The sequence below is a fragment of the Oncorhynchus gorbuscha genome, linkage group LG08 (genome assembly GCF_021184085.1).
Source record: "Oncorhynchus gorbuscha isolate QuinsamMale2020 ecotype Even-year linkage group LG08, OgorEven_v1.0, whole genome shotgun sequence".
In the NCBI taxonomy this organism is placed as follows: Eukaryota; Metazoa; Chordata; class Actinopteri; order Salmoniformes; family Salmonidae; genus Oncorhynchus; species Oncorhynchus gorbuscha.
In genome coordinates, this window is record NC_060180.1 from 69,541,729 (window position 1) to 69,685,907 (window position 144,179).

The following is a 144,179-nucleotide window of genomic DNA, read 5'->3' on the forward strand; positions in this document are numbered from 1 at the left end:
CTCCTCAATGAATGGGGAAGCGGTGCATTTATCCTGGGACACACCCAAGGCCAGGTGTCCCATTTCGCTGACGACCCTCCCACCGAAATGCTATTAAGGAAAACAAGAGTAAAGAGAAGTTGGCAGACAGAGTGGGAGGGTTGTCACATGTGCGTTACCAAACACGACTCCGACAACACAAGTGTTGATCACTGCCTGATCACTGACAACGATGAGATGACCTACAGGGAGGAGGTCAGAGAACTGGCAGTGTGGTGATAGGACAACCTCAATGTGAGCAAGACAAAGGAGCTGATCGTGGATTACAGGTAAAGGCAGGGCGAACAGGCCCCCATTAACATAAATGGGGCTTTAGTGGAGAGGGCTGAGTTTCAAGTTCCTTGATGTCCACATGGTGAAGAGGGCATATAATTGTTATATTGGTTGTATGCTACACTTGTATGAACAAGGTCACTTGAGTTCCCTGAACTTCTTTACCGGGCTGGACTCTTTACGCCTGAGGTACAGGACATTTCTGGAGGAACCAGAACTCATTGTGTTATATTATGTGTGTAATCATTTAAGTTGGTAACACAAACCCACGCAAAATAAAAGTTGTTTTGAAGTTCTTTCCAATGTTAAAGGTTTATAAAAAAGTGTATTTCCATCCTGACTTTTACATAAGTCCTTTGTATTGGTGTAGACTTGACGGACCCGATGGGACTCATTCCCTCCCAAACCAAAAGGAAAAACCAATGTTGTTTTCTCTGGTAAGTAAGTAGGCATACCTGGCACCCCTATATAAATAATAACCTCAAGTCAAAGCCATTACAATATGCTTTCAGCATGTTACGATGACACACTTCACTCCAGTCATGTAATAGGGGCACGATTTCACTTTCCCTTTTCTTAGTTTTTACAGAGGTAAAAACTGTCAGCCTTGCAGAAGGAATACTCAGTGCATTGTCTACCTCATCATTCTCAAATGGAACTAACCAAATCCACCACATCTCCTAGCTTGCAACCCTCGTTAACATCAAGCAGGAAAAACTTGAACCAATTTATCTGTAGCTTTGATTTCTGGGTTGTCCACTACCTCTAACACAGGAGTGTGAGTTACCACCAGCGATATCATTCCCTAGTAGCAATGTGACTCCTTTTACTGGTAGTGTAGACACTACACCAACATGGAAACGTCCTGATACCAAGTCTGACGGTACAGGTATTGTTTTTGTCTCTATCCTCTGTAAAATGATGTGAGCCACAATACATTTCAGGAGACCAGGGTAAAGCATCAGTAACGGTTACTGACTGCGCCGCACGTGTGTCTCGTAAGATTTATATAGGCTTTTGATCAGCTTGTTCTCCAGTTAAGGAAACACAACCGGCAGAGAGAATCAGGTTTCCCAAATGCTGAATCAATAACTCGGTCCAACGGACGAGCCAAAGACTTGACTAAACCCACACATTCATTTTTGGGGACTTTTTTAGTTTATTTTTCCAAATCGAACAGTCCAATCACGTGACCCTTTTGGTGACGGTAAAAACATTCACGTATTTTGTGCGAAGGCTTAGGGTCGTTGGAGGAAAAGCGACCAAACGAGGCACTGATGACGTAATCAGTTGGCCTTCAAAACGAGGCGCACCAAAGATGGTCTTGTGTCAAAGCATACTTATCTGCCAAAACTGCTGCCTGAGCCACTTTCTGTTCACTTAAATGAACTACAATTCTATCAGGGAGGTTGCTTTTACAATCCTCCAGCATCAACTCCCAAATATCAGCAAAGGTGTTAGTTTTGATGGCTGAACAACATCAATTAAACAGACTCTTTGTCCCTTATAAACTTTTTAAAAACTCACTGTACGTTTTGTTGTGGTTCCTGAAGCGCTGCCTATAAGCTTCAGGCACCAACTCATAAGCCCACAGTAGTTAACTGTATCAGTGTAAATTGTCTTCCAGGGAGAGAGCAGCTACTACTTCCTGAGCTTTCCCAGACAATATACATTGTAACAGGAGCGACCAATGCAGCGCAGCGGCCACACGCTCAAACACAAAAAAATAGGAATCAATGTCTGACTCCCGGAATGGAGGGACTAAAGCTATATTTTTACTCAAATCGAAGTGGGCTTGATGATGAGCAGGTTGTGGAGTCTCACTGAAGCCAGCATCTCGCTCCAGTTGTCAGATCCTCACCTTGTCGATTTCCATTCTCCTCATTTCTAGATCAAACTTAATCTCTTTCTTTTTGCTCCATTTCTAAATGGGCCAGCCTCACCTTCAGCCTAGCGGTCCCGTCTGAACGACCCGACGCAGAAGATAAAGGGGCAAATCGGGGCAATGTAAAGGGGGTACGAGCAACCCCGTCCTCCGACTTGGCATAGGAAGGTCTACCCAGCTCCTCTCCTGAAGCCTCCCTCTCGTCATCTTTCAACGAGAATTTGTTTTCTCGTTAAACCCTCCCTGACTAGCACCACAAGCTCAGCCTTTAGGGCTTTCCATAATGGTCAGTTAAAAGGTCTACTTTCCGCAACCCCACCAAACAATCAACAGAGGGCGCTTCAATAAATGTGGAGATGGCTGAGGCAGCCATTTTGTACACTGCAACCTAAACAAATCAATCACCAATCAGTTCAGTGCAACAGGGTCCGGTGGGTGTAATGGATTATCCTGGATGAGCCCCCATTTATGTTACGTACGTCTCTCGGAAGAGTTACGCAACGCCCTGCTACATACAACTCAACTCCCCGTGGAGTGAAAGAGGTATGGGATTGTATGTGCGAGTAAGGATGACAAAAGCAGGATTTACAGTTTACTGGGAATTTATTTTCCTTCACACGGTAAATTTGGGGAAAAGTGTCTGAAGAAAGTAAATGTCAAAGCCCACTTTCCTACCTACCCACTACTTACCTAACCTTTTAGCCCCACCTGGTGCGCTAACCAAAATACAGGGGGTGGTCCGGTCCACCCAGGTCTTACCTAGAGTATAGACAGTAAATAATACAGATTATGTAGGCCCGCAGGCCTCTTGCCTAAGCACTCCCTAGGTTCCTTCCCCTTCCTCCCTTGGAACAAAAACAGAATAATACAATGTGAATTTAAAAACTGCATCCTCTTGACATACTAATCATCTCTCTCTCGCTCTCTCTCAGCAACAACAACCAACACAGAGCATAACCAAAGGAACACTGGCTTTTATTATCTGGAGAAGGAGTCTAAAGGGATACAGCTGTATCCCCTGACGAGGGCGGGGTCAGCTCCAATTGGCAATTATATTACTAAGCAGCTGCTTGGGGGAATTTCAGGAAGCCATCCTGAAACCCACACATACAAACAAAACCACAACACAGAAACTGGGGAACATAACTTCCAACTTCAACTGTACATCACCTGAAGCCTAGAGTAAAAAAAAGACTCTATAATATCCACAATACTCACTGAAACAGAACTGTCTAACTGCTGCTCAGGGCCAGCTGGCTGGCTTCACTCTGTCAAAGTACTGGACAGCAATATTAGACAGGGGAAAAATACATTAGAAATGTAGGAGTAAAATAATGTTAAGTATGCAAGTTAGACGAAATATGCCCCAACTACCTTATTGGAGGAGCAATTTTCTCAACAGTTCACTTTTCTCTGCAACATGGATCACCATGTCAGTATCCAGGACCATTGGGATGTCCTTCTCGGTGGCCATCAGCATGAAGGCCTCTAGGTGCTCTTGATGTACTTTAAGGTAGAGAAACTTCGCTCACAAGCTAGCTGGGTAACTGAGAGGTTGAGTAGGATTGTGTATCCAAGGATATGGTATGCATTAGTCAGCAGGTTTTACCGTCCCAGCGTCTGGTAACAACACAGTGGACATTTTTGCAGAATGAGCAGCATTTATTCTTCATTTCTATCAGGGCCATGCTCTACTGTCCTGGTCATGTATTCCTCCAATCCTGAACTTTTCAGTCCTTTCCACTGTACAGCGAGGCTCCTCGGCTCACTGCAAATTGCCAACAGTTGCTCGGCTATCAAATCGAAACAAAGTTTGCTGAGCTCTTGCTGAGCTCTTGAAGGGCTGTCTCTGGAAGACCATTGGATGTTATTTGGGAGAAGTTTCTTGGGTCCAGAAGGGTCTAGGTCAGAATATAGAATGTCATGAGACAAATCGCCTGTATATACTATCTGTTACTGTATCCATAATTTGATTGTGAACTTGAACTTTATAGACACACTCTCTCCTCTGTCAAAGCTTTATCTTCAGCCATCTCTCCAGACATGATTTTCTTATTTCTTTCCCTTTTCTGTGGGAGAGTGGTTTTCCAGTTCTGTGTCCTCATCCTGTTCTTTGATCTTCTTATTTGCAAACTGAACAAATGTGTCTGTATCTGCCTTAATGTGTCTGTATCTGCCTTAATGGTGTCAATCTCTTGACATGCCTTTCAGGGTGTCCTGTGTAGCCACAACCATTCGATGGGCAGACGGATGTCCATCCCACTTGTCTGCAGGTATTTGGACAGTGGTGACGTGTTTGCAAATATCAGAAGAAATATTTGAGCTGTCAGTATCGTCTCATACCGGAGAAGAGCCTCAGTAAATCTTCTTGCCTTTACCCGAACAGTTGTCTTCAGGTTGGCCTGTCCTTGTATGGCTGATAGTGTGAGGAGTACTTCAACATAGAGACCCTGGTCTGGTTTTCCAAAGCATCCAAAGACCTTCAAAGCACTATCCTTAGCCCACGTGTTTCTCCGATTGGAGAGATATGGAACGCCGTTTGGGTCTTAAAGCACATGGTGAAAATGCAATATTTTTAATGCTACGTGTGTAAACAGGTGCAGACGCTAAATTAACACGTGCACGCTTTAAATAAACACGTGTCAAATAAGCACACGTCAAGTTAACGCCTAAAGCTACTAAATATACGCCTACACACACTAACTTAACGCGTTCCTTAATATGCTAATTTTACTAGCCAATCTCCCTCGCTCCTCCCTTTCAACCAGATTTCACAGTTTGAAGGAACTTCCTTTTCTACTGCAAGCGGAGTTTGAACCTTTACAAGGTAACGGTTTTATCTTTGAAATTTGTTGTTACTGAATCGTAAAGTTTATCAGCTAGTTTACAGTGGAAGGATCTGTTTCATCATGGCTATAAAATTCAGCTAACAATCTAGCACCAGGATCAGCAGTGCTTAGCATAAGCTAAGTCAGATATTTTGCTAGCTAATTTAGCTAACGTCAGTAGCCTTGAACCCCGGCCATATTATACAGTGGGGCAAAAGTATTTAGTCAGCCACCGATTGTGCAAGTTCTCCCACTTAAAAAGATGAGGCCTGTAATTTTTATCACTTCAACTATGACAGACAAAATTAGAAGAAAAAAATTCAGAAAATCACATTGTAGGATTTTTAATGAATCTATTTGCAAATTATGGTGGAAGTTGACGTACACCTTAGCCAAATACATTTAAACAAAAAAAGTTGACATTTAACTAGTGAAAATTCCCTGTCAGGTCCTTAGCCAAATACATTTAAACAAAAAAATGCACAATTCCTGACATTTAATCCTAGTGAAAATTCCCTGTCTAAGGTCAGTTAGGATCACCACTTTATTTTAAGAATGTGAAATGTCAGAATAATAGTAGAGCGAATGATTTATTTCAGCTTTTCTTTCATCACATTCCCAGTGGGTCATATGTTTACATACACTCAATTTGGTAGCATTGCCTTTAAATTGTTTCACTTGTGTCAAACGTTTTGGGTAGCCTTCCACAAGCTTCCCACAATAAGTTGGGTGAATTGTGGCCCATTCCTCATTGCAGAGCTGGTGTAACTGAGTCAGGTTTGTAGGCCTCCTTGCTCACACGCTTTCAGTTCTGCACACACATTTTCTATATGATTGTGGTCAGGGCTTCGTGATGGCCACTCCAATACCTTGACTTTTGTCCTTAATCCATTTTGCCACAACTTTGGAATTATGCTTGGGGTCATTGTCCATTTGGAAGACCCATTTATGACCAAACTTTAAGTTCCTGACTGATGTCTTGATGTTGCTTCAATATATCCACATAATTTTCATTCCTCATGATGCAATCTATTTTATGAAGCGCACCAGTCCCTCCTGCAGAAAAGCACCCCCACAACAACATGATACCACCCCCGTGCTTCACGGTTGGGATGGTGTTCTTCGGCTTGCAAGCCTCCACCTTTTTCCTCCAAACATAACGATGGTCATTATGGCCAAACAGTTATAGTTTTGTTTCATCAGACCAGAGGAAATTTCTCCAAAAAGTACGATCTTTGTCCCCATGTGCAGTTGCAAACCGTAGTCTGGCTTTTTTATGGTGGTTTTGGAGCAGTGGCTTCTTCCTTGCTGAGCGGCCTTTCAGGTTATGCCGTGTTACTTCAATGATCATGGTTTTACAAGTCAGTCCCTCCAGAAACATATGACTCTTCTCTCTATTGCTCTTTTATTGGTACCAGGTGGGGAGCGCTCTGCTCTGAAGAGAGAAGCTGTCTTTGGCCGAAAGAGGTTTCTCAGCGTAGATGAAAACCTCTCTGAAGAGGCTTGAGTGCCTATTCATGTAAGGCAGGAGACCTAGACACTCCAGACTCTCTTTGAATCTATAAAGTAAAAAAAAGTCTATGAATTTGCCAAGAAAGATTTTAACTAAACTTGAGATTCCTTAGATATAAGGAAACTCACCACTCAAGTGCCTCCCATATCCTGCTTTCTAAATCTAACTTTGTGGCTGACTTCACCAGGGCATCCCTCTCCAATGTACGAATGTATCTCACTGGACCCAAAATGACCACTTCCTGTGCCTCGTCAACAGTTTGTGCTAACTGGATCTTATATTGAACTGTGTTTTGGGACAAATTAGCAAAACAAAAAACTGATTATCAATACACTTGAAGATTGACTGCCAACGAAAATAAACCAAATCCATGTGGAAAAGTTCTCATGAACTACAACCCTAATGTTTTCAAACTTAATTAGTGCAAATGAACAGTAGCTTCACATCCATCACAGTATAAAGTACTCACCTTCAACTTCTCTCTGAAGTCATATTCCGCAATCTTTCAGTTCTGGAACAAGAGGTTGTAGGCCACAAAAATGTCTCAACACCCCCATATACCAGACAGACGGCAATCATGCGGCCCACCTGCTTGTATACGCCATCAGTGTGCTGTCACACAGAAGACAAACAGTAAATAAAGGACACATTACATACAAAAAGCAAATGTCTTACTCAGGTCATATATATTCCCATAAACAAACATGTCTTTGTTGGTGTAAATGTGTAACTCACCTTCAGCGTTGCAAGAAAGGCATTTTTTTCCAATCAGGTCGTCCCTCAAATTTTGCAGAGGAATGGATGGCACTCATTAGCAGATGGAGAAATTATCTTGAGGGACTGCCCTCATCAGCTGCCCCTTTTCCTTCAGCATCCCTAAAACCATGTCTATTTTTGCCTCCGGAATAAAAGCGGGCTCTCTTAAAGCCTCTCATTGCACAATCATAAACGTTGTCCCTCATCACATTAATTTGGTTGGCATCTCATTAACTTCAGCAGTGTTTGGAGGTCAACACTAAAAGAGACATTCAGAATAACAAAGCTCAGATACTTCCCACAATTAATCTGTAATAACAAGACATTTAATTATTTACAGGGATGACTACCTCATTGTCATCACCAACAACAGGCGAGTGTGGTGAAGGTGGACGATAAGCCTCAGGGAAGTGGTGGAGGGGAGGCCACAGGTAGTGGTGGAGAGGGGCCACAGGAAGTGGTGGAGGGGGGCCACAGGACAGGAAGTGGTGGAGGGGGGCCACAGGAATAGGTGCTGCCACAAGTGTAGCCTTTGTAGAAGTAGTCTGTAAAAGGTTATTTAAAGGCTTATACATTTCAAAAACTTGGAGAAAGCAATAAAGCTGTGATTGCGTTCTGAAAAAGATTTACAGGGAACAAAATGTAGCTGCATGTATCACTCACTATAATGTAGCTCTATTTTAAAATATATATATATTTTCAATATGTATTACATTCAACAAGCAGACAGGGTTGTTTTCTCCTCCACAGTCCGTCCTAACTCTGGATGGAACGCCATTTCTGGAGACAGCATTCATGAAGCAATCCATTACAGTACTGCTGCGATTTGTTGCTGGAAGCACGGAGAAACAACGAGACGGCTGTACCCATCAATGCCACCATGTATGACTATCCTCCACCTAAATCAGAAAACACAGCACTGGTTGATACAAAAGCTGAAGACACATTAAATATACAAACATCACCATCTTCCTTTACCACTTAGATGCTGCATCAGGTTCCTGCAGGATATAACAAAGCAGCAGACCAAATTATTAAATTAACATCCAAAATGTGGAACAATGTTAATGAACAGTCTACCGCGGATCACAACTATAAGTCCTTCCGTGAGCCCTCTAAAGGCTACAACAAGGGTTTGTTCTAGACTGTTTCCTGCAGCGGATGTGGGATTTAAAAACAAAAAAAAAAATAAGTTTACCTTTATTTAACCAGGCAAGTCAGTTTAAGAACAAATTCTAATTTTCAATGAAGGCCTAGGAACAGTGGGTTAACTGCCTGTTCAGGGGCAGAACGACAGATTTGTACCTTGTCAGCTCGGGGGTTTGAACTTGCAACCTTCCGGTTACAAGTCCAACTCTCTAACCAATAGGCTACCCTGCCTCCCGATTAGAATATCTACTTCAATAGGACAAATAACCACGTTTCTCTTGATGAGTCAAGAGGACAGACTCTCCTGTTCTTCACACTTAGGCACAAATACTTTGCTCCAAACTGTTTTTGCCTCCGTATGTCCTCAATATAAGTATGTTTGATAGAATATCTGCATCGTGAAATTAACAATCACAGAAGTGGCAGAAACACAAACCAATTATTACCCACATGAGTGACATATGGTATCCAGGGCCATTGCTTACTGAACTGTTAGTTGTTGATGAACAATTTTGAGATGTTACAATGTACAACTTCTCACCAGTGATATAGATACTTGTGTCTATCAGTTTGTGGTTTCCCATCAAGTTACCATAACGAGTTTAGTCCAGCAACATGGTATGACCTTCTATGCAGCCTCTGCGACATGGCTCTGAGGGCAGCCGCCCTAGAGTTAACACGAAGCATGATGTCCCTCGCTCTGCGTCTCTGCACCCAGAGCACTGAATTGTGATCGAAACAGCCTCCGGTCCACGTTTGTCGTTCCCAGCCACCAAGTCCTTAATGTTTTCATCCAGAGCCAAGTCTGACATGTCAGAATATAACGTTGCAGGTGACAGATTGTAACATTTTTCCAGACACTTCAATGGACAGGGATGAGGTAATGCATATCCTCATCATTTTAATGTCCTGTCTTGATGGTAGTCATTCTAAATTGTTTGATTGGTAAGAAACTGAAAACCATGCATCTAAAGTCTGTAGTTTATACCATTTACTCCCAAGGCCAACTGACCATAGACAACATTTGACTGTTGATCGGGACACATGTAGAATATCTGCCATCTGAGACACACTGAAAGCACAGGACATCAGAAACCTCAGTTGCTCTTGAGTGATGGCATAACAAGGTGCACCTCTAGCTCCTCCAAGTCCGACGAGCCCGGGAACTGGCTGTAACAACAATACACTGTGTTTAGGCTACTTAATGTACTGTGACACAGCCCACCCCCCTCATTCCAAAAACACTTAAATTATAGTAACTGTCACAAATTGTGGCCAAGTAATGTTTTTATAATATTGGATTTTAATGTCAAGACATAAATAGGAATGTTGATCAAGAACTAATAGAATAGGCAGCAGGAGAACGAAGAGTGAAAACAACAAAACAAGCAGTAAACCCAACCACACCCAACATTTATCAGCCTCCCCCTACAGTAAACCCAACCACACCCAACATTTATCAGCCTCCCCCTACAGTAAACCCAACCACACCCAACATTTATCAGCCTCCCCCTACAGTAAACCCAACCACACCCAGCATTTATCAGCTTCCCCCTAGCCCACTCAAGGTTCCTCAGCATGGTTTCCATTCTGCAAGACGACAGTTTTGTGAAAATGGAGACCATGGATGGGACTGCGATTCCTGTTCAAACAGTGCCAGAGTACTAACGTTAACATTCCTGGTTTATGTCTGAAGTTAATTTCTACATCATAGGCTGTTACGCACGCCTCTATGAAGAGGGAACGCAAACCCTGCTACAACTAAACTCTCCGTGAAGAGAAAGGTATGGACTGTAGATGCAAGTAAGAATGACAACAGGCAGAATGTGGTACCGTTTACAAGGACTTTATTCCTTTACACGGTAATATGGGGAAAAGGGGTTGGACGGAACCAAAGCAAAGAAAGTAAATCTCAAAGCCCCCCCTCTCCTATCTTACCTGCCTACCCACTACTTACCTAATTTAGCGCCACCTGGTGCCCCAACCAAAATACAGGGGGTGGTCCGCCCAGGTCTTACCTAGTGTGCCTAGACAGCGAATATGCTACGGGTATATGTATGCCCGCGGGCCTCTTGCCTAAGCACTCCCTAGGTGCCTTCCCCTTCCCCCTGGGAACAAATGAAACAGAATAAACAATTTTTACAAACAAACTAAGAAACAAAGGACATCAAATAAGCTCGATCTGAGCAACAAACTCACACCAACTTTCCAGCAATGAACTCCCATCAAAATCAACCCCTAGCAAAATCTCTCGAGCAAAATCTCTGCAATGACCTTCCAGCAATGATCTCTCTTGCAATGACCTTCTAGCAATGATCTCTCTTGCAATGATCTCTCTTGCAATGATCTCTCTTGCAATGATCTCTCTTGCAATGATCTCTCTTGCAATGATCTCTCTTGCAATGATCTCTCTTGCAATGATCTCTCTTGCAATGATCTCTCTTGCAATGACCGCCCAGCAAATCTCTACCTCCTGAACAGAACACTGACTTTTATATAGCTTCTGAAGGAATGGGTAATTGGAGACAGCTGCGTCTTGATGAGGGGGCGGGGTCAGCTCTCCAATTAGCCCTGGAGTCGACCAATCAGCGGCTTGAGGGATTTCAGGAAGCCATTTCCTGAAATAAACACATTCACAAACACAAACTACAACACAAACTGGGGAACGTAACATAGGCTTAGATGAAATATTCATAGGGTTTTCAAAATGAATATCTGTGCTGTTGGAAAGCTGATATGTTGTAGATATTAGCAAAGTTTTTACAGGGTTGTCCTAGGTCAAATGAGCTTTGTGCACTTTATAAATGTTTTCATGCTAGCATGACAAAGGCTAGGTAGCATTGAAATTATAGCCAGCCAGCCTGCCTGAAGTTTTAGACCTTCAGTTGTTGCTTTACCTAAAAAATACAAAAACATGTTTGACGTCAGTACTCCTCGATAATAAGTCACCTTTTATGTAACTAGTAGGGCTTTAAAAATATGACAAGATGGCGCCGTTCACTGTGGCTATGGCCGGGGTGTGCGGCTAAGGAACGTTATCAAGTGAACTAGTAACTCATTTAGCAGTCTCATTTAAATACCAGCATTCATTACAACAAAATATATATATTCTACATATACTAAGTAGTAAATACTCCCTTGGCCTAATCAGACAATATTAGCAACACACATAGGCCTAAGTTAACTTACACTGCTAACTCCTCAGTGTCTGAGCCTCCAACATCCGTCCTCTGTGTTAGCTACCAGATCAACTTTATGATTAAGTATTTATAAATATTCAACCTTGTTCACGTGGACTGAAGGGCATTAAGTCCAGGATTATCGGAGAGCAGAAGCAGAGTGCAGAGATTTAGGGTCTGTTTGCAGCGGCCAGAAGAAACTTCCTTATCCATCTTCAATTGTGGTGTTGTTGCCTCAAACATGACTGCACACTGATTTAGTGAAAGGAGGAGGTACGGAAATTGGCTGGTAAAATTAGCATATTGTCATGACTTTGGCCTCTTTAAGTATAGCAAACATCCCCCTCTGCCTCCCTCCTTCAACTAGGCTGCTGTGGTCAGAGGTCGTATATTCCTGAGAAGACCTCATGGACACAGTTATAGAGTAGTTTTTCACAGAGACAAAGGAAATCACCTCACAGAACTTGAGGAACAAACAAGATTCATGTTACAAAGAGAGTAAAGGATCGGTGAAGAATCCAGCTACGAACTGGTGCGTTTGTCACAACTTGGGAAGCTCAAGAGACGGTCTGGCCACATTACCATAACGCTGTTTATATAATAGCCTCAGATGTGAGGTTTACATCTAATTGTTGTATAAGATGAAGTATGATACTGTTTGTATAATGGTGTAATATGATTGTGGACTGAAGAAAAAAAAAATCCCAATTAGATTTGAACTAAATCAGAGGACTGCCCCTGAGCCCAGTTAGGGTCAGACATCCTGGGACAGCCCTTTTCTGCCTTTCCGAATAAAACCCAACTTTGAGAAATTATCACCAGACCATGTTTTTCTCCATTAGGTTGAGGACAAAGGTTGTAGACCAAGCTTACCTCAATTACAAGATGGCTAAAGGTTGTAGAATCTTTTAACCATACCAAGTGGTTAAACTCTCGATACCGACAGAATAAGAACAAGTCTTTGATATTAATTATTAGTATGCAGCTAGGAATTCGGTATCATTGAACGCGAAGAACGACAACCATCGAAACATCCATTCTATAATTAATGTCACGATGAACTATCCCCTCTAACCAAGAGAGGGAGGGAGAGAGACGGACATTTCTACAAAAGACTTTTCACCAGCGACCAAGACACACTACACTGAGCGTAAATATATATATTGACTGCAATTGTTCCCGAATGAGTAAGCGTTCATGTGTAAAGGATTAGCATTCTAATTGTTATAATTAACTCTGTAGTGACTTCTTGGTCGACCCCCCCCCCCCCCCCATTTCCCCTTTGTCTAACAAGCCGCCATACCGGTTCAGCCGGACAATTGATGTATGGTTGACTCATAGTGAAGACTGGGTTCGTGCAGATAACCAACAATTTACGACGTTTGGAATGAGACTAATGTGAGGTAAGATAAATAAATCATTAATCAGAAGACTATTGATCAGATATGAAAATATCGGGAAATTATAACTTTAATCTGAATACTTTCCTTGGTGCCCCAACTTCCTAGTTTAATTACAGTTACATGATTATTTAGTTTAATCGAGTAACTAATTACAGAGCATCTTTAAAGACGAAGTCTTCAGTTTAATGATAGTAAAGACACAACAATATTAAAGTACGAGTTAAGTTAGTGTGTATGTGTATATTTAGCAGCTGTAGGAGTTCATTTGACGTGTGCAGGACTGCTTTCAGCCGTTTATTTAGCACATTTGCAGGCGATTATTTAACTGGTATAGGTGTTAATTTATCATCTGCACCTGCTTAATTTACAAACACAGCATTAAAAATATTGTGTTTTGACCACGTGCTTTAAGACCCAAACGGCGTCCCATAGAGAGAGGTGTTTGTGGCGCAAGTCCTGGCTCTTCTTCTCCCACACATCCATCCTTTGGTAGGATTCACAGAGTAACACAGCAATGTTGTTAAGGAGAGCAAACAGTGACCCACTTGCTAAGACAATTTAAGTTGTTGTCAGACAAACCAGATTATGGACACGTATAGCACCATACGTGCATTTGATTGGGGGACTTTGAGGTTAACAGAGTAGAGAAGCCATTATATTTGTCCTGCATATTGGATGCTCCATCTGTAGCATTGCCAATGCATTTGCTCATGTCTAATTTATCCACTCCATCTGTCAACAACTGGACAAAGTACTGTCCAGTGGATGCCTTACACTTCACAACAGCCACAAGCTTCTCTAGTACAACATCTGTCACATATCTCAATGACAGAGCACTGGTCTTGAAGTTGTGTCCTGAGTTGTGTCGATCTGGACAGGGAACATTCCAGCTTCATTTCACTTGACATGGTCTCTTGGATAACGCTCTGAATTGTGTGAATGACTGTGTTGACAGTATTTTTTGAGAGGAGTGTGATTAGAGAACCTCTGCCTCTTGCCCCGGACTGATGTAGGTTCTTGCTTTTCTCATTACGCAAGCAGATGTCATACTTTCACAGCAGTATTATCATCTCCAAGAAATGACTGATGGATACTGGTGTCCTCTAATGTATATGCTGCCGCAGACTGTATCCCCCTGTAAGTGAGCCCCATCTTGCCAATGACTTTCACTAAGTCTCCGACACGTTCCAGCACATGCCTTCTCCTGCGTACCTGCTCTCTGTGGGCAGGCCCCTGCCTTCTCCTGCGTACCTGCTCTCTGTGGGCAGGCCCCTGCCTTCTCCTGCGTACCTGCTCTCTGTGGGCAGGCCCCTGCCTTCTCCTGCGTACCTGCTCTCTGTGGGCAGGCCCCTGCCTTCTCCTGCGTACCTGCTCTCTGTGGGCAGGCCCCTGCCTTCTCCTGCGTACCTGCTCTCTGTGGGCAGGCCCCTGCCTTATCCTGCGTACCTGCTCTCTGTGGGCAGGCCCCTGCCTTCTCCTGCGTGCCTGCTCTCTGTGGGCAGGCCCCTGCCTTCTCCTGCGTGCCTGCTCTCTGTGGGCAGACACTTGACTGCCACTGAGCAGACTTTGAATGTCTGCTTGGGAGGACCTTAAAAAGTATGTCTCAGCACTACTTCTGTGCATGTTGCTCTTCTCGTGCTCTTCTACCCTTTGGTGAACATGTTTCCAATCCGCCATTCCATACTGCTGTCAGTAGGCTTCACGAATGCCATACAAATTGACTTGAGTCTCTTGAAATAATCAAAAGTTGGTCTGGCATCCTGGCCTTCCCTGACTCTCTTCCACTGAAACAGGACTGGATCGATCATCAACCTGGATATGAAAAAAAATATCAAATAACTAATAAAGGCCCAATTCTGAAAAACGACAAAAACACAGCAGCAGCCCCACTATTTCATATCAAGTGAATGAATGACAACACAACACGTTTTTTTGTGCGTGGCTTTACTCACCGTTCACACAGGACTGTTGGCATGGTGATTAGTTTCAATGCATTGTCTAATAAGAGGCAAAGTGGTAGGAACCATGGCGATGAGGATCATAGCTAGCAGATCACTGTAGCCATATTCTCCCGCACAAAATAGGAATTTTGAGGGAAAGGACTTGATTGGTTTTACAATATGTAAACTATTTGCCACCAATGGCTGTACAGACATGAAATAAAATGTGCTAATTAAAATGTTTGACCAATAGTATTTGCATTTCACTCGTAAATTCTGATATAACATGTATTTGTAACACATTTAGGCACATCTACTGCTTCGGCTGCACAATCTTTGGCTTCGCTGTCCTCTCCGTCTACTCTTTTACCCGCGAACCGGGTTGTGGCATCTTCCTCTTATACCAGTCTAGCACTTCGATGTCAGCATCGGTGGCCCTGGTACTACTACTACAGAATATTTTTTTATATATTTTTTAAACATTTATTTGCATTTGAGTGAAGACTTTTGACTGCGAGTGTGAGCGAGACAAAGGGGGCGGGACAAAGGGTGGCATAGACATTCCTTTGGAATAGACCAACGGGCCTGAGGGAAAGGGGGGGTTTCTCCCGGTGACCAGTCCGCTACTGCCGGCCACCCCAAGCTTTAGAGAGCCCAAGGTTACCGTCTACCCCAAGGTTACCGTCTACCCCAAGGTTACCGTCTACCCCAAGGTTACCGTCTACCCCAAGGTTACCGTCTACCCCAAGGTTACCATCTACCCCAAGCTTTGGAGACCCCAAGGTTACCGGCCACCCCAAGGTTACCGGCCACCCCAAGGTTACCGGCCACCCCAAGGTTACCAGCCACCCCAAGGTTACCATCTACCCCAAGCTTTAGAGAGCCCAAGGTTACCGGCCACCCCAAGGTTACCATCTACCCAAGGTTACCATCCACCCCAAGCTTTAGAGAGCCCAAGGTTACCGGCCACCCCAAGCTTTAGAGAGCCCAAGGTTACCGGCCACCAAAAAAGAAAATCAGTTAAATAAACAAAGATACAAAACACAGGTGAATCTTTGGCCTCTCCCAGGTGCTCACTTTTTGGGGGGCAAATTTGATTTTAATCTGCCCAAAAATGTTGAATGCAAATACACCTCCAGTCTGAGGCTTACGGTTTTATAATATAGACATTCACCAATAAACACACTATACTTACTTGAACATACACAGCATCATACCTTTGATGAGAAGTATAAAAAATTGTCACTGCATGTTGCCTTGTTTATTATTCATGAACTTAATGAGTTAAATTACGTATGATATACAGGCTAATGATTCTGCCTGCCTTTCAGTAGGAACTAAGTGATTGATTTCTTCCACTGACTACAGTTATTAACGGTCGTCTCTTTTGTCTGAAATTACACTTGTCATCATCATCCCCACATGTGATTAATGTCACCCGAGCTATGGTTTTACCCCCTCATCTTACTTCATCAGATAGGCCCTGACACTTAAAACTGGTTTGAGACCTGCTCCGGTTCTAAATCCATTTGTTTTAATGAGTTAACCACCGTAGCAGAGTTAATCATGAAAGCCAAACTGGTACTTTTACTTTAGGGAAAGAACTTTGACATTCTTTCAGACATATCTAGAAACCTATCAAGTTTGACTAGCTTGTTTTCTACAAGCCTTTCTGAGAAAGTGTCAGACATTCTTTTTTCAGGTGATTTCCCCAGCTGTTCCAAGAGCTGTCACTCTCTTTTCTTTAAGTGCAGCGATCAGGAAAGACAGTTCAAAGTGTGCCGCTGTCCCTGGGACTTAGTGGGGCCAGCCGGGAAGGGCCTGAAGACACCCAGCAGCACTGCGCCAATCAAGTGTGCTCAGACTTAGTGGGGCCAGCCGGCAAGGGCCTGAAGACACCAAACAGGCTACAGAGGTGGAGACAATAGGAAATATGTCAACTGAAGATATTAAGGAAATCTGAGTCGGTGTGGGAAATTGTAATCCCAGAATAACATTATTTAAATTCAAGTGCAAAGAGTTAAATAAAGCACATAATATATAATATGTATATATATATATAAGTAAACAATATCTTGATCTGAAATTTAAGAGGTGCAACTTCATTTAGAAGATGAATTATATGAATTGAAAAATTAAATAGTTGCTTTTAATGTCGAATCTCCTTTAAACATTCAGGTTTTGGAGCAAATCCGATTGCCATTATACATGTCTCCCGAATGTCATAAAATATAACGGACTAAAGCCATAAGAAATGTGAATGGAGAAACTGTTACTGATGAGAATAGGAAAAGCTGTAAAAAACTGAAATGGAAAGGAAAAGCTGTAAAAGAAACTGAAATGTCTAATGAAAAGAAAATGTATGAATTCCTAAAAGCTGTTCTCCGTTAGAAAGAAATCATTTTCAGAAACGTTTGGGTGAAAATTACTATAATTTTTCATGAAATTATTAAGGGACTTAACAATCTACCTGCCAAATTGTATGTTATTAATCAACGACTTACCTCTGCCGTGTTTTACACCTTAATTAAAAGCAATCGAAACTCAGCAAAAAAAAGAAACGTCCCTTTTTCAGGACCCTGTCTTTCAAAGATAATTCCAAATAACTTCACAGATCTTCATTGTAAAGGGTTTAAACAATGAACCAAAAACAATTAATGAACATGCACCTGTGGAACGGTCATTAAGACACTAACAGCTTACAGATGGTAGGCAATTAAGGTCACAGTTATGAAAACTTAGGACACTAAAGAGGCCTTTCTACTGACTCTGGAAAAACACCAAAAGAAAGATGCCCAGAGTCCCTGCTCATCTGCGTGAACGTGCCTAACAGGCTGACTACACCGCTCGTGTCACCAGGGGTGATAGTCGGATTCACCTTTATCGTCGAAGGAACGAGCGTTACACCGAGGCCTGTACACTGGAGCGGGATCGATTTGGAGGTGGAGGGTCCGTCATGGTCTGGGGCGGTGTGTCACAGCATCATCGGACTGAGCTTGTTGTCATTGCAGGCAATCTTAATGCTGTGCGTTACAGGGAAGACATCCTCCTCTCTTATGTGGTACCCTTCCAGCAGGCTCATCCTGACATGACCCTCCAGCATGACAATGCCACCAGCCATACTGCTCGTTCTGTGCATGAATTCCTGCAAGACAGGAATGTCAGCGTTCTACCATGGCCAGCGAAGAGCCCGGATCTCAATCCCATTGAGCATGTCTGGGACCTGTTGGATCGGAGGGCTAGGGCAAGGGCCATTCCCCCCAGAAATGTCCGGGAACTTGCAGGTGCCTTGGTGGAAGAGTGGGGTAGCATCTCACAGCAAGAACTGGCAAATCTGGTGCTGTCTGAGGAGGAGATGCACTGCAGTACTTAATGCAGCTGGTGGCCACACCAGATACTGACTTACTTTTGATTTTGACCCCCCCTCCTTTGTTCAGGGACACATTATTCAATTTCTGTTAGTCACATGTCTGTGGATCTTGTTCAGTTTGTCTGTTGAATCTTATGTTCATACAAATATATTTACACATGTTAAGTTTGCTGAAAAATAAACGCAGTTGAACAGTGACAGGACATTTCTTTTTTTGCTGAGTTTATGCACATCCTTTTACCATGGGCCAATTACAATGCTTGACAACAGACAGTGCCATGGCACCTTTTGGACTTGAAATCCAGTCACTCCTCATGCCTTTTCCCTCCATGCACACACAGACCATGATCCAGTACACATGAACCTAGAGAAGGAATGGACCATTTTTAGTAGATGTATTGCTTTTGTATAATATGAAATGTTTTTCCTCTTGATGAAAGTTATACATAACATGTATTCCTTGCCATTAGGATTAATAAGGCTCTTTAAAAAAAGACATGATACTGTAAATATGTTCATGTACTGTGCATAATGCAATAAAATGCAAATTAACTACTTAAAAATCATACAATGTGATTTTCTGGATTTTTGTTTTACATTCCGTCTCATAGTTGAAGTGCACCTATGATACAAATTATAGACCTCTACATGCTTTGTAAGTAGGAAAACCTGCAAAATCAGCAGTGTATCAAATACTTGTTCTCCCCACTGTATGTCATAATACAGACACACTGGCCTGCATGCATGAGACACACACACACACACACACACTAAAAGGGTAGAACAATTAGTGATAATTACCCGTAACCAAGAGAAGGCTCTCACCTCACTCCCGAAATACGACTTTTAGTCGAGTGCATCCTGATTTCCACAGCAAGCCAACAGATAGCCGTGTCTATTTTTTTTTTGTGTGGCATCCTGTCTTTGTCCGCTCTGCTGCCCTGCCGAGAGAGAAATAAATCGTCATTATGGACGACATTAAAGTGTCGGCGACAAGCATATGTCAGCAGTGACGCATTAATCAAATCTTAATGGCCATCACTGCTGTTGAACTAATTATTATTTCTGGAACTCTCTAATGACTGGAACCGTCGACTGCACAGCAGGTCAGGGTTCTGCCGTTATGTCTCCCTGCTATACAAGAACTGAGACTGGCTGTGTAACCTTTTATTCGAGATATTAGTTTATTAGTTAGATTAGTTTATTAATTAGAGATTACTTTAGTTAGCATATATTGTGAAAAATTACCCATAAGTGAGAATTGCAAGCTGTGTGGCTCTCTCTCTCTCTAACTTTATCCTCTCTCTTTCTCACGAACTCCCCCCTCACCCTCTCTTAAAGACTGGTTGTGGATCCTTCCTTGGGAGTTCCTAAGGTTGCTAATCCTCTTTTCCTTTTAGGAAGACAAGAAGTTCAGTCTATGTAGTGTTTTAAGTGTTGTTTGAATGTACCTGAAAGTACATGACAGTTTAATAGTTGGCATGATAGTTCTGCAAATACATGTTAATTCATACTCCAATCTGTGTCCTAACAAGTAACGCTCTACTGCCACCTAGTGGCTGTGTTGGCACACATTTTCTAATCAAATTATATTTGTCATGCGCCGAATACAACCGGAAAATACCTTACCGTGAAATGCTTAATTACAATAATTTAATTACGAGCCCGAAATAAACTAAAGTAAAAAATGTAACAAGAATATTACATAACAATAACGAGGCTATATACTGTATGGGGATACCAGTACTGAGTCAGACTATGCATAGATAATAGACAGCGAGTAGCAACAGTGTAAAAACAATAAAGATGTTTACAAACGTTATCGCAGGTTCAGTGAAATGCTTATGTTTCAAGCGCCAACAATGTAGCCATACAATAACAATACACACATAAACCAAAAAGAAAGAACAAGAAATGTAGACATATCTGAGACCGGAATATAAATATGTACAGTATATGAATAGAAAATCTGTGTACAGACAGTATATGAATATAGAAGTGTGTATAGACCAGGGCTCTCCAACCCTCTTCCTGGAGAGCTACCGTTCTTGTAGGTTTTTGCTCCAACCCTGATGTAGCGCACCTGATTTCTAATAATTAGCTAGTTGATGATAAGAATCAGGTTAGTTACAACTGGAGTTGGAGTGAAAACCTACAGTGGGTAAAACAGAATGTAAACATTATTAAAGTGACCATTTGTTCAATGACTATGTACATAGGGCAGGAGTCTCTATGGTGAAGGGTAGGTAGAGTACCGGGTGGTAGCCCACTAGTGGCAGTGTCTAAGGTTCAGGGCAGAGTACGCCATACACTCAAACAAAGATGATCTATTATATTGACAAGATAGTTGACTGACCTTTCCCACTGAGCACAGACGTCAATTCAACGTCTATTCCACGTTGGTTCAAGGTAATTTCGTTCAAATTACACAAACAATGTTGATTCAACCAGGTGTGTGCCCAGTGGGTTCTAATAATGGAAATACATGTCTGCAAAGGTGGACAAGGCTAAATCAGGTGGGAACATTCTAGCCAATGAGAGAGCAGATAAGTGCGTGAACAACTGACACAACTTCGATATAAAAAAGGTTTTCTCAAAGTTTCCGGAATGCCACGTGTGTCCGCTTATATCATTACATTTCTAACACTAATCATTACGAGACTTCTGTTCAATCAAATAAGCCTCACATAGCAAATTAGCAATTACATTTTTATTGGTAGACCAAATTCGACACTCATAAATTCCCATACAAAAACAAAAATCCCCATTTGGTCTGTTTAACACGGTATTGTCGAGCGCACATCTTTTTGGGCTGGAGATGAACATCTTACTTCACCTTTGACTCAAATCAAAGAACAGTGAAGAGAAAATGGCCTATTCATTGTTTGATTTGGGTGTACCGGTGTGTGTTAAAAAGCCAATAGGTGACAGTGAAGCTTTAGTTGTTAGGCAACATGAGAGCAGTGTTTCTTAATCCTGGTCCTCGCGACCCCAAAGGGGGGCATATTTTGCAAAAAAAACTCAAATGTGCACCCTTTTGTGTCCCCAAGACCAGGATCAAGAAACACTGCAGTAGACAGATCAGGGCCACGTTCAAAGGTTCTCTAACGTTGCATATAGAAATGTAGGCTCTATTCATGACATGATTTCTTGTTCCATGTCGGAGAGACATGTTTGTTCTATATAACATGTTTATACCTGAACTGTCCAAACGTGTCCTCCTGAACTCGCCCCAGAGTATGAATGAACATACAGTATCATAATCAAATGTCATTGTGGTGTCAAGGTACTTTCACCGGCAGGTAGCCTAGCGGTTTTGTCCCGAGATGGCATAGCAGTTCAGACGTCTTTTGTCCTCTTCTTGTCGTGTCCTGTGTATATATATATATATATATATTTACAACTTTTTTCACATACATTTTATTTTTATTTTCCATCAACTCATCTTCAAAACACTCTCCTGCAACCCGCCTCACCAATTTATATTTATAAATAAGTATTATTTACCTCAAATCTGCAATCCTCCAAGAAGCTAGCCAGAAGCTAGCCAGGAGCTAGCCAGGAGCTAATCAGAAGCTAGTTCAGAAGCTAGTTAGCTTCTTTACTGGCAAATCGTTAGTATTCAGCTAACCACGGTTTGTGGTCATCAGCTATCCTTTAGCTCGAAAATCTATCGCCAGTTTTGTACGGCGCGGCTCGGAACGGAACATACCGGACCAATTTTTCTCTCCATGTCCTTGGATTTCAACTGCTCTCTGGACATTCATTCCCGGATCTCACAGCTAGCTAGCTGCTATCCGTGTGTCTATCTACTCTTGTCGATTCCGGAGCAAACATCAATTACTCCGGAGCTAGCCAGCTCCGTCAATCACTCCTGAGCTCCGTCAATCACTCCTGGGCTGCAGTCACCTATCCGGACCCGTTTTACTGCCTATGCGGAGCCCCACCGGGCCTTCACAACTGGACTGCCGACGTTATCTACCCGAAGGAGATCCGTCTGGCTCCTCCGTCGCGACGTTACCTGAACGCCCATCTGCGGCCTGCTAACCGTTAGCTGTCTTACCCGCTGCTCTCAGAATAGACAATCGGACAATTTATTTATTATTATTATGTTTCTTCTTGGGCCTCTATAACTATATCAATTGTTTTTATTTTATTTGTTGTTGTGTGATTTGGACTAATCCCCTCTACCACACGGAACCCCACTAATCTACTGACGGAACGCAAGAGGTGGCTAACAACAGACCTCCATCCTATACTAGCTTGCTACCGATGCCCTGGTTAGCTGTCTAAATCGCCGTGACCCCCAAACCAACCTCTCCACTCACTGGCCCCTTTTGATCACTCGACTAAGGATGCCTCTCCTTAATGTCAATATGTCTTGTCCATTGCTGTTCTGGTTAGTGTTTATTGGCTTATTTCACTGTAGAGCCTCTAGTCCTGCTCACTATACCTTATCCAATTTATTAGTTCCACCACCCACACATGCAATGACATCTCCTGGTTTCAATGATGTTTCTAGAGACAATATCTCTTCATCACTCAATACCTAGGTTTACCTCCACTCTATTCACATCCTACCATACCTTTGTCTATACATTATACCTTGATGCTATTTTATCGCCCCCAGAAACCTTCTTTTACTCTCTGTTCCAGACGTTCTAGACGACCAATTCTTATTGCTTTTAGCCGTACCCTTATTCTTCTCCTCCTATGTTCCTCTGGCGATGTAGAGGTGAATCCAGGCCCTGCAGTGCCTAGCTCCACTCCTATTCCCCAGGCGCTCTCTTTTGATGACTTCTGTAACCGTAATAGTCTTGGTTTCATGCATGTTAACATTAGAAGCCTCCTCCCTAAGTTTGTTCTATTCACTGCTTTAGCACACTCTGCCAACCCGGATGTTCTAGCTGTGTCTGAATCCTGGCTTAGGAAGACCACCAAAAATTCAGAAATTTTAATTCCAAACTACAACATTTTCAGACAAGATAGAACTGCCAAAGGGGTCGGTGTTGCAATCTACTGCAAAGATAGCCTGCAGAGTTCTGTCCTACTATCCAGGTCTGTACCCAAACAATTTGAACTTCTACTTTTAAAAATCCACCTCTCTAAAAACAAGTCTCTCACCGTTGCCGCCTGCTATAGACCACCCTCTGCCCCCAGCTGTGCTCTGGACACCATATGTGAACTGATTGCCCCCCATCTATCTTCAGAGCTCGTGCTGCTAGGCGACTTAAACTGGAACATGCTTAACACCCCAGCCATCCTACAATCTAAACTTGATGCCCTCAATCTCACACAAATTATCAATGAACCTACCAGGTACCCCCCCAAAGCCTTAAACATGGGCACCCTCATAGATATCATCCTAACCAACTTCCCCTCTAAATACACATCTGCTGTCTTCAACCAAGATCTCAGCGATCACTGCCTCATTGCCTGCATCCGTAATGGGTCAGCGGTCAAACGACCTCCACTCATCACTGTAAACACTTCAGCGAGCAGGCCTTTCTAATCGACCTGGCCGGGGTATCCTGGAAGGATATTGATCTCATCCCGTCAGTAGAGGATGCCTGGATATTTTTTTTAAATGCCTTCCTAACCATCTTAAATAAACATGCCCCATTCAAGAAATTTAGAACCAGGAACAGATATAGCCCTTGGTTCTCTCCAGACCTGATTGCCCTTAACCAACACAAAAACATCCTATGGCGTTCTGCATTAGCATCGAACAGCCCCCGTGATATGCAGCTGTTCGGGGAAGCTAGAAACCGTTATACACAGGCAGTTAGAAAAGCCAAGGCTAGCTTTTTCAAGCAGAAATTTGCTTCTTGCAACACTAACTCAAAAAAGTTCTGGGACACTGTAAAGTCCATGGAGAATAAGAACACCTCCTCCCAGCTGCCCACTGCACTGAAGATAGGAAACACTGTCACCACTGATAAATCCACCATAATTGAGAATTTCAATAAGCATTTTTCTACGGCTGGCCATGCTTTCCACCTGGCTACTCCTACCCCGGTCAACAGCACTGCACCTCCAACAGCAACTCGCCCAAGCCTTCCCCATTTCTCATTCTCCCAAATCCATTCAGCTGATGTTCTGAAAGAGCTGAAAAATCTGGACCCCTACAAATCAGCCGGGCTAGACAATCTGGATCCTTTCTTTCTAAAATTATCTGCCGAAATTGTTGCCACCCCTATTACTAGCCTGTTCAACCTCTCTTTCGTGTCGTCTGAGATTCCCAAAGATTGGAAAGCAGCTGCGGTCATCCCCCTCTTCAAAGGGGGGGACACTCTTGACCCAAACTGATACAGACCTATATCTATCCTACCATGCCTTTCTAAGGTCTTCGAAAGCCAAGTCAACAAACAGATTACCGACCATTTCGAATCTCACCATACCTTCTCTGCTATGCAATCTGGTTTCAGAGCTGGTCATGGGTGCACCTCAGCCACGCTCAAGGTCCTAAACGATATCTTAACCGCCATCGATAAGAAACATTACTGTGCAGCCGTATTCATTGATCTGGCCAAGGCTTTCGACTCTGTCAACCACCACATCCTCATCGGCAGACTCGACAGCCTTGGTTTCTCAAATGATTGCCTCGCCTGGTTCACCAACTATTTCTCTGATAGAGTTCAGTGTGTCAAATCGGAGGGTCTGCTGTCCGGACCTCTGGCAGTCTCTATGGGGGTGCCACAGGGTTCAATTCTTGGACCGACTCTCTTCTCTGTATACATCAATGAGGTCGCTCTTGCTGCTGGTGAGTCCCTGATCCACCTCTATGCAGACGACACCATTCTGTATACTTCCGGCCCTTCTTTGGACACTGTGTTAACAACCCTCCAGGCAAGCTTCAATGCCATACAACTCTCCTTCCGTGGCCTCCAATTGCTCTTAAATACAAGTAAAACTAAATGCATGCTCTTCAACCGATCGCTACCTGCATCTACCCGCCTGTCCAACATCACTACTCTGGACGGCTCTGACTTAGAATACGTGGACAACTACAAATACTTAGGTGTCTGGTTAGACTGTAAACTCTCCTTCCAGACCCATATCAAACATCTCCAATCCAAAGTTAAATCTAGAATTGGCTTCCTATTTCGCAACAAACCATCCTTCACTCATGCTGCCAAACATACCCTTGTAAAACTGACCATCCTACCAATCCTCGACTTTGGCGATGTCATTTACAAAATAGCCTCCAATACCCTACTCAACAAATTGGATGCAGTCTATCACAGTGCAATCCGTTTTGTCACCAAAGCCCCATATACTACCCACCATTGCGACCTGTACGCTCTCGTTGGCTGGCCCTCGCTTCATACTCGTCGCCAAACCCACTGGCTCCATGTCACCTACAAGACCCTGCTAGGAAAAGTCCCCCCTTATCTCAGCTCGCTGGTCACCGTAGCATCTCCCACCTGTAGCACACGCTCCAGCAGGTATCTCTCTAGTCACCCCCAAAACCAATTCTTTCTTTGGCCGCCTCTCCTTCCAGTTCTCTGCTGCCAATGACTGGAACGAACTACAAAAATCTCTGAAACTGGAAACACTTATCTCCCTCACTAGCTTTAAGCACCAACTGTCAGAGCATCTTACAGATTACTGCACCTGTACATAGCCCACCAATAATTTAGCCCAAACAACTACCTCTTTCCGAACTGTATTTAATTTATTTATTTATTTTGCTCCTTTGCACCCCATTATTTTTATTTCTACTTTGCACATTCTTCCATTGCAAAACTACCATTCCAGTGTTTTACTTGCTATATTGTATTTACTTTGCCACCATGGCCTTTTTTGCCTTTACCTCCCTTCTCACCTAATTTGCTCACATTGTATATAGACTTGTTTATACTGTATTATTGACTGTATGTTTGTTTTACTCCATGTGTAACTCTGTGTTTGTTGTATCTGTCGAACTGCTTTGCTTTATCTTGGCCAGGTCGCAATTGTAAATGAGAACTTGTTCTCAACTTGCCTACCTGGTTAAATAAAGGTGAAATAAAATTAAAATAAAAAAATTAACAGCATTGAGCCAGTAATTGAACGGTTGCTGGTTTGAGTCCCTGAGCCGACTGGGTGAAAAATCTGTCAATGTGCCCTTGAGCAAGGCACTTAACCCTAATTTATCCTGTAAATTACTACAATGTACATTTTAAATTACACTACAGGCCTGAGGCTATTGAAATATACCATTTCTTTATTTACCTTGTTTACACTGTTCTTTTGTCTTCTATGTCTGACACTTGTAGATGTGAATTACAAAAGACACAAGATAATGTGTGAATGTCTGTGTGTGACTGGGATAGGTAACTTCTCTGCAGAAGCTTTGTTTTTTGTGTGTTTTTTCCCTCATTAATTAATTATTAACTACATGAATTACTTAATAAACTAAATGTATTTATTATAAAAATGTCAGTGGCTAGAAATTTCAGTTTTTTTCTTGTTCCTCTTCTTTGGGGTTTTATGACTGTGCATACCAAACCAGAGACGGTTTAGAAACCTTATTCAAATGTACCCTTTTATATTTAAGGTTTTCTTATTTTAATACCGGAAGTGACGTTTTAAAAAAGGAAGACAGAAGGAAACACATCCACGAACAAAGCTCACATTATTTCATTTTGAATCCAAGTATACTGGCACTGAAAGCTCGAAATGCGAAAACACCATATCCTGATTGAAGAAGGTATGGTTGCAGTGGCCTTCTCTTTGGCGTTGTCAACATTTCTCGGCTAGTTAGCTAGTGTATTGAATTAAAAACGTGAGGGACTGTAGCTAGCTAGCTAGGCAAGCTATTAGACAGTTTAGCCACACGTTGTAAAAGATGTGCCACAAACAAAAACGTAGCTTGTTAGCTGAACGAAGTAATTGCATTTTCACATGGACATAGCACTTGATTTTCTGTCATATTGTAGCTCGTTTTCAAGGAATGACATTATATGAAGAAGAAAAACATACTTTGCTAAAACGTTGGAAGCTATAGAATAACAAGGCTACTTGTCAGTGTTATCAAAGAGGACATGGATTTTGTTATCCAAATAACAATGTGTGCCTGTTGTAAAAGTCCCTCTCTGCCCCTATCATATGTTATCAAAATAAGTGAAAGTGTGACTGCTGCTGGTCCCCTTTGTCATCCAACTAACTGAATTTGTGTCTGCTGTAGGTCTCCCTCTCCCCCTATCATCTCTGTTATCCAGCTAACTGAATGTGTCTGCTGTAGGTCCCCCTGTCATCTGTTATCCAACTAACTGAATTTGTGTCTGCTGTAGGTCTCCCTCTCCCCCTATCATCTCTGTTATCCAGCTAACTGAATGTGTCTGCTGTAGGTCCCCCTATCATCTCTGTTATCCAGCTAACTGAATTTGTCTGCTGTAGGTCTCCCTCTCCCCCTATCATCTCTGTTATCCAGCTAACTGAATGTGTCTGCTGTAGGTCCCCCTGTCATCTCTGTTATCCAGCTAACTGAATTTGTCTGCTGTAGGTCTCCCTCTCCCCAACTAACTGAATGTGTGTCTGCTGTAGGTCTCCCCCTATCATCTCTGCGTCTGTTGGTTCCTCCACTGCGGCTGGTGTCTGCAGCTCTATGGCAAGTTGTTGAGCAGAGAGACGTAATGGACTACGGGTTGTTGGAGGAGTTTGTCACCACAGTGTTGGAGATAGTTCCTGATATGATGAGTTACAGGGAGAGAGTCCAACTCATCATGGGGCTGCGAGCACAGGTGAGAGATGGTGCTGATTGGTGGAGACGAGGGAGTGGCCAGAATTCTCATCTCCTGAGGTGTATTCATTAGTGTGTACACCATAGTACCTTACCATATTCTATTGAGGCTTTTTAAATACAAACCCTTACGGACAACAGGTAGCCTGGCGGGTTAGGGGCCTTGGGCCAGTAACCGAATCAGCAAGGCAATTAACCCTAAGGGGGTGTCTCAGTGGGATATGCAAAAAACACATTTCCATTTCACACTTGTACAGGTTACCCTCTTGTACAGTGGAACAGGACTATATACACACACCCTAATAATAATTATTATAATAATCATTGATGTGCTGCTTTTAGTGTGTATTTACTGGTGATGTGTTGGCTTGTGCAATGAAATTTCCCCTCTGTGGGTTAAATAAAGTACCATCTTATTTTGGCAAAATGTTTTTTTTGCAACAAAAACAACTTTCTTATTGGACACATTCTTATGGGTCCCTTCCTGTTTCAGCCCATTTGCTTCCTCGTGAATACACTCCCGATGTCAATATACTGTTTCTATTTTTGTTGGCCCACACACCAGTCCGATTTTAATTGCATTCATAACAAATTGAACTTTTACTTCATCAGCTGGTTCTGGAGTTGTGTCGCTCTGATCACCTAGCCAACCCTGAGACCATCCAGCCACACCTGAACAGGATGAAGAGCTGTATCATCACTCATAGGGGCAAGGAGGTTAGTACTACCCAGTAACAGATCAAGACTTGTAACGCTGCTACTTAGTTGAGTTTATTATGACTGGGCTATCCATACTTCCTGTAGATTTCTGATCCAGAGGTGGAAGCGTCAGAATTAACTTTCCGGAAGCTGATTCAAACTCTGCTGGAAGACCCAATTGAGAAAGAACACTTCTTTCAGGTCAGTGTTGTAAACTTAAAGCAGCTTATAACTAAAGGGCAATTTATTTTATGAGGCAGGTGTAAATAATTCTGTAAATCAGAAAGTACTGAATTTCCTCTACTTGTTTCTTAGAGTGTGTTTTCAGAGGAATTTGGCCCCAAGTATAACTCAGCACTGCAGACTCTGGTGTGGGAGTTCCTCTCCAGGCTGGAGAAGCTGCTTCCAGCACCAACCCTTCAACAGGTACCATGCTAACATCTTATTACCTTCATCGGGGACCATGCTAACATCTTATTACCTTCATCGGGGACCATGCTAACATCTTGTTACCTTCATCGGGGACCATGCTAACATCTTATTACCTTCATCGGGGACCATGCTAACATCTTGTTACCTTCATCGGGGACCATGCTAACATCTTATTACCTTCATCGGGGACCATGCTAACATCTTATTACCTTCATCGGGGACCATGCTAACATCTTATTACCTTCATCGGGGACCATGCTAACATCTTACCTTTCGGGGACCATGCTAACATCTTATTACCTTCATCGGGGACCATGCTAACATCTTGTTACCTTCATCGGGGACCATGCTAACATCTTATTACCTTCATCGGGACCATGCTAACATCTTATTACCTTCATCGGGGACCATGCTAACATCTTGTTACCTTCATCGGGACCATGCTAACATCTTGTTACCTTCATCGGGACCATACTAACATCTTATTACCTTCATCAGCATACTGTCATACATGTTGTTTAACAATTGCATATGTTATAATACAAAATGGATACATTGGTCTTTTTAAAAGCCATTCTCTCTCTTCCCATTAGACGGCATCTTGGTTCCTACCTGACCCCCCTGTCCTGGAGGAGTGTGTGCAGTGTGTATCCCACCCTCAACCTTTGAAGACCCTTCTCCAGCACCACAACAACACATGTGGACATGTAGACACCAATGGTAGGAGAAATAGACTTTGGACAGGAAATAATGTTATCAGAAAGCCTATAACATTTCCATGTTTGGTTTTAATATGGACTTTTCTTCTTCAACTGTCTCTAGCTCTGTCTTCCGGTGACAATCAGATCCTCGCTTCAATGTCTCACTCTTCCTTAGTGATAGATGAAGCCTTCAATGACCAAGCTGACCCAGAGGTCCAATCAGATCCTGAGCATGAATGTATGAGCCCCGTCTCATCTGACAATGAGCCAAAGATGGCCTCTTTGTTGGAACACATGGAGAGTGAACTGTTGCCTGTGAATAAAGAGGTGAAGCCTGCATTTTTGGAGGTAGCATGTAGACTCAAGAAAATAACAGCGAAGAACAACACATCTTTTCACCACCTTCACACTGACAGTGGGCTGAAAATCCAAGGAAAGGCCCACAGCAGCCAAGAAGAAGTGCAGGACATTTCTAGTTTATCTACTTCCTGTCGGCTCCGTCAGCCCAAAGTGCTGCTACACAGATTTAACATTAGTGATCTGCTGTTACCTATGACGGAGGTCTCTTCAACACCGAGGAGAGAGAGGCTTCAGATTGACAAAGTGGGATCCCAAGGACAGAGAAGAGGACCGGTCATATCACAAAAGAGTGAGAGGAATATCAATGAAGAGCCCTCTGATGGTCAACCTCAGTATTCTCTGGCCCCTGACCCATCCCTTACCACAGGGCAGCCTAAAAGAAGCAAGCGTGTCAAAATATGCTCCTTGTGTGGAAAGACTTTCAGCAAAGCAAAGGATTTGACGGCACACATGAGATGTCACAATGAGCAGAGCCCTTCCAAGTGCACCCAGTGTGGACAAGACTTTGAACACCATGAGGACTTACAGAAACATCAGCAGAATGTGTGTGAGGCGGCAGCTCAACCTGAAGAGGACAACATGTCTACGGCATCTTTTAAGGAGGATAACATGTCTATGACATCCGTGGAGGATGATTGGACAGAGATATCCCACCCCCATGACACTTTACTTCAGAACAAAAGAGGTCCCTATGTTCATCACACTCCAAAAGCCTTCCAGCCTTCCAAAGCCAGACAAATATGCCATGTGTGTCACAAGACTCTTTGTAATGTATTTATGCTGAGAAGGCACCTGAAATCCATCCATGGTCTGCTCCCCTACAAGTGCTACAACTGTGAGGCAAGTTTTGGGAATAATCCTAGTTTGAAGAAACACGTAAAAGAGTGCTTGAAGACGAAGAAACGCCACCCTTGCTCTCTGTGCGGTGTAACCTTTGAGCCAAATGAGTGTTCGGAGGGGAACCAACAACAGTTCGTAGAAAATGGTACAGCGATACCCCAGAATGCAACAGCCGTCAGTGCTCTGCCCTTCAGTGCTCTGATGCAGTCCTCCAGTAATTACAGAACATGTCTTCTGTGTAATGAAACTTTCGATACTGCAGCAAACTTGAGAATACACCTAAAATGTCAACATGATGTACATCCTTACCCATGCATCAATTGTGGGGAAAGTTTCCCAAGCATATCGGATCTGCGGATACACAAGTGTTCAGGTCAAAACATTCCAGACTCCAGAAAGTGTCCGGGGTGCAGGAATAGGACATCTCAATCCACACCGCAGCAGTTAAAGACAAGTCAGGGTGTGAACCTTAGACACCAGACAGATCGGCCACTAGTTTCATCAGAAAACGAGATGGCGATCACGCAGTCCTGCAACACAGATGTTGACTACTCAAATGACTTGCAGCAATGCAAGCCAAAGGGGAGTGAGATTAACTTTCAGAGAGGACAGCAAGACTGGAGTGAGGCAGTTGATCCAAACCAGCAACCAGAGGAGGTTGATCCAGCACACAGAAGCAGTTGTATGGTTCCAAGGGAGGATGGGACAGAGATTCTCCACAGCCATCGCACGTCACCCGAGAACCCAACAACTTCCAAAGCTCCTCCCACTGGTGTGATTTTAAATTCTAGAACATGTCTGGTGTGCTATAAGACATTCTTTAACAGAGCAAGCTTGCTTCAACATCGAAGACGTCACTCACAGGGTCAGGGACCCCACACATGCGCCATATGTTCAAGGAGCTTTGGTCGAGCTTTCGATTTGACAAGACATCAGGCCAGGAAGACAGGTTGTGGCTCAATGCACCGTAATCTCGTTGTACATGAGAATGCTCCTACCGAAGTTAAATCGGTCTTCTCTTGCCCCCATTGTCAGGAATGGTTCACAAGTGAAAATAAACTGGAGACACACATGCTATGTCACACAGGGGAAGGGTTCACATGTAGGTTTTGCGGCAAGATGTTTGCTAAACAATATAAATTATACATTCATGTTCGTTCGCATATTGACAGACCTCATCTATGTGATGCATGTGGTAAGGATTTCAGAACTAAGTATGCATTGAAAGTACACACACGTGTACACACGGGAGAACGACCGTTCTCTTGCCCAGATTGTGGCAAAAGATGTTCTTCGAAGGGTAATCTAAAGGCCCATCAACAGAGTCATACAGGAGAACGTCCATTTGCGTGCCCTCTCTGTAAAGTACGCTGTCGCATTAAGTCGCAACTAAAAGTACACATTTTAACTCACACAGGGGAGAGGCCTCATAAGTGTTTGGCTTGTGGGAAGACTTTTCAACTGAAACTTTTGTTGAGAAAACATCAGTTAGCTTCATGTTCTTAGTTGTCTTTGACTCCCTTTTTTTTTTCCAGGATGTACACGTTTTTAGGTGTAGGTTCTAATCCAGACTGTAGCCTTCACCTTTTGAACGAACATGGTTAAAGTGAAATATGCAGGATTTATTTTTCACTAAGAATTGATTAGCACAGCAGCCCATTTGTGAAAATCCTTTTATTACATTTACATTTAAGTCATTTAGCAGACGCTCTTATCCAAGTGGCAAATATATGTTGAAAATAAACGGTGCAATTATTACAGGTGGCGGTTGTTTACCCCCCTTTTTTTTCTAAGTGTTTCAGCTGATCTTATTCAAAGAGCACCATGGTATACCCAGCTATGTTTAGCTATAAAATATTTACCCCATACGAGCATCCAATATATAGTTTTCTTTAAGTTCAGGATGTTTTTGTTCACTTACACCCCAAGAAACATAATCAATGCCGTGTTTATGATTTTATAATGCCCTTCTGGTTCAAATTCTGAATGTTTCTCAAGAGTATAGATTAAAATAAAAATGTAATCATTGCGGAACATATTATGATACCTTGAGAATAAAATTATAAAAGCAAACTGAAATTGAGATGAATAAAACCGCATTTGAGCAGAACTCAGTGTTCCTGTCTTTTTTAAATGTATTTAACCAACGACATGATCTGTTAATTACAATTAATATCCTGGAGGAAGGATCCTTTTTTTACAATTAAAAAATCTTAACCTCGTTATTCCCAGAAAGAAGTCTGTTCCAGACTATTTAGTTTACTTTGCTCCAGTTTAGCATTAGCAATAGTTGAGTACAAAAATAGCATTGATCTAAGCAGCATAGCCTCCCTAAAATGCTTTTAAGGACCAGTGGATTAAGGCAATGTTGTGTCTAGGCATACAGTAATGGCTGATTTTATATAAATCAATGATGTTAACAAGTATCCTACCAGTCACATCAACTAGGAGGATAGGCACTAATGTCTCAAAGTAAGGCAGTTGGGTGAGGCTAGCAGCAACTATGGTTTCACAATTCTGGTTGAAGCACTGGAGTCATCCACCATTCCTATTCACAGCCATAAACACACACAGATCTCATCTCTAAAAGTTTTGTATTTTATTTAAGATGATAATCCTTTCCAGAGTGGCCAGCTGAGATGAATGAGCTTCATGTCACTGTGGAGTCTCCTGACGCGATCCACGTCCTCAACTGAGAGGGAGAACCCAAAGACCTGAGGAGACACTTGTGAGTGACATCACTCTCAGAGAAAACAGTCCTCCCCAGATCTCAATGGTATTTTAAATTGAGGCACGGCCATTCATTTTCTGCTTAGTTACCTCTTAACTAAGCAGCCATTCACGTCCATACACACCAACTAAAAGCAAGCCAAGATATAGGGGCAGCCAAATATACACACGAAATCAGATGATAGGGTTTGTGAAACAAAAGGAGAAAAGCGAATACGTTGTATGCAAATATGATTCATGATAATCAAAGATCGGGATGAATTTTGTTGGGTGGAAGACTGCAAGCCAGGGAAAAAGACCAGAAAGGGAGAGGGGGGGGGGGGGGGGTGAAGGAGTGGCTGAGAATGATTTAGTTACTAAATAAAGTTAGAATAGTAAAGAGCTGAAGCTCTGCATCCATAGAGGCAAGGCATGCTTGTGAGAAGCAGTGATGGTGAACACATGCTGCACCTGTCACTCCACACATGTGGGATCCCAGCTCACGTGTCTCCCATCATGCAACTTGCCCAATGCCTCCATGTCTTTCCCCTCCAGTTGCAACCCAAAGACCTAGGAGTGGGAGGAGCCAGGACCAGCAGGGGGGGGAAAGGTGGAGGGGTGGAAGTTGAGAGGGCAAACATGGGTTTGATAGAGATGATACGTCCTTTTAGCTGGGGGCAGGACTCTAGACAGGATCCATTCTTGAGCTTGTGATGATCATTTGACATTTATTGAGTCTTAAAGTAACAGTACACCCAAATGTCCCTTTTCAGCTTTCACAGACTCAAGTTGGCATTGATTAACCCCAAAACAATGGCGTTCTCTTAGAGCCTATTTCAACTAAAAGTTGGTCGATTTGGGTGAACTGTCTTTTTAATATTAGATTGAGCTAGATCTACTTCAACACATGCTCAAACAGAACTCCACTAAAACATGCACACAATTCCCTTCTTCTGTCTTGTAAAAAAAATCCAACTCACTTGACAGTTTTCCAGGATCCTCTCGTTTTTGGTGGACTTGGGAATGGTGACAACTCCATTCTGAGAGGGAAGGGGGACAAAACACACCGTTAAATAAAGATTTGCATATTCAGTGTCTTAATGTAAGTGTATAACTATGACAGTGTAATAAGGAATATCTTTTTCATAAGAATGAGTAACTGTATGGAACTTTGAAAAGTAATCAACACTCTCAAACATCCCCTTTTACCAATCATATCCAGTCTGAGCAATGAAGCAAACAGAGCAGCTGCATCTGCAAACATATGTTTTTGCAACCCCACTTTTTTACTAGAAAAGTATCATGATCCATTGGGTAATTTGTCATTTTCAGTGATTATAAATATTTTTGAGCTCATTTTTATTTAAAAAAATATATGTCCACGGACGACACTGCACACTGCCCTCGCCCACCTGTAGAAGAGGAATGCATATGTGAGAATGCTGTTCATCGACTACAGCTCTGCTTTCAATACCATAGTTCCCTCTAAACTCACGGCCCTGGGACTGAACTCCTCCCTATGCAACTGGGGTCCTGGACTTCGATTGGCCACCCAGGTGGTGAAGGTAGGCAACCATGGGGCACTCTGTTCAAAACATTGACATCAGCAAACCGCTCGCCCACACAACGCTATAAAAGGGGTCTGCGGTTGTGAGGCCGGTTGGATGTACTACTAAATTCTCAACAAAAAAAAACATTGGAGGCAGCTTGTGGTAAATAAATGAACACTCAATTCTCTGGACACAGCTCAATCAATCAAATGTCTTTATAAAGCCCTTCTTATATCAGCTGATGTCACAGAGTGCTGTACAGAAACCCAGCCTAAAACCCCAAACAGCAAGCAATGCAGGTGTAGAAGCACGGTGGCTCGGAAAAACTCCCTAGAAAGGCCAGAACCTAGGAAGAAACCAGGCTATGAGGGGTGACCAGTCCACTTCTGGCTGTGCCGGGTGGACATTCCTGCAGATTGCACGCTCCCTCTAAAACTTGAGACATCTGTGGCATTGTGTTGTATGACAACTTCACATTTTAGAGTGGCCTTATTGTCCCCAGTACAAGGTGTACCTGTGTAATGATCATAATAATAATAATATATGCCATTTAGCAGACGCTTTTATCCAAAGCGACTTACAGTCATGTGTGCATACATTCTACGTATGGGTGGTCCCGGGAATCGAACCCACTACCCTGGCGTTACAAGCGCCATGCTCTACCAACTGAGCTACAGAAGGACATATTGATATGCCCACACCTGTCAGGTAAATGGGTTATCTTGGCAAAGAGAAATAAGCTTTTTCTGCATATGGAACATTTCTGGGATCTTTTATTTCAGCTCATGGAACATGGGACCAACACTTTATATGTTGAGTTTATGTTTTTGTTCAGTGTAACTGATGGGATACACAAGCTACATTCCTTGCCGAATGAGGACTCCAAATGGACTGGTTCATTGAAAATAGAGAGGTTCCAAACTGAAAATATGCTAAAACAGTTTGCTAAAGACATACATATTTTCATCAGAATCATTAAGCCTGGGCCTACTCACCAAGCAGATGTTGTGGACGTAATTCATCACATTCAAATGTGGAATTGTCCATTTAGAAAGAACAGACAGGAAACTAAATCAAACATCTGTATACCGAAAAGAAGACTGTGGTTTATAACCAAAATCATTTTTGTTTTATTTCAACTCGCCAAATTGAGCCCCCCTGTATTCTCTTCAAGAATAACTGTTTTAGACTTGAGATGCTACTTCACACTGGCAACTTTTTATATGTTGGGAAAATATTCTGTTCCATTTTGTTATATTACATCATGATTTTTTAAACTATAAAATAGGTATGTCTTGACTGTGATAAGGGATAAGAGCGTCTTGTCTGTTAAATAAACAAAACTGTGCCATTAAACAGCCATAGGGTTCTACAAGGGCCACCGCTGAGGATACTGCCTTTATTGAGATTCTGTTCCACCATATAATGTAACCAGTTGATATTACGCTTGAATAAATCAATATTAAATTACTATTTTTATTTTATTGGCAATATTTATGGACAATTTAGCAATTAGGATTTGTTATATATCGTTGTCCCCCGGTGTCTACTAGCTAAAATGGGCCCTTTCCTAAATGATCCATTGATGGAGATCGGAATTTGGCCTTGTGGTTTTAATTAATTCTCAGTGTTGGCCAGAGACAGGCACACTTGATTCACCTTGTCAACTAATCATCAAGCCCTCAATGAGTTGAATGAGGTATGTTTGTCAAGGGCTATAACACAACTGTGTACTGTTAGGGGGTACTGGAGGACCAGGGTTGGGCTGTTATGGCTACTGGAGGACCAGGGTTGGGCTGTTATGGCTACTGGAGGACCAGGGATGGGCTGTTATGGCTACTGGAAGCCCAGGGATGGGCTGTTATGGCTACTGGAGGACCAGGGATGGGCTGTTATGGCTACTGGAGGACCAGGGATGGGCTGTTGGGGCTACTGGAGGACCAGGGTTGGGCTGTTGGGGCTACTGGAGGACCAGGGTTGGGCTGTTGGGGCTACTGGAGGACCAGGGTTGGGCTGTTGGGGCTACTGGAGGACCAGGGATGGGCTGTTATGGCTACTGGAGGACCAGGGTTGGGCTGTTGGGGCTACTGGAGGACCAGGGTTGGGCTGTTGGGGCTACTGGAGGACCAGGGTTGGGCTGTTGGGGCTACTGGAGGACCAGGGTTGGGCTGTTGGGGCTACTGGAGGACCAGGGTTGGGCTGTTGGGGCTACTGGAGGACCAGGGTTGGGCTGTTGGGGCTACTGGAGGACCAGGGTTGGACTGTTGGGGCTACTGGAGGACCAGGGTTGGGCTGTTGGGGCTACTGGAGGACCAGGGTTGGGCTGTTGGGGCTACTGGAGGACCAGGGTTGGGCTGTTGGGGCTACTGGAGGACCAGGGATGGGCTGTTGGGGCTACTGGAGGACCAGGGATGGGCTGTTGGGGCTACTGGAGGACCAGGGTTGGGCTGTTGGGGCTACTGGAGGACCAGGGTTGGGCTGTTGGGCTACTGGAGGACCAGGGTTGGGCTGTTGGGCTACTGGAGGACCAGGGTTGGGCTGTTGGGGCTACTGGAGGACCAGGGTTGGGCTGTTGGGGCTACTGGAGGACCAGGGTTGGGCTGTTGGGGCTACTGGAGGACCAGGGTTGGGCTGTTGGGGCTACTGGAGGACCAGGGTTGGGCTGTTGGGGCTACTGGAGGACCAGGGATGGGCTGTTGGGGCTACTGGAGGACCAGGGATGGGCTGTTGGGGCTACTGGAGGACCAGGGTTTGTGAAACACTGCGTCTAGATCATGTAACTGTCTGTTACATGCAATGCGTGTCGTGAACTTCACTAGACAGAGGTTGCTATCAGGTTTTGGGATAAAACAAAAGGTGTGGTTGAATTTATTCTGCCACTGTCTTATTGTCTCGGCCTTGAGGCCTATATATCACGGTCGCAAGGCATACGAACGAACAGGTAATAGAGCAAATGATGCAATTATCAAAGCAAACAGGTTGTAATATGGCTTTTTTTATGGCTTGGCTTCCCCAGTGATTTTACTCACGCACTGACACTGAATTCCCCTGATATCATATTGGTATTGTGTGTAGATCAGTGACACCAAATCTTAATGTAATAAATGTTGAATTCAGGCTGTAACCCACTGTAGGTAGGCACCAGGAGAGATGGGGGTACCTGTACGCTCCACCGGATGCAGATCTGAGAGGGCGTGCAGGTGTACTTGTGTGCCAGCTGGAGGATGGTGGGGTGGCTGAGAGCTTGACCCTTGGCCAGGGGGCAATAGCCCTCGAACACGATGCCCTCCTGGCGACAGTACTCCATCAACTCCTCTGGCTGCTGGAACGGGTGGTACTCCACCTGAGAGGTGGGAAAGGGACATCACTCTGTCTGTCCTTTCCTGTCGCTTATAACTGGAGAGCCAATGTAGGTAATAGGTCATGTCCCACAGACACACTGGCCGCATTTCCATTCCAAATACCTACCCTCTGCCCTCATTCAGTCCCCATCACGGATCTAAGATGACTAGGTGGTCACTGGACAGGAAGCTACAACTCGTTTTATCCATGATGCAATCACCCATCCAGTCCCTTCAGATCCTTCAGGGACTGAACTAGGCCAGGAAAGACTGGAATGAAACGCAGCCCAATGCATCACTCACCTGGTTGACGTGAGGCACCACACTACAGTCCTCCTTCAGCTCCTTCAGGTGGGAGACGAGGAAGTTACTCACGCCGATGGCACGACACACGCCTGCCCCGCGTTCACCGAGACAGAAACAGAGGGCTCTAGATAAGAGACCTATGCAGAATCCTATAGGCTTATAGGACGGTGTGTGACTATAAGAAATACTTTTCTGTGTCACCTTCATTATACAGCTCCTCCAAGGCCCTCCAGGTCTCCACCCTGACCTCCCTATTGGACCTTCCTGGGACCATGGCATCTGGCCAGTGCATCAGGTACAAATCTGAGAGAGGATGGGGGTGAGAAAGGTTGTGAGAGGGGGGAGTGGGAAAGGGAGAGAGACAGAGGAGCAGGGAGGGAAAGGGAAAAAAGAGGATTGATACAATTAGAGGGAGAGCAAGGAGTCAGTAACATTCCACCACACCAAGGAGACGGTAGACATTCCACCACACCAAGGAGACGGTAGACATTCCACCACACCAAGGAGACGGTAGACATTCCACCACACCAAGGAGACGGTAGACATTCCACCACACCAAGGAGACTGTAGACATTCCACCACACCAAGGAGTCGGTAGACATTCCACCACACCAAGGAGACGGTAGACATTCCACCAAGGTGGGTGAGAGTAAAAATAGAGGAAAGCATTTGTTTTTTTATTACCTATAGTGGAAGAGCTTTGGTATGAGTAGGGGGAGATCATCTTGTTGTGGATGTTGTCTCTTGCAAATGAGAACCGGTTTTCAATTGACCAGGTTCAATAAAGTCTGAATAGGTTTCCCTTATCTATTATTTCAAAAAGGACTGAATACTTTTTATCTATCAGATAAGTAAAAAGTACTCAGACCATATTGTCTTGAGCCTTACCAAGGTATTCCACCCCTAGGCGGGAACACGAATCGTGGCAGGCCTTTTTGGCAGCGGTATAGCCGTATTCTCCGGGCCACAGTTTGGTTGTAAGCCATAGGTCTTGCCGCGGTACTCCGCTCTCTTGCACGGCTATACTCAGCTGCTCCTCACAGCCGTAACGCTTCGCTGTGTCGATGTGCCGCACGCCACACTCGCGGAGTGCATACAACACGGCGTCATGTGAATAACCGCCGTCATGCGATGTTCCTTGGGAAGAAAATAAAGATTCATCACTTTCCCTGATTTAGAATTTCTGGTATGAATTTCAAACTTCTTCCTTTCAATGGGGCCATCTCAATAGTCTGAGGTGTTTCACTCTCCTTAGAATCTTCTCCTTCATCTGCACTCCTATAACAACATAAAATGAAAGCAATTTGGAGGATTGGCCTACCAATCCACAGAGCAGAAAAATTACAGGGGAATCAGAGAGGATGCCTCTGTGGACTACTGATACTGTGTCTCTTCATTCACACTGATGAATGGTCTACAAAACCTTTTGGTTAGCCACTATTGAGAAGCCCACTACTTTCACACTGGTCTGTGGTGTTGTTATGTTCAGTTCAAAAGTTCGAGGTTGTGTTCTTGATGGAATTCATGCTAGAACAGTCAGTCCTCTATGTAGGCTAGTTTGACACAATGTGGCGATGTTTCAGCAGAAATTCATCCGAGTAATTCCATACGGTGTGTGTATATATATATATAAAGAGAAATGTAAAGGTATTTGCATAAGGTGACGATTTTGCAACAATGTTTACTACTGTGCTCAGGATGAGTCAAACATTGTTGCAAAATCGTCACCTTATGCAAATACCTTTACATTTCTCGTTAAAAGGTGGCACGTTATGTAAAATAAAGGACGCTTTGAACATTATCATCGATTTGTTTGTTTTTTATCTTACCCAGTCCAAGAATTGGAATTTGCAGGCCATTGGAAAGAGAAACTTTGGGACATTTCGTTACAATAGAATTCATGTTTGTTCAACTGTGACTTGTAAAACCAACTAATGAGTTTTATTATATTCAATAGGACGGTGCCGCTAGTATCCAATTTTCCAAATACGTCGTAAAACTAAATCGTAAAACTAAAAGACTTGCGGCGAAAACCCTCGCCATAAAGCAGTACAGTTGTGCGTCATTGTAGTTTTCCTGACTTTCCCGAATTTGCCTACAAATACTTTCCTGCAAGTCTACGTTGCTCCTGCGTAAATCATCAGAACTCTGGGTAGAATAGGAAAAGAGCGAGAAAACAACTAAAGTAGATTCATTAATTGTTTTGGAATGTGCGTTATAAGGATACAACAATGAGGTAGGTAGCTTAGTGTTTTTCCTCAATGTTGTATTATTAAGTGGCCTAGTCTATTGTAGGCCGAGGTTTATAACCCATTTTCATTAGGCTACTTTAAAAGTCACCAACGCCGTTAAAGTACAGTTTAATCAAGTTTACTTTTTGATGATGCCATAGCCTAATAGGCCCAATCAAATTAATTTTGCATATGCATGCGCGCAACATGTTGTCGTCGATTATTATCATGGAGGGTGTTGTGATTGGAATGTCGTGGTTTACAATGTATGCGCTTGACAAATAGTCCATCTTTTTAAAAAGCCTATTCTGTGAACTAGTTTCTTAGTGCCCAAGCCTAGTCTGTAAAATATGGCTCCTACAATCGACCCCTAGCTCCTGCACCCTAAACACTGAAGGTCTGTGATCTGTGTGGATTAGCAATATGGCGAAAATTCCCCCTGACCTATTACAGAGGGCAAGGTAGACCTATTTCCATATTGTTGATGTCTTATCTAATCATCTCAGATCTCCACAAGTCCATAGGGAGTATGGGCTAGGGGTTGATTTGGGAATCAGTATATGTTGTCTTTCTCCTGAGTGCAGAGTCCTTCTCCGTGGCTGCAAAGGCCTTCGGCGGTCCTATCTCGTTGCTCCCATACTACTCCTTCTCTTGGTCGGTGCTGCCTTGACTGCCCTCCTCCCTTCCATCGAGGACCGGGGCCATGTCGGGGCCATGGGAGCCCTTCGCCATAGAGCCACCGCCGGCAGCAATGCCAACGCCATTCCTGGGCGCCACACGGAAGAGGAGGACGCCACCGCATTTACCATAGTCATACAGACGTATAACCGCACCGACGTCCTGCTGAAACTGCTCAACCATTACCAGGCGGTGCCACACCTGCGGAGGGTCATCATTGTGTGGAACAACATTGGGGAGCGGACCCCCCAAGAGCTCTGGGACACCCTGGGGCCCCATCCCATCCCCGTGGTGTTCAAAGAGCAGAGCGTCAACCGAATGCGCAACCGCCTGCAGCCATTTGCTGAGATCGATACCGATGGTGAGGTGTGTGTGTGTGTGTGTGTGTGTGTGTGTGTGTGTGTGTGTGTGTGTGTGTGTGTGTGTGTGTGTGTGTGTGTGTGTGTGTGTGTGTGTGTGTGTGTGTGTGTGTGTGTCAGACAGACAGACAGACAGACAGAGATGGCATTAAGGTGGCTTTCCAAAGTGTCTACCTCACTTAGCCGTTCAACCGAAGATAGATACTGACTGTGAGGTGTTGAGTGTGAAAGAGAGACACAGACAGACCAGTGGAGGCTGCTTAGGGGAGGACCACTAATAATAATGACATCAAACACATTGAGGATGGGGTTTCCATGTGGTTGATACCATTCCATTGACTCCATTCCAGCCATTATTATGGCTGTCCTTTCCTTCAGCAGCCTCCACTGAGACACAGACTGACAGACACACTCTCCTCGTCTCCTTTCCTTGTCTCCTTTCCTCGTCTCCTTTACTCAGCTACGTCGCAAAATTGGCCAGTCAAGTATACAGGCACAACAACGCTGTGTATTGGAAGTATTTCATGGTAATACTCTGTGTTCAACTTCTCTCCTCAGCTGTGTTGATGCTGGATGATGACACGTTGGTCAGCGTTCCAGATATCAGTTTTGCCTTCTCTGTGTGGAAGGTATGTACTTCCAACAATACACATTGAAATCAAATCAAATGTTATTAGTCACGTGCCGAATACAACCTTACAGTGAAATGCTTACTTACAAGCCCCTAACCAACAATGCATTTAAAAAAATATGAATAGAAATAAAAGTAACACCGTAAAAACAATAGCGTAACTGTATACAGGAGGGTACCGGTGCAGAGTCAATGTGCGGGGGCACCGATTAGTTGAGGTAATTGAGGTAATATGTAAATGTAGAGTTATTAAAGTGAATATGCATTGATGATAATAGAGAGTAGCAGTGGTGTAAAATGGGGGAGGGGGGCAATGCAAATAGTCTGGGTAGCCATTTGACTAAATGTTCAGGAGTCTTATGACTTGGGGGTAGAAGCTTTTTAGAAGCCTCTTGGACCTAGACTTGGTGCTCTGGTACCGCTTACCATGCGATAGCAGAGAGAACAGTCTATGACTGGGGTGGCTGGAGTCTTTGACAATTTTTAGGGCCTTCTTCTGACACCGCCTGGTAAAGAGGTCCTGGATGGCAGGAAGCTTGGCCCCTGTGATGTACTGGGCTGTACGCACTACCCTCTGTAGTGTCTTGTGGTCGGAGGCCGAGCAGTTGCCATACCAGGCAGTGATGCAATCGATGGTGCAGCTGTAGAACCTTTAGAGGATCTGAGGACCCATGTCAAATCTTTTCAGACTCCTGAGGGGAATAGGTTTTGTCGTGCCCTCTTCTACATAATAGCTTATACTGTATTACTATTGGAATATTCCTCAATGTTGTCCCCTACTCTCATCCTCCAACAGCAATTCCCAGATCAGATAGTTGGATTTGTCCCCCGTAAACACGTTACCACGGTGACGGGGGTCTACAGCTACGGCAGCTTTGAACTCCAGGACCCAGAGATGGGAGGAGGTGACAGGTACAGTGTCTTCAAAGTATTCACACCCCTTGACTTTTTCCACATGTTCTTGTGTTGCAGCCTGAATTAACAATTGTATTAAATTGAGTTGTTGTATCACTGGCCTACACACAATAACCCATATTGTCAAAATGAATGATGTTTTTAGACATTTTTACTAATTAATTAACGAAAAGCTGAAATATTTTCCATCAATAAGTATTCAACCCCTTTTATGGCAAGTCTCTATACCCCACACATACAATTATCTGTAAGGTTCCTCAGTCGAGCAGTGAATTTCAAACACAGATTCAACCACAAAGACCCTTCCTTGCAAAGAATGGCACCTACCTATTGATATAAAAAGCAGACATTGAATATCCCTTTTGAGCATGGTGAAGTTCTTAATTACACTTTGGATGGTGTACCAATACACCCAGTCAGTACAAATATACAGGTGTACTTCCTGACTCAGTTGCCGGAGAGGAAATAAACCACTCAGGAATTTCCCCATGAGACCAGTGGTGAATTTTAAAACCGTTAGAGTTTAATAGCTGTGGTAGGGGAAAACTGAAGATGGATAAACATTGTGGTTACTCCACAATACTAACCGAAATGACCGAATGAAACCTGTACAGAATACACATATTCCAAAATATGCATCCTGTTTGCTATAAGGCACTAAAGTAAAACTGCAAAAAATGTGGAAAGAAATGAACTTTTTGTCCTGAATACAAATTGTTTTGTTGGGGCAAATCCAGCACAACACATCACTGAGTACCACTCCATATTTGCAAGCATGGTGGTGGCTGCATCATGTTATGGGTATGCTTGTCGTCGGCAAGGACTAGGGAGTTGTTTTATGATAAAAACAAACAGAATAGAGCTAAGCACAGGTAAAATCCTAGAGGAAAACCTGGTTCAGTCTGCTTTCCACCAGACACTGGGAGACAAATTCACCTTTTGGTAAGGACAATAACCTAAAACACAAGGCCAAATATACACTGGAGTTGCTTACCAAAACTACATTGAATGTTCCTGAGTGGCCTACTGTAGTTAGTTTTGATTTAAATCTACTTGAAAGTCTATGGCAAGACTTAAACGGTTGTCTAGCAATGATCAACAATCAATTTCAAAAAGCTTGAAGAATTTTGAAAAGAATAATGGGCAAATATTGTACAATTCAGGTGTGCAAAGTTCTTAGACTGAAAATAAGCACAGTTGTTAGCACTGCCAAAGGTGATTCAGGGGTGTGAATACTTTTTTTCAATAAATTAGCAAAAATGTCTAAACATATTTTCACTTTGTCATTATGGGGTATTGAGTGTAGATGGGTGAGAGAGAAAATCTATGTAATCCATGTTGAATTCAGGCGGTAACGCACTAAATCTGGGTCAAGGGGTGTGAATACTTTCTGAAGACACTATAACTGCATAACTATAACTATAGAAATTTGCCATATCGAGACACTGAAGGCCTAGATGTAGACGTTGTTGCTCTAAATCATGTTCATCTGTGTCTTGCGCCCTGATGCATTTTTTTTAACAATCTGAATGTGGGCCCTGCTTTCCAAACTGCTGCAGGTACTCCATGGTCCTGATCGGCGCCGCCTTCTTCCACCACCGCTACCTGCAGCTCTTCCAGGAGCAGCCGCCCGAAGTGCACACCCTGGTGGATGACACGCAGAACTGTGACGACATCGCCGTGAACTTCGTCGTGGCAGCGGAGCTACGGCGAGGTTCTGGGACCATAAAAAGTAGACCCTCTGGCATCTTTGTGAAGCCCGTGGATATGCGCAATCTAGAGAGGGACGCCAGCAGTGGGTACCTAGGCATGTGGCACCGTCCCGAACACCTGCTCCAGCGCTCCTACTGCCTGAACCGGCTGGCACAGATCTACGGCGCAATGCCCCTGAGGTACTCTAACATGATGCTGTGCCAGTTTGGCTTCCCAAGCTATGCCAACCACAAGGGCAGGGGCTGACTGGCACAGGGAGGCACGGACTGGCATTGACAGGTGTCGAACACAGCAGGCATTCAGGTAGGTCACTGTACAGGTGTTGATGTGATAGGGCAAGGGGATGAGGATTTGATCAGTGTTTTGGGTGAGGAAACAGAGTAGATTAAATGCCAAGGTTAATGGAATAGAATGGTGGGGTTAATACTGAAGTTACTATTGTAAAGCTGAATTGAAGTACCCAGGATTGTGTAACACAAAACGTTAAGAGGTGTAACACTTACTGTAAAATGGTAGGATTTTGCTTGGGTAATGGTTCGGTTTTTGGGATACCCTAAAGTAAGGTTCTCATTCCGTTGTCTTTTTGTAGGAGAGTGAAGGGATTCCTTATTATGACCTCATCGGGACTAGATCTCTGAGACGGTGACCTCCAGGACCAAACACTGACAACACGGCAGATGGTCCAACAAGCGGGGCCTTACTAAAGATGGACTCTACGCCAATCCTGTTCTTGACAATCTGACAGACAAGATATCAGTATTAAACCAGAGGACTTTTGCTGTTGCTAAAATCATAGGATATTACGTGGCTGTAGATGGATAGACTTTAGTTAATGCAATGGCTTGTACTGCCAGCTGATGTCATTGCAAAATGCATTGCAAAATGCACATTGTACTGTAACTGTTCAAAAGTCCAATTGTACTTTTGCCTTACTTTGTGTCAGTACTTGCCTTACTTTGTGTCAGTACTTGCCTTACTTTGTGTCAGTACTTGCCTTACTTTGTGTCAGTACTTGCCTTACTTTGTGTCAGTACTTGCCTTACTTTGTGTCAGTACTTGCCTTACTTTTTGTGCCTTACTTTGTGTCAGTACTTGCCTTACTTTGTGTCAGTACTTGCCTTACTTTGTGTCAGTACTTGCCTTACTTTGTGTCAGTACTTGCCTTACTTTGTGTCAGTACTTGCCTTACTTTGTGTCAGTACTTGCCTTACTTTGTGTCAGTACTTGCCTTACTTTGTGTCAGTACTTTTGTCCTTACTTTGTGTCAGTACTTTTGCCTTACTTTGTGTCAGTACTTGCCTTACTTTGTGTCAGTACTTGCCTTACTTTGTGTCAGTACTTGCCTTACTTTGTGTCAGTACTTGCCTTACTTTGTGTCAGTACTTGCTTACTTTGTGTTACTTTGTGTCAGTACTTTTGTCCTTACTTTGTGTCAGTACTTGCCTTACTTTGTGTCCTTACTTTGTGTCAGTACTTGCCTTACTTTGTGTCAGTACTTTGTTGCCTTACTTTGTGTCAGTACTTGCCTTACTTTGTGTCAGTACTTGCCTTACTTTTGTGTCAGTACTTGCCTTACTTTGTGTCAGTACTTGCCTTACTTTGTGTCAGTACTTGCCTTACTTTGTGTCAGTACTTGCCTTACTTTGTGTCAGTACTTGCCTTACTTTGTGTCAGTACTTGCCTTACTTTGTGTCAGTACTTGCCTTACTTTGTGTCAGTACTTGCCTTACTTTGTGTCAGTACTTGCCTTACTTTGTGTCAGTACTTGCCTTACTTTGTGTCAGTACTTGCCTTACTTTGTGTCAGTACTTGCCTTACTTTGTGTACTTTGTGTCAGTACTTGCCTTACTTTGTGTTACTTGCCTTACTTTGTGTCAGCCTTACTTTGTGTCAGTACTTGCCTTACTTTGTGTCAGTACTTGCCTTACTTTGTGTTGCCTTACTTTGTGTCAGTACTTGCCTTACTTTGTGTCAGTACTTGCCTTACTTTGTGTCAGTACTTGCCTTACTTTGTGTCAGTACTTGCCTTACTTTGTGTCAGTACTTGCCTTACTTTGTGTCAGTACTTGCCTTACTTTGTGTCAGTACTTGCCTTACTTTTGTCCTTGCCTTACTTTGTGTCAGTACTTGCCTTACTTTGTGTCAGTACTTGCCTTACTTTGTGTCAGTACTTGCCTTACTTTGTGTCAGTACTTGCCTTACTTTGTGTCAGTACTTGCCTTACTTTGTGTCAGTACTTGCCTTACTTTGTGTCAGTACTTGCCTTACTTTGTGTCAGTACTTGCCTTACTTTGTGTCAGTACTTGCCTTACTTTGTGTCAGTACTTGCCTTACTTTGTGTCAGTACTTGCCTTACTTTGTGTCAGTACTTGCCTTACTTTGTGTCACTTGCCTTACTTTGTGTCAGTACTTGCCTTACTTTGTGTCAGTACTTTGTGTCAGTACTTGCCTTACTTTGTGTCAGTACTTGCCTTACTTTGTGTCAGTACTTGTACTTTGTGTCAGTTGCCTTACTTTGTGTCAGTACTTGCCTTACTTTGTGTCAGTACTTGCCTTACTTTGTGTCAGTACTTGCCTTACTTTGTGTCAGTACTTGCCTTACTTTGTGTCAGTACTTGCCTTACTTTGTGTCAGTACTTGCCTTACTTTGTGTCTTTGTGTCAGTACTTGCCTTACTTTTGTCAGTCACTTTGTGTACTTGCCTTACTTTGTGTCAGTACTTGCCTTACTTTGTGTCAGTACTTGCCTTACTTTGTGTCAGTACTTGCCTTACTTTGTGTCAGTACTTGCCTTACTTTGTGTCAGTACTTGCCTTACTTTGTGTCAGTACTTGCCTTACTTTGTGTCAGTACTTGCCTTACTTTGTGTCAGTACTTGCCTTACTTTGTGTCAGTACTTGCCTTACTTTGTGTCAGTACTTGCCTTTGTGTTACTTTGTGTCAGTACTTGTACTTTGTGTCCTTACTTTGTGTCAGTACTTGCCTTACTTTGTGTCAGTACTTGCCTTACTTTGTGTCAGTACTTGCCTTACTTTGTGTCAGTACTTGCCTTACTTTGTGTCAGTACTTGCCTTACTTTGTGTCAGTACTTGCCTTACTTTGTGTCCTTACTTTGTGTCAGTACTTGCCTTACTTTGTGTCAGTACTTGCCTACTTTGTGTCAGTACTTGCCTTACTTTGTGTCAGTACTTACTTTGTGTGCCTTACTTTGTGTCAGTACTTTGTGTCCTTACTTTGTGTCAGTACTTTGTGTCCTTTACTTTGTGTCAGTACTTGCCTTACTTTGTGTCAGTACTTGCCTTACTTTGTGTCAGTACTTGCCTTACTTTGTGTCAGTACTTGCCTTACTTTGTGTCAGTACTTGTACTTTGTGCCTTCAGTACTTGCCTCACTTTGTGTCAGTACTTGCCTTACTTTGTGTCAGTACTTGCCTTACTTTGTGTCAGTACTTGCCTTACTTTGTGTCAGTACTTGTACTTTGTGTCAGTACTTGCCTTCACTTTGTGTCAGTACTTTACTTTGTGTCAGTACTTGCCTTACTTTGTGTCAGTACTTGCCTTACTTTGTGTCAGTACTTGCCTTACTTTGTGTCAGTACTTGCCTTACTTTGTGTCAGTACTTGCCTTACTTTGTGTCAGTACTTGCCTTACTTTGTGTCAGTACTTGCCTTACTTTGTGTTACTTTGTGTCAGTACTTGCCTTACTTTGTGTCAGTACTTGCCTTACTTTGTGTCAGTACTTGCCTTACTTTTGTCCTTTGTGTCAGTACTTGCCTTACTTTGTGTCAGTACTTGCCTTACTTTGTGTCAGTACTTGCCTTACTTTGTGTCAGTACTTGCCTTACTTTGTGTGCCTTACTTTGTGTCAGTACTTGCCTTACTTTGTGTTACTTACTTTGTGTCAGTACTTGCCTTACTTTGTGTCAGTACTTGCCTTACTTTGTGTCAGTACTTGCCTTACTTTGTGTCAGTACTTGCCTTACTTTGTGTCAGTACTTGCCTTACTTTGTGTCAGTACTTGCCTTACTTTGTGTCAGTACTTGCCTTACTTTTGTGTCAGTACTTGCCTTACTTTGTGTCAGTACTTGCCTTACTTTGTGTCAGTACTTGCCTTACTTTGTGTCAGTACTTGCCTTACTTTGTGTCAGTACTTGCCTTACTTTGTGTCAGTACTTTGTGTCAGTACTTTACTTTGTGTCAGTACTTGCCTTACTTTGTGTCAGTACTTTACTTTGTGTCAGTACTTGCCTTACTTTGTGTCAGTACTTGCCTTACTTTGTGTCAGTACTTGCCTTACTTTGTGTCAGTACTTGCCTTACTTTGTGTCAGTACTTGCCTTACTTTGTGTCAGTACTTGCCTTACTTTGTGTCTTACTTTGTGTCAGTACTTGCCTTACTTTGTGTCAGTACTTGCCTTACTTTGTGTCAGTACTTGCCTTACTTTGTGTCAGTACTTGCCTTACTTTGTGTCAGTACTTGCCTTACTTTGTGTCAGTACTTGCCTTACTTTGTGTCAGTACTTGCCTTACTTTGTGTCAGTACTTGCCTTACTTTGTGTCAGTACTTGCCTTACTTTGTGTCAGTACTTGCCTTACTTTGTGTCAGTACTTGCCTTACTTTGTGTCAGTACTTGCCTTACTTTGTGTCAGTACTTGCCTTACTTTGTGTCAGTACTTGCCTTACTTTGTGTCAGTACTTGCCTTACTTTGTGTCAGTACTTGCCTTACTTTGTGTCAGTACTTGCCTTACTTTGTGTCAGTACTTGCCTTACTTTTGTGTACTTGCCTTACTTTGTTACTTTGTGTCAGTACTTGCCTTACTTTTGTCCTTACTTTGTGTCAGTACTTGCCTTACTTTGTGTCAGTACTTTACTTTGTGTCAGTACTTGCCTTACTTTGTGTCAGTACTTGTCAGTACTTTACTTTGTGTCAGTACTTGTCCTTACTTTGTGTCAGTACTTTACTTTGTGTCAGTACTTGTACTTTGTGTCAGTACTTTACTTTGTGTCAGTACTTGCCTTACTTTGTGTCACTTGTACTTTGTGTCCTTGCCTTACTTTGTGTCAGTACTTGCCTTACTTTGTGTCAGTACTTGCCTTACTTTGTGTCAGTACTTGCCTTACTTTGTGTCAGTAGTACTTTGTGTCAGTACTTGCCTTACTTTGTGTCAGTACTTGCCTTACTTTGTGTCAGTACTTGCCTCACTTTGTGTCAGTACTTGCCTACTTTGTGTCAGTACTTGCCTTACTTTGTGTCAGTACTTTGTGTGCCTTACTTTGTGTCAGTACTTGCCTTACTTTGTGTCAGTACTTGCCTTACTTTGTGTCAGTACTTGCCTTACTTTGTGTCAGTACTTGCCTTACTTTGTGTCAGTACTTGCCTTACTTTGTGTCAGTACTTGCCTTACTTTGTGTCAGTACTTGCCTTACTTTGTGTCAGTACTTGCCTTACTTTGTGTCAGTACTTTTGCCTTACTTTGTCAGTCTTACTTTGTGTACTTGCCTTACTTTGTGTCAGTACTTACTTTTGTGTCACTTGCCTTACTTTTGTCCTTGCCTTACTTTGTGTCAGTACTTGCCTTACTTTGTGTCAGTACTTGCCTTACTTTGTGTCAGTACTTGCCTTACTTTTGCCTTACTTTGTGTCAGTACTTGCCTTACTTTGTGTCAGTACTTTACTTTGTGTCACTTGCCTTACTTTGTGTCAGTACTTGCCTTACTTTGCCTTACTTTTGTCAGTACTTGCCACTTTGTGTCAGTACTTGCCTTACTTTGTGTCAGTACTTGCCTTACTTTGTGTCAGTACTTGCCTTACTTTGTGTCAGTACTTGCCTTACTTTGTGTGCCTTACTTTGTGTCAGTACTTGCCTTACTTTGTGTCAGTACTTGCCTTACTTTGTGTCTTTGTGTCACTTGCCTTACTTTGTGTCAGTACTTGCCTTACTTTGTGTCAGTACTTGCCTTACTTTTGCCTTACTTTGTGTCAGTACTTGCCTTACTTTGTGTCAGTACTTGCCTTACTTTGTGTCAGTACTTGCCTTACTTTGTGTCAGTACTTGCCTTACTTTGTGTCAGTACTTGCCTTACTTTGTGTCAGTACTTGCCTTACTTTGTGTCAGTACTTACTTTGTGTCAGTACTTGCCTTACTTTGTGTCAGTACTTGCCTTACTTTGTGTCAGTACTTGTACTTTGTGTCCTTACTTTGTGTCACTTGTACTTTGTGTGCTTGCCTTACTTTGTGTCACTTGCCTTACTTTGTGTCCTTTACTTTGTGTCAGTACTTGCCTTTGTGTTACTTTGTGTCAGTACTTGCCTTACTTTGTGTCAGTACTTGCCTTACTTTGTGTCAGTACTTGCCTTACTTTGTGTCAGTACTTGCCTTACTTTGTGTCAGTACTTGCCTTACTTTGTGTCAGTACTTGCCTTACTTTGTGTCAGTACTTGCCTTACTTTGTGTCAGTACTTGCCTTACTTTGTGTCAGTACTTGCACTCCCGTGACAGACTTAACTTGTCAGGTATTCAGATGTGGATTTGATAAATGATTAAATGGGATGAGAGACACATACACAGGTGCTCCTCATACAATCACAAGACAACTGAGAATATTCCTTTGATTCTGAGATGCATAGCATTGGAAGGTCAAGTGAACATTTTTTATTTTTTAAATCTACTGGTTTAAACATTATTATGACGTCATGACTTGAATAATGGACGCTTTCTGCCCTTGCTCGGCTCAAACTTTGCAGTGTTAAACGGTACTTACTGGAATTATGTGAATGTTACACTGCCTTTGTTCCGGTGAGAACTGGTGCTGTTTCTGGCGATCGCCTCCCTGACATGACTGTTTCAGGGTGAATATCTACAGGACTTGTAAGCAAGTACCATTTCTGTTGCATTAATTAAGAGCCTGAATGCATTGAAAAAAGGCTGTCCCTTCAAACTGTTTGTCCTTCGATCAGATTTCATATCTCCCTTAAAATGGTCTGCCAAAATAATCTATTGTGCATCTCAAACTGAAAAACAATGTTTCTTTTCTACATGACATGTAGACCACTGGAACATTTATTCTCTCATTGATTTGTTTTTGTTGTTTTGTTTGTGATTTTGGCTTTGTTTGCATATGCTGTTGGTAGAGCTTTGTTGCAAATCATTTGTTGCACAGCACACTAAGCCCAAACAATTAAAGGTTTTAATATGCATTTTGTATTTATTTTTTTATGTTATAAAATAAGTGTTTGTCAGCATATGGACTATTATGTTAGACAACCGGCCGGTTGTCTATCTGAACATTCTCTTACATTGCACTCCTTTTGAACAGGCTATGATTCTGATTAGATAGATTACTGACCATTTCAAATCCCACCAAATCCTACCTTCTCCGCTATGCAATCTGGTTTCAGAGCTGATCATGGATGCACCTCAGCCACGCTCAAGGTCCTAAACGACCTCATGACCGCCATCGATAAGAGACATTACTGTGCAGCTGTATTCATCGACCTGGCCAAGGCTTTCGACTCTGTCAATCACAACATTCTTATTGGCAGACTCGACAGCCTTGGTTTCTCAAATGATTGCCTCGACTGGTTTACCAACTACTGCTCTGGTAGAGTTCAGTGTGTCAAATTGGAGGTCCTGTTGTCTGGACCTCTGACAGTCTATGGGTGTGCCACAGGGTTCAAATCTCGGGCCGACTCTCTTTTCTGTATACATCAATGATGTTGCTCTTGCTGGCGATTCTCTGATCCACCTCTACGCAGACGACACCATTCTGTATACTTCTGGCCCCTCCTTGGACACTGTGTTATAGCTAACCTCCAGACAAGTTTCAATGCCATACAACTCTCCTTCCATGGCCTCAAACTAATCTTAAACGCAAGTAAAACTAAATGCATGCTATTCAATCGATCACGGCTCGCCCGTCCAGCTTCACTACTATGGACGGCTCTGACTTAGAACATGTGGACAACTACAAACACCTAGGTGTCTGGTTAGACTGTACATTCTCCTTCCAGACTCACATTAAGCATGTCCAATCTCCATTTCTCCAACACCAGCTGTCAGAGCAGCTTACAGATCACTGCACCTACCTCATCCCCATACTAGTATTTATTTATTTTGCAGCCCAGTATCTCTACCTGCACATTCATCTTCTGCCGATCTACCATTCCAATGTTTAATATCTATATTGTAATTACTTCGCCACCATGGCCTATTTATTTTTAACGTTCCTCATTTGCACTCACTGTATATAGACGTTTTCTTTTGTTCTACAGTATTGACTGTATGTTTTGTTTATTCCATGTGTAACTCTGTGTTGTGTGTCGAATTGCTACACTTTATCTTGGCCAGGTCGCAGTTGCAAATGAGAACTTGTTCTCAACTAGCCTACCTGGTTAAATAAAGGTGAAATAAAATCTAGTTTGTAGTTGATGTGGACACCAAGGAATTTGTAGCGTTCCACTACAGCCCTGTCGATGAGAATGGGGACGTGCTCGGTGCTCCTTTTCCTGTAGTCCAGTCATCTCCATAGTCTTGGTTATGTTGAGGGATAGGTTGTTATTCTGGCACCACCCGGCCAGGTCTCTAACCTCCTCCCTATAGTCTGTCTCGTCGTTGTCGGTGATCAGGCCTACCACTGTTGTCGTCAGCAAACTTAATGGTGTTGGAGTCGTGCCTGGTCATGCAGTTGTGGGTGAACAGGGAGTACAGACTGAGCATGCACCCCTGGGGAGCTCCAGTGTTGAGGATCAGCGTGGCAGATGTGTTGCTACCTACCCTCACCACCTGGGGGTGGTCTGTCAGGAAGTCCAGGATCCAGTTGCAGAGGGAGGTGTTTAGTCCCAGGATCCTTAGCTTGGTGATGAGTTGAGGATACTGTTACGCACGCCTCTATGAAGAGGGAATGCAAACCCTGCTACAACTAAACTCTCCGTGAAGTGAAAAAGGTATGGACTGTAGATGCAAGTAAGAATGACAACAGGCAGAATGTGGTACCGTTTACAAGGACTTTATTCCTTTACACGGTAATATGGGGAAAAGGGTCTGGACGGAACCAAAGCAAAGAAAGTCAATCTCAAAGCGCGCCCCCCCCCCTCTCCTATCTTACCTGCCTACCAACTACTTACCTAATTTAGCACCACCTGGAGCCCTAACCAAAATACAGGGGGTGGTCCGCCCAGGTCTTACCTAGTGTGCCTAGACAGCGAATATGCTACGGGTATATGTATGCCCGCGGGCCTCTTGCCTAAGCACTCCCTAGGTGCCTTCCCCTTCTGCCCTGGGAACAAATGAAACAATTTCACAAACAAAGAAATAAAGGACATCATAAGCTCTATCTGAGCAAACTCACAAAACATACCAACTCTCAGCAATGAACTCCCAGCAAAATCTCTGCAATGCACTTCATGGCTACGAATGTGAGTGCTATGGGTCTGTAGTCATTTAGGCAGGTTGCCTTTGTGTTCTTGGGCACAGTGACTATGGTGGTTTGTTTGAAGCATGTGGGTATTACAGATACTATCAGGGACATGTTGAAAATGTCAGTGAAGATACCTGCCAGTTGGTCAGCACATGCCCGTAGCACACGTCCTGGTAATCCGTCTGGCCCCATAGCCTTGTGTATGTTGACCTGTTTAAAGGTCTTACTCACGTCGGCTACGGAGAGCGTGATCACACAGTCGTTCGGAACAGCTGATGCTCTCGTGCATGCCTCAGTGTTGCTTGCCTCGAAGCGAACATGGAAGTGATTTAGGTCGTCTGGTAGGCTCGTGTCACTGGGCAGCTTGCGGCAACTCGCGGCTGTGCTTCCCTTTGTAGATGATGCGCTGTCAGCCACTGACTTGTCACTCGCCACCATTCACCGCTGTCATCAATTGGACTAACGACAAGATCTGACTGAGCTCAATTGTCATGAAACACATATACAGCGATGAGTTTCTCTGTTTCACACACACTCATAACGAGGAGCGCCCACAATGTGTGTGGAAGTGCTTAGTAATGAATCTCGCAAAACGAACAAATGTAATAAAACAACACGTCCTGACCAAACAACCCACAGCATGATGGTAAACCCAGGAAGTTCTTTCAGGACAGGGCAGAATGTTTCAGGAAACAGTGCCTCGACAGTGGAAAAATAAATCCGCTAGCAAGACATTGTTGTTTTATAACAGGTGATGATCAGCAGAAATAAGGGAGTACTAAACTCTCATAGTAGATGTGAGTTTCTCTTTCAAACAATCCCCTGGTTTTGTACACAGCTAATAGCTAACGTTAGTCAAAGCAAGCAAGCTACTGATAGTGCAACCCTAAGTAACTACAGATGAAGGTGAGCAATGATCAGGCCCACTGTACATTTTACTGTAGAAATTATTGTTGAAAACTAGTCTCGATTGGAACTGTTGCTGTTAAGATACAATAATAATTGTTATTCTGAACGGGAATAAACTGATTGAAGCAAGATGCTTTTTGAGGTAAACCCACATATTCCTGGGTTGTTCATCTACAACAGGAAGTGGTCTCCTGCCTGACTGAGAACCCACTCACACAGTTCTGGGTTGTTCATCTACAACAGGAAGTGGTCTCCTGCCTGACTGAGAACCCACTCACATAGTTCTGGGTTGTTCATCTGCAGCAGGAAGCGGTCTCCTGCCTGACTGAGAAAGCAGTAGATGTTCTGGTCTAGTTTGGCACCACATACCTATGTGAGTCAGGGTTCTCAACTCTGACATACTTCAAAAACAAAGTACAGAAACAGTTTCAAGGCTGAGCATCACCTCAGTGTTACACTGTTAAAATAGAGACCAGAATAGACATGTTGCTGTTAAAATACAATGCATATTTTTTTATTCTGAACTGGAATAAATAGATTGATCACTTCACACAGATATAGACCAGAAAAGGACAGCATGTGTGTTCTGTTATTCATCTGTGTGATGTGATCAATCAGTTTATTCCAGTTCAGAATGAAAATTATTTATTGAATTTTAACAGCAACAGTTCCAACCCAGACAGATATGTACGTGTTTTAATGGGGGAAAATAACATTCATAGATATTTATATGGATATTTAATTTCATTATTTGTTTTGGTCTATATTACATTTGTTTTAGGCATAAGGGCAATGAAATGTACCGATATGTATGTATAGTTGCATATTTTCCTAAGCTTAGGTTCCAGGAAAACACAGAATTTCTCATTTGGGTCCCAGGAAAACACAGAATTTCTCATTTGGGTCCCAGGAAAACACAGAATTTCTCATTTGGGTCCCAGGAAAACACAGAATTTCTCATTTGGGTCCCAGGAAAACACAGAATTTCTCATTTGGGTCCCAGGAAAACACAGAATTTCTCATTTGGGTCCCAGGAAAACACAGAATTTCTCATTTGGGTCCCAGGAAAACACAGAATTTCTCATTTGGGTCCCAGGATGAAAAAGTTGAACACCTGGTCTAATGGATCAAAGGCTGAATAAGCAAACAAAATGCTGGTTCCGTTTTGTTTTCTCTTTGCCCCAAACTTCAACACATTCTGGAAATTCCCAGGCCTAAATTCATAATTTTAGTTCAGACCTTTTAAGATTGTAATCATCATTTAATCTCTGGGTTGAGGCACATCTGAGGAAATTGAAACATAACAAACCCACTCCCTGGAACTTCCAATATACCAGGGTCATTGGGGCACACATGTAAAAACACGTCATGGAAAACTAAAATAAGCATTTCTTATTAGACAAGTCCAACTAGCCCTTTCCTGTTCTAGTCGGTTTTTTTATTGATTGGTGCGTAATGAAAACCAACCAACCAACTTCAGAATCCATCTTTGCATTACTGTTGAACAATGCAGCCCGTATCGTCCCTCTTATTTCCTCATGTTACCTAGGTTTGAGAACATGTACCATTTGGTTGCTAACAGTAGGGGGCCGCTTAGAAAAACAGCTTTTTATGTTATCTTTGTCGCCCATATTGCACGGTTTACAAAAGAGTGTGTGTATTGGCAGGGAAGTTGTCATTTTCAAGGGGAACTTACCGGGAACAAAAAGGAAGAGACACAATGTGCCTGTAATAGACTAGATTAGACTACCTCTCTATCCAGTTGGTTTATGACCATTTTGAATTCTATCCAGTAGAGGAAGGAAGTTCTAAACCACTGTATGAAGTTACTTGTGTATTTAAATATTTAATCATAATATCAGAACGACTATGTGATGAACATCGCAGTTTTGACCCCAAAAATAAATGTTCCTCTCACGAAAGACACGGGTTAGGTTTTGCAAATGAGTATTAATTTTTTATCTAAACTGATGCCTCTTCACATGTATTATACACAATCACCCAAACACACAAACATCCTGACACACAAACACACACAAACATCCTGACACACAGATCTACAGGTCAAAGACATGTGATTACTTCTGACGGGAGGACATACCTTATTAACTGTGAAGAGGGGCTAACCAACACTTGTTCATCACTGGAGATGGTAAACAAACAAACCCCTTCAGAGACTGCACAGTGCTTCTTAGATGAGAACTCAGCAAATACAAAAAGGGCATTACTTAGCTGTTTCCTTAAAAAAAAAAACTGTCATTGTCACCTTTAACCTGTTTGTGCCCTGAGAAGACGTGCGTAAGAACATCCCATGACTCAACGTGTGTAAAAGTATTTGGACATTAGGCATCTGGTCTAAGGCTGTAGGTGGAAATATGTCTCTACTTTGATCTGTATATGTGACCTATGACCCGAGGATGGCGATGAGGTCAACCTGACTATTAATCTCTAGACCCGGACGAGAAGTGACCTCTAGACCTCTTTAAGGAATACCTAGGATAGGTTAAGTAATCCCTCTCACCCCACCCCCCTAAGTTTTAGATGCACTATTGTTAAATGACTGTCCCACTGGATGTCATAAGGTGAATGCACCAATTTGTAAGTCGCTCTGGATAAGAGCGTCTGCTAAATGACTTAAATGTAAATGTAAATGTAAGTGTTACTGATAGTGGGATGCATGGTGTCCCCGCTACATCATCATTACCCACAACATTTTCCCTACTACACAGAGCAACAATATAAACACAACATGTATAGTGTTGGTTTCATGAGCTGAAATAAAAGATATACACACAAAAAGCTTTTCAAATGTTGTACACAAATTTGTTTACCTCCCTGTTAGTGAGCATTTCTCTTTTACCAAGATAATCCATCCACTTTCAAGAAGCTCATTAAACAGCATGATCATTACACAGGTGCACCTTGTGTTGGAGACAAATGCCACTCTAAAATGGTCCGTTTTGTCACGAAACACAATGCCACAGATGTCTCAAGTTTTGAGGGAGTGTGAAATTGGCATGCTGACTGCAGGGATGTCCACCAGAGCTGTTGGCAGATAATTGAATGTTAATCTCTACCATAAACCGCCTCCAATGTCATTTTAGAGAATATGGCAGTACGTCCAACCGGCCTCAAACGCAGACCACATGTAACCACACCAGCCCAGGACCTTCACATCTGACTTCTTCACCTGTGGGATCGTCTGAGTCCAGCCACCCGGACAGTTAATGAAACTGAGGATTATTTCTGTCTGTAATAAAGCCCTTTTGTGGAGAAAAACTCATTCTGACTGGCTGGGCCTGGCTCCTCAGTGGTTGGGCCTATGCCCTACCAGGCCCATCCATGAGTGTGCCCCTAACCATTCATGTGAAATCCATAGATTAGGGCCTAATTTATTTGTCAATTTAATGACTAACTCAAAAATATAACAGAAGCATCTAATGTATACTGATAAAAAAGAAAACGCAATCATTTTGATTTCACTGTTTATCCCCCAAAGATTTCCTCAGTTTTGTGTGTGTCTTTTCACAGATTTGTCTGAAAGCTTTTAAAGGGGAAACCAGAGATCATTTGGGACTGGTGTCGGTAAGCACAATGAACTCCAAACTCCTCCTCCCATTGACTGAGCCCTTGGGACAAATATGGTATTGTACTTATGTTTTTTTTTTATCTCAACACAGTCTCAAATGGAAGATTAGTCTCACACTTCCCAGAAGAGTTTGTGGAACATGGGTGTTTGTTTCTGAGATGGTTTCCTTGATACGGAGTGCCATATCCTCAGTCAAGTCTATTTGGTCTTTGTGTGTTTCGGAGGTATGCCTGTTGTTTCCTTGTCTCTTCCACACCCTCCAACTCTTACCTAAACCCTGTATTTTTTTATTTTATTTTAATTTTACCTTTATTTAACCAGGCAAGTCAGTTAAGAACACATTCTTATTTTCAATGACGGCCTGGGAACAGTGGGTTAACTGCCTGTTCAGGGGCAGAACGACAGATTTTGTACCTTGTCAGCTCGGGGGTTTGAACTCGCAACCTTCCGGTTACTAGTCCAACGCTCTAACCACGAGGCTACGCTGCCGCCACATCACCGTGTGTGTCTGTTCAAACAGGAGGCAGGGTACACCTTTTCATTGTCATCTTTATTACAATAAGTCTTTACAAAACATATTAATTCACATAAAAAAAATACAAAAATTATATACAGCAATAATATAAACTCCAGTGAAAAAAGGTCTGATGCTGCAGTGACTCAATGTCCTGGGCTGGTGGTTGACTGAAGGTATTACAAGATGTCTGATGCTGCAGTGACTCAATGTCCTGGGCTGGTGGTTGACTGAAGGTATTACAAGATGTCTGATGCTGCAGTGACTCAATGTCCTGGGCTGGTGGTTGACTGAAGGTATTACAAGAGGTCTGATGCTGCAGTGACTCAATGTCCTGGGCTGGTGGTTGACTGAAGGTATTACAAGAGGTCTGATGCTGCAGTGACTCAATGTCCTGGGCTGGTGGTTGACTGAAGGTATTACAAGAGGTCTGATGCTGCAGTGACTCAATATCCTGGGCTGGTGGTTGACTGAAGGTATTACAAGATGCTAGAAGTCATACCTGTGCAAATCATCAGTTACATTCATGGCTTAGTACATCCACCAGTAGAGAACACGCATAAACAAACAATTAGGCCTCAATACAATCCGTATCGCGGAAGGTTCATCGCTGTAGCGCAATTGAATTTTAAAAGGCAATGTTCCCGTAGACTGACGGTAACCGCTGCATCCACGGTAACCGCTGCATCCGTCGGCTCAACTGGAAAACATTTACATTTCAATCAACTTCCACGATACGGATTGAATCGAGACCATGATTTCAGTGCGTGTTTGAGCTTCACTTGACCAATAGCAACGAAGAACACAGTCTCTTACATGCCGAAAGCACAGCTCTGTCCACCTCTGAGGAAAACACCCCCTCGATGCTAGAAGTGGACTGTTACAGTGCTCAATTGCAGACTGATGTTGAGTCCATCTCTCTTCCCTCCATGGGGGGGAGTCTAAACTGTCCTTGCAAGTTCATATGAACTTGCCTGTTTTGCTCTCTTCAGGAATCGCATCAGAGTCGCGGCAGCAGCGGTCATGAAAACGAAGCACGCTGCAGGTATGATGACGGTCTTTGGATTGACGGATTTATCTGGAGGGATGAGATTTAAAGTTAGTAGACTCCATATCCATTTTTTCTTACTTTTTTAAATGTTGTTTTTTTCATACACTGCTCAAAAAAAATAAAGGGAACACTTAAACACAATGTAACTCCAAGTCAATCACACTTCTGTGAAATCAAACAGTCCACTTAGGAAGCAACACTGATTGACAATACATTTCACATGCTGTTGTGCAAATGGAATAGACAGCAGGTGGAAATTATAGGCAATTAGCAAGACACCCCCAATAAAGGAGTGGTTTTGCAGGTGGAGACCACAGACCACTTCTCAGTTCCTATGCTTCCTGGCTGATGTTTTGGTCACTTTTGAATGCCGGCGGTGCTTTCACTCTAGTGGTAGCATGAGACAGAGTCTACAACCCACACAAGTGGCTCAGGTAGTGCAGCTCATCCAGGATGGTACATCAATGCGAGCTGTGGCAAGAAGGTTTGCTGTGTCTGTCAGCGTAGTGTCCAGAGCATGGAGGCGCTACCAGGAGACAGGCCAGTACTTCAGGAGACGTGGAGGAGGCCGTAGGAGGGCAACAACCCAGCAGCAGGACCGCTACATCCGCATTTGTGCAAGGAGGAGCACTACCAGAGCCCTGCAAAATGACCTCCAGCAGGCCACAAATGTGCATGTGTCTGTTCAAACGGTCAGAAACAGACTCCATGAGGGTGGTATGAGGGCCCGAAGTCCACAGGTGGGGGTTGTGCTTACAGCCCAACACCGTGGAGGAAGTTTGGCATTTGCCAGAGAACACCAAGATTGGCAAATTCACCACTGGCGCCCTGTGCTCTTCACAGATGAAAGCAGGTTCACACTGAGCACGTGACAGACGTGACAGTCCTTGTTTTAAGGACATTACATCAAAGTTGGATCAGCCTGTAGTGTGGTGTGGAGTGTGACTCCAAATCCAGACCTCCATGGGTTAATAAATTTGATTTCCATTGATCATTTTTGTGTGATTTTGTTGTCAGCACATTCAACTATGAAATATTCTTATTAAATACTTTTTTCTTTACATTAATTCAGATCTAGGATGTGTTATTTTAGTGTTCCCTTTATTTTTTTGAGCAGTGTACTTTACCAAGATAATCCATCCACCTGACAGGTGTGGCATATCAAGAAGCCGATTAAACAGCGTGATCATTACACAGGTGCATTTTGTCAGACAACACAATGCCACAGATGTCTTTTAAGTTTTGAGGGAGTGTGCAAATGGAATGTTCATTTCTCTACCATAAGCCTCCTCCAACGCCATTTTAGAGTATTTAGCAGTATGTCCAACTGACCTCACAACCGCAGACCACGTGTATGGCATCATGTGGTGCGAGCGGTTTGCTGATGTCAACGTTGTGAACAGAGTGCCCCATTGTGGCGGTGGGGTTATGGTATGGGCAGGCAGGCATAAGCTACGGACAACGAACACAATTCAATTTTATCGATGGCAATCGGAATACACAGAGATACCGCGATGAGATCTTGAGGTACATTGTTATGCCCATTTGGTGGTCCTTCTGTAGCTCAGTTGGTAGAGCATGGCGCTTGTATCGCCAGGGTAGTGGGTTCGATTCCCGGGACCACCCATACGTAGAATTTATGCACACATGACTGTAAGTCGCTTTGGATAAAAGAGTCTGCTAAATGGCATATATTATTATTATATTATTTTTTTACGGTATCTATGATCAACAGATGCATATCTGTGAAATCCATAGATTAGGGCAATAATGAATTTATTTCAATTGACAGATTTTGTTGTATGTTGCGTTTCTATTTTTGGTCCGTGTGAAGGAGCTTGAGATTTGTGGCAATGCCCGAGGCTTGGTGTACACTCAGATGCCTTGTGTGTGTAGCCTAGTGGTTAAGGCGTTAGGACAGTAAACGGAAAGGTTGCTAGTTCGAATCCCCAAGCCAATAATGTGAAAAATCTATCGATTTGTCCCTTGAGCAAGGCACTTAAACCCTAACTTTCTCCAGGGGCGCTGTACTACTATGGCTGACCCTGTAAAACAACACATTTCACTGCACTGTGTATGTGTCAATACAATATGTTTTTCTGTGTGAGTATCTCTCAGTGGTCTTACCCTGGATGCTGACGCTGAGGCTGAAGCTGAGGCTCTGGTGTCCCACTACATTGGTGACATTGAGCAGGTAGAGCCCAAGGTAGCAAATTGAAATGAAGGATTGCTGTTTGTTTCAGCCTCTAGGTTGACGTGAAAATATTTGGCAGGTGACGTCGTATGCTATTTGTAAACTGATTATATGGTTGAAAAGACGTCATATCACATTACAACCAGTTAGACCTAGACTTCATGACATCAAGACGTCATGGAAACATTCTGGTTGTTATGACATCAGAATATAACTATTTTACTACTAGCACTGACTTTGCTGTTAACATTCTGGTTGTTATCTGGTCAGACTGGTGATAACCAGAATATAACTATTTTACTACTAGCACTGACTTTGCTGTTAATTTCTTTATTGATGTGCTCACTATGACTGAGAGATGTGGTTGTCCCACCTCACTATGACTGAGATGTGGTTGTCCCACCTCACTATGACTGAGATGTGGTTGTCCCACCTAGCTATGACTGAGATATGTGGTTTCTCTCACCTCACTATGACTGAGAGATGTGGTTGTCCCACCTCACTATGACTGAGAGATGTGGTTGTCCCACCTCACTATGACTGAGAGATGTGGTTGTCCCACCTCACTATGACTGAGATATGTGGTTGTCCCACCTCATTATGACTGAGAGATGTGGTTGTCCCACCTCATTATGACTGAGAGATGTGGTTGTCCCACCTCACTATGACTGAGAGATGTGGTTGTCCCACCTCTATGACTATGACTGACTGAGATGTGGTTGTCCCACTGAGATATGTGGTTGTCTCACTATGACTGAGAGATGTGGTTGTCCCACCTCACTATGACTGAGAGATGTGGTTGTCCCACCTCACTATGACTGAGAGATGTGGTTGTCCCACCTCACTATGACTGAGAGATGTGGTTGTCCCACCTCACTATGACAGATGAATGCACTAACTAACTCTAAGTCACTCTGGATAAGTGTGTCTGCTAAATTAAATTGATTAAGACATATTTTTCACTTTGCAGCTAAAATGAAGAAAACATCCTTTTACAACCAGTTAAAACCTTTTACATATTTGTTTTTACTTTAGTTTATTTAGTAAATACTTTAACTCTAGTTCTTGAACTGCATTGTTGGTTGAAGGCTTGTAAGTAAGCATTTCACAGTAAGGTATCATGTGACAAATAAAGGTTGATGTGTTTCAATGACATTGCAACCAGTTTTTCCCACTAGGAATGCCTTGTGTACTTACATGAGCAATGGTAAACTCATTGAAGCAACTGTCGCTGGTGCCAAAGTTGGCACAATATTAAGCACGCTTTTTTGTCCTTATGAATTATAACCTTACTTGGTTATTCTGTGTCTTACAGTCAGCATTTGTCAACTAGAAATGGGATCGCAATGGGATATACCATTTATAACTACAAACCACAAGCTGATATTTTCTTATATTTGACTCACCTTGAACATTAACAGTCATGTGAGCTGTAAGGTTTCCTACGACGTTGTGGGCCACGCATTCATACTCTCCACCGTGGGACCATGACGCTTCTTCCACCAATAGGGTCGCTCCCTCTCCTGCCACGACTGAGCGGCCATCTTGGTCCAGTTTTCTCCACAACACTGTAGGTTCAGGGTTCCCCTCAGCACGACACGTCAGTGTAAAACCGTCTCCGATTTTCACCTGAGTGTTCTCTGAGATAGTGATATTTCTGGGGGAATCTACATTGGGGAAAATAATGGTTGTTAGATAGATATACATTATGGAAGATAAGTTGCAAATTGTTTACATCAAATATTGGCTTGTTTGCTGTATAGTTCATATACCTATGACATAATTTGAAACAAACCTTTAGTTTTAGGCAAACAGTGTGCTCCTTTTTGTCCAATGAGGTCATTTCTGGACAATATTTCTGTCCATTTATGGGACCCCTTTTATCTTGAGCGCCCCAGAGGCAAAAGTTATGTATAGCCTCATTAACTTGTACCCAAATTGTATTTGAAACATTGTCTAATGAGAATGATTGAACAACTCTTGACAGAAATGTACTTACATTGAACTGTCATTGATGCGACAGTCGCTGTGGTTCTCTGGGTCTCTGTATAAAGCTCATCGAAGACTGTGATGTTAATGGAAGATGTCTGTTTCCCATAGGGATTGGTAGCCTGACATTCGTACAGTCCCGAGTCTCTAGCTGTCAGCAATTGGACAGTGATGGAGGTGTGGCCCTGGTTGGACTGTAGCTCCGCCCCCTGACTGCCGGACAACTGACGTAACGCCACACGCCCCTGCGGCCCACTCTCTGATTGGCAGGTAATGGTCACACTGTCCCCCGCTTTCAGCTCACCAGATGGGCTCAGATAAAGAACAGGCTTCTCTGGAAGACCTGCCAGGGGAAATGAGTAACATAATCATATATCAATTAGGTTATATAAATACAAAAATGTCAACATAAAAGGGGAATAATAATGATGGTAAACTATGTTAATAAGGTATTTCACAAAGTAAAATTAACTACATGGTTCCAACGCTGACACAATATTAAGCACACTTTTTTGTCCTTATGAATTATAATCTTACTTGGTTATTCTGTGTCTTATAGTCAGTATTTGTCAACTGGAAATGGGATCGTAATGAGATATACCTTTTATAACTACAAACCACAAGCTGATATAGTTTGCTTTTATTTGACTCACCTTGAACATTAACAGTCATGTGAGCTGTAAGGTTTCCTACGACGTTGTGGGCCACGCATTCATACTCTCCACCGTGGGACCATGACGCTTCTTCCACCAATAGGGTCGCTCCCTCTCCTGCCACGACTGAGCGGCCATCTTGGTCCAGTTTTCTCCACAACACTGTAGGTTCAGGGTTCCCCACAGCACGACACGTCAGTGTAAAACCGTCTCCGATTTTCACCTGAGTGTTCTCTGAGATAGTGATATTTCTGGGGGAATCTACATTGGGGAAAATAATGGTTGTTAGATAGATATACATTATGGAAGATAAGTTGCAAATTGTTTACATCAAATATTGGCTTGTTTGCTGTATAGTTCATATACCTATGACATAATTTGAAACAAACCTTTAGTTTTAGGCAAACAGTGTGCTCCTTTTTGTCCAATGAGGTCATTTCTGGACAATATTTCTGTCCATTTATGGGACCCCTTTTATCTCGAGCGCCCCAGAGGCAAAAGTTATGTATAGCCTCATTAACTTGTACCCAAATTGTATTTGAAACATTGTCTAATGAGAATGATTGAACAACTCTTGACAGAAATGTACTTACATTGAACTGTCATTGATGCGACAGTCGCTGTGGTTCTCTGGGTCTCTGTATAAAGCTCATCGAAGACTGTGATGTTAATGGAAGATGTCTGTTTCCCATAGGGATTGGTAGCCTGACATTCGTACAGTCCCGAGTCTCTAGCTGTCAGCAATTGGACAGTGATGGAGGTGTGGCCCTGGTTGGACTGTAGCTCCGCCCCCTGACTGCCGGACAACTGACGTAACGCCACACGCCCCTGCGGCCCACTCTCTGATTGGCAGGTAATGGTCACATGCCCCTGCGGCCCACTCTCTGATTGGCAGGTAATGGTCACACTGTCCCCCGCTTTCAGCTCACCAGATGGGCTCAGATAAAGAACAGGCTTCTCTGGAAGACCTGCCAGGGGAAATGAGTAACATAATCATATATCAATTAGGTTATATAAATACAAAAATGTCAACATAAAAGGGGAATAATAATGATGGTAAACTATGTTAATAAGGTATTTCACAAAGTAAAATTAACTACATGGTTCCAACGCTGACACAATATTAAGCACACTTTTTTGTCCTTATGAATTATAATCTTACTTGGTTATTCTGTGTCTTATAGTCAGTATTTGTCAACTGGAAATGGGATCGTAATGGGATATACCTTTTATAACTACAAACCACAAGCTGATATAGTTTGCTTTTATTTGACTCACCTTGAACATTAACAGTCATGTGAGCTGTAAGGTTTCCTACGACGTTGTGGGCCACGCATTCATACTCTCCACCGTGGGACCATGACGCTTCTTCCACCAATAGGGTCGCTCCCTCTCCTGCCACGACTGAGCGGCCATCTTGGTCCAGTTTTCTCCACAACACTGTAGGTTCAGGGTTCCCCACAGCACGACACGTCAGTGTAAAACCGTCTCCGATTTTCACCTGAGTGTTCTCTGAGATAGTGATATTTCTGGGGGAATCTACATTGGGAAAAATAATGGTTGTTAGATACACATTATGATTAGTTGCTAATTGCTCATGTCAAATGATGGCTGTATGGTTGATATACCTATGACATAATATTAAACAAACCCTTAGTTTTATGCAAAGAATGTATTATTTTGCTCATGGGTATGCTCCTTTCTGTCCATTTCTGTCTGTTCTGGGGACGGCAGGCAGTCTAGTGGTTAGAGCATTGGGCCAGAAACCAAAAGGTTACTAGATCAAATCCCTGAGCTGACAAGGTAAAAATCTGTCATTCTGCCCCTGAACAAGGCAGTTAACCCACTGTTCCTAGGCCGTCATTGTAAATAAGAATTTGTTCTTAACTGTCTTGCCTGGTTAAATAAAAATACAATATTAGGGGACCCCTTTAGTCTCAAGAGCACCCCAGAGGCAAACGTTCTGTATAGCTTCTTTAACTTGTACCCCAAACTGTATTTTGAAACATTGTCCGATGAGAATGATTGAACAACTCTAGACAGATATATATTTACATTGAATGGTCATTGAGGTGACAGTCTCTCTGGTTCTCTTGTCAATCCCAATGTCCAGCGTGGCTCTGCAGGTAATATTCTGTCCATTGTTCTGGGCTGTCGGTCTGTATTTCAACACTGAGGTGACAGTCTGGACTTCCAGATGTTCATCTTGTTTGAGGAGAACTTCATCTCCCAGTAGCCACTCAATGATTAGACGTTCAGCTGGGTACACATCTGGAACTGTACAGGTGAGGTTACTCTCCTGACCCTCAGTCAAAAGGTCACTTCTTGATATGGTGGGATCCTTTGGTAAGGCTGTCAATGACAAATCAATTAATGGTTCATCAAAACACATTCTCTTCTGGAATGCTACGACCCAATGTGTTTTGTAGCAATAATTTGCAATAAGACCTACAGATAGGTGCCAATGAGAAGATCTATACAGCTACAGACAAACTAACTTGTGTTTAAGTTGCATTTTTTTCCACTACTGTAGCAATTAATTTAGCTATTTATTTATCAATTCATTCATACATGTTTTAATCAAATGATCAAGTCCATCATGATCTGTCATGCCTATTTCATATAGGTATCAGTAGCATTGCATGGGTAAAGAGACAATAAGAAGACACAGTGGAAGAATAAATTCAACTACACCTTTGTTTTATCACAAAACCAGATAGCAACATCTGTCTGGTGAAGCAAGTCCATGTTTCTGACATTTTTGGACCACTAAACAACTATTGATTTAGAATTTGATAGGTGAGAATTGTCTGTTAATTGAATTATTATAATATTCCGCCCTGAAACATATAATTGAATGGAATTGATTAGAATGTATGAAATCATAATCAATAAATGTGTAGTTCTAGTCAGAATTAGGGTGAAACAATATGTCTTTATGGTATTTTAAAACACAGACTGTCTGAGCTTGGTACCGACCTGACTAGAGATTAGGGAGAGAACGGGGAGTACGTCACAAGGACAAAGTCACTATCTCTGTCGGCTGGGAAGTGAGACAGACAGTGGGTGCGATGCAGGACATGTGTGTGTGTATGTTTGTGTGTATGTGTGGGCGTGAGAAGTCAGTATAAAATGGATTGATTTGTATTCTTGAATTCAGAACGTTCCGTGAATAAACCTTTTTGACCATTTATCTGGCCCTCCGTCTGTTTCATTCTACCAGGATCTTACAAATTCTGGTTTGTAGACTGAGAGTAATATAATTAAATTGGGTGATGTAACTGGAGAGCATAATTCTCCTATCAGAACCACGTAGAGTTACCGCAGGAGCTGCCTCCCTCTTCCAGGACCATTTCAACATCAGAATCGCCTTTATAATCATTGTACAGTACATAGAATGAAATAAAACCACAAGTCCAATTCCCTATCTCCATCCATGGCTAATTTAGGAAAGGGACAATTTTAGCTAGCTAGACACAGGAGGACAACAACACAACGAGATGCAACAATTCAAGTTGTTTCTGTTAATGATGTAAATTATGCTCTCAAAGCGATTTGATAGGAGACGCCAAATCCAAGCAGGCTTCCATTTTACACGTGTTTTACGCTTCCAGGACCATTCACAGTTTAGCTCAACGCTTATTGGCAAATGTTTTATTCTTTTCATTTTCGAAGGAGCCCAAAATGCTCTCTGGCTTCCCTTGCATTCAATGCTACGGGCGGCAACAATGTCAATATCTTTATGACCAGACAGCATCAGATAGATGGCATATAAACGTAGAGAGACGCAGTACCCCTGTTTCGCTCGCTCGGATGCTTCCTCCTGTGTGATACATTCAGCCCCTTGCGAATTGAAGGACAATTATTAAAACACAAAGAGACCAAAGATACATTTGTCGAGGAATCCTGGCTTCCCTTGGCCCCCATGAATACACGCCACTTATAGTCTACATACAGTAGGTTGGATGCCTATCGATATACAGTAGCCCTGCTTAAAACACTTTAGATTCATTGGCATGTTGTTTTATTTGGGAGGAACCCGAGAGTGTGTATATTAGTGGATTAATTTAATATTATAAACTGCAAACCAATTGCGCATGATCTAAACAAAAAGCTACTGTTCATGAAGACGTTCTACTATAAAAGCCTACAATAAACAAAAAGTTACTGTTCATGAAGACGTTCTACTATAAAAGCCTACAATAAACAAAAAGCTACTGTTCATGAAGACGTTCTACTATAAAAGCCTACAATAAACAAAAAGCTACTGTTCATGAAGACGTTCTACTATAAAAGCCTACAATAAACAAAAAGCTACTGTTCATGAAGACGTTCTACTATAAAAGCCTACAATAAACAAAAAGCTACTGTTCATGAAGACGTTCTACTATAAAAGCCTACAATAAACAAAGACGCACAAAACTTACCGTAGACGTTCACCTTAGTAGACTTTTGCGCGTTTTGTGGAACTTCTCCTTTGGTTCTGCATGTGGCCTTACAGACGACCGTGTTGACGTGATGAATTTCCAACGGGTTAAATATTTGCAGGGACACTGTCCCGTTGGTCTCCGTTTTACCGTAGAGTGACCGGTCAATCAATGAAGACCAGGTGAACGTGACGGCTTCGGCGCAACCACTGGCTTTGCACGTCAGGACCAGACTGTCGCCGACTCGAGCCATGGGATGCTTCGGTGTGAGGTTTAGGGCAAATTTCGACGCTTTAAAAGAGATAATAATTTGTCCAAATTAAACATATTTGACTTATATAAAACTTAAAACTGCAGCATTTTAGGAAAAATGTTCAGTTCTTACCTGCAATAGGCAGCAATACTATCCAAAGCGCGAACGCAGCCATGATCTGTTTTGAGAAATTACAGCTAAATTAGTTCTTCTCTTGAAGAAATTTTGAGAGACAACCTTCCGTCCTTGGCCCATGTTGATATTTATACATATCATTTTATTGGGGGGGTTCCCGTTGCAGACTACCCTTGGATGTTTTGTAGCCCATTATTCCATGCGCCCTTGTCTCATAGGCTTGGGCTGCAGTCCAGAACCCCTGCCCTAGCCACTTTCCCTCCGAAAATCCCCATCGAAAACGGATGCAGTTTGATTGGCATCTTAAGTGGTCTAATTGACTAACTTTCTCCTCTCGGCGAGTGAACTATTTTGGTCACTTGCGGGGTTGATGTGACCTACAATTCAATGCAAACTGTAGTTATATGTCAAACTGGTGGCTGCGAAGTGTACATTTAAATTTTTAAAAGGCTGCATTTTCAGCATGTCAGAAAAGTATGAAGCTAGCTTGCTTTAAAAAAATATATACATACACATTGATTTTTGCATTGGCAATTTGGCTTCGTCTCGTGGTGAGGAGCCTATAAAACGTTGCTAGATTCATTAACATAGTTTTTGCAACTGAAATGTATTGGAACAAATTACCAAACTATAAAACTAGCTAGCCAGCTATGGGTAACTGTTGCTAGCTACCTGACAGGAGTGCTAGCTACAGTTGAAGTCGGAAGTTTACACACACTTAGGTTGGAGTCATTAAAACTTGTTTTTCCACCACTCCACAAATTTCTTGTTAACAAACTATAGTTTTGGCAAGTGGGTTAGGACATCTACTTTGTGCATGACACAAGTCATTTTTCCAACAATTGTTTACAGACAGATTATTTCACTTATAATTCACTAACACAATTCCAGTGGGTCAGAATTTGACATACACTTAGTTGACTGTGCCTTTATCAACTTGGAAAATTCCAGATAATGATGTCATGGCTTTAGAAGCTTCTGATAGGCTAATTGACATCATTTGAGTCAATTGGAGGTGTACCTGTGGATGTATTTCAAGGCCTACCTTCAAACTCAGTGCCTCTTTGATTGACATCATGGGAAAATCAAAATAAATCAGTGAAGACCTCCACAAGTCTGGTTCATCCTTTGGAGCAATTTCCAAATGCCTGAAGGTATCACGTTCATCTGTACAAACAATAGTACGCAAGTATAAACACCATGGGACTACGCAGCCGTCATACCCCTCAGGAAGGAGACACGTTCTGTCTCCTAGAGATGAACATACTTTTGTGTGCGAAAAGTGCAAATCAAACCCAGAACAACAGCAAAGGACCTTGTGAAGATGCTGGAGGAAACAGGTACAAAAGTATCTATATCCACAGTAAAACGAGTCCTATATCGACATAACCTGAAAGGCCGCTCAGCAAGGAAAGAAGCCACTGCTCCACAACCTCCATAAAAATCCAGACTACGGTTTGCAACTGCACAAGGGGTCAAAGATCATACTTTTTGGAGAAATGTCCTCTGGTCTGATGAAACAAAAAAATAACTCTTTAGCCATAATGACCATCGTTGTGTTTGGAGAAAGAAGGGGGAGGCTTGCAACCCGAAGAACACCATCCCAACCGTGAAGCACGGGAGTGGCAGCATCATGTTCTGGGGGTGCTTTGCTGCAGGAGGGATTGGTGCACTTCACAAAATAGATTGCATCATGAGGTAGGAAAATTATGTGGATATATTGAAGCAACACCACAAGACATCAGTCAGGGAGTTAAAGCTTGGTCGCAAATGGGTCTTCCAAATGGACAATGACCCCAAACATACTTCCAAAGTTGTGGCAAAATGGCTTAAGTACAACAAAGTCAAGGTATTGGGAGTGTCCATCACAAAGCCCTGACCTCAAGCCCATAGAAAATTTGTGGGCAGAACTGAAAAAGCGTGTGTGAGCAAGGAGTTCTACAAACCTGACTCAGTTACACTAGCTCTGTCAGGAGGAATGGGCCAAAATTCACCCAACCTACTGTGGGAAGCTTGTGGAAGGCTACCCGAAACATTTGACCCATGTTAAACCATTTAAAGGCAATACTACCAAATACTAATTGAGTGTATGTAAACTTCTGACCCACTGGGAATTTGATTAAAGAAATAAAGGCTAAAATAAATAATTTTCTCTATTATTCTAACATTTCACATTCTTAAAATAAAGTGGTGATCCTAATTGACCTAAGACAGTGAATTTTTACTAGGATAAAATGTCAGGAATGGTGAAAAACTGAGTTTAAATGTATTTGGCTAAGGTGAATGTAAACTTCCGACTTCAGATACGTTAGCTTACTAGGTAACGTTACATTAACAGCTTTAGGTTGGTTGATAGGTCAGGGTGTGACAGCGGCCTTTTCCCATAATGTAAGGGCACTCCGGTTGTATTTTCTCGTTTTAATCTGAATCATCTTCATTTAGATTTTTAAAGTTAACCATATTACAACGATTTTGAGATACAAAGACACTATTATAATATATATTTTTTGTAGAATAGTTTTTTGTTTGTTCAGGATTTTGGAAATTCTTCCACGACCCCATTTTGATATGGGGCTCGTCCTTTAGTTTTGGAACCACATATCATCTTTATATTAGTTAATGAACTGATGTCAAGTCATCCAGGGATGAAGATAAGCTCGGGGGGGGGGGGTCACAGAGTCACCGATCAGGAAGTCTGGTCATTTGAGGTCCTATGGAGAAGTTCTCTCTCTCTCTATCTATCATCATCGACGACGACAGCCGGGTCACACTCCACATGCCAGTCCTATCTTGCTTCTATACAGCAGTGTTATTGGCCCCAGGAAGGTTATAATTTCATTGAAATGTATTATCCTGTACAGCTACTGTTTAGATAGAGGGCTCTTCTACATGCCAAGGTTTTAATGTCTTGGTAGCAGCCTTGTGCAACACATATACAGAGGGAGTGTGTGGGAGAAGTATTATTTCAATGTAAAAGGCTATGATTTTAAGTTTACAGGCTACTAGTAAAACATGTGTTTGTACCATATTCCCCCACCCTCTGCCCTACATTTGCAGCTTTCACTTTCATTCTGGCACATTCAAAGTATCACGGAACATTTGGGGTTTTCCCGTGTTTATGCGTTGCATTATCTAATTTGGAGACAAGCTCCAGTTCTTTCAAGTAAACTCTATGAATTCCCTGCAGAAAGTAAAAAGGACTGGTTTGGGGAGTGGGATTTTCCACATAGGGCGGGAAATAGAAATTTCACATAATGACTTCCTATGGCAGGGATCATTTAAGGATACATTCCAGTGTGTTATAGAACATCTCACGATAGGGTCCACCTGCAGACCGCGGTTACTATCACATGCTGCCGTTACTATCACCATTTAAAATATATATATATATATATATATTTTTTTTTTTTATCCGTTATTTTACCAGGTAAATTGACTGAGAACACATTCTCATTTGCAGCAAAAACCTGGGGAATAGTTACAGGGGAGAGGAGGGGCATGAATGAGCCAATTGTAAACTGGGGATTATTAGGTGACCATGATGGTTCGAGGGCCAGATTGGGAATTTAGCCAGGACACCGGGGTTAACACCCCTACTGCCGTTACTATCACATGCTGCCATTACTATCACATGCTGCCGTTACTATCACATGCTGTGGTTACTATCACATGCTGTGGTTACTATCACATGCTGCGGTTACTATCACATGCTGCCGTTACTATCACATGCTGCCGTTACTATCACATGCTGTGGTTACTACCTGCTGTGGTTACTACCTGCTGTGGTTACTACCTGCTGTGGTTACTACCTGCTGTGGTTACTACTACATGCTGTGGTTACTACTACATGCTGTGGTTACTACTACATGCTGTGGTTACTACTACATGCTGTGGTTACTACATGCTGTGGTTACTACATGCTGTGGTTACTACTACATGATGTGGTTACTACCTGCTGTGGTCACTACCTGCTGTGGTTACTACATGCTGTGGTTACTACATGCTGTGGTTACTACATGCTGTGGTTACTACTACATGATGTGGTTACTACCTGCTGTGGTTACTACCTGCTGTGGTTACTACTACATGCTGTGGTTACTACATGCTGTGGTTACTACTACCTGCTGTGGTTACTACTACCTGCTGTGGTTACTACTACATGCTGTGGCTACTACTACATGCTGTGGCTACTACATGCTGTGGTTACTACATGCTGTGGTTACTACTACATGCTGTGGCTACTACATGCTGTGGTTACTACATGCTGTGGTTACTACTACATGCTGTGGCTACTACATGCTGTGGTTACTACATGCTGTGGTTACTACTACATGCTGTGGCTACTACATGCTGTGGTTACTACATGTTGTGGTTACTACTACATGCTGTGGTTACTACTACATGCTGTGGTTACTACTACCTGCCGTGGTTACTACTCCCTGCCGTGGTTACTACTACTTGCTGTGGTTACTACTACATGCTGTGGTTACTACTACATACTGTGGTTACTATCACATGTTGTGGTTACTACCTGCTGTGGTTACTACTACCTGCTGTGGTTACTACTACCTACTGTGGTTACTATCACATGTTGTGGTTACTACCTGCTGTGGTTACTACTACATGCTGTGGTTACTACTACATACTGTGGTTACTACTACATACTGTGGTTACTACCTGCTGTGGTTACTACTACATGCTGTGGTTACTACTACATGCTGTGGTTACTACTACATGCTGTGGTTACTACTACCTGCTGTGGTTACTACTACCTGCTGTGGTTACTACTACCTGCTGTGGTTACTACTACATGATGTGGCTACTACATGCTGTGGTTACTACTACCTGCTGTGGTTACTACCTGCTGTGGTTACTACTACATGCTGTGGTTACTACATGCTGTGGTTACTACTACCTGCTGTGGTTACTACTACATGCTGTGGCTACTACTACATGCTGTGGTTACTACTACATGCTGCCATTACTATCACATGCTGTGGTTACTACCTGCTGTGGTTACTACTACCTGCTGTGGTTACTACATGCTGTGGTTACTAACTGCTGTGGTTACTACTACCTGCTGTGGTTACTACTACATGCTGTGGTTACTACTACCTGCTGTGGTTACTACTACCTGCTGTGGCTACTACTACCTGCTGTGGTCACTACATGCTGTGGTTACTATCACATACTGCCGTTACTATCGCATGCTGTGGTTACTACCTGCTGTGGTTACTACCTGCTGTGGTTACTACCTGCTGTGGTTACTACTACCTGTTGTGGTTACTACTACCTGATGTGGTTACTACTACCTGATGTGGTTACTACTACCTGATGTGGTTACTACTACCTGCTGTGGTTACTACTACATGCTGTGGTTACTACTACATGCTGTGGTTACTACTACATGCTGTGGTTACTACTACATGCTGTGGTTACTACTACATGCTGTGGTTATTACTACATGCTGTGGTTACTACTACATGCTGTGGTTACTACTACCTGCTGTGGTTACTACTACATGCTGTGGTTACTACTACATGCTGTGGTTACTACTACATGCTGTGGTTACTACTACATGCTGTGGTTACTACTACATGCTGTGGTTACTACTACATGCTGTGGTTACTACTACATGCTGTGGTTACTACTACATGCTGTGGTTACTACTACATGCTGTGGTTACTACTACATGCTGTGGTTACTACTACATGCTGTGGTTACTACATGCTGTGGTTACTACATGCTGTGGTTACTACATGCTGTGGTTACTACATGCTGTGGTTACTACTACCTGCTGTGGTTACTACTACCTGCTGTGGTTACTACTACCTGCTGTGGTTACTACTACCTGCTGTGGTTACTACTACCTGCTGTGGTTACTACTACCTGATGTGGCTACTACTACATGATGTGGCTACTACTACATGATGTGGCTACTACTACATGATGTGGCTACTACTACATGCTGTGGCTACTACTACCTGCTGTGGTTACTACTACATGCTGTGGTTACTACTACCTGCTGTGGTTACTACTACCTGCTGTGGTTACTACTACCTGCTGTGGTTACTACTACCTGCTGTGGTTACTACTACCTGCTGTGGTTACTACTACCTGCTGTGGTTACTACTACCTGCTGTGGTTACTACTACATGCTGTGGTTACTACTACATGCTGTGGTTACTACTACATGCTGTGGTTACTACTACATGCTGTGGTTACTACTACCTGATGTGGTTACTACTACCAGATGTGGTTATTACTACATGCTGTGGTTACTACTGCCTGCTGTGGTTACTACTGCCTGCTGTGATTACTACTACATGCTGTGGCTACTACATGCTGTGGTTACTACTGCCTGCTGTGGTTACTACAGCCTGCTGTGATTACTACTACATACTGTGGTTACTATCACATGCAGTGGTTACTACTACCTGCTGTGGTTAATACTACATGCTGTGGTTACTACTACCTGCTGTGGTTACTACTACCTGCTGTGGTTACTACTACATGCTGTGGTTACTACCTGCTGTGGTTACTACTACCTGCTGTGGTTACTACTACATGCTGTGGTTACTACCTGCTGTGGTTACTATCACATGCTGTGGTTACTATCACATGCTGCCATTACTATCACATGCTGTGGTTACTACTACATGCTGTGGTTACTACTACCTGATGTGGTTACTACTACCTGATGTGGTTAATACTACCTGATGTGGTTACTACATGCTGTGGTTACTAGCACATGCTGTGGTTACTACCTGCTGTGGTTACTACTACATGCTGATGTTACTACTACCTGATGTGGTTACTACTACCAGATGTGGTTACTACTACCTGCTGTGGTTACTACTACATGCTGTGGCTACTACTGCCTGCTGTGGTTACTACTACCTGCTGTGGTTACTACTACATGCTGTGGTTACTCCAATATGTGGTAACGTTAACAGAACTGTGGGAAAACAGTGCTCGGCAGGCAGGGAGCGAAGACTGTGTACCGGTGTCCACTTCAAGTGGTCCTTGGGTCAGCTCTTTCTTCACCCTCACCAGCATGAAATTGATTATAACCCATCCGCCAACACCCGACTATATGTGATAAAGTGAAAATCTAAGGCACCCAACCCTAACCCGCAAATATAGAAAATGTGCTATTGGCAACTGCCAAATATGGCAGAACGATATTTTTTAAAGGATCATTTTTAAAAACCTGATTTAGATAGGTTTCTGCTTATAATTTCCAACATTTTCGTAGGAACAACAAAAAATGAGAAAGATTTTCTGCACAATTTCCAAATGACATCAGTTTGACCGGTTGTAAGGAAAAAGAAAACTGTGAAAAGGACTCAAAGGGTTTCTGATAAGATTGCAGTTCGGCTTTGATGAATATTTTATGTGGTTAAAATACTATCAGCTTTTATGATGATTGATTTTATTAGGATCTCTTTTAGTCCCCATTTGGACTAATCTTCCAAGAGTCCTTAAACATTAAAATACAATTTATAATACAAACACACTTTCACATATAACACACTATTACAAACATACATAATACACTAACATAATGACCCAATAAATACTCAATCTAAACAAATATTGATTCTTCATCTACTATAGTCCCACAACATTTATATACTATATTTAAATTGTTTTTAAATAATGTTTAAACTTATATATTGAAAGGTTTCTAGTTTGCTCAGTTAATTTATTCCATTTCTTTTTTGCTCTAAATCGAAATGTTCTTTTGCCCATTTCTTTTTTCTGTCTGGATAACGCATAGATGGTGGACAGTCTATTCCTAGTATTTACTGAATGTCTGTCTCTTACCAACTGAATACCATTGTGAATAGAACTTGGCCGTTTTAAATTATGTATATTATGAAATAAAAGAAGCATGTTTTTTCAATTATCTTGTCGATTGATGACCAACCAAGAACACTGCACATGACTGCAACAGAAGAACCATATCTCCGCCTTAAAATAATCCATGCTGCTTTATTCTGTGCATTCTGCAGCCTCCTAACTTCACTAGATGATGCATTTCTCCAGACCACCGAACAATAGTTCACTTGACTCTCAACCAATGCCTGTGTTATTTGCTGAAGGATTTTCCCTGGTAAATATTTAGCTATCCTTCTGATTATGCATGCTGTTTTAATATGTATTTTACATAGATTAGTTATTTGAGACGACCACGATAAGCAGTTGTCTAGCTGCACTCCCAGTAGTTTGGTTTCTGCCACTTCTTCAATTTGTACTCCTCCCATACTTAATTGTATCCCATGCTGTTTTGGCCTATTCCTCGTTGAACAGACCAACATAACTTTGGTTTTCTTGGTGTTTAAAGCAAGTTTGTTTTGGCAAACCCATTTCCTGATAATCTCCATATCTCCTTGCAAAGCTTGCTGTACCTGTTGAACCGATTGTCTTGCTGCATAAATTGTAGTATCATCTGCAAATATAGTGGCTTGAGTTTCAACCAAGACTTAGGGAAGGTCGTTGGTGTATATTAAGTAGAGAAATGGTCCAAGGCAGCTGCCCTGCGGTATTCCACAGTTTAACACATGAGGGGAAGAAAATGAACGATTGATATAGGTGGACTGTTTCCTGTCAGTTAGATATGACTGTACCCAATTCAATGCTACATCCTTAAAACCATAATACATTGATTTTGTCAAAATAATTTCATGATCCACTAAATCAAATGCTGCACTGAAATCTAAAAATAGTACACCTACAAACCTGCCTTTATCCATAGCATTGAGCCACTGGTCTGTCATGTCAACCAATGCAGTGGTAGTGGAATGTTTTTTGCGATAAGCATGCTGATTGGCTGTAATCAGATCATTCTTTTCCATATACTCCCACATTTGTCTACTCACAATACCCTCCAATATCTTACTGAGTGTAGAGAGTAGACGAATTGGTCGACTATTGGCATGAGTAATGGGTTCTTTGCACTCTTTTGGAATAGGACACAGTTTCGCATGCTTCCATACATTTGCAAACAACCCCTTTTCCAGTGACCAATTAAATATGTATCTCAGTGGAACTGCAATCTGGGGAGCAGCACAGCGAAGCAAAAAATTGTCCATAAGACCATAACCTGTAGATTTACCATCAGGTAATGACTTCAATAGGTTTAACACCTCCTCCACTGACACTGTTTGCAGACTAAAAGAGCAGATCTTGTTGCTCATAATATGATCATCAATCCATTGGACAATAGCTTGTTTGGAATAATTTGTCACATTGTTGCTTAGTAATTTAATTTTCTGTGTAAAAAAAATCTGCAAAATGATTGGCAATATCAACTGGTTTTGTTATTATTCTCCCGTCAACCTCCACACTAGATGGGCATGATGAGATAGATGTACCAAGTAAGCCCTTAACTGTGTTCCATACCTTTTTACAATCATTTTTACAATCAATAAAAGATGTTGTAAAATAACTTTTTTTTCCTTCGATTCAATTTATCTGCATAATTACGTAATGTTCTATAATTCTGTTCATCAATTTCTAATTTTGACTTGGCTGACTTGCCATATTTCTTTGAGAAAAAGCCTCACCCAGTTCATCATCAATCCATGGAGATGGACGGGCACCAACTGTTCTCTTTCTTATAGGGGCATGATGGTCCATTACCTCAGTGAGCAAATCAATAAAACATTCTGTAGGGTGATTTAAATCATCCTCTAGATAAATCAGCTCCCAGGGTACAGCAGCTAAATCATTTAGAAATAACTCATGATTAAATGTTTTAACATTTCTTTTGACCACAATCCTAGGGGGTTTCTTTGGAACCTTGGTGTTCGTGGTTATGGTCACAATATTATGGTCTGTCCAGCCCACTGGCATTGATCTGGCTTTTAAGCATATATGTTACAGAAAATCAGATCAATGCATGTGTCTGAACGATGATCCAACTTAATTGAAGATCTAGTAGTATCATTAACCATTTGTTTCAAACCACAGTTCTTAGCATATCTCATCAATTTTGTTCTATTCAAATTATTGTGATCCTTCCAATTTATATTAGATGAAGACAGCATCTAAATAGATTGTATCTGAGCATTGCGTTCTCTCAAGATGCAGAAATAAATCCTGTTTCTTCACTCCTGTTTCCCTACATTGGGTGTATAATTTTACTGCAAGAAATGCTTAATTCTGCAGGATTTATTATTAAGGCTATGTGAGAGGTTATAGATCTACAGTGTCCACGTTTCAGTTTCCATACAGCTGCCTTGATATGCCATTTGGAGTCCCATCTTTTGACTGTTGAATTTGTGTAGCGCCTCACAATCGTCACATGACATCGCCGGCACTGCTATCATCCTCTTTTACCACTTCACCAAATCTTTCCCAAATATTACTTTTCTGCCCCCCCCCCTCTTTATTTTCAACTCTCCTTTTGCAGCTTTTATCTTATTGAATTCAACTTCGACAATGTCCTTTTTGCCTCTGTGGATTGATGTTAATGTTATCTGCCAAAAGCATTATTACCTGACATGATGACTCCTTGCTGTCCCCAGTCCACCTGACTATGCTGCTGCTCCAGTTTCAACTGTTCTGCCTTATTATTATTCAACCATGATGGTCATTTATGAACATTTGAACATCTTGGTCATGTTTTTTTATAATCTCCACCCGGCACAGCCAGATGAGGACTGGCCACCCCACATAGTCTGGTTCCTCTCTAGGTTTCTTCCTAGGTTTTGGCCTTTCTAGAGAGTTTTTCCTAGCCACCGTGCTTCTACACCTGCATTGCTTGGTGTTTGGGGTTTTCGGCTGGGTTTCTGTACAGCACTTTGAGATATCAGCTGATGTACAAAGGGCTATATAAATATATTTGATTTGATTTGATTATTTGGGTGTGTAGGCTATTTTGCACTTGTACAGTTAAACCCTACATTTAGGTTTATGTACTAATACCAGATAGCCTAAAATATGACACATCGACAGATTATTCGCCTTATCGGCTTGGGTATGCGAACAAACGTCCTTTTGGTTACTAGCACTAAAGAACTTGTGGATATCACTTTTATGTCTCTGCGTGCACTGGCTTACCGGTCACCCATCCAGGCCCGGCGCCACGATGGGGCAAAAGGGGGCAATGCCCCCTCAGTTCTGTGTATCCCTATTCTGTCCCACAATCTGCCCCCTCCGTCATGCCAACAGATTTGTTGTGTATGCTTCATTCATGCAACTGCCTTGCATGCAGCATACGAACGTCATACACATTTTACCAGTTGAAAAAAGGGATTGGCCTTCACAGTAGAAGGGCGGGGTCAATTTGACCATTTTTAAGTGTACTTTTCAAAGTTGCGCACTACGTAAAAACAATATATTTAAAAAGAGTTTCAACGTGCAGCTGGATGGATATTAGAAATTGGCCAGGGCACACCGGCAGCATCAGATCAAAGTGGCGGGGAGGAAGAGAAATCTGCTCCAGAGGCCAAGGCCAATTGTGTGGAAAAACTGCTACGCGAGTTTGAGTTATGGGAGAAATACAAGCACACGGACACCCCCACTTCAAGCAAACGGCAAAGAGTAGTGAGTAGTAATCTGAAAGAATATGTGGTCGAAACAACAATGGGCCAGCAAGAAGAGGATAATGACAGGGAGTGCAAAATACTGTTTTTCAGCATTCTGGATGCTGTACTGGGAGAAATGTCAGCAAGATTTAACGAATGAAAGAGCCTACTTGTTGAGGCCCTGTGTGCCTCGCACCCAGAGAATGAACCCTTTATGGATGTGGAAAAGGTGAAACCACTGCTGGACTTGGTGGAGGCTGAATTTACTGTCAGATGCCAGTTTCTACAGACTGAAATCGTCCGATCTGGAAAAGAAAAATGGACAACACAAGAGTATTTTGGATACAAACTCCGGGCCTCTAACAGCAACGCCTACTGTGATGATGGCAACATTGAAAAACGTATTCCGTGAGCACAGACAGAGCTTGTTGCACAGGAGGAAAGCGTAGATCATTCAACTGGCATTTGAGAGGGATCTTACAAGCAAATTCCGTGGGTGGAGCGAGAGACTGCTGAGGAGGTTCAACACAGCATCAAGGCGGCAGAAACTCTTTTGAATCTGGGTAACAACAGGCAGCCTGGCTGGGCTTGTATTATTTTGTTATTTTCTAGCTTTTAGAAATGCGTGGCAAATGTCAGCAATAGGCATTGATGTGATTTTCTTTATTAGTGTTGCAGCCATGTCTACTGCTTGATTTCTGTGATGTGATTGGAAGTGTTTGGTTTATAATATAATTGTATTGTTTTTAATGTTGTTTAATATGACAGAAGAGGTGCTTTGCATTACATTGATGAGGTTGGGCAGACCTTGACCAATGGTTGAGTAGCGACGTAGCTACATTGTTGCCATAAACAACTCGTTGCTATTGAATACTCATTTCTCTTATCGTACGCAGCGTAGTACGGCACTCACAACTTACTGGAATCAATTGACATTGAAGATCCGAGTATCAAACAGAAGAAAGAAAAACAACATTTTGCACATAACTTACTGTCAATGACTATGGATTTAAGGATGGGTGGTTACGCTCCCTCCTTTCCCTGGGATGTGGCAGAATAGATCACTGGTAACTGAGTGTGGGGCCAAGCACTGCTGTAGAGGCCATGCATCAGGTCATTGACATGTTTCAGGAGCTTTAAACACAGACAGATCGTGTTTAACCATTACCTAAGGTCTTCCCTAAGTTAGACTTAGCCTAGCAAGTCCATTGACTTTGTCGCCCCTCAGCAATCTGGCAGGCAGTCAGGCAGACATACGGAGAGAGAGAGGCTCTTTCCATGTCTTAGTCAGCAGGATAACTGTCCTCCTTCCCTTTGTTGGATCCTTCCATCCAAGCTAGAAGGTTCCTGCAAAAAAAGAGAATCAAGAATTGAAAACTGCCGATGACAGGTGTAACGTTAGAATGAGTGTTTGGGGGGGGGGATAGGCAACATTTATCGTATTGTCAAATAGAAAATACCAAAAAATACAAAGATCCCTAAATGAATCAAGAACAAATTCACATCCATATTGGGGGGCACATGTTTCAAGAATTAGGCTAGCTTAAAATGTATCTCTCACACACAATCAATGTTTCCTATATGTGTATTCATCAACCATTCTCTCTCTTTTTTCTCTCTCACACACAGCTAGCATGACCAAATGTTGACATGATGAGTGTTTTCTAAAGTTATTGTGATCAGCATTTTTTTCTCTGCATCAAGTCTCAGACTGGATTCTCCAAGAGATATGTTACCAGCTGCCCATGGTTGCCTGATCATACACTCTTCGATAAAATGGTGCTATCTAGAACCTAAAAGGTTTCAACGGCTGTCTCCATTGTAGAACCCTTTCCACAGAGGGTTCTACATGGAACCAAAATGGGTTTGTCGTGGAAATTCTTAGACAGGGACACTGAAAGTCAATGAATCATTGTTTGTCAGTGCGCTAGAGAGGTTCCAACAAACTTAATGCACCATAGTGAATGTCTGTCAGAAGCTCTGCTGGGGCTGCAGCATGATATTATCCTGACCAACTTGCCCTCCAAATACACCTCAGCTGTTTTCAATCAGGATCTCAGCGATCACTGCCTCATTGCCTGCATCCGTTATGGGTCCGCGGTCAATCGCCCCCCCCTCATCACTGTCAAACGCTCCCTAAAACACTTCAGCGAGCAGGCCTTTCTAATCGACCTGGCCCGGATATCCTGGAAGGATATCATCCCATCAGGAGAGGATGTCTGGTTGTTCTTTAAAAGTAATTTCCTCACCATTTTAAATAAGCATGACCCTTTCAAAAAATGTAGAACATTGGTTCAGCCCTTGGTTCATCCCAGACCTGACTGGCCTCTACCAGCACAAAAACATCCTGTGGCGTACTGCACTAGCATCGAATTGTCCCCGCGATATGCAACTTTTCAGGGAAGTCAGGAACCAATATGCAAAGGCTAACTTTTTCAAACAGAAATTTGCATCCTGTAGCTCTAACTCCAAAATGTTTTGGGACACTGTAAAGTCAATGGAGAATAAGAGCACCTCCTCTCAGCTGCCCACTGCACTGAGGCTAGGTAACACTGTCACCACCGATAAATCCACGATAATTAAGAATTTCAATAAGCATCTCTACAGCTGGCAATGCTTCCTCCTGGCTACCCCAACCCCGGCCAACAGCTCCGCACCCCCCGCAGCTGCTTGCCCAAGTCTCCCCAGCTTCTCCTTCACCAAACTCCAGATAGCAGGTGTTCTGAAAGAGCTGCAAAACCTGGACCCGTACAAATCAGCTGTGCTAGACAATCTGGACCCTCTCTTTCTAAAATAATCCGCCGCCATTGTTGCAACCCCTATTACTAGTCTGTTCAACCTCTCTTTTATATCGTCCGAGATTCCTAAAGATTGGAAAGCTGCCGTGGACATCCCCCTCTTCAAAGGCGGAGACACTCTAGACCCAAACTGTTACAGACCTATATCCATCCTGCCCTGCCCTTCTGACTTAGAATATGTGGACAACTACAAATGCCTAGGTGTCCGGCTAGACTGTAAACTCTCCTTCAAGACTCATATTAAGCATCTCCAATCCAAAATTAAATCTAGAATTGGCTTCCTATTTCGCAACAAAGCCTCCTTCACCCATGCTGCCAAACATACCCTCGTAAAACTGACTATCCTACCGATCCTCGACTTTGGCGATATCATTTACAAAATAGCCTCCAACACTACTCAGCAACTGGATTCAGTCTATCACAGTGCCATCTGTTTTGTCACCAAAGCCCCATATACCACCCACCACTGCGACCTGTATGCTCTCGTTGGCTGGCCCTCGCTACATATTCGTCGCCAGACCCACTGGCTCCAGGTTATCATCTAGGTAAAAATCTGCCTTATCTCAGCTCACTGGTCACCATAACACTCCAACTACTTCATCCCCATATTGTTTTTATTAACTTTTTTGCACATCTATCACTCCAATGTTAATTTGCTAAATTGTAATTACTTCGCTACTATGGCCTATTTATTGCCTTACCTCCTTACTCCATTTGCACACATTGTATATAGATTTTTATATTGTGTTATTGACTGTACGTTTGTTTATGTGCAACTGTGTTGTTGTTTGTGTTGCACTGCTTTGCTTTATCTTGGCCAGGTCGCAGTTGTAAATGAGAACTTGTTCTCAACTGGCCTACCTGGTTAAATAAAGGTGAAAAAAATATATATATATATATATATATATATATATTAAAAAGACCCACTTTTATTCCATAGGCTGGGATCCGCACTATGCAGCTGTTGCAAGAGCGCAGTTTTCATAACGCGCACCACCGGTAACTAACTAATCATTTCACATCGGTTACATTGTAACGGTTTTGACTTGAGGTTATTATTTATAGGGGTGCCAGGTAGGTTGTGCCTACCAGAGAAAACATTAGTTTCTCCTTTTAGTTTGGGTGGGAATGAGTCCCATCTGGTCCGTCAAGTCTACACCAATACAAAGGACGTATGTAAAAGTCAGGATGGAAATAAACTTTTCATAAACCCTTAAAACATTGAAAAGAACTTCAAAAACAATTATATTCTGTTGCGTGGGTTGTATTAGCAACAATGATTACACACATATATAATAATATCACAATGAGTTCTGGTTCCTCCAGAAATGTCCTGTACCTCGGGCCTAAAAAGAGTCCTGCCCGGTAAAGGAGTTCAGTGAACTCAAGTGACTTTTGTCACGCGATGTTTGTCCGTTCGTTCCGTGTAGCGTAAACCCAGTATTAAACATACAATCAATATAACAATTACTTTACCACAGAACCTTAAAGCGGATCAACTCTTAATTAAGTCCTCAACTACCACTAACTACACAAATCACAGTATACATCACATCCAAACAAATGAAATACCGTATACAAAAAGGTGGTAGTCAGTCGGTCAGTCAGACAATCCAATCCGCCAATAGATCTCCAGCGGAGAAAGGCCACGAAGAACGGAGAGGTGTAGTCCAGGGACGCAAAGAGTGGATCCGATCCTGGGTAAACTCTCTTAGGCTACAAAACACACGTTTAACGGCAACAAAACAAACGGAATAGAGAAGCTTCGGAACTGAGGGTTGAACACATCCTCATGCACGTCTCCATCACAACCCCCCCTTTCGCGCAGCTGATACTGGCTATTTAATTGGGAATTAAAGGGAAAGTGCCCTATTGGAAGGAGCTGCACTGAGACGGTTCAGAAAAATTCAGGGCCGTCACAACATGTACATGAGCAAGTTGCCATAAACGTCTTCAACTAGTCACATGGAAATATTCATAGCCAGCTGAGTCCAAAGTTTCTTCAGGAATCTCCTTTTCTAGTTGTTTTCTTTTTTCATTTCCGGAGACCTTCTCCCTTACCTCACCTCGCTCATCAACTCATCCCTGACCGCTGGCTACGTCCCTTCTTCAAGAGAGCGAGAGTTGCACCCCTTCTGAAAAAACCTACACTCGATCCCTCCGATGTCAACAACTACAGACCAGTATCCCTTCTTTCTTTTCTCTCCAAAACTCTTGAACGTGCCGTCCTTGGCCAGCTCTCCCGCTATCTCTCTCTGAATGACCTTCTTGATCCAAATCAGTCAGGTTTCAAGACTAGTCATTCAACTGAGACTGCTCTCCTCTGTATCACGGAGGCGCTCCACACTGCTAAAGCTAACTCTCTCTCCTCTGCTCTCATCCTTCTAGATCTATCGGCTGCCTTCGATACTGTGAACCATCAGATCCTCCTCTCCACCCTCTCCGAGTTGGGCATCTCCGGCGCGGCCCACGCTTGGATTGCGTCCTACCTGACAGGTCGCTCCTACCAGGTGGCGTGGCGAGAATCTGTCTCCTCACCACGCGCTCTCACCACTGGTGTCCCCCAGGGCTCTGTTCTAGGCCCTCTCCTATTCTCGCTATACACCAAGTCACTTGGCTCTGTCATAACCTCACATGGTCTCTCCTATCATTGCTATGCAGACGACACACAATTCATCTTCTCCTTTCCCCCTTCTGATGACCAGGTGGCGAATCGCATCTCTGCATGTCTGGCAGACATATCAGTGTGGATGACGGATCACCACCTCAAGCTGAACCTCGGCAAGACGGAGCTGCTCTTCCTCCCGGGAAGGACTGCCCGTTCCATGATCTCGCCATCACGGTTGACAACTCCATTGTGTCCTCCTCCCAGAGCGCTAAGAACCTTGGCGTGATCCTGGACAACACCCTGTCGTTCTCAACTAACATCAAGGCGGTGGCCCGTTCCTGTAGGTGCATGCTCTACAACATCCGCAGAGTACGACCCTGCCTCACACAGGAAGCGGCGCAGGTCCTAATCCAGGCACTTGTCATCTCCCGTCTGGATTACTGCAACTCGCTGTTGGCTGGGCTCCCTGCCTGTGCCATTAAACCCCTACAACTCATCCAGAACGCCGCAGCCCGTCTGGTGTTCAACCTTCCCAAGTTCTCTCAAGTCACCCCGCTCCTCCGCTCTCTCCACTGGCTTCCAGTTGAAGCTCGCATCCGCTACAAGACCATGGTGCTTGCCTACGGAGCTGTGAGGGGAACGGCACCTCAGTACCTCCAGGCTCTGATCAGGCCCTACACCCAAACAAGGGCACTGCGTTCATCCACCTCTGGCCTGCTCGCCTCCCTACCACTGAGGAAGTACAGCTCCCGCTCAGCCCAGTCAAAACTGTTCGCTGCTCTGGCCCCCCAATGGTGGAACAAACTCCCTCACGACGCCAGGACAGCGGAGTCAATCACCACCTTCCGGAGACACCTGAAACCCCACCTCTTTAAGGAATACCTAGGATAGGATAAGTAATCCCTTTCACCCCCCTTTAAGATTTAGATGCACTATTGTAAAGTGACTGTTCCACTGGATGTCATAAGGTGAATGCACCAATTTGTAAGTCGCTCTGGATAAGAGCGTCTGCTAAATGACTTAAATGTAATGTAAATGTTTTAAAATCTCAAATTGATAAAGGTTGTAATGCACTAATTCTCTTCACTCCAGACTCTTCAGGAGGGCCACTATGCTCCAGATCTGACCCATCACACGACTCTTCAGGAGGGCCACTATGCTCCAGATCTGACCCATCACACGACTCTTCAGGAGGGTCACTACGCCCCAGATCGACTTCTGTGCTCAGAGGTCCTTGATGAGGACCTACCCAATCACACCACTCTTATAATAAAACACAATGGGTCTTTATATACTCTTTGTCCCTGTCTGTGTGTGAATTATGAAACAATTAATGTATACAGGTGTACAAAAAAATGGCGACGTCGATTTGTTTCTGCTATTGCTTGATCTATTTTAAAATGTAAGAATATGTTGCAGATCTAAACTTCCATTGTTGACTATGGAAACACAGAAATGTAATGAACACCGTTTTCAATTTCCAACTTTATTCTCTGCAATATTTTTTTTTTACAGTAGGTAATAAACTGTAGTCATGTGGTCATTACCAGGTTATGACGGTATTAACTATGACCAGTAGGCTACATAATATAATGGTCACAATTCTGACCAACTGGTCGTATTGTCGTCAGACAAATACGTAAAAACAACATTCTTTTCCAACCAGAATGAGCAGTCATAAAAATATGTCATACTGACGTCTTTTCAACCAGGTTTTGCCCACTGGGCAGGTGTTCAAAAACGCATATCAGACCGAGACCCTAATGTTTAATTCTTAAGTAGTTCTTTGTGAGTTTTAGTTTTTATAAAACGATCTCCCCGCAAAAGCGACAGTTAAAAACAGTTTGATTGCCATAGCAACAGCAGGGAGTGGTGATTTAAATACAGCAGTTCTGCAACATCTTTAATTGAGCCTCTCGTTCTCCTTAATTACCGGCTTCAAAACGTTCCGGAAAGAGTAACTGTACAGGAAGCTGTGTAGGATACTGGATACTGGTGATCCTGGGTTTGAGTTGTGTGGTAGCAATATCAACAGTCTTATCTCTGGTATATCTTGGCATACATCATTCAAGACGAAGTTTAAATTGTGTACAGGGTAATGGACATATAATGTACAATGTCTCAGAAGCTCGGGGGAGTCTCAAATTGGCCTTAATTTACCTTGATTGCAGCTCATTTCTGATCAGCTGATCAGTCAGACAAAACCTGCTGAGTTCAACACTAAATTGTGGCAAAATGTATCCCAAGCCAAGGATTTGTCCTCATTGTTAGGCTATTTGATGTGTAATTTGTATAAATACTGTATATAGGTATAGATAGTAGGCTACACTGCATAATGAAACAATGTAAGCTAATGTTTTGAAGGTGTGCTGACTATTATTTGTCATTAATAGACTGGTTTTACAAACTTCCTATCCAAGCTGGGAGAGAGCATGAGGACGGCTCCTGTCATGCAGGCTCAGATAGGCCATACAGGACAATTGTATTATTAAAAAAAAAATAAAATTATCAATTGGTTGCCAATTAGGATTCTGTTGTACCGAAAATGTATTTGACCAATCTGCAATGTTTGAAATTCGAACATTAATTACAGAACAAGTCATTACATTATTGCCGCCAGCCAGCAGTCTAAATCATGGCAGCTTTGTAACACCCTGTATAGCTTAGTTGAAATGTTAGGCTTAACATGACAACCAAATAGGCCTAATAAACATATATTAGCTGAAGCAACGCTATAGGCTACATGCTCGGGCACAACAGAAACCCTAGCATCAATTCCATAAGCCTTGTCCCAGAGAATTTCGTATTGTTCTGTACGTAAATCTAAGGACACTCCGTTTCGTATGGTTACTTGGCGTATAACACGAATGTCTACCAACCCAAAGGTTGTGAGCTCAAATCTCAACGAGGAGATCTTTAGCGTTTTAGAAACTTTAACTACTTGCTACTTAGCAACTGCTTAGCAACTGCTTAGCAACTGCTTAGGATGTTAGCTATAACCCTTCTCCCAACCCTTTAAACTAACTCTTAACCCTAGCCCCTAGCCTAGATAATTTTTAGCCACCTAGCTAGACTTCTTAACTCGTTTTGCACATTTTTTTTACATTGTACGTCTGCAAATTCGTAACATATCATACTAAATGGAGTGTCTCGGATTTAAATACAGAACAATACGAAATGCTCCGAGACCAGGTTGATTCGATCGGCCCGCTGCATAGACACGTCGCAATATCAGCACCACGGACAGCAATCTGTAGTCTATACTTTGTGAATGGATTTTTATTTTAGGGAGGAGGGGAACGAACTCCGACCTTACAGGGGTCCAGAGAAACTGCCTTGTGCCAGCGCTGCGTGCAGCAAAACTACCTCTACTGCATGCAGATATAAACATGATGTCCATGAGTTCATCTTGACTCTGGGAAAATCCTGAAGTATCCCTTTAAACCCAAATGTACTACCCCAGTGAAGATGGTGACCTTTTTAATAAAAGAGTACCGCAGTGTTGAGGACATTTTTGGCGTGTTATGTACCTTTTTTGTAAGGCTCAGGATTTACAAAATGTTTTACCAAGATAAGCACCTCAACCTTTCAGAAACCTCTGGCAGCGCCAGCACACCTACAAACTACAAGGAAGTTGAAGTTCTTATGGTCAATGAGGAAGTTTGTTGTTTTAGTCCAGGATGGTCATTCTCCGTTAACCACTTCCTTACAAACAGGAAGTCAGGTTTAGAGAACAGGAAGAAGTCTCTGTATCAACCATAGACATAGAATATGAATACATTATGTAATACAATATCTCTATGGTAACATCTCACATCTTCATAGAAACTACCCCATAATGATAAAGCCAACATCATCTGTACTAGAGTACAGTCACTGTTATCAAACCAAATGAATCATTCATCCATTAGGACTTAGTTACAATAGAGTACTGTCTGAAATCCTCCTAAAACAAGACTGCCATCTTAAGTCACAAATATGTCCACTCTCTCTGATTAGATTGGTTGCGTTCCCCTGCTCAGATGTTGCATGCATCAACCAATGGTTGCGTGCCACGTCATTGACTGTGCCGTGGGGCTCCAGATTGCTATAACATATGATGTGGTTGGCTGATACTTAAAATACCTATCCAGACGTCAGATAAGGCATGAGTCAGCAACGCCTGGGCAGAGGAACGCGCCAATTAGAAGAACAAAGGTTTGGGGTGCTGGGTCCCGCCCTCCACAGCTGTCAGCTGGATATCACCAGGCATAAGTACCAAAAAAAGGCTTCTTGAGGTAGAAGATTGCCCCTAACCACAGATTTAGGTTCAGATACCCCCTACAGCCAATCCTAACCAATTGGGGTGAGGAATATCTGACACCTGATCAGTGGTTATGGGCCAACTTCCCAGAGTGCTATGTTGGGGGTCCAGGTCTGCCCCCGTCGCCGCCCGAACCCCCAGGCCTGCCCCGTCCACCAGGGGCCTGAGATCTCATGCTGTGCCATGCCTTGACCAGTGGCTCCCTCTTCCTCCACATTAGCTTGTGGCCATATGCTACATACCACCTGCAGGAGAGACAGTACGGATTATATTTAATTCATCAATATTATTTAAAATATAATAATAATGGATGCTTTTAGTCAAAGCGACTTACAGTCATGCGTTTTACGTATGGGTGGCCCTGGGAATCGAACCCATAATCTTGACGTTGCAAGTTCCAACTGAGCCATACAGGACATCTATATTACTTACGACTAAACTGAAATACGACCACTATTTTATTTGTATTAATTACTATTAGAAATGTATTATATTCAGTGAAATTCAGTCTAGTTAAGATGGCTTTAAATGAACACAAAACAACTAGTCTAATCAATGAGGATAATATGGAGATATCATGAATGAGGTGGCCAGTGTCATAGGGGATATTATGGTATTATAAGGTGTCTGGTGTCATAGGGGAATTATGGAATTATAAGGTGTCTGGTGTCATAGGGGAATTATAAGGTGTCTGGTGTCATAGGGGAATTATGGTATTATAAGGTGTCTGGTGTCATAGGGGATATTATGGTATTATAAGGTGTCTGGTGTCATAGGGATATTATGGTATTATAAGGTGTCTGGTGTCATAGGGGAATTATAAGGTGTCTGGTGTCATAGGGGATATTATGGTATTATAAGGTGTCTGGTGTCATAGGGGAATTATGGAATTATAAGGTGTCTGGTGTCATAGGGGAATTATGGTATTATAAGGTGTCTGGTGTCATAGGGGTGTCATAGGGGAATTATAAGGTGTCTGGTGTCATAGGGGAATTATAAGGTGTCTGGTGTCATAGGGGATATTATGGTATTATAAGGTGTCTGGTGTCATAGGGGATATTATGGTATTATAAGGTGTCTGGTGTCATAGGGGATATTATGGTATTATAAGGTGTCTGGTGTCATAGGGGAATTATAAGGTGTCTGGTGTCATAGGGGATATTATGGTATTATAAGGTGTCTGGTGTCATAGGGGAATTATGGAATTATAAGGTGTCTGGTGTCATAGGGGAATTATGGTATTATAAGGTGTCTGGTGTCATAGGGGTGTCATAGGGAAATTATAAGGTGTCTGGTGTCATAGGGGAATTATAAGGTGTCTGGTGTCATAGGGGATATTATGGTATTATAAGGTGTCTGGTGTCATAAGGGAATTATAAGGTGTCTGGTGTCATAGGGGATATTATGGTATTATAAGGTGTCTGGTGTCATAGGGGTGTCATAGGGGAATTATAAGGTGTCTGGTGTCATAGGGGAATTATGAGGCTCTATCTAATTTGACCAGATCTACATCCTAAGAGGTCCAGAAATCACTGTCTTAACAGTCTTTGAATGTGCAACTATTTGTGTAAATTGTTGTCGTAATTGAAAAAGGATACAAAACATATCTATTTTCACAGTCAAACATTTTCCCCATCTCTCACTTGTGGATATGAATCATCTCACTAATATTGGCTTGGGGATGCGGCTATGCATGATGAAATCAGTTGCTTAACAGATATTTTACAGATACAGATATGCCATTTGGGCTCTGGTGAGTCCAGTCGCCCATTTCTGCAGTGATCAAATTACTCACACTCCGAAGAGGGCTCCTCCAAGGTGAGCAGCATGATCAAACAGCCTCCATCCCATAATGAGCCCCGCTGCATCCATGGCAACGATCGCTTTCAAGGCCTAAAAAAAAAAGAACAATGCGCGCGGTAAGACTCTGCCTCCCACAACCCTACAGATGACACACCATATATGTTATACACACTTTGAATTACAATGAATAGACGTGTGGAGCGCAGATGAACTATGTTATATACATTGCTTTCACAGACCCCCAGTCTTTCATTCACAGACACTTGTTATTGCTCTCCTGTTTCCCTCAGTGAAGATGAGTGGAATGTCGTTACCACTGCTTCTTGCTTGACGTGTTCATACACAGGCACCCCTGCCACAAACACATGACATCACTCACGTTGCCTGCAGTGAAGCTGACCATGGGCAGGAGGATGATTCCCAGTTTGGCCTCGGGCATCTTGGTGCAGACCGCGGCCAGGACCGTCATGATGGCCCCTGACTGGAAGTAAAATCACAGGAAGTGACGTCAGAGCCAGGATCGGGAAGTGACATCAGAGCCAGGAACGACCGCGGTAATAAACAGAGGAGACGTGAGTAATGTTGATTATCACTAAACCACCAAGTCCCATTTTAATCATAACAGCAATGTAATAATGTGTGTATGTTTCCTGGTTTAAAGAAATCACAGTACAATATTCTTTGGTCCTACAGTAATGAACAAGTGGACAGTATTGTATAGTAAAGTGTACCACAAATGGGGGACATGTGAGGACTCTTACCGCCCCAAGAGAGGGATGCAGGCGTCCCGTGCTGGTCTTACACAAGTAGCTCACCATAGTGGAGATCACGCCTGACAATGTAGAGAGACGAGAGTCAACAGCAGTCTCTGAAAATAACATATACACTCAAACAAACGCAAATGAACAGACATATCACGCACACACACACACACACACACACACACACACACACACACACACACACACACACACACACACACACACACACACACACACACACACACACACACACACACACACACACACACACACACACACACACACACACTATGTAGGCTGGTACCAGCAGAGAGATACACAGCGAGGAACTGCTCCTTCCCCAGGAGAGAGACGATGCTGGAGGAGAAGGTCCACAGGACGTACATGTTGGCCGCCATGTGGATTATAGAGTAATGGCTGAAGGTGGAGAGGAGCATGGGAAGGCACCGCGTCTCTGGGAGGAAGAGGAAGGGAGAAGCGAGTCAGTCTTATCATTGTGCAAAATTAAAATGGAGGCTAACAGTATTTTTTTACACAGTTCTGCTCTTTCTCTCCAGGATAATGTATCGCCTGATGTGTGTTGATAATGCAGGCTTTCAGACTGAAGTCCAGGAGAACTATAGGGAGGAGAGAGTGTGACTACAAATCACTGTAGAGTTGGGAGGGATTTCTAAAATCCACCAAAAATAACAACATTATTTAGCTGCATTGAAATGACTCAACCCCAACGGGCCACCACCACACACAGAAACAGTACTTACTGGAGGCTGGGTTGGCAGTAAAGTACTTGACCATGAATCGTTGCATGGAGGGTATTCGCCAACAGCAGAGCACCACAGCATTGACAGCTATGATCCCTATCACAGAGAGATGATGGGAACAAAGGGTTAGAGGGTATTAAAAAAGGTAGCTAACAGAGAACGGGTCACATCTGGACAGAGAGAACACTTATGGATATAGGCACCGACTGTATAATGCACAGGGTCATGTTTTGGTAGGCAACGAAATGTAAGAAAACGATGTCAAACGTTTACTATCTGAACATGTCCAATAAGAAACGCTCAGTATCATTTTTCGTTCTACGCTGTGTCCTAATGAACACTACCTTGATTCCATGTCATGATGCAACTAAATTTCAACTCTTGCTTTGAACATTTATGTCTTTGCTGGTCCTAAGGCAGCCTCTCTATCTTGTTGACCGTAATACCCTCAATTCAGGGGTAAGCACCAGCCGCCACAGTGTGTGCAAGCTTTTGCTCCATCCCTGCTCTAACACACTACAAATCAATTAATCATGGCCTTTAAAATTTAAACCATAAGTCCACTTTAAATTAGGAGTGTTAGAGCTGGGCTGGAACGACATCTGAAGCACACACTGTGGTCCTCCTGGGCCGTAGTCGCCCATTCCTCCCCGTTATCCATCACCCTTTCAGGGATCCTTACCAGTGGCCATCTGCTGACCCTCAGTCAGGCTGCTCCAGAAATCGTCTACAAAGGACATGAGCAGGATGACCTGTTTCTGGAAGTATGTTAGCTGGTTCCACCAGTTGTGCCAGTATGTCATGTCTTGTGATGCCTTAGGATCCAAATACAAGAGGAGACACACATTTGTCATTTTCATGGTTCGTACAGACAGTGGCAAGTCAAATTCAAGGACTTTGAAATACATTTTCAAGGACCATCAATTTATTAAATGTTCCCATTATGCAATTGTTTCTAGTCGGCCACAGATGGCAGTATATCACCACAAAAAAAAAGAAGTTTACTATTCATCACTACCTAACAAGTTCTACTCAATAACAGTGGTGGAAAAAGTCCCCAAGCCTCATACCTGAGTAAAAGTAAAGATAACATAAAATGACTCAAGTAAAAGTGAGTCACCCAGTAAAAAAAGTCCCCAAGCCTCATACCTGAGTAAAAGTAAAGATAACATAAAATGACTCAAGTAAAAGTGAGTCACCCAGTAAAAAAAGTCAGCAAGCGCAGGAAAAAGCCAGCAGGAAAAGGTCCCCAAGCGTCATACTTGTGAAAGTGAGAGTCACCCAGTAAAATACTACTTGAGTAAAAGTCTACAAGTATTTGGTTTTAGATATACTTATGTATCAAAAATGTATTTGCTAAAATATACTTAAGTATGAAAAATAAAAGTATAAATCATTTCAAATTCTTTATTATGAAAATCAGACTGCACACTTATTTTTCTTTATATAATTACGGATAGCCAGAGGCACACTCCAATACTCCGACATAATTTACAAATGAAGCGTGTGTTTAGTGAGTCAACCAGATCAGAGGCAGCAGGGAAGTTCTCTTGATAAGTGCGTGAATTGGACCATTTTCCTGTCCTGCTAAGCATTCAAAATGTAGCTAGTACTTCTGGGTGTCAGAGAAAATGTATCGAGTAAAAAGTACATTATTCTCTTAAGGAATATAGTGAAGTAAAAGTTGTCCAAAATATAAATAGTAAAGTACAGATAGTCTGAAAAAATGATTTATGTAGTACTTTAAAGTATTTGTACTTTACACCACTGCTCAATAATACATGTTTCACTTCATTCTTTTTATTTATTTTACCTTTATTTTACTAGGCAAGTCAGTTAAGAACAAATTATTATTTTCAATGACGGCCTAGGAACAGTGGGTTAACTGCCTGTTCAGGGGCAGAACGACAGATTTGTACCTTGTCAGCTCAAGGATTCGAACTTGGAACCTCCAACGCTCTAACCACTAGGCTACCCTGCCGCCCCAGCATATGAGTGGTAAGTCAGGACTGATGATGTTGACTGATTTTCTCATATGAACTGTAACTCAGTAAAATCTTTTAAATTGTTGCATGTTGCATTTATATTTTTGTTCAGTGTACATATTAAATTGTCTTAAAATGTCACTACATTTTAGGTCCCACAGGCTGTCCCAACACATAATGACATGAAAGTGAATTCTGACAGTATAAAATGTATCTTAGTTGACTCTGAAATGTTGTTTTCTATACCCATTTGAAGAGAAACAAGTGAATGTGTTTGATAAGATTAAAGATTCTCTCAGGGGACCCCATTTAAATTTTAGGGGACCCCACATGGGTCCCGGCCCCCTAGTTTGGGAACCACTGTCCTACTAACCTGTCTCCCTGCTGGCTTCAATGCTTCCTCTCTGTGTATCTCCTTTGCCTCCTTCATTGCAGCCTGACTCACCACTGTCTTGTCTCACTACTCTCTATTTTGTTATGAGAACCTCTAGCAGCCCATCTTTCGATTATAGCTATCTTAATTTCAGTCAACTGCTCCTGCTGAGGTCAGGCTCCGTTCACCGTTAGCTTCCAACTTCATCCTTCTAGCCAGCTAGTTATAGCTAGTTAGCTGGCTAAAAGACAGAGCCCTTGAGCAAGCTAGAAGTCTGACTGAAATATCAGCAACTATTTACCAGTTGTAGGGGGAGGGGTTGTTTGAAGGATGTCTGTTGAGACGGCAGGAGTCGAGGGATGTTAAAATAATTCCCATTGTCAGCGGTGTCTCTCTGCTACTTGCCCACTGTAGGTCTGGGCTGAGGTAGTTCATTTCACCTCTTGACCTATGTCGTGGGCTTAGTTTCCCTTTGGACAGAGTGGAGAATGAAGGTGCTGCTCAAAATAAAGAAAATCCGGAGGGAGCAGGCGAACATAGCGAGAATACATGAATCATTCGTAGAGGTAGGGGATGCAACTAGAAACTCAGCTCCAGAATCCTTCTGAGCGATGATCAACACTGGAAAAGCAATAATAATAAGTGGATAAACGATAATGAACAAAAGAGCGTCTGCTAAATGACTTAAATGTAAATGTAAAAAGAAAAGAAAAAGGTGATTAAATGCTATTTCACAAACAAAAAGGTGTGTAAATGACGTTCACCCTCCAACTACATCCCTGGTTGGTTCTGGCAAAACCCATTCATAAACATCAATATCCTGCCAGGCAGGTTTGAATCTATGGGGCCTGGCGAGTGGCACAGTGGTCTAAGGCACTGCATTGCAGTGCTAGTTGTGCCACTAGAGGTCCAGGCTCTGCCGTGACCAGAAGACTCATGGGGCAGTGCACAATTGGCCCAGCATCGTCCAGGTTCGGGGAGGGTTTGGCCGGGATGTTCTTGTCCCATCGCACACTAGCGACTCCTGTGGCGGGCTGGGCGCAATGCACACTGACACGGTCACCAGGTGTATGGTGTTTCCTCCATTGGTGCGGCTGGCTTCTGGGTTAAATGAACAGTGTGTCAAGAAGCAGTTCGGCCTGGCTGGATCGTGTTTCGGAGGACGCATAGCTCTCGACCTTCGCCTCTCCCGAGTCTCACCGCTTTCCTTTTTTTAAAGACGAGAAAAAAATATTGGAATCTACATTTGCCCAACATTCTAGCTATCGATGTGACGTTTTGGGGGCACCTAATCAGTCAGTTCTGTACCTGCCTGGTTGAGTGGAAGTGTGGGGGGAATGAGCACACCTGGCAACCCAACCAGAGTGCGAAACACATGAGGAAATAAAACTCAGTAGTCTGCCTGGAAATTAATTAGCAAAACCACTAAATTGTTCTAATATTTTCCAAATTAACATTTGACCATTTTCTGTTCTCCTCTTTTAATTCAAGTACTTTTCAAGTACAAACTTGAGAAAATGTCAAATTTGAGGTATTTAAGTTCCAAATTCAAGCACCTCAAGCATCCTGTACAAAACCCTGCATTTTGTCACACAAATAATACATCTCCATCACACCCTTACCTTTCCGTTTTTCTCCTGCTCAGCCTCGTCCTTGGCCGTCTTCACTCGTGACTTCAAGGACTCGTATTGCAAGATGGCGGCCGCACCAAAGGAGCACCCTGTAAACTAACATGGAGTCAGACAAGCTTACCTTCCTTTTTCTTGGACTGCCCACCGTGCAGCTTTGTTCACTGGATGAACATTTACTTGTAAGTTACTTCTTATGGCTGGGGGCAGTATTGAGTAGCTTGGATGAATAAAGTGCCCAGAGTAAACTGCCTGCTATTCAGGCCCAGAAGCTACGATATGCATGTTATTAGTAGATTTGGATAGAAAATACTCTGAAGTTTCTAAAACTGTTTGAATGATGTCTGTGAGTATAACTGAACTCACATGGCAGGCAAAAACCTGAGAATAAAAATCAACCAGGAAGTGGGAAATCTGACGTTTGTAGGTTTTCAAGTCTTTGCCTATCCAATATACAGTGTAACATTTCGTTCGATTGCACTTCCTAAGGCTTCCACTCGATGTCAACAGTCTTTAGAACCTTGTTTCAGGCTTCTACTGTGAAGGGGGAGAGAATAAGAGCTGTTTGAGTCAGTTGTCTGGCAGAATGCCATGAGCTCAGTCTCGCCCATGAGAGTTAGCTGCGTTCCTTTCTCAAGACAAAGGAAGTGTCCGGTTGGAATATTATTGAAGATTTATGATAAAAACATCCTAACGATGGATTCTATACATTGTTTGACATGTTTCTACGAACTGTAATGGAACTGTCGACTGAACTATGTGCCTGCGCCGTGTGAATTTGGATTTGTGAACTAAACGCGCAAACAAAAAGGAGGTATTTGGACATCAATTATGGAACAAAACAAACATTTATCGTGGAACTGGGATTCCTGGGTGTGCATTCCGATGATGATCATCAAATGTAAGTGAATAGTTTTAATGCTATTTCTGACTTCTTTTGACTCCACAACATGGTGGGTATCTGTATGGCTTGTTTTGGTGCCTGAGCGCTGTACTCAGATTATTGCATGGAGTGCTTTAAAAAAAAAAGAAATCTGACAAAGCGGTTGCATTAAGGAGAAGTTTATCTATAATTCTATGCATAACACGTATCTTTTATCAATGTTTATTATGACTATTTCTGTAAATTGATGTGGCTCTCTGAAAAATCACCGGATGTTTTGGAAGCAAAACATTACTGAGCATAACGCGCCAATGTAAACTCAGATTTTTGGATATAAATATGAACTTTATCGAACAAAACATACATGTATTGTGTAGTCCTATGAGTGTCATCTGATGAAGATCATCAAAGGTTAGTGATTAATTTTCTCTATTTCTGCTTTTTGTGACTCCTCTCTTTGGCTGGAAAAATGGCTGTGTTTTTCTGTGACTAGGTGCTGACCTAACATAATCACATGGTAAACTTTCGTCGTGAAGCCTTTTTGAAATCAGACACTGTGGTGGGATTAAGAACAATCTTTAAAATGGTGTATAATACCTGTATGTTTGAGGAATTTTAATTACAACTGGCTGTTGTCATATCGATCCCGTGAACGGGATTTCAGCCGTAAGAGTGTTTTAAAGACATTTAAAACATGTTATACAGTTGAAGTCGGAAATTTACCTACACTGTAGCCAAATACATTTTTCACAATTCCTGACATTTAATCCTAGTTTTAGGTCTGTTTTAGGATCACCACTTTATTTTAAGAATGTGAAATGTCAGAATAACAGTAGAGATGATGATTTATTTCAGCTTTTATTTCTTTCATCACATTCCCAGTGGGTCAGAAGTTTACATACACTCAATTAGTATTTGGTAGCAATGCCTTTAAATTGTTTAACTTGGGTCAAACGTTTTGGCTAGCCTTCCACAATCTTTCCACAATAAGTTGGGTGAATTTTGGCCCATTCCTCCAGACAGAGCTGGTGTAACTGAGTCAGGTTTGTAGGCCTCCTTGCTCACACACACTTCTTCAGTTCTGACCACATATTTTCTATAGGCTTGAGGTCAGGGCTTTGTGATGGCCACTCCAATACCTTGACTTTGTTGTCCTTAAGCCATTTTGCCATAACTTTGGAAGTATGCTTGGGGTCATTGTCCATTTGCGACCAAGCTTTAACCTCCTGACTGATGTCTTGAGATGTTTCTTCAATATAACCACATCATTTTTCCTCCTCATGATGCCATCTATTTTGTGAAGTGCACCAGTCCCCCCTGCAGCAAAGCACCCCCACAACATGATGCTACCACCCCATGCTTCACGAATGGGATGGTGTTCTTCGGCTTGCAAGCCTCCCCCTTTTTCCTCCAAAGATAACGGTGGTCATTATGGCCAAACAGTTCTATTTTTGTTTCATCAGACCAGAGGACATTTCTCCAAAAAGTATGATCTTTGTCCTCATGTGCAGTTGCAAATCGTAGTCTGGCTTTTCAATGGTGATTTTGGAGCAGCGGCTTCTTCCTTGCTGAGCGGCCTTTCAGGTTATGTTGATATAGGACTTGTTTTACTGTGGATATAGATACTTTTGTACCTGTTTCCTCCAGCATCATCACAAGGTCCTTTGCTGTTGTTCTGGGATTGATTTGCACTTTTCACACCAAAGTACGTTCATCTCTAGGAGACAGAAGGAGTCTCCTTCCTGAGCAGTATGGCAGCTGCGTGGTCCCATGGTGTTTATACTTGCATACTATTGTTTGTACAGATGAATGTGGTACCTTCAGGCATTTGGAAATTGCTCCCAAGGACGAACCAGACTTTTGGAGGTCTACAATTTTTTGGGATTTTCCCATGATGTCAATCAAAATACATCTACAGGTATACCTCCAATTGACTCAAATTATGTAAATTAGCCTATCAGAAGCTTTAAAGCCATGACATAATTTTTGGGAATTTTCCAAGCTGTTTAAAGGCACAGTCAACTTAGTTATTGTAAACTTTTGACCCACTGGATTTGTGATACAGTGAATTATAAGTGAAATAATTTGTCTGTAAACAATTATTGGAAAAGTTACTTGTGTCATGCACAAAGTAGATGTCCTAACCGACTTGCCAAAACTATAGTCTGTTAACAAGAAATTTGTGGAGTGGTTTAAAAAACTAGTTTTAATGACCCCAACCTAAGTGAAATGTAAACTTCCCGACTTCAACTGTATATGATTCGGTATTTTAAATATGAATACTCAATGAATACATATGTGGTCCTTCTGTAGCTCAGTTGGTAGAGCATGGTGCTTGTAACGCCAGGGTAGTGGGTTCGATCCCCGGGACCACCCATACGTAGTATGTATGCACACATGACTGTAAGTCGCTTTGGATAAAAGCGTCTGCTAAATGGCATATATTATTATTATTATTATTATTATTATTATTATTATTATTATTATTATTATTATTATTATTATTATTATTATGAATCAAATGCATGAAAACTATAGAACGATGACTTCCCATATGACCATTTTTGGGGAATAAAAAAGGCTAGAACCTACCCCTATTGTGAACATAAAGGGCTTGAACAGCTTCCCAGTACGCCTGGGGGCTGCGCCAGGGGGTGGGGGTCCTGATTTAGGGGGCACCACTTTCCGAGACACCACCGCATCGGCAGCCTCAGAGGGGGGGCCTGTTTCTTCTGGGATGACCCGGTCCCTCTTCCATGTCTCTGGTTTCCTTGCTTCTTTCCGGAAACCACACCTCTGCTGGGGGTGGAGGGTGAACCTTTAGAAGGGTACACAGGAAGACAACTTGTTAACACACATTGGTTGGGAACAGATGATCCATAGATCTACAGATTATGCGGATGTGTGGATGTTTTCATTCATCTTTTCCTTAGTTTCATCCAGATGAGGAGGTCATAGGTCACAGCTCATCGAACGCTGACGAAATGCGTTTTGCAAGAATACTATATCTCATTGTACCTCAGGTCTCTACTGCTAATGCCCCCGTTTGGTAAGTTCCTGGCAGCCACAATGCGGATGAACGTTAAGACCTAGGGAAATAGTAATGGCGTCTTTTTGTAGGCACTAACTCTGCCATGGTTTGTTGGACAAAGCCTATGGGGAAATGAATGCAGTTTTTGGAGGGTTTTTGGATAAACACTGAGAATAATGTCTATGGTAAAACGAGTAAAGTCTGTGGTACACACAGGCTTAGGAGATCTTATACATGTTGTTCTATGACATCAGCTAATATTACTTTTTGTGAATTTTGAAGCATTTATGTAATCGAAACAAGCACAAAGCACAAATTCCTCATAATTCATAAAAGGTTAACTGACTTGGCTGAACGAACCAGAGGTAACACATTTCCGGGTTTTGGAACTACCAGCTGTGAGCTCTATAGCTGAGGTGCAAAAAGATGGCGGCCTCCATACACTTACCACAAATTCCTAGTTTTGCCAAGTTTGCCGTATTGTGCATTTCTCTCCGTTAGGGTAGCCTAGTGGTTAGAGTGTTGGACTAGTAACCGAAAGGTTGCAAGTTCAAATCTCCGAGCTGACAAGGTAAAAATCTGTCGTTCTGTCCCTGAACTGGCAGTTAACCCACTGTTCCTAGGCCGTCATTGAAAATAAAAATGTGTTCTTAACTGACTTGCCTAGTTAAATAAAGGTTAAAAAAAATGTTTAAAAAGGTGTATGTTAATTAGTAGAGTATACATGATGCCAATTTTATCTTCAAGGCGCCAATAATTTCATCTATAAGTCTTTGATAGGTAAAGCCCCACCTTATCTCAGCTCACTGGTCATCATAGCAACACCCACCCGTAGCACATTGCACTGGTCATCCCCAAAGCCAAAAGTTACATTGGCCGCCTTTCCTTCCAGTTCTCTGCTGCCAATGACTGGAACGAATTGCAAAAATCTCTGAAGCTTGAGTCTTATATCGCCCTCTAACTTTAAGCATCAGCTGTCTGAGCAGCTTACTGATCACTGTACCTGTACAGAGCCAATCTGTAAATAGCACACCCGACTACCGCATCCCCATATTATTACTTACACTCTTGCTCTTTTGCACCCCAGTATCTCTACTTGCACATTATCTTCTGCACATCTATCACTCCAGTATTAATGCTAAATTGTAAATATTTTCGCCTCCAGGGCCTATTTATTGCCTACCTCCCTACTCTTCTACATTTGCACACACTGTACATAAATAAAAAAATCTTTATTTTGTGTTATTGACTGTACGTTTGTTTATGTGTAACTCTGTGTTGTTTGTGTTGCACTGCTTTGCTTTATCTTGGCCAGGTCGCAGTTGTAAATGACAACTTGTTCTCAACTGGCCTACCTGCTGAAATAAACTGAAAGAATTTGAAAAAAAATTAAAAACCAATGTTCTTAAGTTTAAAAACTGGGTGGATAGTGCTAAAACAAGGACATCATTTCTGAATTCTGTCATTTTTTTGCACGTACACCATGGAGTGGTGAGGAGGATTGTATAACTAACAAAATAGTTTTGAAGTTGAGGGTGCAGTATTTCTGAAGTTTGGCAATGAGGACAAAAACTAGCATAGTTTAGCCAGGGAAAACAAGCTAAGGCCTACTGCGCATGTGCACCAGCTGGGCTAATTCAGGAGATAGATAGTCTTCTTTGGTATAACGGTGTTCCCAACAACTATGTTATGCTAACTAGCTAGCCAGAGGTTGCATAGCAACAGCATCAACTTCCGGTAGACAGGCAAAGAGCTAGTACGCTCAACTGAAGGCATACTGTTTGTTTACGGTATACTAAAATCAACTAATAGTATGTAGTATATACTTATTAAGTATGTAGAATACAGTATGTTAGTATTCGAACACAGCTTCCGTGTCTGGAAGCGAATTCACCATTCATATTCTGGTTTCAGATTAATTGAAGCATCGTTTTAAGCTTTGTTTTTTTACAATTGACAGTTACAGCTGATTTTGGGATTGTATATCGATTTGCTCACCTTAAATAATTATTCTGAGTTATTTGTTTCAGTCTCTGAATTGTTTAATCAAACTTTTCGTCGCCATCTCCGTCCGAGTGTGAGGTAAGGGAAAAGTGGAAATGGTGGAAGCAGAAGTATCGTTTGAAGCTGAAAGCATGTCGAGTACAGTTGTCGAGAAAGATGAGTGGACAACAGTCCAAGAATGGAACAAAAATCAAGTGATCTGGAGACACTTATTGTGAAGAAGATATATTTTGTAGCATTTATAGCCACAGTTATTAATTGTACTGCACTAGAGTCTAATAAACAACTTATCTGCAGCCAATCAGCTTTTGGGCCTCCAAGACTTAACAGGCAGAAGCACTGCAAGGACTTATTTTATTACATTTTTTCACTTTTTTCACAATTACTACTGTCGCCAGGAAATGTCCCGCCATCACAAAATCCTTCTGAGCCTGTGTAGGCACCGGACTTGAATTTTGTAATTGATAGTTTGAATTGATTTAAAAAAAAATCTACTATTATTATAATTATATTTTGTATTTTTTTACCCTGCATTTTTTCCTTTTGGGATCTTTATTACCCACCTGTACAGTAGGTGGCGGACAAACTGTATGATATATATAATTTATCAATTCAAACTATCAATAACAAAATTCAAATCAGCCTACTTTTCTGTCTTAATCAGGTCCCCAGGTCACACAAACTCAGAAGGATTTTGTGATGGCGGGAGTCATTACTTTATTACATTGCTCAATATTTTCTCAACATTTGTCCTAATTAGTTAAAGGAATGATTTTGTATCGCTCTCATTGTGGTTCGGCAGAAAATATTTTCCGCCAATTTTTTCGAATCTGAAAAGGATGTGAAGCCACGCCCATAATGCTAAAGAATTGCATTATGGGCCTTTTAAAGTATGGAAATAGTGTCCTCTGATTGTATACTTCATATTTTGGCAAACTTAGTACGACATCTGGGAACTTCTGGCATACTAACTATATCCATACTATGATAAATAAGCATACTATATACACAATTCACGTCACAAATAGTATGGTTAGTATAAGCATTCAACACAGCTAGAGACTCCTCCTCACCACTACTGCAAACCCCTTGTTTCTCTCTCCTTCTCAAAACCCATTGGAGGAGAAAGTCGGAGGGGCGGGATCTCTGGCTTTCTCATCCAATGGGTTTTGAGAAGGAGAGAGGAAGGGAGGTGTATGCAATTGAGATCTTTCCCTAGCCTATGTTGCAGATATTTCTTTGCGGTTTACCATTCATTCATTTATTCCTCAAAAAGCGTGGATACATAATAATAGCGTTGTGACGGACTAGGCCTATTTTGCAAAGCAATAGCCAAACCTTCCATGCCAAATACAGTGAAGTGTCGTTATACTGAATAGATTTGAATGCGACTGTCATTGGGCTTGTTCGACATCACAGCCGACAGTGTAGTGTCTACAAATCACCATGCATTATAAATAACTACTATGTAGGTCAGTCAGTGACCATTTACCCATTATTCATCATGGATTTCATGCTCTCGAACACGGCCAGTGTCATTTAAATAAATGACGAGACAACCATACAGCTTTGATATTGAACAAAGCTAAAATTGTAGCAATAGTATTTACACACTTAACTACCGCAATTAATGCAGTAAAGTTATATAAACATTACAGGCAGAAGATGGTTAGGTAACCAGTGCAACAACCAATGTCGTAACTTCGTTGTTGTTCGCAACAATGTTCCAACGTGAATATATCGCGCAACCGGCTCTCTCCATTGCTCACCTGCTACCTCTCGAAACTGTGGAGACAGAATTTATACATTCTGTTTTGGTCCATTTGACAAAATATCCTCTCCACGCCATGTTTATGACCCCAACCGAACGTCGCACAACCGTCACTGCCGGGTTGGGATAAAGATTATATGCTTACCGAGATTACAGACACAGTTTAGCGTACGTTCGACCGTAGCGGAGAAGGGTAGGTTATCTTAGAATTCTAGAATATCTTCGTTCGGATTCAGTGCTGAGTAAGTTGGTCTGTCTTGAACAGAGAGCAACACTTTACGGTATAATTCATTTCCTGCGTGTAGAAATCAGATATGTGCAAATGTGAAATCTTTGTGCATTTCCCCCAAAACATAGGAAAACAGAACTGAGAGTAGTAGACTGTCTTACCACCTCATGTTAGTAATATTTATAATATTTTACTGCCCCCTAGTGGGAAATGTTCGAACGACTGTGCAACATCTGGCTGAGGACCAAAGATATGTGAGAAAGAGAGGGGAGAGGAAGAGAAAATGTATAGGCTTTATTCATAGGATCACCAGGAGAGGAGTGTTGTCTCGACTGAGACGAGGTTAAGAGTATCGACCGCCCTGGGCTTGATTATTGCCACCTGGACAGACTCCACAAAGTTTTCACAAAGCTTGCCAAAGATCCCAGAAATAGGTAGGCGAAAGAAGGTGGAATTTACCTCTAGAATAGCTGCACTGCAGTCTTTGAAAAAAGGAACTGCCCCACACCATTGTGCCGCCCCACAACTTGCACATCACATGCTTGACTTGCTCAGAGCTTGCTACTGTAACTAACTGTACATTGCATCCTTTCACTCTGCTAACCTTTAATGTACCCCATTTAGTATTAGTTTGCTGTGGACAGGAAAGAGAATAGGGAGAGAACAAGAACATAAGAGGCAATTGAGAGGGGGAGAGACACAGGAAAGAAAGACGAGAGGAGTAGATGTTGGAACATTGTTTGTGTTTGGAAACTAATCGGACAGATACAAAAGAGAAAGGGAGATAGTTTAGGACAGAGACAATGAGAGAGGAAAATGAAAAACAGAAAGCGAGGGGTAGAGAGAGATAAGAGTCTAACTTTGCCAGAGAGTGTAAACCCCAAGGACACGCTGCCAAGTTAGATGATATTCTGCAGGTCTAGGTCTGAAGAGAGGAGAGGGAAAGAGGCGAGATGATGAGGGAAGAGGAGAGAAGGTACAGGGGAAGAGAAACGACAGAAAGTGGAGAAGTCAAGATGGAAAGGAGAAGAAGAAAAGAACAGAGGGGAGAGGCATAAATATTTGAGAGGCCCCAGAAGTAGACTTAGGTAAAAGCTGTTGGTGGTTTAGGGTTGGCTGTTAAACTCTATTAAGCATGCATGATTACATTAGTGCAGTGGTTCTCAAACCTCTCCTCAGGGACCCCCGACCATTCCAATGTATTTGATCTATTCTACAGCTATTCTGATTCAACTTGTCAACTAATCATCAAGCCCTTCAATAGGTGAATCAGGTGAGCTCGTCCAGAGCTACAACTAAATTGTGAACCATCCCCCCGAGGAGAGGTTTGAGAAGCACTGCATTAATATACCGCACAAGTCTGCTCAACCCTTCAGCACTGCAACAACAGACACACACACTCTCTTTCACTCTCTCTCCCCCTGTGGTGGAAAAGTCTGTAGAGGACTCTGGGTTCCTCCCTGATCGATACAGTGCATTTTTCCCAGCAGTGGTCTGGTGTCTTCTTTCAGGTCCTCTTATCGATCTGCCATGAACAGACGCCAACCAGGGTCCTCTTCTGTCTGCATAAGGGCCGGCAATGGCATCAGTCATGTGACAGGAAGTGTCTTGTCTGGGTGTGTCTCTGTGGCTGCATTTAAACAGGTAACACAATTCTATTATTTTTCCCAACTATTGGAAAAAATATCTGATTTGTCAAAAGGCCAATTTAGTGGCTAAAGATCAAAAATAGTCTGCCTGTATAAACACAGCCTGTGTGTCTGGAATGGATGGATATAACTTGCCACCACTTCTGTCTCTAGCTTCTTTCTCTCCCTCACATCCCAATAATCCCCACAAGGGTACAGACGGTGGCTAGTTTGAAGGTCAGGGAGGGTATAAAATCTAATTTTATTTGTCACATGGTCGAGTAGTTTTATTAAAAAATACATATTTCACCTTTATTTAACCAGGTCAGCTAGTTGAGAACAAGTTCTCATTTGCAACAACTTGGCCAAGATAAAGCAAAGCAGTTCGACACATACAACAACACAGAGATACACATGGAATAAGCAAACATACAGTCAATAATACAGTAGAAAAAAGTATATATACAGTATGTAAATACAACAGCTGTAGGTAGACCTTACAGTGAAATGCCGAATACAACAGGTGTAGTAGACCTTACAGTGAAATGCCGAATACAACAGGTGTAGTAGACCTTACAGTGAAATGCTGAATACAACAGGTGTAGTAGACCTTACAGTGAAATGCTTACTTACAGGCTCTAAGCCTTTAGGTCCTAGACTTGGTGTTTCGGTACCGCTTGCCATGCGGTAGTAGAGAGAACAGTCTATGGCTGGGTTGGCTGGGGTCTTTGACCATTTTTAGGGCCTTCCACTGACACAGCCTGGTATAGAGGTCCTGGATGGCAGGCAGCTTAGCCCCAGTGATGTACTGGACCGTACGCACTACCCTCTGTAGTGCCTTGCGGTCGGAAGCTGAGCAGTTGCCATACCAGGCGGTGATGCAACCAGTGCTCTCGATGTTGCAGCTGTAGAACCTTTTGAGGATCTTTTAGTTTTCTGAGGGGGAATAGACTTTGTTGTGCCCTCTTCACGACTGTGTTGGTGTGTTTGGACACCAAGGAACTTGAAGCTCTCAACCTGCTCCACTACAGCCCCGTCGATGCAAATGGAGGCGTGCTCGGCCCTCCTTTTCCTGTATTTCACGATCAGCTCCCATGTCTTGATCATGTTGAGGGAGAGGTTGTTGTCCTGGCACCACACTGCCAGGTCTCTGACCTCCTCCCTATAGGCTGTCTTATCGTCGTCGTCGGTGATCAGGCCTACCACCGTCGTGTCGTCGGCAAACTTAATGATAATGTTGAAGTTGTGCCTGGCATGCAGTCGTGGGTGAACAGTAAGTACAGGAGGGGACTGAGCACGCACCCCTGGGGAGCTCCAGTGTTGAGGATCAGTGTGGCAGATGTGTTGCTACCTACTCTCACCACCTGGGGGAGGCCTGTCAGGAAGTCCAGGATCCAGTTGCAGAGGGATTTGTTTAGTCCCAGGATCCTTAGCTTATGTTGGAGTTGTGCTTGGCCAGGAGGCCAAGGGGACTAAGCACACACCCCTGAGGGGCCCCCGTGTTGAGGGTTAGTGTGGCGGATGTGTTGTTGCCTACCCTTACCACCTTGGGGCAGCCCGTCAGGATGGAATCCCAGAACATATTCCAGTATGTGCTAGTGAAACAGTCCTGTAGCTTAGCATCCGCTTCATCGGACCACTTCCGTATTGAGCGGTACTTCCTGTTTGAGTTTTTGCTTGTAAGCAGGAATCCGGAGGATACTGCCCACCACCATACTGACAGTCACTCCCACCCACCACCATACTGACAGACACTCCCACCCACCACCATACTGACAGACACTCCCACCCACCACCATACTGACAGACACTCCCACCCACCACCAGACTGACAGACACTCCCACCCACCACCAGACTGACAGACACTCCCAGACTGACAGACACTCCCACCCACCACCATACTGACAGACACTCCCACCCACCACCAGACTGACAGACACTCCCAGACTGACAGACACTCCCACCCACCACCATACTGACAGACACTCCCACCCACCACCAGACTGACAGACACTCCCACCCACCACCATACCGACAGACACTCCCACCCACCACCAGACTGACAGACACTCCCACCCACCACCATACTGACAGACACTCCCACCCACCACCAGACTGACAGACACTCCCACCCACCACCAGACTGACAGACACTCCCACCCACCACCAGACTGACAGACATTCCCACCCACCACCAGACTGACAGACACTCCCAGACTGACAGACACTCCCACCCACCACCATACTGACAGACACTCCCACCCACCACCAGACTGACAGACACTCCCACCCACCACCATACTGACAGACACTCCCACCCACCACCAGACTGACAGACACTCCCAGACTGACAGACACTCCCACCCACCACCATACTGACAGACACTCCCACCCACCACCAGACTGACAGACACTCCCACCCACCACCATACTGACAGACACTCCCACCCACCACCATACTGACAGACACTCCCACCCACCACCATACTGACAGACACTCCCACCCACCACCAGACTGACAGACACTCCCACCCACCACCAGACTGACAGACACTCCCACCCACCACCAGACTGACAGACATTCCCACCCACCACCAGACTGACAGACACTCCCACTCACCACCAGACTGACAGACACTCCCACCCACCACCATACTGACAGACACTCCCACCCAACACCATACTGACAGACACCTTCCACCAGACTGACAGAAACTCCCACCCACCACCAGACTGACAGACACTCCCACCCACCACCATACTGACAGACACTCCCACCCACCACCATACTGACAGACACTCCCACCCACCACCAGACTGACAGAAACTCCCACCCACCACCATACTGACAGACACTCCCACCCACCACCATACTGACAGACACTCCCACCCACCACCATACTGACAGACACTCCCACCCACCACCATACTGAAAGACAATCCCACCCACCACCAGACTGACAGACACTCCCACCCACCACCATACTGACAGACACTCCCACCCACCACCATACTGACAGACACTCCCACCCACCACCAGACTGACAGACACTCCCACCCACCACCAGACTGACAGACACTCCCGGACTGACAGACACTCCCACCCACCACCATACTGACAGACACTCCCACCCACCACCATACTGACACACTCCCACCCACCACCAGACTGACACACTCCCACCCACCACCAGACTGACAGACACTCCCACCCACCACCAGACTGACAGACACTCCCACCCACCACCATACTGACAGACACTCCCACCTACCACCAGACTGACAGACACTCCCACCCACCACCAGACTGACAGACACTCCCACCCACCACCATACTGACAGACACTCCCACCCACCACCAGACTGACAGACACTCCCAGACTGACAGACACTCCCACCCACCACCATACTGACAGACACTCCCACCCACCACCAGACTGACAGACACTCCCACCCACCACCATACTGACAGACACTCCCACCCACCACCAGACTGACAGACACTCCCACCCACCACCAGACTGACAGACACTCCCACCCACCACCATACTGACAGACACTCCCACCCACCACCAGACTGACAGACACTCCCAGACTGACAGACACTCCCACCCACCACCATACTGACAGACACTCCCACCCACCACCAGACTGACAGACACTCCCACCCACCACCATACTGACAGACACTCCCACCCACCACCAGACTGACAGACACTCCCACCCACCACCATACTGACAGACACTCCCACCCACCACCAGACTGACAGACACTCCCACCCACCACCAGACTGACAGACACTCCCACCCACCACCAGACTGACAGACATTCCCACCCACCACCAGACTGACAGACACTCCCACTCACCACCAGACTGACAGACACTCCCACCCACCACCATACTGACAGACACTCCCACCCAACACCATACTGACAGACACCTTCCACCAGACTGACAGAAACTCCCACCCACCACCAGACTGACAGACACTCCCACCCACCACCATACTGACAGACACTCCCACCCACCACCATACTGACAGACACTCCCACCCACCACCAGACTGACAGAAACTCCCACCCACCACCATACTGACAGACACTCCCACCCACCACCATACTGACAGACACTCCCACCCACCACCATACTGACAGACACTCCCACCCACCACCATACTGAAAGACAATCCCACCCACCACCAGACTGACAGACACTCCCACCCACCACCATACTGACAGACACTCCCACCCACCACCATACTGACAGACACTCCCACCCACCACCAGACTGACAGACACTCCCACCCACCACCAGACTGACAGACACTCCCAGACTGACAGACACTCCCACCCACCACCATACTGACAGACACTCCCACCCACCACCATACTGACACACTCCCACCCACCACCAGACTGACACACTCCCACCAGACTGACAGACACTCCCACCCACCACCAGACTGACAGACACTCCCACCCACCACCATACTGACAGACACTCCCACCTACCACCAGACTGACAGACACTCCCACCCACCACCAGACTGACAGACACTCCCACCCACCACCATACTGACAGACACTCCCACCCACCACCAGACTGACAGACACTCCCAGACTGACAGACACTCCCACCCACCACCATACTGACAGACACTCCCACCCACCACCAGACTGACAGACACTCCCACCCACCACCATACTGACAGACACTCCCACCCACCACCAGACTGACAGACACTCCCACCCACCACCATACTGACAGACACTCCCACCCACCACCAGACTGACAGACACTCCCACCCACCACCAGACTGACAGACACTCCCACCCACCACCATACTGACAGACACTCCCACCCACCACCATACTGACAGACACCTTCCACCAGACTGACAGAAACTCCCACCCACCACCAGACTGACAGACACTCCCACCCACCACCATACTGACAGACACTCCCACCCACCACCAGACTGACAGAAACTCCCACCCACCACCATACTGACAGACACTCCCACCCACCACCATACTGACAGACACTCCCACCCACCACCATACTGAAAGACAATCCCACCCACCACCAGACTGACAGACACTCCCACCCACCACCATACTGACAGACACTCCCACCCACCACCATACTGACAGACACTCCCACCCACCACCAGACTGACAGACACTCCCACCCACCACCAGACTGACAGACACTCCCAGACTGACAGACACTCCCACCCACCACCATACTGACAGACACTCCCACCCACCACCATACTGACAGACACTCCCACCCACCACCAGACTGACACACTCCCACCCACCACCAGACTGACAGACACTCCCACCCACCACCAGACTGACAGACACTCCCACCCACCACCATACTGACAGACACTCCCACCCACCACCATACTGACAGACACTCCCACCCACCACCAGACTGACAGACACTCCCAACCACCACCAGACTGACAGACACTCCCAGACTGACAGACACTCCCACCCACCACCATACTGACAGACACTCCCACCCACCACCAGACTGACAGACACTCCCACCCACCACCAGACTGACAGACACACCCACCCACCACCAGACTGACTACACTCCCACCCACCACCATACTGACAGACACTCCCACCCACCACCAGACTGACAGAAACTCCCACCCACCACCATACTGACAGACACTCCCACCCACCACCATACTGACAGACACTCCCACCCACCACCATACTGACAGACACTCCCACCCACCACCAGACTGACAGACACTCCCACCCACCACCATACTGACAGACACTCCCACCCACCACCAGACTGACAGACACTCCCACCCACCACCAGACTGACAGACACTCCCAGACTGACAGACACTCCCACCCACCACCATACTGACAGACACTCCCACCCACCACCATACTGACAGACACTCCCACCCACCACCAGACTGACACACTCCCACCCACCACCAGACTGACAGACACTCCCACCCACCACCAGACTGACAGACACTCTCACCCACCACCATACTGACAGACACTCCCACCCACCACCATACTGACAGACACTCCCACCCACCACCAGACTGACAGACACTCCCACCCACCACCAGACCTACAGACACTCCCAGACTGACAGACACTCCCACCCACCACCATACTGACAGACACTCCCACCCACCACCAGACTGACAGACACTCCCACCCACCACCAGACTGACAAACACACCCACCCACCACCAGACTGACAGACACTCCCACCCACCACCATACTGACAGACACTCCCACCCACCACCATACTGACAGACACTCCCACCCACCACCATACTGACAGACACTCCCACCCACCACCAGACTGACAGACACTCCCACCCACCACCAGACTGACAGACACTCCCAGACTGACAGACACTCCCACCCACCACCATACTGACAGACACTCCCACCCACCACCATACTGACAGACACCTCCCACCTTCCACCAGACTGACAGACACTCCCACCCACCACCAGACTGACAGAAACACCCACCCACCACCATACTGACAGACACCTCCCACCTTCCACCAGACTGACAGACACTCCCACCCACCACCATACTGACAGACACTCCCACCCACCACCAGACTGACAGACACTCCCACCCACCACCAGACTGACAGACACTCCCAGACTGACAGACACTCCCACCCACCACCATACTGACAGACACTCCCACCCACCACCAGACTGACAGACACTCCCACCCACCACCAGACTGACAGACACTCCCAGACTGACAGACACTCCCACCCACCACCAGACTGACAGACACTCCCAGACTGACAGACACTCCCACCCACCACCATACTGACAGACACTCCCACCCACCACCATACTGACAGACACTCCCACCCACCAGCAGACTGACGGACACTCCCACCCACCACCAGACTGACAGACACTCCCATCCACCACCATACTGACAGACACTCCCACCCACCACCAGACTGACAGACACTCCCACCCACCACCAGACTGACAGACACTCCCACCCACCACCAGACTGACAGACACACCCACCCACCACCATACTGACAGACACTCCCACCCACCACCATACTGACAGACACACCCACCCACCACCAGACTGACAGACACTCCCACCCACCACCATACTGACAGACACTCCCACCCACCACCATACTGACAGACACTCCCACCCACCACCATACTGACAGACACTCCCACCCACCACCAGACTGACAGACACTCCCACCCACCAAAGAAACCAATTTCTTTCATGCAAATAATATAATTGTGTGTATATTTTATACAGACTGAACAACAATGTAAAAGATTTTACTGAGTTACAGTTTATATAAGGAAATCAGTCATTTGAACTAAATACATTAGGCCATAATCTATGGATTTCATGACTGGGCAGGGGTGCAGCCATGGGGAGGCCAGGCCCAGCCAATCAGAATGAGTTTTTCCCCACAACAGGGTTTTATTACTGACAGAAATCATCTGAGAGAAATCAACTTTTTGTGTGTATGGAATATTTCTTGTATCTTTTTATTTTTCAGCTCATGAAACATGGGACCAACACTTTACATGATGCGTTTATATTTTTGTTCAGTGTACATAAAATGAAGGGTCTGTAGTCAAAGACTGATGCCCTGTTGAGTTTGATTTGGCCATCTATTTCAGCAGTCTGGAAATAAACTTATTTTTATACCATTAGGAAACACAATCTGTTATCCTAGTGTCCTAACAGAGAGCTGACTAGGTGGTTTCTCAGACTTTGATCAATGAGCCGGTTAGGTAATACCTCACGTGGTGACTCGTTTTAATACATGTACTGAATAAATAAAGATCTTGAGGGATAGCTGATGTGTATGGCTACTTCAGAAGTCCTTAAAAATTATTATTATTTTTTTTAAATGAATCCCGAGCTGGTCTTGTTGTTGAGCCTGTAGTGGGCAGAGGTCGGAAAGGTAGATCCAACCAATTAGACCAGAGAATGTGGATTACGTAAAAGGAAAAAGATGAATTGTAAAAAAAATATATTAAAAAAACACTGCGGTACAGTGCACTGGAAGAGATCCCTGCACACACATTAGACTAATGTTCTTTCAGGGTGGGAAGCGGGGTCAAGAGGGGGTTAAAGGTCACACATTTAAACGGAGGTCCTTTGATAAAATGTGCGGTACATTTATCCGCTAATAGTTTTTGCATTTCAGTGCTACGTTACTGTTGAGTAATGGGGACCATAGACTTGAGACAATGTTATTGATCCTCATTCATCAAATATTGATATCTTTCTGACAAAACGTTCTCTTTTGCTAGGCTATTAATTGACTAACGTTGTCATAAATGCATCACGTGTCATTCAAGACGGATCACATAGAGACAGGTCAACTAAAGACTTCCTGTTCCTAGCAGATGACTGTAGTAAGACAGTGTTCTAACAGGATAAGGATAGGATCCAAAACAAAGGAAATGCATATCAACAGAGGAAGGGGTTCAGTTGATGGCTGAAATACATAAATAAAACTCCTTAGGATATTTTAGGCTTACTGTAATTATTCAATTTCCATATAGCAATATTCCTTCAAGATGGGAAAATGTATTTTTACTGATTATAAAGTCATAGTCGACAAACAGCAAAATCAAAGACATGCTTAAATATGTATTACATTGTTTGGTTATAATTCCGGACCATTTGAATAAAGATAAATAAGCACTGCAAAACTGAAAATGATTTTGCATTCTCTCGCAGGGTTACATTTGAAAAGATATTATCACAGGTGCAATGGGTGCTAAACATGGTGATGTAAACCTTTTGGAAGAAAAGAAACAGAGGTGTGATGTCCACACAGCAAAGCCTTCGGTCATGGTCAGGTGCAGACTGGGACCATACATTGGCTTTGGCCTTTCTAATTCACCAGCCCATTTTACCACCGGCCCCAACTATTAGCCAGATAATGATCATTTTGCACATCTGACAGGTCATGGTGGCCCCGAACATCACCTTTGTAAATGAATCCTGAGCAGAGAAAAAACAACATGCATCAAAGTTTATTTATAAATGTATTTATTTGACAGAGACAATGCAAATTAATTAACATTTCTGTAAATGTGCTAGATTTAGCCAGCTGTCTAGTTTTCATCTGTTGTCCCTAGGACTAGGATAGATAGAAACATTTAGAATCACAAACTTTTCACACACACTAAAAAAACAAGTTAAAAATAATTTGAATAACAAATAATAATTGTCAAAAAGAAAACACAGTAAAATACTAACAATTAAGTAGTAGAAATACAAAAACAATGAAATATTACAAACAGCAAACATAAAAGGTTAATAAAAGTGTATACAATCTTGCTGTTCCTTAAACCACCTTTTCACTTATTGTGTGAGCTCACAAACACTAGCCACGCATTTTACGTTTTCACTTATTGTGTGAGCGCACAAACACTAGCCACACATTTTACGTTTTCACTTATTGTGTGAGCGCACAAACACTAGCCACACATTTTACGTTTTCACTTATTGTGTAAGCTCACAAACACTAGCCACACATTTTACGTTTTCACTTATTGTGTAAGCTCACAAACACTAGCCACACATTTTACGTTTTCACTTATTGTGTAAGCTCACAAACACTAGCCACACATTTTACGTTTTCACTTATTGTGTGAGCGCACAAACACTAGCCACACATTTTACGTTTTCACGAAGTTGGTTCCAGTGATGAATAGCTTTTACAGAAAATGCCGACTGGGCAAGTGTTGTTCTTCACACTGGAATGTCCAGTTCCACAACTGGAAGATTAAAAAAGGGCAGCGAAAGCAAAGACCAGCGGGATAACATAACCGAAGACCGGGAAAGAGGGAGGAGTTTTAGCTAATTGCGTTATCACGAGAAATGTTTCACATAAATTATTTTTGTTGCATACATTTACAATTCATTAGCTCTTGCATGTAAAAAGTATTTCCTTGCAATATATTGTTTTGTTATCAATTCTTTGGGTTTCATGTTTGGTTTTCAGTAGCTAGTTTTCCATCCAATTAGCAACGGAAAAGATGAGGATTTTCCCATCATGGAGTGTTCCACCAAACGGACTTGTTGCAAATAAAAATCATCGCGTGATGAAGTCGTGCACACAAAAGATACTTTTTTTTGCACGTGTTTCCATCGCATTTTCAACCCTACCAACAGTTTTGTCACAAACTGTTGCATTATATAGTAAATGTGTCTACTTTGGTATTGACACGTGTGATCTATCCAACAGCTCTCAGATACAGTGTGGATAGACTGTGAGGGTAGATTAGTCTGCAATATTTGTACTTGTCAAGCATCGATCACCATGTCACCAGAATCAGACCCTCGTTATTTATTGGAAAGGTGCATCAAGATCACAGTGCACTTTCACCATCCTGTGAAGTTCGTCATAATTTATTTAATCTGTAACCAAATAAACTAAGTTTTCCCGAGTCATAGTGGGAGGACCACACACCATATCGTGTGACTTTGACATGCTGATTTTTATATCAATATTCGCTCATAAATGCGTTTCAAACGCAATTTCTGCATAATGAATATCACCAACACAAAAAGATCCCACCATGTCCGACGAACAAATGATCTGTCAGCATTTATAAAATTGTACCGAAACGTCCTGTTTCCATCACAGCTGTCATCATTTTTTAAAAATCAGTATGACTTTACTCGCATAAAAACTGTCAGGAAAGGTGGTTACTATCATTTACTATCATATTTTTTATTGCAATGTGAAATCATTTTGTTCTAGACTTCAAAAGTTGTGCTTAATATTTAATGGCACAAACGTAACTCACTTACTAGAGAATTGCACCACATAATAACACTATTACTCTAATAGAGGTGTTTAAAGCAGCAATCCTAATTGAAACATTAACAAAGTGCAGTCCCCGCCACAGTTTCGTTAAAAAGCTGAGGGATGGTGCTGCAGAAATGCAACCACTCTCAAATCCATAGACTAAACTGCTAAGGACTGACCATCCATGATATCAAAATTATAGTTTTAACAATGTTTTTAGACTATACAGTGTTTGTTTACATGAACTTTGAACAATGTGGAGTTTTCTTACATGTGAAACTGCAATTAGATGTTCACTTTCACATGTAAATTGCAAGTTGACGTGTGAAAAACAATCATATGTAAAAATCTAATTTGCAGTTTAATATGTGAAAAACTTTTACATGCGGAATTGGGATTTTTACATGTTGTTTTCTTACACAGTGAACCTGCAAATTCAATTTGTTTCCCACATGTGAAACAGCACATTTGACATGTTTTTTTGTTGGTGTTGTTGTAAGGGTTGGACTTGCATTTTCTGAAGCCCTCTAGCCAAAAGTATGATAAAAATACATTCGCTGAATGTGCTCCCATACTGCACATTGATTAGCACCATTGCAGACTATGTTGATTTTTAGCGTCTATTGTTGTTCATACACCGCAAATGAGGAGGGGGTAGCATATCTGCAGCTTGCTGGCACTGTTAAACTACTCCACTTTCTGAGATAAGTATTTTAAACCTCATCCATCTTCTTTATTTTATAAACCTCCATACTTCCGCGGAACTGCAGGATATACTTGAGGGAACAGTTTCTGACTGATGGCTGGCCTGCAGTATCCTATGGCAGGTTATACTATTCCAGCCTGCAGCAAAATATACCCTAGCTCGGCTCTTCTCATTGCCTCTCTCTCTCTCTCTCTCTCTCTCGCTCTCTCTCTCTCTCTCTCTCTCTCTCTCTCTCTCTCTCTCTCTCTCTCTCTCCCTCTCTCTCTCTCTCTCTCTCTCTCTCTCTCTCTCTCTCTCTCTCTCTCTCTCGCTCTCTCTCACTCAGACTCACACCTGAACCCCCGCCCATTCAGTCATTAAACAGAAGCACAACACAGACACGCCAAAATAGCTACCGTGTTTACAGCGTTTCTAACAGATCTTAACTGTTTATCGATCTGACTTCAGCTCAGCATCCCGCTCCGCTGCTGTCCCTGCTGCCCCAACCGAAGAGGCGGAAGGAAGGCGCAACCCGACCAGGCACATTCACATCGAAGCAGTACCTTCAACTTGCCCACTGACCAGCTCTTATTTGCAGTGAAACATGAGTGATAAAGATAAAAACACCGGTAAGAAACTTTTATGTGCTTTTATTTGTTTCGTTCTATCTGCGAAGGTGCCGTGGATCAAGGCTATTGCAGTGTGTGTGTGTGTGTGAGTGGATCTAGAAGCTAGGAGCTTCTGTGAGTGGGGTGGACTGCGGTAGTCGAAATCCTCAACTCCCACTTTTCTGTATTTTTAGGTCCATTGCAGTATGGTGCTTTGCGCGTAGTCTAGACCATGGTGTATGCCTTTCCGCGTAAAGAGCCAAGGAAGTTGTGCGTCCTGGGCGGGCAGTGATTATACCCCCGACAGTTTCTTGGTGCAGCGCTTTGTTGGGCAATAAAACCGGGATGATTAAGAACAAGCGAGCCGGTGGCCAGACTCACTCGGTAAATGATTTACTATGTGATGCTATAGCGCACGAGATGTGGATGTTGTGATGCTGCGCTCTCCGACAATCATAACAAAAAAATGTATATGTTTAAAATGTTTCATCTCTGTCAAAAGTGGAAATGTTTTCTATATTTTTTGTAAATATTTTTTGTAAATGTGGGCATTTCACGTTACTGTTGTGCAGAAGATAAATGCATTTATGTCTCCCTTGAGCGCATCGTCATGTCAAGAGGAGAGAAAAAGCGCTTGCTGATCACTTTTTTTTCCCGGCGCGAGATAAATGTGCTGTTCCTAGTGTCTCGAGCTCCCTGATCACATCAGCATGCGCATAGTGGCGGAATCGTTGTTGCAGGAACAAGTGCCTATTCTGCCAAATCTCCCAACGTTAGGGCACCGAACACCCGATTAAAATCGAGTTTATTTATAACCCCAGGACTTTTCCTATCCAATTTTGTTTCAATCTTTTCTTGTAAATTAGTTGATAGTGTAGCATAGCCAATATAGTCATGAGGGCAGGGCACTTAAACCATCACGTACTCTGCATGTAGATGACATGTACTCTCTGCATGTAGATTACATGTACTCAATGCAACTATCTTTCAAGCATAGCAGTTGGCAGGACACATGCTTATTTACTGTACATGTAACATGCTTTATATAAAACAAACCTCTTGAATATTAAGTAGTATATCCTATTGCATTCACAAATGCCCACCATCATGCCCATATAATAACACATTCATAAATATGCGTATACCCTATACAGGCAGTATTCATGCGCCAAATGTATTTAGGCCTATACAGTAAGACACGTGGATGTGTTGTGTACTCAAACGGGCTTTCTCACAGACTTACTTACATATTTCATATAATATTCCCTATCTGTACTTGCTCACTAAAACATGAGTCAAAACAAACCATGTTTTTTTTACATACATGACATGAATGACACAGACTGTATTCACGATCACATTACAGCCATCCAATACGATATCAATACTCTCTTACCTCTGTAACACCACTGTCTCCTAAAACTCACTCACATCTATTCATATTCATTGTTCAGGTTGTGGCCCAGGAGTAATGAAACATTTATAGACGAGTCAGAACTACTTTTCTTTGCGCAAGGAGACAGAGTGTATTTTTGTTTGTGGTTGGATGGATACAGAGTGTCAGTAGCTTTATCATACTCCACCACAAGGACTCATACAGAAGCACGGGGAGGCATACGAATGCAAGTCAAACATGGGTTCAAATACTATTTTAAATATTTCAAATACTTCTAGTTAGGGGCGCAACTTTGTTTTATAATTGGAATGTGATACACAACAGGTAAAGGTGTGCTTTAGGACCATGCAGACGCCTCTGAGTGGTCGGGTCTGCTGTTTGGAGAGTTTATCCGACCGGATAAAAAAATATATATATATTTGCGTCCGCATGTTCCTAAAGCACACCTTTACCTGTTGTGTATCACATTCCAATGGTCCTAAAGCACACCTTTACCTGTTGTGTATCACATTCCAATTATAACACTGGGGGAGACAAAAATGCCATTTCAGAATGTGGGAGGGACATGCCGCCCCCCCCCCCCCCCATGTGAAAATTGCGCCCCTGCTTCTAGTGTTCCCTTCAGCCTGCCTGGAGTGCCAGGTGTACAGTAGTGCAGCTATTCTACTGGTTCAATTGGGCTAGGTCAGCGTTATTTGAAATGATTTAAAATTGTATTTGAACCCAGGTCTTATGGGCGATCTCACACACACACACACACACACACACACACACACACACACACACACACACACACACACACACACACACACACACACACACACACACACACACACACACACACACACACACACACACACACACACACACACACACACACACACACACACACAGCCATAGGTCAATATTAGGAATGTTCTGTTCTCTGTCAGTCTTCTGCATTGCATTAGAAAGGCTAGCTTACCTTTTGCTGACCTAGGCATCTTTTCTGTTTTACCCTGGACTGTGAGCTCCGCAAAAACACTCGTGCTTGGCTATTCATATTTCAAATCCTGCCTCCCTACCTCACGCTCCCCATCTTTCTAAATCCCTTCTTTCTATGTAATGGGTACCCCAGTTGTCCCCTCTTTCTGTCATGTCTACCCAGTTGTCCCCTCTTTCTGTCATGTCTACCCAGTTGTCCCCTCTTTCTATGTCATGTCTACCCAGCTGTCCCCTCTTTCTATGTCATGGTTTCTATGTCATGTCTACCCCAGTTGTCCCCTCTTTCTATGTCATGTCTACCCCAGTTGTCCCCTCTTTCTATGTTATGTCTACCCCAGTTGTCCCCTCTTTCTATGTCATGTCTACCCCAGTTGTCCCTTCTTTCTATGTCATGTCTACCCCAGTTGTCCACTCTTTCTATGTCATGTCTACCCCAGTTGTCCCCTCTTTCTATGTTATGTCTACCCAGCTGTCCCCTCTTTCTATATTATGTCTACCCAGCTGTCCCCTCTTTCTATGTTATGTCTACCCAGCTGTCCCCTCTTACTATGTTATGTCTACCCAGCTGTCCCCTCTTTCTATGTTATGTCTACCCAGCTGTTCCCTTCTTTCTATGTTATGTCTACCCAGCTGTCCCCTCTTTCTATGTTATGTCTACCCAGCTGTCCCCTTTTTCTATGTTATGTCTACCCAGCTGTCCCCTCTTTCTATGTTATGTCTACCCAGTTGTCCCCTCTTTCTATGTTATGTCAACCCAGCTGTATTCAACTCTTATTCTCCTTTCTCTCACACACTTGCATAGTTTGACAGTCTCATACAGATGTGGGATCTTAATTTGAGCCAGTTGTTAAATCAGGAAAATAATCATGCAGCAACAGGAAATGTGAATTATAATTAATGGGCATTTTTGTATGGGTTAATACATTTTTCATAAGGGAAAATCATGTCGGTAATTTCAAAGTGGAAATCAGAAGCTTTAAAATGTCTTGCATTGTAAGAAAGTTCTCCTGTAACAGGGTGATCAAATTAAGATCCTACACATGTATGCTGTCGCTGACACACACACGCTCTCTATCCAAAACATGTGACATCGTTTCAACATGGTGTGCTGACGGCTGCAATCTCAACCACTTTGAATTCATTGGAATGTAACGGCATTCATAATGCAATGCTTGAACTAATACCTGTTAGGCTTTACTTGCATGTATTGAGTTGAGCTCGGAGTTGGGATGGGAGGAAGGCCCTTCTCCTGGTATTTTATGCTGGAGAGGGGTAAAGTTTCCCCTATGTATAGATCTAGGATCAGCTTCCCCTCCTCCAATCGTAAACATAACTATTAGTGGGGGAAATGCAAAAAACTGACCCAAGATCAGTGTTTGGGGGAAACTTCACCCTACACTGTATGGCCGTGACAGTCAGACTCAGTTTTCATCTCATGAAAATACACAATAGATTACATAATGTATGACAGAGGTTCCCAACCAGGATCCCTGGGAGTACTTGGTCTATCCACAGGGGGTACTTGAGAAGACTCATGAGACCATAGGCCTACTGCTAAAATGCACTTGAGGGAGTAATTCAAGGAAACTCCGGGCAGAGCAAAATTCACGTGGATACAGTGACCGAAACAGGTTGGGAACCACTGATGTATGGAATCAGTAATAGTGAATGTGTAGAATACGTTATATGCCGATATAACAACACAGCATATTAAGTTTATTTATGGGAATTCAATGATGTAAATATGTGGTTGAATCGTTCTTCAAGCGATGGCATTTGCGTCCCTCGTCTTTGCAACCATGAAAAACACTTTTAAAATGACAAGTAGTCGTAGTGATGTCTGTGATATGTGATATCTGTCATATTATCTCAGAGACAGATTTTCCCTTTTTGGCTGCAGACTCACTTCATGCACGTTCAATCTCAACCTTCATGCACGTTCAATCTCAACCTTCATGCACGTTCAATCTCAACCTTCATGCACGTTCAATCTCAACCTTCATGCACGTTCAATCTCAACCTTCATGCACGTTCAATCTCAACCTTCATGCACGTTCAATCTCAACCTTCATGCACGTTCAATCTCAACCTTCATGCACGTTCAATCTCAACCTTCATGCACGTTCAATCTCAACCTTCATGCACGTTCAATCTCAACCTTCATGCACGTTCAATCTCAACCTTCATGCACGTTCAATCTCAACCTTCATGCACGTTCAATCTCAACCTTCATGCACGTTCAATCTCAACCTTCATGCACGTTCAATCTCAACCTTCATGCTTGCACATCTGTTTTTCTTCAGACAGACCTTTGGTACTCCCGTGGCAACATAGCGAAATCTGCTGTCATGCTTTTGTGATTTTCAGCTCTAGATGCCGTGCATAGCAGGTTGGAGAGACATAGCTCAGTCATTTACATTTCAGGCAGCTGGGAGCTTCCTTTTCCCCCATCCTTTTGTTTCAGTCCATAGATCTCCTGCTACTATTTCCTCTAGCTCTGATCCAGGGTGTTACATGCGGCTTACTGAGCTCAGTGTTAGCCAGTTGCACACTGGACCAGAGCTACCTTTATCCAAGGAAATTAAATTTACTCTCCAAGCAAAGACATGAGATCAACATACACTTTTGGTTGATATTTGATTGAGTTGTCAACAAACTTAAATTAAACTAGAAATAAACCAATCTTTGGAACCCTATTGGTATAATTTGTGGTTGAAATCTGGGTAACAATGAGACAAAGACTGTATGTCGATCAATTTATTTGCTAATTCAACCAATCAGATATATTGATGGACCATGATAAATTCAGTTTTAATAAACTAGATTGACTCAAACAATGTTTGCTTTCGCCTGGAGGGGATTGGGGACTGCTGATGTATCTATCAGCAGCAGAGTGCCATGTAACTCATTCATGATTATTAACTTAGTGACAGGATAACTCATTCATGATTATTAACTTAGTGACAGGATAACTCATTCATGATTATTAACTTAGTGACAGGATAACTCATTCATGATTATTAACTTAGTGATACGCTAACTCATTCATGATTATTAACTTAGTGACAGGATAACTCATTCATGATTATTAACTTAGTGACAGGCTAACTCATTCATGATTATTAGGTCCCATGATTATTAACTTAGTGACAGGCTAACTCATTCATGATTATTAACTTAGTGACAGGCTAACTCATTCATGATTATTAACTTAGTGACAGGATAACTCATTCATGATTATTAACTTAGTGACAGGCTAACTCATTCATGATTATTAACTTAGTGACAGGCTAACTCATTCATGATTATTAGGTCCCATGATTATTAACTTAGTGACAGGCTAACTCATTCATGTTTATTAGGGCCCATGATTATTAACTTAGTGACAGGCTAACTCATTCATGATTATTAGGGCCCATGATTATTAACTTAGTGACAGGCTAACTCATTCAGGCTAACTCATTCATGATTATTAACTTAGTGACACGCTAACTCATTCATGATTATTAACTTAGTGACAGGCTAACTCATTCATGATTATTAACTTAGTGACAGGCTAACTCATTCATGATTATTAGGGCCCATGATTATTAACTTAGTGACAGGCTAACTCATTCATGATTATTAATTGACAGGCTAACTCATTCATGATTATTAGGTCCCATGATTATTAACTTATGACAGGCTAACTCATTCATGATTATTAGTGATTATTAACTTAGTGACAGGCTAACTCATTCATGATTATTAGGACAGGCTAACTCATTCATGATTATTAACTTAGTGACAGGCTAACTCATTCATGATTATTAACTTAGTGACAGGCTAACTCATTCATGATTATTTCCCATGATTATTAACTCATTCATGATTATTAACTTAGTGACAGGCTAACTCATTCATGATTATTAGGTCCCATGATTATTAACTTAGTGACAGGCTAACTCATTCATGATTATTAACTTAGTGGCTAACTCATTCCCATGATTATTAACTTAGTGACAGGCTAACTCATTCATGATTATTAACTTAGTGACAGGCTAACTCATTCATGATTATTAATTAGTGTCCATTCATGATTATTAACTTAGTGACAGGCTAACTCATTCATGATTATTAACTTAGTGACAGGCTAACTCATTCATGATTATTAACTTAGTGACAGGCTAACTCATTCATGATTATTAGGTCCCATGATTATTAACTTAGTGACAGGCTAACTCATTCATGATTATTAGGTCCCATGATTATTAACTTAGTGACAGGCTAACTCATTCATGATTATTAGGTCCCATGATTATTAACTTAGTGACAGGCTAACTCATTCATGATTATTAACTTAGTGACAGGCTAACTCATTCATGATTATTAGGTCCCATGATTATTAACTTAGTGACAGGCTAACTCATTCATGATTATTAACTTAGTGACAGGCTAACTCATTCATGATTATTAGGTCCCATGATTATTAACTTAGTGACAGGCTAACTCATTCATGATTATTAACTTAGTGACAGGCTAACTCATTCATGATTATTAGGTCCCATGATTATTAACTTAGTGACAGGCTAACTCATTCATGATTATTAACTTAGTGACAGGCTAACTCATTCATGATTATTAACTTAGTGACAGGCTAACTCATTCATGATTATTAACTTAGTGACAGGCTAACTCATTCATGATTATTAACTTAGTGACATGCTAACTCATTCATGATTATTAGGGCCCATGGATTATTAACTTAGTGACAGGCTAACTCATTCATGATTATTAACTTAGTGACATGCTAACTCATTCATGATTATTAGGGCCCATGTTATTAACTTAGTGGCACGCTAACTCATTCATGATTATTAGGGCACATGGTTATTAACTTAGTGACACGCTAACTCATTCATGATTATTAGGGCCCATGGTTATTAACTTAGTGGCACGCTAACTCATTCATGATTATTAGGGCCCATGGTTATTAACTTAGCAATCTCCCACAAACAACTTTATTACAGCCAAACGTTTCATAAAAATCCCAGAGTTCTGGCTATGAGTATGGATGTATCGTAGCCCTACAAGGAGCTTTAGAACATGGACAGATGTGGTTGGGGAGCCATGTTTGGCAGTGAACAAGTTGGTTGTACAGCACAAACCTGGGACCAGGCTAACGCTGAGTCTTTAGTTTAAGCTTAGTGACAGGCTAACAGAGTTTATTAATGTTCATTCTGAAATGATTATTAGGTCCCATGATTATTAACGGGTTAGTGCGCAGGCCGTCGACTGAGACACCTGCTCACACGCAGCGTCTGATGAAGGCACAAAACACGACAGGACAGGGTGATACACAATCACGGCAAAAAACACGACAGGACATTACAATTAGGACGGCACATGATTATTAACGGGAACAGGTTGGGAAGTGACAGGAACAGCTAACTCGAGAGAGTGAGAGAGGGGGGGAGAGAGAGGGATTCATGATTAATAAATGACAAACATGACAGTTGGCGCTCTCGAGGAGGAACACTGGCAGCAACGGAGGAAATCATAGATAACGGTCCAGCATTAGAAAGAACCCAACTCCTCTCCTCAGGATTATTAACTAAAAAGGGAAACTAGTGACAGGCTAACTCATTCAGACTGATTAGACTGAGACCCAGCAAGACCAGGAGCAGAAGCAGAAAAAAAAATTACCAGACTTCTTCTGCGCGCAGTCTGAACACGCAGCCACGAAACGGCGCGTGTCACGCTCCTTCGGCCACCAAAAGCGCTGGCGAATAGACGCAAGAGTGCCTCGAACACCGGGATGCTAACTTGGCAGAGTGAGCCCACTCATGATTATTAAGTGCTTGCTTAACCTGTCTTTCAATTCCCCAGACTGTCAACCCGACAACACGCCCATAAGGAAGAATCCCTCGAGATCAGTAGAAGCCACAGAAGAACTAAACAGACGGGATAAGGCATCAGGCTTGGTGTTCTTGCTACCCGGACGGTAAGAAATCACATGATTATTAACGGGCATTAAGTCGTTTAGAACGGATGTACTCAAGGTTCTTATGGTCTGTCCAAACGACAAAAGGCTAACTGTCGCCATTCATAAGCGGATATTAGCAGTTATGATTTAACTTAGTGCTCAGATGGCGACAGGCTGAGAAAAAACTCATTCACTGATTATTAGAATGGCTCCCACGCCTACCTCTGAAGCGTCAACCTCGACAATAAATTGTCTAGTGACGTCAGGAGTAACGAGGATAGGAGCGGACGTAAAACGTTCTTTTAGAAGATCAAAAGCTCCTGGGCGGAACCGGACCACTTAAAACACGTCTTGACAGAAGTAAGAGCTGTGAGAGGGCAGCAACTTAACGAATGAAACGCCGATAGAAATTAGCGAAACCTTCATGATTATTAACTTAGCGGAATCCATCTGAATGCCTTCAGCGGAAATAACGGAACCTAACGGAGGAGATTGAAAAGAGCATGATTAGAGACAATTAAAGGCGCTTAGTGTGCTGAACAGTGACGGAGCAGGATAACAAGATCAAAAATGTTTCATGTCTCTCAGAACATGATTATTAATGCCTAGCTGGCGTGACAGGCTAACCCTCACTCAAAATTCAGTGACGCCGTTTTCCACTCGTTATTGATGCGCGCGAGATGGTAAGCGTTACGAAGGTCCAATTAGTAAAGCACCTGGCTCCTGCAGAATCTCGAAGGCTGACATTAACGATTCTTAACCGTTATGATTAGTACCGTCCTTCTTTAAAAGAACCCCGCCCCGGCGGCGTCAAGAGACACAGACAAATAATCCTGGTTATTTCGGGAGCCGACAGAGAGTATAGTCTACCTCGAGGAGGCGTGGTCCCTGGAAGGAGATCAATACTACAATCATACGACCGGTGAGGAGGAAGGGACTCGATTGCGCAGATGATATTCCTACTCCTGTCAAAGGGCCAGGTTCCTCCTGAGAAGTAGGGAGAGAAGAAACGGGAGGGATGGCAGACATTAAACACTTCACATGACAAGAAACGTTCCAGGATAGGATAGAATTACTAGACCAATTAATAGAAGGATTATGACATACTAGCCAGGGATGACCCAAAACAACAGGTGTAAACGGTGAACGGAAAATCAAAAAGAAATAGTCTCACTGTGGTTACCAGATACTGTGATAAAGGTAGTGTTCAAATTTGATACTGGGAAGATGACTACCATCTAAGGCAAACAAGGCTTGTCTAACGGTCTGAAAGGAATGTTATGTTTCCGAACCCATGCTTCGTCCATGAAACAACCCTCAGCCCCAGAGTCAATCAAGGCACTGCATGTAGCACCGAACCGGTCAGCGTAGATGGATTATTAGTACAAGATCTAGATGAAGAGGACTGAGTAGTAGCGCTCACCAGTAGCCCTCCGCTTACTGATGGGCTCTGGCCTCTTACTGGACATGAATTAACAAAATGTCCAGCAACTCCGCAATAGAGGCACAGGCGGTTGGTGATCCTCCGTTCCCTCTCCTTATTCGAGATGCGAATCCCTCCCAGCTGCATGGGCTCAGTCTCAAAGCCAGAGGAGGGAGATGGTTGCGATGCGGAGCAGGGAAACACCGTTGATGCGAGCTCTCTTCCACGAGCCCGGTGACGAAGATCTACCCGTCGTTCTATGCGGATGGCGAGAGCAATCAAAGAGTCCACATCTGAAGGAACCTCCCGGGAGAGAATCTCATCCTTAACCACTGCGTGGAGTCCCTCCAGAAAAAGCTTTAGCAGCGCCGGCTCGTTCCACTCACTAGAGGCAGCAAGAGTGCGAAACTCAATGGAATAATCCGTTATGGACCGTTCACCTTGGCATAAGGAAGCCAGGGCCCTAGAAGCCTCCCCACCAAAAACTGAACGGTCAAAAACCCGAATCATCTCCTCTTTAAAGTTCTGGAATTTGATAGAGCAATCAGCCCTTGCCTCCCAGATAGCTGTGCCCCATTCTCGAGCCCGGCCAGTAAGGAGTGAAATGACGTAAGCAACCGAGCTCTCTCTCTAGAGTATGTGTTGGGTTGGAGAGAGAACACAATCTCACACTGCGTGAGAAAGGAGCGGCACTCAGTGGGCTGCCCGGAGTAGCAAGGTGGGTTATTAACCCTAGGTTCTGGAGGCTCGGCAGGCCAGGAAGTAACAGGTGGCACGAGACGTAGACTCTGGAACTGTCCAGAGAGGTCGGAAACCTGAGCGGCCAGGTTCTCCACGGCATGGCGAGCAGCGGACAATTCCTGCTCGTGTCTGCCGAGCATGGTGGATCTTGACGGCAGTGTAACAGCGTCTGAAGTCGCTGGGTCCATTCCTTGGTCGGTTCCTTCTGTCATGCAGGTGAAAGAGGACCCAAACGCGACTTAACAGAAACAGAGTTTATTAATGTTCAAAACGGAATAACTGAAATCCTCTAGATTTGTAGAGGGGAAAACAACTGGAGAAGCGGCCACAGCCTGCAGGTGCCCGGGTTGGAACAGGCCGTAGTCGACTGAGACACCTGCTCACACGCAGCGTCTGATGAAGGCACAAAACACGACAGGACAGGGTGATACACAATCACGGCAAAAAACACGACAGGACAGGGCGAAACGCAATCACAGCATGGTGAATACAATACAAGGAACCGACGGCACAGGAACGGATCACAAAGGAATAAATAGGGACTCTAATCAGGGGAAAGGATCGGGAACAGGTGTGGGAAGACTAAATAATGATTAGGGGAATAGGAACAGCTGGGAGCAGGAACGGAACGATAGAGAGAAGAGAGAGCGAGAGAGTGAGAGAGGGAGGGGGAGAGAGAGGGATAGGAGGGAAAGAACCAAATAAGACCAGCAGAGGGAAACGAATAGCATGGGGAGCACAGGGACAAGACATGATAATAAATGACAAACATGACAGAGATTGTTGTAGATGTTTCAAAACATCACTGGAGATGTCTAGTTAAATTATTTTCAGATTCATTGCGCATTATTTACAATTCTAACGTTCCTGTTTGAAAAGGTAGGTAAAAATGGCTGAACAGTAGATAGTTTGAAGTAACTAGAACTCTTAGAAAGTCTGTATGTACAATGAACTAGTTTGGGTTGTTTACAGTCTAGCGTAGTGTTTGTGTGGGAGTCTTCCCCTTCAGCCTTCTTGCTTCTTTCTTCCTGTGTAGGCCTCTTCTCCTCTTCTCACCTGAAAACGCTGCTGGGCACTGTCATGTTGGATTCCGATTTCGCTGCTGCTGCTGGTATTGAAATATCTGACCACTGCTATTTGCTTGTTGTTTATTTTAGCACGATCATGACCCTTTAATCTTGTGACAATGTCACCACAATTGTGTAGCAGTCTAATGCTTGTGGCTAGCTGATGAAGTGGAGCTGCTGCATGGTCTTAGCGGTTGATGTTTCTGTAATCTGTGAGGTAAGTTCTACAACTGTACAAATCCCCAAATTACCACAACGAATCTAATTTGTATGCAAGAGGAGGAGACAAGCAGGATTAGGGGCTCAGGCTTGAATGAATGGTGGCCGGTGCGTGAGAGAAAAAAATATCCATAAAGTTCAGCAAGTACTCACACTCAAACCATAAAGAGAAGACAAAAACAAGGAGTCCGAGGTGCAAAAAAATATACATCAATTAATTCCATGCTCATAAGAATGAAAAATGTGCCAGTGTAAAGTGCAAAAAGGCTCAACAAAAAAGGCCGTACATCGTCTAAAAGACCATACATTTTGTTGTCTTAAAGACCATACCTTTTGTTGTCTTAAAGACCATACATTTTGTTGTCTTAAAGACCGTACATTTTGTTGTCTTAAAGACCGTACATTTTGTTGTCTAAAAGACCGTACATTTTGTTGTCTTAAAGACCGTACATTTTGTCGTCTTAAAGACCATACATTTTGTTGTCTTAAAGACCGTACATTTTGTTGTCTTAAAGACCGTACATTTTGTTGTCTTAAAGACCGTACATTTTGTTGTCTTAAAGAGCGTACATTTTGTCTTATAGAAGAGCGTACATTTTGTCGTATAGAAGAGCGTACATTTTGTCGTATAGAAGAGTGTACATTTTGTCTTATAGAAGAGTGTACATTTTGTCTTAATAGAAGAGCGTACATTTTGTCGTATAGAAGAGCGTACATTTTGTCTTATAGAAGAGTGTACATTTTGTCATATAGAAGAGCGTACATTTTGTCTTATAGAAGAGTGTACATTTTGTCATATAGAAGAGCGTACATTTTGTCTTATAGAAGAGTGTACATTTTGTTGTATAGAAGAGCGTACATTTTGTCGTATAGAAGAGCGTACATTTTGTCTTATAGAAGAGTGTACATTTTGTCGTATAGAAGAGCGTACATTTTGTCTTATAGAAGAGTGTACATTTTGTCATATAGAAGAGCGTACATTTTGTCTTATAGAAGAGCGTACATTTTGTCTTATAGAAGAGCGTACATTTTGTCTTATAGAAGAGCGTACATTTTGTCTTATAGCAGAGCGTACATTTTGTCTTATAGAAGAGCGTACATTTTGTCGTATAGAAGAGCGTACATTTTGTCTTATAGAAGAGCTTACATTTTGTCTTATAGTAGAGCGTACATTTTGTCGTATAGAAGAGCGTACATTTTGTCGTATAGAAGAGCGTACATTTTGTCTTATAGAAGAGCGTACATTTGGTCTTATAGAAGAGCGTACATTTTGTCTTATAGAAGAGCGTACATTTTGTCTTATAGAAGAGTGTACATTTTGTCGTATAGAAGAGCGTACATTTTGTCTTATAGAAGAGCGTACATTTTGTTGTATAGAAGAGCGTACATTTTGTCGTATAGAAGAGCGTACATTTTGTCGTATAGAAGAGTGTACATTTTGTCGTATAGAAGAGCGTACATTTTGTCTTATAGAAGAGCGTACATTTTGTCTTATAGAAGAGCGTACATTTAGTCTTATAGAAGAGTACATTTTGTCGTATAGAAGAGCGTACATTTTGTCGTATAGAAGAGCGTACATTTTGTCTTATAGAAGAGCGTACATTTTGTCCTTTAGAAGAGCGTACATTTTGTCCTTTAGAAGAGCGTACATTTTGTTTTGTACATTTTGTCTTATAGAAGAGCGTACATTTTGTCCTTTGTACATTTTGTCTTATAGAAGAGCGTACATTTTGTCGTATAGAAGAGCGTACATTTTGTCTTATAGAAGAGCGTACATTTTGTCGTATAGAAGAGCGTACATTTTGTCTTATAGAAGAGCGTACATTTTGTCTTATAGAAGAGCGTACATTTTGTCTTATAGAAGAGCGTACATTTTGTCTTATAGAAGAGCGTACATTTTGTCTTATAGAAGAGCGTACATTTTGTCTTATAGAAGAGCGTACATTTTGTCGTATAGAAGAGCGTACATTTTGTCTTATAGAAGAGCTTACATTTTGTCTTATAGTAGAGCGTACATTTTGTCGTATAGAAGAGCGTACATTTTGTCGTATAGAAGAGCGTACATTTTGTCTTATAGAAGAGCGTACATTTGGTCTTATTTGTACATTTTGTCTTATAGAAGAGCGTACATTTTGTCTTATAGAAGAGTGTACATTTTAGAAGAGCGTACATTTTGTCTTATAGAAGAGTGTACATTTTGTTGTATAGAAGAGCGTACATTTTGTCGTATAGAAGAGCGTACATTTTGTCGTATAGAAGAGTGTACATTTTGTCGTATAGAAGAGCGTACATTTTGTCTTATAGAAGAGCGTACATTTTGTCTTATAGAAGAGCGTACATTTTGTCTTATAGAAGAGTACATTTTGTCGTATAGAAGAGCGTACATTTTGTCGTATAGAAGAGCGTACATTTTGTCTTATAGAAGAGCGTACATTTTGTCCTTTAGAAGAGCGTACATTTTGTCCTTTAGAAGAGCGTACATTTTGTCCTTTAGAAGAGCGTACATTTTGTCTTATAGAAGAGCGTACATTTTGTCCTTTAGAAGAGCGTACATTTTGTCTTATAGAAGAGCGTACATTTTTGTCGTACATTTTGTCTTATAGAAGAGCGTACATTTTGTCGTTTAGAAGAGCGTACATTTTGTCTTATAGAAGAGCGTACATTTTGTCCTTTAGAAGAGCGTACATTTTGTCATATAGAAGAGCGTACATTTTGTCATATAGAAGAGCGTACATTTTGTCTTATAGAAGAGCGTACATTTTGTCTTATAGAAGAGCGTACATTTTGTCGTATAGAAGAGCGTACATTTTGTCGTATAGAAGAGCGTACATTTTGTCCTTTAGAAGAGGGTACATTTTGTCCTTTAGAAGAGCGTACATTTTGTCTTATAGAAGAGCGTACATTTTGTCGTTTAGAAGAGCGTACATTTTGTCCTTTAGAAGAGCGTACATTTTGTCGTATAGAAGAGCGTACATTTTGTCGTTTAGAAGGGCGTACATTTTGTCCTTTAGAAGAGCGTACATTTTGTCTTATAGAAGAGCGTACATTTTGTCTTATAGAAGAGCGTACATTTTGTCATATAGAAGAGCGTACATTTTGTCCTTTAGAAGAGCGTACATTTTGTCTTATAGAAGAGCGTACATTTTGTCTTATAGAAGAGCGTACATTTTGTCTTATAGAAGAGCGTACATTTTGTCTTATAGAAGAGCGTACATTTTGTCTTATAGAAGAGCGTATATTTTGTCGTTTAGAAGAGCGTACATTTTGTCATATAGAAGAGCGTACATTTTGTCCTTTAGAAGAGCGTACATTTTGTCATATAGAAGAGCGTACATTTTGTCCTTTAGAAGAGCGTACATTTTGTCGTTTATTCCATCCTCAGTGCTGGAGTATTTTTGCACCTCGGCCTCCTTGTTCTTTTTTTAATGGTTTGAGTGCAGGTACCTGCTGAATTCTATGCAAGATGAGTGCCAAAAGTCTGTGGGTGGAATACAGTCTGCATACTTGAAGAGATTAAACACATGCAAGTGAAAGTTGAATGTGAAAAATAGAAAACACAGAAATGAATTGTGCTTACACTGATAATAATGTTTATTTTTTTGTAAAAACAGTCTTATAATACGTTCAAATTTCTATTAATTTATTTGTACATTCACAACGTATTACTTTCGTAGAAAAGCCACCATTCACTACTCAAAATGTTGTTTACATTCACAGACTCTTGGTACTAAATTTCACTCCATATGTGGAGTGCGTTTTTAGTGCCTAAATACATTAAAAATGTACTGGAAACAGGTTATCGAGGCATTTCACATGCCATGGAACATGTTAGAATTGCAAACGGAATGTGTTAATTTTGTATGAGAGTTCCGTTATCTGTAGTTGAATAGTTTGGATCATAACAACTTGCCATAAAAAGGATGATGCATGCAGAAGTGTGTGATCTAACAGCAGAGACGGATTGGCCATCGGGCATTTCTGGAAAATGCCAGATGGGTTGGTCCATTCTTTTGCCTAGTGGGCCTTGGTAAATTGGGGTTTTAGCGCAGAATTATCATTATTTGGCTAATAACGGGTGTCTCAAGGAAAACAATGGGCCGGTGTGTTAGAAATACCCAGGCCGATTTCTTTTCCCAGTCCGTCCCTGATCAACAGTGACCTTGTTGTTGTTGACAAGCTGCAGCACCATGATATGGCATGTTCCAGAAATTATTATTGTTTATTCCATATCCGCATAAATGGATATTGACACATTTTATTATTGTCATGAGGAATGTCAACTGATGTTTATGATTACTGTACATTATAAACTTTATACGACTTATAACAATATTTAACTTGCACTTTAACTTGGAGTTTTCGGCTGTACAGTTCCCATTACTGTCTGGTTTTAAGCTCCTATCACCTTACAAGGTGAACATTTTAACCTCGCTTCTGTTGACGCAATGAGGGGAAATAAGAGAGGGTTCGGGCCAAGTGCCCGGCGGCTACAGCAGTATCACAGCCAAAACTGACTTGGCTCAAATGGAAGATCTACTCTTAACTACTTCTCTAGGATCTACACCAGCATCTACATGCAGTGTCTGGAGTCAACGTCGTTGTGATATTTCCCTTTAAAATGGATTGGGAAGAGGCAAGCAGGAATCATTGGTATATTCCCATATGGAAAAGGGTCTATATGAATCATATAAGGATTCTTATATGGGCAGGCCTACTCCTGAGACATCGAAGTAAAATATACGTGATATGTGTCTTATATATGTGTGTTATAAGACCACAATCACACACTGGCATAATAGAAGAACCATCTGTTTGACTTGACCATCTGTTTGATATGATGTCACATGTGTGAAACACAGGATTTGTATAAGAATCATGTTTTGTGTGTTTTCTTATAGGAAGTAGGCCATAATCATATAAGATTGACTTATATGAAGATTGACTCAGATAACATTTGTATAAATCATTTCCATATGGGTTATCAGAGAATATTCCTGTACCGTTTATACTGTAAAAACCAACAACATCATTGGTGTACTACTCTCTGCATATTGTTCAGAGTCTATGCCGTCTTACCAGAATTACCCTTTGGTCACCTTTTATTGTCACCTCCACCTAAGGGCTCAATCTGTGAGATTTCCTGCTGTTCAATGTTCAGATAATTATATATTGGTTCTTGACGAATTATAACTTAGAAATAACTAACTGTCTTATTACTCTATCATAACTCAAAATCGAAGGTTGTATTGTCCCGTTATTTTATGTTTTGTTATAATTTGAGAGTTTAAAACATATTTTGAGGCTTTACATTATACAATCTTCACTGTTAGTATCCTGTATATGAATTTGTGAATGGTTACATTAACCCAGAGTCATATATTTAAAAAAGATATGTCTCTGCATTTTCACCAGCCCCATCCCTAAGTTTACCAAAAACAAAGAGGTAAAGTCATTTTTTTTAAATTACAGATTGGACCTTTTAATCATTATTTCACAGTTCTCTAGCTATTTAGCATTTACTAATAAATCAAGACCACCAATATGTTTGCTGTCCATGGTCCTGAAACATGAACATCCCAAGAAAGAACTGAGTTGCTGTCCATGGTCCTGAAACATGAACATCCCAAGAAAGAACTGAGTTGCTGTCCAGGGAGGGTCTTGAAACATATTACTTCTTCCAATGATAAATTGCTGGCCTCCCGAGTGGTGCAACAGTCTAAGGAACTGCATCCCAGGCTGTGTCAGACCCAGGCTGTGTCACAACCGGACGTGATCGGTTGCAGCAATTGATACAAGATTGAAATTGGGACAAAAAAAATTATATGGTAAATTGCCTGATTTGGCTTCATTAAAAACGAGGACCACTACATTCCAATTGGCATGTTACCAACAGGGTTAAATCATTTGAAGTAAGTTCTTAAAATTGTCCTTTGCGACCACACAATTTCATTATGAATTGAATTCCAGAAATAAGACTATAAAATAAACTAGATCGACCCCTTACTGCATAATCAATCTAATTCCCTTTCTCTCTATGTAAATCATCTCTCTCTCTCTCTCTCTCTCTCTCTCTCTCTCTCTCTCTCTCTCTCTCTCTCTCTCTCTCTCTCTCTCTCTCTCTCTCTCTCTCTCTCTCTCTCTCTCTCGCTCCTCTGATTGAGAGGGTGGCTCTGCAGCAGGATAAGATGACTGAAATGGCTCTGTCTCTGGGACCACTGCCTCCTCCTGCTGTTCCTCCTCCTTCCCTTTCTCTCTCCCCGTTATGCTTCCAACACACCGACAGTGTCATTGCGCAAAATAGTACACAGCATCATCTGCATATGTATGCAACAAAAAGTTCATCATTCACCTTCTGCTACCATTACTGTCAAGCCGTCTACGCATATCACAGACATTCGATAAATCCAATGTACTGTATGAACCACACAGAACACACTGCAACTGCCTCTGCAACGCTATGCTGCAAGGGAAACGCAGCGTTTAATTGGAAATGAATGTAAATCTGGTGTACCAAAATGCCATGACGCTGTCGGTGTGATCGAAGCGTGAGTCATTGTTTTCTGCTCTCTTCCCCTTGTCCCCTTTTTCTTAACCCTCTCCCTCCCTGCTCCTTCCCTCCACTCTCTTTTTTTTAACCCTCTCCCTCCCTCCTCCTTCCCTCCACTCTCTTTTTCTTAACCCTCTCCCTCCTCCTTCCCTCCACTCTCTTTTTCTTAACCCTCTCCCTCCCTCCTCCTTCCCTCCACTCTCCTTTTCTTAACCCTCTCCCTCCCTCCTCCTTCCCTCCACTCTCTTTTTCTTAACCCTCTCCCTCCCTCCTCCTTCCCTCCACTCTCTTTTTCTTAACCCTCTCCCTCCCTCCTCCTTCCCTCCACTCTCTTTTTCTTAACCCTCTCCCTCCCTCCTCCTTCCCTCCACTCTCTTTTTCTTAACCCTCTCCCTCCCTCCTCCTTCCCTCCACTCTTTTTCTTAACCCTCTCCCTCCCTCCTCCTTCCCTCCACTCTCTTTTTCTTAACCCTCTCCCTCCTCCTTCCCTCCACTCTCTTTTTCTTAACCCGCTCCCTCCTCCTTCCCTCCACTCTCTTTTTCTTAACCCTCTTCCTCCCTCCTCCTTCCCTCCACTCTCTTTTTCTTAACCCTCTCCCCCCTCCTCCTTCCCTCCACTATCTTCTTCTTAACCCTCTCCCTCCCTCCTCCTTCCCTCCACTCTCTTTTTCTTAACCCTCTCCCTCCCTCCTCCTTCCCTCCACTCTCTTTTTCTTAACCCTCTCCCTCCCTCCTCCTTCCCTCCACTCTCTTTTTCTTAACCCTCTCCCTCCCTCCTCCCTCCCTCCACTCTCTTTTTCTTAACCCTCTCCCTCCCTCCTCCTTCCCTCCACTCTTTTTCTTAACCCTCTCCCTCCCTCCTCCTTCCCTCCACTCTCTTTTTCTTAACCCTCTCCCTCCTCCTTCCCTCCACTCTCTTTTTCTTAACCCGCTCCCTCCTCCTTCCCTCCTCTTTTTCTAACCCTCTTCTCCCTCCTCCTTTTCTTAACCCTCTTAACCCCTCCCTCCTCCTTCCCTCCACTCTCTTTTTCTTAACCCTCTCCCCCCTCCTCCTTCCCTCCACTCTCTTTTTCTTAACCCTCTCCCTCCCTCCTCCTTCCCTCCACTCTCTTTTTCTTAACCCTCTCCCTCCCTCCTCCTTCCCTCCACTCTCTTTTTCTTAACCCTCTCCCTCCCTCCTCCTTCCCTCCACTCTCTTTTTCTTAACCCTCTCCCTCCCTCCTCCTTCCCTCCACTCTTTTTCTTAACCCTCTCCCTCCCTCCTCCTTCCCTCCACTCTCTTTTTCTTAACCCTCTCCCTCCTCCTTCCCTCCACTCTCTTTTTCTTAACCCGCTCCCTCCTCCTTCCCTCCACTCTCTTTTTCTTAACCCTCTTCCTCCCTTTTCCTCCTTCCTCCTTCCCTCCACTCTCTTTTTCTTAACCCTCTCCCCCTCCTCCTTCCCTCCACTCTCTTTTTCTTAACCCTCTCCCTCCCTCCTCCTTCCCTCCACTCTCTTTTTCTTAACCCTCTCCCTCCCTCCTCCCTCCCTCCACTCTCTTTTTCTTAACCCTCTCCCTCCCTCCTCATTCCCTCCACTCTCTTTTTCTCTCTATTGTCTCTCTATCCTCAACCAAGTCCTAAACCCTCTAATACAAATTCCTAATTCGTTCAAAGCCCACGTTTGCTTCAGGCCTATCCAAACAGCACACTAACACAGTTAAATCAAATCAAATTATATTTTATTTGTCATATTCGTGAATACAACAGGTGTGGGTAGACCTTACAGTGAAATGCTTACTTACAAGCCCTTAACCAACAATGCAGTTTTAAGAAAAATACCTAAAGAAATAAAAGTAACAAATAATTAAAGAGCAGCAGTAAACTCATAAGCGTGATTACAGTTATACCAGTCCCTGTTCTCTGTGTATCTGAGCTTGGATAACATCACTGTGTAGCCTAGTATGTGACACACGTTACTGAATGCTCTGACTTGTTAGTCTTTCTGGTTGTTCCAGATGGATCTATGGTTTACAAATATCTGTTTACTAAATCTGTAGCTGATACGAGAGCATTTTTTTTCTCCTGGTGGTCGCAGATGTTGAACACCTGTGTCCTCTTCACAGTGTTGTGTCCCCTTCACAGTGTTGTGTCCTCTTCACAGTGTTGTGTCCTCTTCACAGTGTTGTGTCCTCTTCACAGTGTTGTGTCCTCTTCACAGTGTTATGTCCTCTTCACAGTGTTGTGCCCTCTTCACAGTGTTGTGTCCTCTTCACAGTGTTGTGTCCTCTTCACAGTGTTGTGTCCTCTTCACAGTGTTGTGTCCTCTTCACAGTGTTGTGTCCTCTTCACAGTGTTGTGTCCTCTTCACAGTGTTGTGCCCTCTTCACAGTGTTGTGTCCTCTTCACAGTGTTGTGCCCTCTTCACAGTGTTGTGTCCTCTTCACAGTGTTGTGCCCTCTTCACAGTGTTGTGTCCTCTTCAGTGTTGTGTCCTCTTCACAGTGTTGTGTCCTCTTCACAGTGTTGTGTCCTCTTCACAGTGTTATGTCCTCTTCACAGTGTTGTGTCCTCTTCACAGTGTTGTGTCCTCTTCACAGTGTTGTGTCCCCTTCACAGTGTAGTGTCCCCTTCACACTGTGGCGACCACCTGAACCAAAACGGTGCTGTCCTAGATACTTTCTTTCCACCACCGTTCCAGCAGCTATGGTTAATGCGGAACCAGGCCAGCCCGATAACATGGTTTGGCCTGGTTCGGCTCAGTAGTGTGAAAATCCCTTTTGACTACAGCCTTGGCTCATTGCACAAACACTCATGAAAGAAAATGTGCCTTTCCGCACCAATTTATCAATAGATGATGGCCTATATCTTGGCAGGGACCCTTGCACACGAGTGGTGCAGCAGTCTAAGGCACTGCATCTCAGTTCTAGAGGCGTCACTACAGACACCCTGGTTCGGATCCAGGCTGTATCACAACCGGCCGTGATTGGGAGTCCCATAGGGCGACGCACAATTGGCCCAGCGCTGACCAGGTTTGGCCGGTATAGGCCGTCATTGTAACTAAGAATTTGTTTTTAACCCACTTGCCGAGTTAAAAAAAGGTAGAGGGTAAAAGGGTAAACATTGAAGAAGGCACAACACTGTTCAACATCGGTGGCCATCAGGAGAAAAACTAATCTTGTATCAGCTACAGATTTAGTTAAATAAAGGAACTTTGTGGATGTCTTGAACTACTCTCTCTGTCTCTCCGCTCATCCTTGACCAACTCTCTCCCCTGCCTTTTCAAAATCTCATATTCTCTTCTCAGCTCCCTCTCCATAGAAATGTAACAGTGCCCTCTACTGTAAGAATGTATGTATTTGCGATTATTTTGTGGAGCAACTGGAGCATTGCCCTCACATTGCTTTGTCCCCTATTCTAGTGTTTCAATAGTATGTAGTCCAAAGGGGATGAGCAACCTCTGTGTGATTCTGATTTTCTTCATTATTATTGACTGAAACTTAGCCTCGGCCGCGAACCAGGCTTTCCTTGACAACCACGTATTTCTGGAGGTATAGCAACGTGAGACTTACTTCAACTCACTGTCACGGGACAGGTAGGGTCCTCTGTGCAAAGCACCAAAAGCAACGATGTCGCCTCGTCATAATATATACCACACACCATAATCCTAATATTTAGAATGGTTCAGCAACAATACACAATGTCGCTTATTTCTGAGATTGCTATGTACAGCTGACTCCTGGGTTCCATAGGGCTCTGGTCCAAAGTAGTGCACTACATAGGGAATAGGGTTCCATAGGGCTCTGGTCCAAAGTAGTGCCCTATATAGGGAATAGGGTTCCATAGGGCTCTGGTCCAAAGTAGTGCACTACATAGGGAATAGGGTTCCATAGGGCTCTGGTCCAAAGTAATGCACTACATAGGGAATAGGGTTCCATAGGGCTCTGGTCCAAAGTAGTGCACTACATAGGGAATAGGGTTCCATAGGGCTCTGGTCCAAAGTAGTGCACTACATAGGGAATAGGGTTCCATAGGGCTCTGGTCCAAAGTAGTGCACTACATAGGGAATAGGGTTCCATAGGGCTCTGGTCCAAAGTAGTGCCCTATATAGGGAATAGGGTTCCATAGGGCTCTGGTCCAAAGTAGTGCACTACATAGGGAATAGGGTTCCATAGGGCTCTGGTCCAAAGTAGTGCACTACATAGGGAATAGGGTTCCATAGGGCTCTGGTCCAAAGTAGTGCACTACATAGGGAATAGGGTTCCATAGGGCTCTGGTCCAAAGTAGTGCCCTATATAGGGAATAGGGTTCCATAGGGCTCTGGTCCAAAGTAGTGCACGCTATAGGGAATAGGGTTCCACTTGGGAAAGAGCCCTACAATGCAGTGGTTTTGGACCCGGAGGACTGCGTTGCACAATCACACCCAAAATATTTAGCTCTGTATCGATCCGTGTCTCTCTGTTGAGAATCAATGGTATTCAACATTTTTGTATTGTAGATATGTAGCGGTGTAATAATGTTATATGATGTACTGTTTTATATTTTGTTTTATATGTCATGCAAGTGTCTTAATGTGTTTGGTCCTCAGGAAGAGAAGGGGGGCTAAATGTATCGTATTTACACCTAAATGTGGAAATGCTGGAATGATGTGATATAGTATATATATGTGTATAAAACTAAATGGGGAACTGTTAGGTCTTTATTGACTGGAAAGAAAGTGTGCCGAGACGCGCTTCAGCCCCGCTTGAACATAAAAGGGCACCAGGGTGCTTGTCGGAGGGGCTTGAAAATCCCCACCAAAAACAACCTTCCTTACCCCTGGACACTACAAAGGGCGACTGTCCAGAAAACAACAATAAAAATAAAAGGATCTTTATCTGCTTTGATCAGAGTATTTAATGACTGGATATATAAACAAGCTTCCGTTTCGGCGTAATCACCTTCATCCTTG

The 144,179-nt window shown here is 42.9% G+C and overlaps 6 protein-coding genes across 10 annotated transcripts in view; 3 read left to right on the forward strand and 3 right to left on the reverse strand.

The window, feature by feature from the left end:
- Nucleotides 1-26,910: 26,910 nt before the first annotated feature.
- Nucleotides 26,911-33,315, forward strand: LOC124042120 (gastrula zinc finger protein xFG20-1-like). 3 transcript variants are annotated; one of them, XM_046360470.1, is made up of 7 exons: nt 26,911-27,030; nt 27,867-28,063; nt 28,675-28,779; nt 28,867-28,962; nt 29,077-29,187; nt 29,787-29,913; nt 30,016-33,315. In XM_046360470.1, the coding sequence occupies exons 1-7, from the start codon at nt 27,000-27,002 to the stop codon at nt 32,598-32,600; spliced, it is 3,252 nt and encodes a 1,083-aa protein (XP_046216426.1). In that variant the 5' UTR covers nt 26,911-26,999; the 3' UTR covers nt 32,601-33,315. The 3 variants fall into 3 exon arrangements, with proteins under 3 accessions (XP_046216426.1, XP_046216427.1, XP_046216429.1); XM_046360471.1 differs by lacking the exon at nt 29,077-29,187; XM_046360473.1 differs by having other exon boundaries at nt 29,077-29,913; nt 30,016-30,038.
- A 361-nt stretch (nt 33,316-33,676) lies between these two features.
- On the reverse strand, nt 33,677-41,019 carry zgc:110366 (uncharacterized protein LOC550476 homolog). Of its 2 annotated transcripts, XM_046360477.1 has the most exons (8): nt 40,830-41,018; nt 39,889-40,137; nt 39,202-39,303; nt 38,998-39,089; nt 38,514-38,696; nt 34,784-34,843; nt 34,275-34,373; nt 33,677-33,808 (listed from the first exon to the last, which is right to left on the reverse strand). In XM_046360477.1, exons 1-7 carry the CDS (start codon nt 40,900-40,902, stop codon nt 34,278-34,280), a joined length of 855 nt encoding a protein of 284 aa, XP_046216433.1. In that variant the 5' UTR covers nt 40,903-41,018; the 3' UTR covers nt 33,677-33,808; nt 34,275-34,277. The 2 variants fall into 2 exon arrangements, with proteins under 2 accessions (XP_046216433.1, XP_046216432.1); XM_046360476.1 differs by lacking the exon at nt 34,275-34,373 and having other exon boundaries at nt 40,830-41,019.
- A 64-nt stretch (nt 41,020-41,083) lies between these two features.
- On the forward strand, nt 41,084-46,396 carry extl2 (exostosin-like glycosyltransferase 2). Of its 2 annotated transcripts, XM_046360474.1 has the most exons (7): nt 41,084-41,236; nt 41,606-41,692; nt 41,816-42,270; nt 42,827-42,897; nt 43,696-43,811; nt 45,374-45,830; nt 46,117-46,396. In XM_046360474.1, the coding sequence occupies exons 2-6, from the start codon at nt 41,655-41,657 to the stop codon at nt 45,771-45,773; spliced, it is 1,080 nt and encodes a 359-aa protein (XP_046216430.1). In that variant the 5' UTR covers nt 41,084-41,236; nt 41,606-41,654; the 3' UTR covers nt 45,774-45,830; nt 46,117-46,396. The 2 variants fall into 2 exon arrangements, with proteins under 2 accessions (XP_046216430.1, XP_046216431.1); XM_046360475.1 differs by lacking the exon at nt 41,606-41,692.
- Nucleotides 46,397-59,089: 12,693 nt separating this feature from the next.
- Nucleotides 59,090-70,889, reverse strand: vcam1a (vascular cell adhesion molecule 1a). The gene is made up of 9 exons (XM_046358182.1): nt 70,655-70,889; nt 70,270-70,560; nt 67,898-68,194; nt 67,121-67,381; nt 66,436-66,810; nt 65,843-66,103; nt 65,200-65,532; nt 64,607-64,867; nt 59,090-61,033 (listed from the first exon to the last, which is right to left on the reverse strand). The coding sequence occupies exons 1-9, from the start codon at nt 70,695-70,697 to the stop codon at nt 60,897-60,899; spliced, it is 2,259 nt and encodes a 752-aa protein (XP_046214138.1). The 5' UTR covers nt 70,698-70,889; the 3' UTR covers nt 59,090-60,896.
- Nucleotides 70,890-89,472: 18,583 nt separating this feature from the next.
- Nucleotides 89,473-107,217, reverse strand: LOC124042123 (presenilins-associated rhomboid-like protein, mitochondrial). Its single transcript, XM_046360478.1, has 10 exons — nt 106,902-107,217; nt 102,690-102,915; nt 99,209-99,313; nt 95,911-96,043; nt 95,229-95,324; nt 94,772-94,921; nt 94,468-94,538; nt 94,086-94,187; nt 93,699-93,796; nt 89,473-92,148 (listed from the first exon to the last, which is right to left on the reverse strand). Exons 1-10 carry the CDS (start codon nt 106,979-106,981, stop codon nt 91,998-92,000), a joined length of 1,212 nt encoding a protein of 403 aa, XP_046216434.1. The 5' UTR covers nt 106,982-107,217; the 3' UTR covers nt 89,473-91,997.
- Nucleotides 107,218-120,661: 13,444 nt separating this feature from the next.
- LOC124042124 (fibroblast growth factor 12) overlaps nt 120,662-144,179 on the forward strand; it is a 98,393-nt gene continuing 74,875 nt past the window's right edge. Inside the window, exon 1 of the mRNA XM_046360482.1 lies at nt 120,662-120,930. Within this exon, the coding sequence (XP_046216438.1) occupies nt 120,906-120,930 (25 nt within the window). The 5' untranslated portion in view covers nt 120,662-120,905. The remainder of the gene's footprint in view (nt 120,931-144,179) is intronic.

Excerpts from the sequence above, each read along its gene's own strand:
- extl2 (XM_046360474.1), top strand. The coding sequence starts at position 41,655 with ATGGCGAAAATTCCCCCTGACCTATTACAGAGGGCAAG. Across the intron at positions 42,271-42,826 it reads TGCTGAGATCGATACCGATG|CTGTGTTGATGCTGGATGAT; the intron begins GTGAGGTGTGTG and ends TTCTCTCCTCAG. Across the intron at positions 42,898-43,695 it reads TTGCCTTCTCTGTGTGGAAG|CAATTCCCAGATCAGATAGT; the intron begins GTATGTACTTCC and ends ATCCTCCAACAG.
- zgc:110366 (XM_046360476.1), bottom strand. The coding sequence starts at position 40,902 with ATGAATTCTATTGTAACGAAATGTCCCAAAGTTTCTCTTTCCAATGGC. Across the intron at positions 40,138-40,829 it reads AATTCCAATTCTTGGACTGG|GAACATCGCATGACGGCGGT; the intron begins GTAAGATAAAAA and ends TTTCTTCCCAAG. Across the intron at positions 34,844-38,513 it reads GCATCCGGTGGAGCGTACAG|AATGGAGTTGTCACCATTCC; the intron begins GTACCCCCATCT and ends CTTCCCTCTCAG.
- vcam1a (XM_046358182.1), bottom strand. The coding sequence starts at position 70,697 with ATGGCTGCGTTCGCGCTTTGGATAGTATTGCTGCCTATTGCAG. Across the intron at positions 70,561-70,654 it reads AGTATTGCTGCCTATTGCAG|CGTCGAAATTTGCCCTAAAC; the intron begins GTAAGAACTGAA and ends TCTCTTTTAAAG. Across the intron at positions 61,034-64,606 it reads CATGACTGTTAATGTTCAAG|ATAAATCCGTCAATCCAAAG; the intron begins GTGAGTCAAATA and ends TCATCCCTCCAG.
- LOC124042123 (XM_046360478.1), bottom strand. The coding sequence starts at position 106,981 with ATGGCGTGGAGAGGATATTTTGTCAAATGGACCAAAACAGAATGTATA. Across the intron at positions 99,314-102,689 it reads CCTTTATGTTCACAATAGGG|TTTACAGGGTGCTCCTTTGG; the intron begins GTAGGTTCTAGC and ends ACTCCATGTTAG. Across the intron at positions 93,797-94,085 it reads TCAGCTTCACTGCAGGCAAC|GCCTTGAAAGCGATCGTTGC; the intron begins GTGAGTGATGTC and ends TTTTTTTTTTAG.
- LOC124042120 (XM_046360470.1), top strand. The coding sequence starts at position 27,000 with ATGCGAAAACACCATATCCTGATTGAAGAAG. Across the intron at positions 27,031-27,866 it reads CCATATCCTGATTGAAGAAG|GTCTCCCCCTATCATCTCTG; the intron begins GTATGGTTGCAG and ends TGTCTGCTGTAG. Across the intron at positions 28,780-28,866 it reads TCACTCATAGGGGCAAGGAG|ATTTCTGATCCAGAGGTGGA; the intron begins GTTAGTACTACC and ends TACTTCCTGTAG.